Source organism: Ranitomeya imitator, chromosome 1 (assembly GCF_032444005.1).
Source record: "Ranitomeya imitator isolate aRanImi1 chromosome 1, aRanImi1.pri, whole genome shotgun sequence".
Lineage (NCBI taxonomy): Eukaryota > Metazoa > Chordata > Amphibia > Anura > Dendrobatidae > Ranitomeya > Ranitomeya imitator.
The window spans coordinates 112,102,040-112,246,218 of record NC_091282.1 but is presented as its reverse complement, the minus strand read 5'-3'; the positions used below and the strand labels follow the sequence as shown (position 1 = coordinate 112,246,218).

General features: G+C 45.8%; 1 protein-coding gene across 1 annotated transcript; it reads left to right on the top strand.

The window, feature by feature from the left end:
• Positions 1-35,953: 35,953 nt before the first annotated feature.
• Positions 35,954-111,073, top strand: THBS4 (thrombospondin 4). The gene is made up of 22 exons (XM_069749783.1): positions 35,954-36,227; positions 64,818-65,021; positions 68,564-68,811; positions 70,843-70,945; positions 72,686-72,768; positions 74,281-74,332; positions 75,363-75,556; positions 81,206-81,343; positions 88,930-89,010; positions 90,600-90,755; positions 92,049-92,153; positions 92,523-92,630; positions 94,413-94,572; positions 94,690-94,808; positions 96,891-96,943; positions 99,494-99,687; positions 100,481-100,659; positions 105,110-105,158; positions 106,717-106,913; positions 109,225-109,397; positions 109,600-109,739; positions 110,857-111,073. The coding sequence occupies exons 1-22, from the start codon at positions 36,137-36,139 to the stop codon at positions 110,907-110,909; spliced, it is 2,880 nt and encodes a 959-aa protein (XP_069605884.1). The 5' UTR covers positions 35,954-36,136; the 3' UTR covers positions 110,910-111,073.
• Positions 111,074-144,179: the final 33,106 nt, after the last annotated feature.

The following is a 144,179-nucleotide window of genomic DNA, read 5'->3' as shown; positions in this document are numbered from 1 at the left end:
TCCTGCACATCCCCCATACTCTGGAACTCTCTACCCCAACACATCAGACACTCGCTTACCATGGAAACCTTCAAAAACAACCTGAAGACCTACCTCTTCCGACAAGCCTACAACCTGCAGTAACCACCAATAGACCAAATTGCTGCACGACCAGCTCTACCCTCGAATACTTATTCTCACCCATCCCTTGTAGACTGTGAGCCCTCGCGGGCAGGGTCCTCTCTCCTTATGTACCAGTCGTGACTTGTATTGATTAAGATTATTGTACTTGTTTTTATTATGTATACCCCTCCTCACATGTAAAGTGCTATGGAATAAATAGCCCTATAATAAAAAATAATAATATCATATAGTGACTTCAATGTACAGTGTATGTATGTTGTATATAGTTAGTGCGTGAGTATATATACAGTGCGCGACTGCAGTATACGGGATTTGAGTGCCGTGTACGTTGTAGGGGGGCTGCGTGTGGAACTAGGAAAGACATCCATACATGATGGGTAAGCTGCTTGGTACTTATAAATGGTAACATTTGACCCGTTTTTGCACTGTGGCACTTTAACTAATGATTTAATTATGGGGGATTGTGACATTTGTCAAATGAGTCCTTATACCAGTGATCTTGTATTAGCAGCCCCAGGGATGTAATATAGTTCTCTTCCTGTTTCGTCGCTACCATCTGTTTCCTCCTCACTTTATCCTGTGTGATATATGTATTCATATTACTGATGTAATGTTTTCATAGTATTATTGATTAATAAAAAACGTATATTTTTAAATATGTGGATTGGGATTTATATACTCCGTTTCTCTGTTTTATATATATTGGGGAGTATCCTAGGTTGTCCCAGAGATTTGGGCAAAAATATTGGGAGAGATATAATAATTTTCTCTAGGCCACAAGTTTATGGAATTTTTTGTGAGTTTTGTGTGGGGTCTAATTTTTCTGTGTTGTTCACAGCATCTAGCTCCAAAATGGATTTTCGTACCCGGGACCAAACGTGGTTATCCCGGCTACAGGAGGTGTTTAAGGAGGATACCGATGGCATTTTAACTTCTGACAGAGGAGACTCTGGGGAGAGGATTACTAGATTGAAGTCGCTCTTGTACAGGAGGACGAAGTTGTGGTGGAACAGGGCCTCTTTAGGACAATATTTGGCTCGTAATTTAATCCCTAGAGGTCTACGGGTCCAGATATTCCCTTCATTTACAGTGGATGACGAGGTCTTTAAAGGAAAATGGGAGGACCTGGCTACCAAATGCTCTAGGGGTTTTATTGAATTATTGATGGGATTGGACGAGGTAAAACTAGGGGAGATCGAAAAGGATATTGATAATCTTCAGTCTTTAATTAAGGATGACTTGACACCAGAGGCCCTGGAGAAATTGAATGGAGATCTAGACAGAGATTTTTCTAGGTGGGAACAGGAGATAGGTGCAGTAAAAACTAAAAAACTACAAAGGGATAATTCTGATTATCAGGACAATAAGGTGTACTGGTGGAGAAATCACAATAAAAGGGTACGTCCTCCACCTCAATCCCGATCCGGCTCCATCTCATCATTAACCTCTATTGATGAATCGAGTGTGGCATCTGACCAATCGAGGAATAAGCAGACAGTTAGAAAGATACAACCGGGCAGAGCCGCAAAGGGGACGAAATGCTAATAAAAAGAAGTTTTCATCACCGGTGAGATATGACCGTAAAACTAAATCTTCAGATTTGGAGGTAATTAATTTATCTTCACACTCTCTCTCTCAAACACAAGTGGATTTGCTGAAATTGGGTTTAAATTTCGTGCCATGTAACAACTTTGACTTTTTTGCAGTCTTAAAAGACACACATATTTTTTCCCGTAAGCTGATATTTAAGAAGCTGTATAGCCAGAGGGAGTCTAATCAAGATTTATCTGCGGATGTGGAGCGTGAAGCCCTAGAAGCATTGGAGGACTTGTTGAGGGAACAAGAATCTGAATCTTCAGGTAACTTTCCCTCGTCGGTTGTGCCTAGATCTCTCTCATTCCCTCCCTTGTCTCTCTGTCCGCAAGTGGAGATCTTTTGTAGACTCGTTACAGAAGATCTTAAGAAAATATTGAAATTTAGATATAAGCATAATCTTACGAATATACAGAGAAAGGCCTTGAGGGAACTACAATCATTGGACTCAGTGGTTTTTAAACCAGCAGACAAGGGGGGGAACGTGGTCATCTGGCCAACCGACAAATACGAGAAAGAGGCTTTCCACCAACTCAAAAACAAAACTACTTACCAGATATTGTCTCAGAACCCTATACGGCCCTTCACTAGGGATCTGGAGGTGATTCTGTCTCATGCCAGTGAATCAGGGATTGTCCCTAAGAAAGTCCTGGATGGCCTTCTACCAAAATTCCCGAAGATAGCCACTTTCTTTCTATTGCCGAAAGTGCATAAAGACGCTGTTAATCCCCCTGGCAGACCAATTGTCTCTGGCATAGGGGGGTTGTGTGACAATGTATGTAAATTCATTGATTATTATCTGAAGCCACTTGTGGAGACACTCCCCTCCTATGTCAGAGACACCACTGACGTGTTGACAAGAGTCGATGGCCTGTCCCTCGAGGCGGGCATGCTCTTGGTTACCATCAACATAGAATCACTTTATACATCAATCCGACATAGTGATGGATTGAGAGCGGCACGCTTCTTCCTCAAGACAGCCAACTGGGATGGACATTTTTTGGAATTTATTTTAGAACTTTTAGAATTTATTTTGATGCCCAATTTTTTTGTTTTTAAGGATAGGTTTTTTTTGCAGATACAAGGGACTGCCATGGGTGCGGCGTGTGCCCCGTCTTATGCAAATTTATTTTTGGGGTACTGGGAAAGAACCATCTTCCAGGGTGACGGGGCACATGCCGCGGACCAGGTGGTGGGCTGCTTTCGGTACATCGACGATGTACTTATGATCTGGAACGGTGACGAGACCAGCCTAACCAAATTTATACAGGACCTTAATCAAAATTGTTTTATTTTAAAATTCACATATCTTTGGAACAAAACCCGGATTAATTTTTTGGACATCACTCTTTGTGTTGCCGAGGATGGCTCTATTGAGACAGATCTCTACCGAAAGGAGACGGCCGTTAATTCTATACTCCATGCCTCCTCGGCACACAGCTACTCTGTAATTAAGGCCATCCCGGTTGGCCAGTTCTTGAGGAACAGGCGTGTCTGCTCCACGGAGGCCCGCTTCGAGGGACAGTCCATGATACTCTCAGATAGGTTTAAGGCCAGGGGGTACAGTCGTCGGTGCATTAAGGCAGGCTACAAACGGGCGAAACAAACTAGGAGAGAGGATTTATTGATACCATCCAGGAAGACTGCGAAATTGAGAGACTCTGAGATACGGTTTATTTCCACGGCCAACTGCCGCTGGGATCGGATCCGTGATGTCCTAACCAAACACTGGCCGGTTCTATTGACGGATAGTGTCCTGGCTAAACATTTGTCTCCAGCCCCATGTATGGTACAACGCAGGGGAAGGAACCTTAAAGATAGTCTTGTGAAAAGCCATTATGTGGCAAAACATGATACTTTTTTGGCTAAGGTAAATCCCAGACTCGGGTGCTTCCCCTGTGGGTCATGTGTCGCGTGTCCTAATATCCTTAGATGTGGGACCTTTAAATCATCTGATGGGAGCAGGGAATATAAAATTTGTGAATATATTTCCTGTAATACCACCCACGTAGTGTATTACGCTACGTGTCCCTGCTCCCTGATCTATATAGGTCTCACATCTAGGGAACTGAAAGTTAGGACGCGCGAGCATGTCCGTGACATTGTGGCTGCAAGAGAGACAAGGGATATATCGACATTAAAAACTTTGCCGAGGCACTTCCGCATACATCATAGGTCCGATCCCGGCGGTTTGAAGGTGAGGGGGATTGATAGGATTCTTGGGGGCATCAGGGGAGGCAATCTTAAACAACTGCTTGCACAATGCGAATGCAGGTGGATTGTCACCCTTGATACCATGTCCCCCAAGGGATTGAATGAACAACTAAGTTTTGTTCCTTTCCTATGAGACATTTTTCCAATTGGGGTATAGGCCATTATGTTCCGCCGCTCCTTCGCCCTCTGTTAAGTGCTTTGGTCCTATACTTTTATTAATATTTATATGGACATAACCCTAGTGGTTTTTAGAGTACATCCTCTCCTCATGTGACTCTTCTCTATGTTTTTATTTTTTGATTCTAATTGTTGTTTGTTTTCTGTCTTCAGTTGTTTTAATTATATGGGACATTACCGCAGCCTGGCCCATTGTGTGACCATCCACCTGGATTCGTCCAGAGCTTACCACTACTTATGGATGAAAAGGACTTCTCTCCATTTGCTAGTTTTTATATTGTCTGTGTGTGGCAACAACATGCGATTCTATATGTTTTTTCACTTTATTGCACATGTTCCCTTTATAGATATATTATATGTTTTTGTACTTGTGAATAGGTCTTTTTCTTTTTTTAATGGAGCGCATCTTGTTATTATAGCTGCTAGGAATTTTATTGCGTTCCTGATATTATCCACTAATACGATGACCCCTACGGTTCTCGGTGAGAGGGGTATATAGACTGTGCACTTGACACTGTAGTACACAGCAGCGTTCATTATCTATTCATTATCACCCACATAATGGCGTCTCCCATGATTTTCAGTGGGAGGGGCTTAGTTAACATATGCGGTGCAGTTGCTACTGTAATACGAAGCAGCTCACATAATATCACTCACAATATTTTCCGTGGCCTTTGGTGGGAGGGCCGCGGGCACATAATTAGTGCATTTTGTTGTTTTAACACTGTTGTGAATTCTAGTGTCGAACTCCCTCCTGTGGTCGTGAACGGTACTTCGGCGAGTTCTGTCTATGGGCTCCCTCTGGTGGCTATGAGTGAAGCTGCTGCTTCTGAGGTTCCTTACACAGGTGACGTGGTTTATCCTTTGGTTGGCTGCTCTATTTAACTCCTCTCAGATCGTTACTCCATGCCAGCTGTCAATGTTTTTGCATTGGTTCAGTTCGCTCCTGGATCTCTCTGGTGACCTGCCTTCTCCTGCAGAAGCTAAGTTCCTGATAGTCATTATTTGTTCTCTGTTTTATTGTCCAGCTGGTTATCATGATTTTGTCTTGCTAGCTGGAAGCTCTGGGATGCAGAGTGGCCCCTCCGCACCGTGAGTCGGTGCGGAGGTCTTTTTTGCACACTCTGCGTGGTCTTTTGTAGGTTTTTGTGCTGATCGCAAAGTTACCTTTCCTATCCTCTGTCTATTTAGTAAGTCTGGCCTCCCTTTGCTGAAACCTGTTTCATTTCTGCGTTTGTGACTTTCATCTTTACTCACAGTCATTATATGTGGAGGGCTGCCTATTCCTTTGGGGAATTTCTCTGAGGCAAGGTAGGCTTTATTTTCTGTCTTTAGGGCTAGCTAGTCCTTAGGCTGTGACGAGGCGCCTAGGGAGCGTCAGGAGCGCTCCACGGCTATTTTTAGTGTGTGCGATAGGATTAGGTCTTGCGGTCAGCAGAGCTCCCACATCCCAGAGCTTGTCCTGTATGAGTTTAACTATCAGGTCGGGTGCTCCTAACCACCAGGTCATAACAGTACAGCTGGCCCAAAGTATTAATGCATCTCAATAGAGGGATAAGAGAACTTCTGAGACCATTTTTTTTTCTTTGCACTGTGTTTTGTCTTTCTTTTCCCCTAGACCTTTGGGTGGTTCAGGACACAGGTGTAGATATGGACATTCAGGGTCTGTCCTCTTGTGTGGATCATCTCACTGCAAGGGTACAAAACATTCAAGATTTTGTGGTTCAGAATCCTATGTTAGAGCCTAGAATTCCTATTCCTGATTTATTTTCTGGGGATAGATCTAGGTTCTTGAATTTAAAAAATAATTGTAAACTGTTTCTAGCTTTGAAACCCCGCTCCTCTGGTGACCCCGTTCAACAAGTAAAAATCATAATTTCTTTGTTGCGTGGTGACCCTCAAGACTGGGCATTTTCCCTTGCGCCAGGAGATCCTGCATTGCGTGATGTTGATGCGTTTTTTCTGGCGCTTGGATTGCTTTATGATGAACCAAATTCAGTGGATCAGGCAGAGAAAATCTTGCTGGCTTTGTGTCAGGGTCAGGATGAAGCGGAGGTGTACTGTCAGAAGTTTAGAAAGTGGTCTGTGCTTACTCAGTGGAATGAGTGTGCCCTGGCGGCAATTTTCAGAAAGGGTCTTTCTGAGGCCCTTAAGGATGTCATGGTGGGATTTCCCACGCCTGCTGGTCTGAATGAGTCTATGTCCTTGGCCATTCAGATCGATCGGCACATGCGTGAACGCAAAGCTGTACACCATCTGGCGGTATTCTCTGAGCATAGGCCTGAGCCTATGCAGTGTGATAGGACTTTGACCAGAGCTGAACGGCAAGAGCACAGACGTCGGAATGGGCTGTGTTTTTACTGTGGTGAATCCACTCATGCTATCTCCGATTGTCCTAAGCGCACTAAGCGGTTCGCTAGGTCTGCCACCATTGGTACGGTACAGTCTAAATTTCTTTTGTCCATTACTCTGATTTGCTCTCTGTCGTCCTATTCTGTAATGGCATTTGTGGATTCAGGCGCTGCCCTGAATTTGATGGACTTGGAGTTTGCCAGGCGCTGTGGTTTTTTCTTGGAGCCCTTGCAGTATCCTATTCCATTGAGAGGAATTGATGCTATGCCTTTGGCCAAGAATAAGCCTCAGTACTGGACTCAATTGACCATGTGCATGGCTCCTGCACATCAGGAGGATATTCGCTTTTTGGTGTTGCATAATCTGCATGATGTGGTCGTTTTGGGGTTGCCATGGCTACAGGTCCATAAACCAGTGTTGGATTGGAAATCTATGTCTGTGTCCAGCTGGGGTTGTCAGGGGGTACATGGTGATGTTCCATTGCTGTCAATTTCGCCTTCCACTCCTTCTGAAGTCCCTGAGTTTTTATCAGATTACCGGGATGTATTTGAAGAGCCCAAATCTGGTGCCCTACCTCCTCATAGGGATTGCGACTGTGCTATTAATTTGATTCATGGTAGTAAGTTTCCTAAGGGCCGGCTGTTTAATTTATTTGTGCTAGAGCACGCCGCTATGCGGAGTTATATAAAGGAATCCTTGGAGAAGGGTCATATTCGTCCGTCGTCGTCACCATTGGGAGCAGGGTTCTTTTTTGTGGCCAAGAAGGATGGTTCTTTGAGACCTTGTATTGATTACCACCTTCTTAATAAGATCACAGTCAAATTTCAGTATCCTTTGCCCCTGCTGTCTGATTTATTTGCTCGGATTAAGGGGGCTAGTTGGTTCACCAAGATAGATCTTCGTGGTGCGTATAATCTTGTGCGAATTAAACAGGGTGATGAATGGAAAACGGCATTTAATACGCCCGAGGGCCATTTTGAGTACCTGGTTATGCCATTCGGGCTTTCTAATGCTCCATCTGTGTTTCAGTCCTTTATGCATGACATCTTCCGAGAGTACCTGGATAGATTCATGATTGTATATTTGGATGACATTTTGGTCTTTTCGGATGATTGGGAGTCTCATGTGAAGCCGGTCAGAATGATGTTCCAGGTCCTTCGTGCAAATTCCTTGTTTGTGAAGGGGTCAAAGTGTCTCTTTGGAGTTCAGAAGGTTTCATTTTTGGGTTTCATTTTTTCCCCTTCTACTATCGAGATGGACCCTGTTAAAGTTCAGGCCATTTACGATTGGACTCAACCGACATCTGTGAAGAGCTTGCAGAAGTTCCTGGGCTTTGCTAATTTTTATCGTCGGTTCATCGCTAATTTTTCCAGTATTGCTAAACCATTGACTGATTTGACCAAGAAAGGTGCTGATGTGGTCAATTGGTCCTCTGCGGCTGTAGAGGCTTTTCAGGAGTTGAAGCGTCGTTTTGCTTCTGCCCCTGTGTTGTGCCAGCCAGATGTTTCGCTCCCTTTTCAGGTTGAGGTTGATGCTTCTGAAATTGGAGCAGGGGCTGTTTTGTCGCAAAGAAGTTCTGACGGCTCGGTGATGAAACCCTGTGCCTTCTTTTCTAGAAAATTCTCACCTGCTGAGCGCAATTATGATGTGGGCAATCGGGAGTTGTTGGCCATGAAGTGGGCATTCGAGGAGTGGTGACATTGGCTTGAAGGAGCTAAACATCGCGTGGTGGTCTTGACGGATCACAAGAATTTGACTTATCTCGAGTCTGCCAAACGGTTGAATCCTAGACAGGCTCGATGGTCGCTCTTTTTCTCCCGTTTTGATTTTGTGGTTTCATACCTTCCGGGATCTAAGAATGTGAAGGCTGACGCCCTGTCAAGGAGTTTTGTGCCTGACTCTCCGGGTATTCCGGAGCCGGCGGGTATTCTTAAAGAAGGGGTAATTTTGTCTGCCATTTCCCCTGATTTGCGGCGTGTGCTGCAAAAGTTTCAGGTTGATAGACCTGACCGTTGTCCTACGGAGAAACTTTGTCCCTGATAGATGGACTAGTAGAGTTATCTCTGAGATTCATTGTTCAGTGTTGGCTGGTCATCCTGGAATCTTTGGTACCAGAGATTTGGTGGCTAGATCCTTCTGGTGGCCTTCTCTGTCATGGGATGTGCGTTCTTTTGTGCAGTCCTTCGGGACTTGTGCTCGGGCTAAGCCCTGCTGTTCTCATGCCAGTGGGTTGCTTTTGCCCTTGCCGATCCCGAAGAGGCCCTGGACGCATATTTCCATGGATTTTATTTCTGATCTCCCTGTTTCTCAAAAGATGTCGGTCATTTGGGTGGTTTGTGATCGCTTCTCTAAGATGGTCCATTTGGTACCCTTGTCTAAATTGCCTTCCTCCTCTGATTTGGTGCCATTGTTTTTCCAGCATGTGGTTCGTTTGCATGGTATTCCAGAGAACATCGTCTCGGACAGAGGTTCCCAGTTTGTTTCGAGGTTTTGGCGGTCCTTTTGCGCTAAGATGGGCATTGATTTGTCTTTTTCTTCGGCTTTCCATCCTCAGACTAATGGCCAAACCGAACGAACTAATCAGACTTTGGAGACATATCTGAGATGCTTTGTTTCTGCTGATCAGGATGATTGGGTGTCCTTCTTGCCTTTGGCTGAGTTCGCCCTTAATAATCGGGCCAGCTCGGCTACTTTAGTTTCTCCTTTTTTCTGTAATTCTGGTTTCCATCCTCGTTTCTCTTCAGGGCAGGTTGAGCCTTCGGACTGTCCTGGTGTGGATGCGGTGGTGGACAGGTTGCAGCAGATTTGGACTCATGTGGTGGACAATTTGACATTGTTGGTCCCCGACTTCGTGTTGGGGATTTGGTTTGATTGTCATCTCGTCACGTTCCTATGAAGGTTTCCTCTCCTAAGTTTAAGCCTCGTTTCATTGGGCCATATAAAATTTCTGAATTCTTAATCCTGTGTCATTTCGTTTGGACCTTCCAGCTTCTTTTGCCATCCATAATGTGTTCCATAGGTCGTTGTTGCGGAGATACGTGGCGCCTATGGTTCCCTCCGTTGATCCTCCTGCCCCGGTGTTGGTCGAGGGGGAGTTGGAGTATGTGGTGGAGAAGATTTTGGATTCTCGTGTTTCGAGACGGAGACTCCAGTAACTGGTCAAGTGGAAGGGTTATGGTCAGGAAGATAATTCCTGGGTTTTTGCCTCTGATGTTCATGCTGCCGATCTTGTTTGTGCCTTTCATTTGGCTCATCCTGATCGGCCTGGGGGCTCTGGTGAGGGTTCGGTGACCCCTCCTCAAGGGGGGGGTACTGTTGTGAATTCTGTTGTCGAACTCCCTCCTGTGGTCGTGAACGGTACTTCGGCGAGTTCTGTCTATGGGCTCCCTCTGGTGGCTATGAGTGAAGCTGCTGCTTCTGAGGTTCCTTACACAGGTGACGTGGTTTATCCTTTGGTTGGCTGCTCTATTTAACTCCTCTCAGATCGTTACTCCATGCCAGCTGTCAATGTTTTTGCATTGGTTCAGTTCGTTCCTGGATCTCTCTGGTGACCTGCCTTCTCCTGCAGAAGCTAAGTTCCTGATAGTAATTATTTGTTCTCTGTTTTCTTGTCCAGCTGGTTATCATGATTTTGTCTTGCTAGCTGGAAGCTCTGGGATGCAGAGTGGCCCCTCCGCACCGTGAGTCGGTGCGGAGGTCTTTTTTGCACACTCTGCGTGGTCTTTTGTAGGTTTTTGTGCTGATCGCAAAGTTACCTTTCCTATCCTCTGTCTATTTAGTAAGTCTGGCCTCCCTTTGCTGAAACCTGTTTCATTTCTGCGTTTGTGACTTTCATCTTTACTCACAGTCATTATATGTGGGGGGCTGCCTATTCCTTTGGGGAATTTCTCTGAGGCAAGGTAGGCTTTATTTTCTGTCTCTAGGGCTAGCTAGTCCTTAGGCTGTGACGAGGCGCCTAGGGAGCGTCAGGAGTGCTCCACGGCTATTTTTAGTGTGTGCAATAGGATTAGGGCTTGCGGTCAGCAGAGCTCCCACATCCCAGAGCTTGTCCTGTATGAGTTTAACTATCAGGTCGGGTGCTCCTAACCACCAGGTCATAACAAACACACAGCGTTTTGTTTGTTTTTTTCTTTTACTAGCTTAATGTCACTTATAAAATGGCGGCTCCCATTGTCTCCGGTGGGAGGTCCTTAGTTAGATACGTGGTGCACTTGCCTTTGCAACATATAGTAATTTGCATAATAGTACCTAAGGTATGGCGGTTCCCATGGCCTTCGGTGGGAGGGTTATGGGTATGTAAATGCTGCACCTGTTGTCGCTATATACAGCGGCCCCCTCTTTACTTGCTTAATATCACTTACAAAATGGCGGCCTCTATGGTCTTCGGTGGGAGGGCTTTAGGCAGTGCGCGCACACGCCCTCGATCTTTTACTCTTGACTTCCTGGGCGGTTATCAATAGGTGCTGCACACACATAATCTGTGACGTCATCTGGCGGATTTCCGCCCTATGTGTGTGCTGCCCTGACGACCGCCGGGTACAATGGAGCATGATCCTGGGTGTGTGTGCGCTGGTGTGCCTGATTACACTTCCGGTATGTGCCCTATTTTAACTCTTGTGAGAGCGTTCAACAAACAGACCCCTTTTTGAAAAAGCAGACCGCGAAACGTGCGTCAAGGGGGCTGCGTGTGGAACTAGGAAAGACATCCATATGTAATAGAGTGCAGGGTTGAGTATGTCACCACGGAACAGACAGACCAACTGTTGAATGGGATTTATTAACAGGGGTAAAATTCTCCTCGCAGGGAGTAAACAGGGGGTTAATAGAGTCAAGTCAAACAGTAAACAGTTAAGCGGAATCAAAAGGGTTAACGAGTGTTCTGGTAACTCATCAGCCCAGGGAGATCCTGACTGGAGAGTCCTTTTTCCAATGTGGATACAGTCACCAGCAGGGCTTGAGATCCTGGTCCCTTCTCTGTCTCCTGGAAAGTCCGGAGTTAAATCTCTGCAGCCTGTTCTTCTCAAAGTGAAACTGGAACCAGGAAATAGCACAGTCTCTCTGTCACTGCTACAGGAGTCTCTGTAAGCCTGGCAGCTTCTCTGTAGTAACGATGTCACACACACTGGGCAGTTACTTATCACATTCAGGGATCTTTGCTTGTCACTGCGGTCATCAGGGCTGCACTGAGTCACTGTCTCTGCACTGTCAGGGGAAGAGTCTTCTCACATTATGGAGGCTTCCAAATCCCCACTCTCACTCCAGCCTTAGTGCCCTCACGGGGAGCACTCTGTCATGGGGAGCGCGATGCTGCAGACTGCCTTCTCTCTGTGCAGCTGTCCCCTCTCTGGCGCGCTCTCTCTCCCGCACTTTTCTGACCACTCCCCTCTCTCTTCCCAGCAGTCACCTGGTCCCCTCTGTCCAGGGCAGAAAGTCTTCCCCCCAACAACCCAGCTGTCTGACTAAGTGGTTCCAGGCAAGGAGCAGGGGAAGCAACCTCCTTACACATACATGATGGGTAAGCTGCTTGGTACTTATAAATGGTAACATTTGACCTGTTTTTGCACTGTGGCACTTTAACTAATGATTTAATTATGGGGGATTGTGACATTTGTCACATGAGTCCTTATACTAATGATCTTGTATTAGTGGCCCCAGGGATGTAATATAGTTCTCTTCCTGTTTCGCCGCTACCATCTGTTTCCTCCTCACTTTATTCTGTGTGATATATGTATTCATATTACTGATGTAATGTTTTCATAGTATTATTAATAAAAAAACGTATATTTTTAAATATGTGGATTGGGATTTATATACTCCGTTTCTCTGTTTTATATACGTTGACATTATGTCCAAATGCATGTGTGTTGTATATGGTCAGTGTGTGTGTCGTGTGCAGTTTAAGCCAGTGTGTGTCATGTGCGGTATACAAAAATCAAAATGTATAACGTGACACAGACGTGATGGTGCTCAAAAGAAGGTTCCCACACCAGAATATTGATAAAGTAAATTTTGGCACTCAACTTGTAGAATAGATGAATTTTTATTATTAGCAGTCACTGGTTCCAGGGCCCTGGAACAAGCGGTGGACACCGCATTCTTGCTAGGCTGCAGACAACATCACCCACCACTGAGAGCTGGGATATCTGATTGGCCCTCTGTTTGGGTCCGCATTGTACAGAACTTTATACGCGTAGCTTGATTTGTACCTTTCTTTTTATGTTGGTAAAGGCACCTTTCTTAGCTAACGACGTGGGGTCATTTTGGTACACCTTATACCGCTGATGTTTCTCTTCTAGGAGTCTCTTTATTTCCTCGTCGTTTTCATCGAACCATTCTTGATTATTTCTGGTTGCTGATCCAAGATGCTCCAGAGCAGTATTATAAACAGCATCTCTTAGAATTGTCCACTGTTCCTCAACGCCAATCTCCTCTGCCTGTAGTATATTTAGCAGTCTGCCATCAAGGTCATTGGCAAATTCCCTTGCAATTCTTTTATTTTGCAGCTTATAGATATTCAGCCTCTTTGTCGTTTTCTGCCCTTGGGGTATCCTCGCAGGCAGGATGCGGAGCCTGCACTTAGACACAAGCTACGCGAGATGCAGGATATCTGGTTTAGCAAGAAGGCCGACGAAATTCAGGGCTATGCAGATACCCATGACCAGAAATGCTTCTACGATGCGCTCAAAACTGTATATGGACCCCAGTCATCAAGCTCTTCATCTCTGCTTAACGCAGATGGAACTAAGCTGCTGACAGAAAGGAAACAGATTCTGGAACGGTGGGCTGAGCACTTTAATAATATTCTTAATCGCCCTGCCAATATCAATGATGAGGCTATTGCTCGCCTGCCCCAGGTAGAAATCAACAAGGAGCTTGATGTTTTTCCAAGTGGAGATGAAGTCAGGAAAGCAGTAAAACAACTTTCTTGTGGAAAAGCACCCGGAAATGATGCTATACCTGCTGAGGTATATAAATCTGGCGGCCCTGTTCTGATGCAAATGGTGACCAAACTATTCCAATATATGTGGACAAAGGAACAGGTTCCACAACAGATGAAAGATGCCAGCATAATCCACATATACAAGAGGAAAGGTAATCGCCAATCTTGTGACAACCATCGAGGCATCTCCCTTCTGTCCACTGCAGGCAAGATATTGGCTCATGTCTTGCTCAACCACCTTTTACATCACCTTGAGCAAGGACTATTACCCGAAAGCCAGTGTGGTTTCCGTGCTAAACGTGGAACAGTAGATATGGTCTTTTCAGCACGTCAACTTCAGGAAAAGTGCCAGGAGCAACACCGTGACTTTTATGTAACTTTTGTTGATTTGACCAAGAATTTCGACACAGTCAGTGGAGACGGCCTGTGGAAGATCAAAATTCGGCTGCCCGAGCAAGTTCATCTCAGTCATCCGGCAGTTCCATGATGGTGAAGGTTCTGAACGATGGAGACGAATCTGAGGCTTTCCCAGTAACAAACGGCGTAAAACAAGGCTGTGTGCTTGCCCCAACCCTGTTCAGTATGCTGTTCTCTGCAATGTTAAGTGATGCATTTAACAACTGTGAAGATGGAATCCAGGTTAGGTACAGGACTGATGGCAAGTTATTCAACCCAAAACGCCTGAAGGCGGTTACGAAAGTGCATGAGACTGTTATCCGTGAATTACTATTTGCTGATGACTGTGCACTTAACGCTAGCACGGAACAGGAGATGCAGCATGAAATGGACTGTTTTTCGCAAGCCAGCGACAGTTTTGGTTTCGAGATCAACATTAGAAAAACCGAAGTCATGTATCAACCGGTTCCAGGAAAACTGTACAAGGAGCCACGTATCACGGTGAAGGAGCAAAACCTCAAAGCAGTCGATAACTTCACCTACTTAGGCAGCACACTTTCCCGTGAAGTAACCATAGATGCTGAGGTTAAAAACAGAATCACCAAAGCTAGTGCCGCCTTCGGGAGACTGCGTAAGAACGTCTGGGAACGATGGGGACTCAGTCTTACCACCAAGCTGAAGGTCTACTGCGCGGTGGTCCTCGCCACACTTCTCTATGCTAGCGAGACCTGGACAGTGTACAGCCGGTATGCTAAACAGCTTAATCATTTCCACATGAGTTGCCTCTGCAGACTCCTCCACATCAGGTGGCAAGACAATGTCCCAGACACGGCAATTCTGGAACAAACTGGGCTCTGCAGCGTTTACACTCTCCTGCTGAAAGTCCAGGCCAGGTGGGCTGGACAAGTGGTTAGAATGCCTGACAGCCGACTACCGAAACAACTGATGTACGGAGAACTGTGCCAAGGAAAGCGAGCAGTTGGGGGGCAGAAGAAGCGCTATAAAGACTGCCTTAAAGGGGTTGTCCACTACTTTCAATTAACCCCCCAATGTATCCCCCCAGGGCCCCTAATGAATTGTGCCATTACCTTGCGTTGCCGTTTTTGCCTGTGAGCGGCGCTATGGCTGCAGCTGGGTACGGGTCACATGACCCCCAGACTGCAGCCGCCGCTCATTTCCGCCGACGTCACGTCAATTTCCAGACTCTAGAAATTGACGTGACGTCAGCAGCAGGCGTGACCAGCCCCCACAGTAGGCAGTCACTCAGCAAGAGTGACTGGGCTGTGGGCTCTGCTGGGGGCGGGCGGGGCTCTGTGTGCTCACTGCTGCTGGGAATGGGATCATGATGTGCGGGCGGGGCTGTGCTGCGGTCGCCGGGGATCTGCCCGCCGGCGCCGGTGTTTTTGTGGACCGGCGCCGGTGCCTGCCCGCCGGCGTGTGCGGGAGTTGTGCCCGCCGGCGTGTGCGGGAGTTGTGCCCGCCGGCGTGTGCGGGAGTTGTGCCCGCCAGCGTGTGCCTTCCCGCCGGCGTGTGCGGGAGTTGTGCCCGCCGGCGTGTGCGGGAGTTGTGCCCGCCGGCGTCTGCGGGTGCCTGCCCGCCGGCGTCTGCGGGGGTCTGCCAGTGAGTGACACATTAGCCAATGATGGGACAGTAGTAGTCCCATCATCCGGCTAATGTGTTGAATGTAAAAAAAAAACATACACAGTACATACATACATACAACACACACCATGCAATGACATGCACCATGCGACGACATGCTACATGCACCATGCGACGACATGCACCATGCAACGACATGCTGCATGCGGCGACATGCGGCGACATGCTGCATGCACCATGCGACGACATGCTGCATGCACCATGCGACATGCACCATGCTACATGCACCATGCGACGACATGCACCATGCGACATGCTACATGCGACTACATGCACCATGCGACGACATGCGACATGCACCATGTGACGACATGCACCATGTGACGACATGCGCCATGCGACAACATGCACCATGCGACGGCATGCGACATGCACCATGCGACGGCATGCGACATGTACCATGCAACGACATGCTACATGCACCATGCGACGACATGCGAAGACATGCACCATGCGACAACATGCACCATGCGACAACATGCACCATGCGACAACATGCACCATGTGACAACATGCTACATGCACCATGCGAAGACATGCACCATGCGACGACATGCACCATGCGACGGCATGCTACATGTACCATGCGACATGCACCATGCGACAACATGCGACATGCACCATGCTACATGCACCATGCGACGACATGCGACATGCTACATGCGACTACATGCACCATGCGGCGACATGCACCATGTGACGACATGCACCATGCGACGACATGCGCCATGCAACAACATGCACCATGCGACGGCATGCGACATGCACCATGCGACGGCATGCGACATGTACCATGCAACGACATGCTACATGCACCATGCGACGACATGCGAAGACATGCACCATGCGAAGACATGCACCATGCGAAGACATGCACCATGCGACAACATGCACCATGCGACAACATGCACCATGTGACAACATGCTACATGCACCATGCGAAGACATGCACCATGCGACGACATGCGACATGCACCATGCGACATGCACCATGCGACGGCATGCGACATGCACCATGCGACATGCACCATGCGACAGCATGCGACATGCACCATGCGACGGCATGCGACATGTACCATGCGACGACATGCTACATGCACCATGCGACGACATGCTACATGCACCATGCAACGACATGCACCATGCAACGACATGTGACATACAGTACATACATACATACTACAGACATACAGTACATATAACATAGAGTACATACTCACCATCACGTGTCACTTTGTTCCCCGAAGCCATTGTCACCTGTAAAAAATATTAAAATAATAAACAAACAATATACTCCCTGTCCGCAGAAATCCAATTAAAACGAGTGTCCCACGACGATCTCCAGTGGAGAGCAGGAGCATCAGTTGATGCGACCACTCTCCAGGGGCTCCAGGAACACAATGATGGAAGGTATCCTTCCATCATGTATTCCTCACAAGGTATTCCTACGCCCCTGTGAGAAAATAGTCCCTAGTCTCACTATTGGCATTGCTGGGTGAGACATTTTCCCACGCAGCAATTGCCATAAAGTGAGACCAGTGAACTAGAGTAACCTCAGTGATGCACTGCAGGAGCCATTGTCTCCTGTCAGTGTGTCACTGAGGGTCCTATAGAGCAGTGACATCACCCGATGTCACTGTTCTATAGGGGAGATCGTCGTGGGACACTCGTTATTAATTGGACTACGGCGGAAAGGTAGTATACGGTTTATTATTTTAATTTTTTTTTGCAGGCGCTGAAGTATGGTAAGTATGGTTAAATGAAGAATATTAAAATACTTTTTTCCAAATGTGTGTGTGTTTTATTAACCCTTTCTTACTATTGGATTAGTAATGGATAGGCGTCTTATTGACGCCTCTCCGTTATTAACCCGGCTTAATGTCACCTTACAATAGCAAGGTGACATTAACCCCTTATTACCCCATATCCCACCGCTACTCGGGAGTGGGAAGAGAGGGGCTAAGTGCCGGAATTGGCGCATCTTACAGATGCGCCATTTCTGGGGCGCCATGGACTGGTATTTGTAGCCGGGGGGGGGGGCAATATCCATGGCCCCTCTCTAGGCTATGAATATCAGCCTGCAGCTGTCTGCGTAGCCTTTCTGGCTATAAAATATAGGGGGACCTCACGTCATTTTTTTTGAGGGGGTCCCCCTCTTTTAATAGCCAGTAAAGGCTACGCAGACAGCTGCGGGCTGGTATTCATAGCAGGCTGCAGATATTGGCCCCGGCCGTCGGCTTTCCCCCTCTGGCGCAGAAAATTGCGCGGGAGCCCACGCCGTTTTTTTTCCGCTTTTGTTTTTTATTTTTAAATTCAACGCTCATTAAGGCCTCTTTCATTCTTGCGTCGGTACGGGTTCATCGCTATGCGTCAGGCCGACGTACCGACGCACGTTATGAAATTTGTGCACGACGTGGGCAACGGATGCAGTTTTTCAACGCATCCGCTGCCCATTCTGAATTGCGGGGAGGAGGGGGCGGAGTTTCTGCCGCACATGCGCGGTAGAAAATGGCGGGCGAGACAGCCAAAAAAATTTTCTATTGAACGTTTTTTCGTGCCTATGGTCCGCCAAAACACGACGGATCCGTAGCACGACGGAGGCGATGTCTGGCCATCCATCACGATCCGTCGCTAATACAAGTCTATGGGTAAAACGCATCCTGCGAGCACATTTGCAGGATCCGTTTATTTGCACCGGATCGTTTTTTTTCCGCCAGATCCGTTTTTTTTCAACCAAATCCGTTTTTTTCAGCCAGATCCATTTTATTCCACCGGATGTTTTTTTTTCCCGCCAGATCTGTTTTTTCTCATAGAGTTGTATTAGCGCCGGATTGCGCCTGGTGGCCACACGTTTAATATCGTTTTTGCAGGATCCGTCAAAAAAGCTGTTTCCACCGGACGGAAAACACATACAGAGGAACGGTTTTTCGGTACGTCGAAAAAATGCACAGCGACTGATCTAGCAAAAAACGGATGAAACGTGTGGCCATCAGACGCACTCCGGCGCTAATACAACTCTATGAGGAAAAAACGGATCTGGCGGAAAAAAACGATCAGGTGGTAAAAAACGGATACGGCGGAAAAAAAAAGATCCGGCAGAAAAAAAACGGATCCTGCAAATGTGCAAGAAGGATGCGTTTTGTACCCATAGACTTGTATTAGCAACGGATCCGTCGTGTTTTCGCGGACGCAACGCACAAAAAAACGTTCAGTGCAACTTTTTTTGTGCGACGTCTGCCATTTCCGACCGCGCATGCGTGGGTGGAACTCCGCCCCCTCCTCCACGCTCATCACAATGGGCAGCGGATGCGTTGTAAAACTGCATCCGCTGCCCATGTTGTGCTAAATTTAGCATAACGTCCGTCGGTACGTCTGGCCGAAGGTTTGCGACGGCCCCGTACCGACGCAAGTTTGAAAGTAGCCTTACATCTGAATTTGCTGAGTATAATGCAGCCACCCCAGAGTATAATGTAACCCCCAAATAATATAATGCAGCCCCCCGTAGAGTATGATGCAATCACCCCTCATAGAATATAAATATAATACAGCCCCCCATAGAATATAATGTAGCCCCGAATAGAATAGAATGCAGCCCACCTTCCCATAGAATATAATGCAGCCCCATCAAAGAGTATGATGCAATCATCCCTCATAAAATCTAATACAGCCCCCCATAGAATATAATGCAGCCCACCTCCCCATAATATTTAATGTAGCCCCCATTGAATATAATGTAGCCCCCATAGAATATAATGCAGCCCCCCATAGTATATAAGACAGCCTCCCCCATAGAATATAATATAGCCCACATAGTATATAAGACAGCCTCCCACATAGAATAGAATATACCCCCGCAATAGTATATAACACGGCCTCCCCCATAGAATATAATATACCTCCCATAGTATATATCAAAGCCTGCATATAATATAGCACAACTTGCATAGTATATAGCACAGCCTACATAATATAGCACAGCCCGCGTAGTAGTATACAGCACAGCCCGTGTAGTAGTATACAGCACAGCCCGGGTCGTAGTATATACAGCACAACACGCGTAGTAGTATATACAGCACAGCCCGCGGAGTAGTATACACAGCACAGCCCACACAGTGGTACATACACAGCACAGCCCATACAGTGGTATATATACAGCACAGCCCACACAGTGGTATATACACAGCACAGCCCACACAGTGGTATATACACAGCACAGCCCACACAGTGGTATATACAGCACAACCCACATCTCATCCCCCCGATAATGGCTCCACACTCTCCTCACCTTTCCTCTTGCCCGCGCTGCTCCTGTCTCGGCGGCTGCAGTCTGCCCGGGACACAGCAGGTGTGTGATGATATGACGTCATCGCGCACCCGCAGTGTCAGAGGCAGAGCGGGGAATGATGGGAGAGGGAGCGTCAGCGGATACTCTCTCCTCCATCATTGCATTGAACTATACCAGCGTCATAGACGCCGGTATAGTTGAATACGGCGGCGGCACTGGCGGGAGTAGGGGGGAAAGAGTGCAGCGGCCCACTACTGGCACTGGCCCCTCTGGCATTTGCCAGAAGTGCCCGATGGCCAGTCCGGCCCTGGTCACCACCCACACACTTCCCTCCTCCTGAACTGCAGCGTTTCTCGGACCCACATCCGCAGCAAAACTGCAGATATGTTTTACATCTCAATGAAAGTGTAAGGCCGGAGTCACACTACAGCGAGATACGGCCGAGTCTCGCAGGTTAAAACCAAGCTCTGGCACCGGCACTTCGGAGCAGAGCGTGCGGCTCCATGTATTGCTGTGCGGCCGTGCGCTCCGCTCCAGAGTGCCGGTGCCAGAGTTTGGTTTTAACCTGCGAGACTCGGCCGTATCTCGCTGTAGTGTGATCCCGGCGTAAGGGTGCAGAAACGCTGCAGTCCGGCACAAAAGAAGTGACATGCTGCGGAGAAAAAAAAAAGCTGCGTTTCGGTGTGGCCTTTTCTGCAGCATGTGCACAACAAGTCTGCGGCTCCCATAGACTTACATTGGTTGTGCACTACACTGCGGATTTGATGCAATTCCGTACGGCAAAAAATGCTGCGGATCTGCAATCAAATCCGCAACGTGTGCACATTAGCATTTAGTGAACCTAGCAAAAAGGCAAGCAAAAAATAAGTGTGGGATTGCACTTTTTTTGCAATTTCATCGCACTTTGAATTTTTTTCACATTTTCTGTTACACGACATGGTAAAACCAATGGTGTCGTTCAAAAGTAGAACTTGTCCCGCAAAAGATAAGCCCTCACATGGCCATATTGACGGAAACATTATGGCTCTGGAAAGAAGGGGAGCGATAAACGAAAAAAGCTCCAGGGGTGAAGGGGTTTAGAAACATGGATATGGACATAACTATGGAAATAGATATATAGATCTATCTGTATGTATTTATCCCATATCTATCTAATTCTATCTGTCTGTCTGTGTCTATCTATCTATTATCTATCCCACATCTATCAATTTATCTATCTAGTATCTATCTATGTAATATCTATCTATCTATCTAATATCTATCTATGTAATATCTATCTATCTATCTAATATCTATCTATCTAATATCTAATATCTATCTATCATATCTATCTATCTATCTATCTATCTATCTATCTATCTATCTATCTATCTATCTATCTATCTATCTGAGTGTGGGTTGGACAAATGTAAAAGAGGAGTTGGACAGAAATGACACCACAAATCTTTCTGAAGAGAGGAGGGAGAGGAGGGAGGGGTTTGGGTGTGTTTTTGGAGTGGGTGTGCTAGATTCGGGCTTAGTGGCAGTGCAAAGCATCATGGAACTTGTAGTATTAGGGCACAATGAGGAAGTTGTCGATTAACCCCATGAGAGCTGAATCCAGCACTGAAGATGTGCTGCTACAGCATGATAACAGGTAATATTGCTAAAATAAACACAGTAGATGTTTTCAGTGGCACATAATAGCAAGATTTATGAAAAAAAACCAAAAAACTTTATAGTAGTGGACAACTTCTTTAAGGTGTCTCTCAAAAACCTCGAAGTCAACACCAATGAATGGGAGGAGCCTGCCCTGGATCGTCCAGGTTGGCGGGGCAGGATCACCTCAGGAGCACATGCAGCTGAAGATAGGAAAATCTGTGACGCAAAAAGAAAGCGTGCTGTATGCAAGGCACAAGTAGAATCTGGTGTACTGACCACATCTGCTTTCGTATGTCAAATATGTGGGTGAACCTTCAGGGCCCAGATTGGACTCATCAGCCACCTCCGGACCCATAACTATTAATTCTCTTCTAACCCTGAAGTCATGGTCATCTTCGAAAACGAAGGACGAAAATCATCATCAGGCTGTGTGTGGTATACAGCCAGTGTGTGAGCACTGTGTGCGGTATACAGCCAGTGTGTGAGTGCTGTGTGCGGTATAAAGCCAGTGTGTGAGTGCTGTGTGCGGCATACAGCCAGTGTGTGAGTGCTGTGTGCGGTATACAGTCAGTGTGTGAGTGCTGTGTGCGGCATACAGCCAGTGTGTGAGTGCTGTGTGCGGCATACAGCCAGTGTGTGAGTGCTGTGTGCGGTATACAGACAGTATGTGAGTGCTGTGGGCAGTATACAGCAAGTGTGTGAGTGCTGTGTGCGGTATACAGCCAGTGTGTGAGTGCTGTGGGTGGTATATAGCAAGTGTTTGAGCGCTGTGTGCGGTATACAGCCAGTGTGTGAGTGCTGTGGGCAGTATACAACCAGTGTGTGAGATCTGTGTGGTATACAGTATGGCCAGTGTGTGTGTCGTGTGCAGTATAAGCCAGTGTCTATCGTGTGCGGTATACAGTCAGTGTATGAGGGCTGCGTGTGGTATGCAGCCTGTGTGTGAGGGCTGTGTGCGGTATACAGTCAGTGTGTGAGGGCTATGTGCGGTATACAGCCAGTGTGTGAGGGCTGCGTGTGGTATGCAGCATGTGTGTGAGGGCTGTGTGCGGTATACAGTCAGTGTGTGAGTGCTGTGTGCAGCATACAACAAGTGTGTGAGTGCTGTGTGCAGTATACAGCCAGTGTGTGAGTGCTGTGTGCGGTATACAGCCAGTGTGTGAGGGCTGTGTGCGGTATACAGTCAGTGTGTGAGGGCTGTGTGCGGTATACAGTCAGTGTGTGAGGGCTGTGTGTGGTATACAGTCAGTGTGTGAGGGCTGTGTGCGGTATACAGCCAGTGTGTGAGGGCTGTGTGCGGTATACAGCCAGTGTGTGAGGGCTGTGTGCGGTATACAGCCAGTGTGTGAGGGCTGTGTGTGGTATACAGTCAGTATGTGAGTGCTGTGTGCGGTATACAGTCAGTGTGTGAGGGCTGTGTGCGGTATACAGTCAGTGTGTGAGGGCTGTGTGCGGTATACAGTCAGTGTGTGAGGGCTGTGTGTGGTATACAGTCAGTGTGTGAGGGCTGTGTGCGGTATACAGTCAGTGTGTGAGGGCTGTGTGTGGTATACAGTCAGTGTGTGAGGGCTGTGTGCGGTATACAGCCAGTGTGTGAGGGCTGTGTGCGGTATACAGCCAGTGTGTGAGGGCTGTGTGCGGTATACAGCCAGTGTGTGAGGGCTGTGTGTGGTATACAGTCAGTGTGTGAGTGCTGTGTGCGGTATACAGTCAGTGTGTGAGGGCTGTGTGCGGTATACAGTCAGTGTGTGAGGGCTGTGTGCGGTATACAGTCAGTGTGTGAGGGCTGTGTGTGGTATACAGTCAGTGTGTGAGGGCTGTGTGCGGTATACAGCCAGTGTGTGAGGGCTGTGTGCGGTATACAGCCAGTGTGTGAGGGCTGTGTGCGGTATACAGCCAGTGTGTGAGGGCTGTGTGTGGTATACAGTCAGTATGTGAGTGCTGTGTGCGGTATACAGTCAGTGTGTGAGGGCTGTGTGCAGTATACAGCCAGTGTGTGAGGGCTTTGTGGTATATGGCCTTTGTATGAGTGGTATGTTTGCAGTGTGAGGTGAGCGAGCGTGGAGAAGTCCACTGAGCAGGTTCATCATAATTTACGCCTCTAAGATAGTGTAAATTACACCAGAAATGTCCGGCTGCCCGTACCTGGAGTTATATTTCTGGTAGAGCGGTAAACCTTATTAGATAAGATGCACACATCTGTTATCAGATCTCTGCGTCCCTACCACTCCTGCTGACCAGCTGTTCTCAATGCCGGTGGTAGGATGTTAGCAGTTCTGGAACAAAACAGTAAAGCTTCATCCGACCCTCGGATCAAAACCGGACATGTCTCTGCGATTTTCATATGAATGAAAATGGCCTCATAGACTATCACAGGTACAAGTGCTACCAGTGAAAACCATGGATAGGGCTCGTACGTGAAAATCAGATGTCTGTATAAGCCCTTAGCCAGCAGCACTGGACTGGTCACTGGTGAGATTTATTTAGCACCTCAACCTCTAATGTAATAAAAGTAAAATAAATACCGTAAAAAACGAGAAAATAAGAGTATAAACTTAAAGTGATAAAAAAATTAAACACCTGCTGTCACCTACCTGGATGTCTATGCACAGGAGAGACAATAAGTTAATGATCAGTGCGTGTCTCCTGAAACCCACACAAATCATTAGAGCGAGGAATGTTTGACTGCCATTCTATTAATCCTTTATGAGACTGCCAGAAAAAGCCAAGTATGTAGGTCGGCAGCACTGTAAGAAATGAATGGCGCGTAGGTCGCATATGTGCATTGTCGCTTCATTGTAATGGAGATAGAAGTACATACACTGATCAAGAACTTATCACCTATCCTGTGGACTCAAGATAATTTGTTTTCACCAGACAACTCCTCTAAGGGGATCTTTTGACTTAAAGAGCTTGACCGGTATCATTCATTGATCCATTGGTGGGTGACATTAGCTGATGATGTTTCATCTACAGATACCTGGTGGGACGCATCATGCCAGGAATCAATGTCTTATTAAATAGGCTATGGGATAGTGGACGTACAGGTAATATCATTATTTGAGTGCAGAATTTGAAGCCCAATTTTTATTTTTCGTCCAGGGTCCCACTTTGTCTGAAACCAGCCCTGCCCATGATCTTACAAATGACAGCTGCAGAAGAGGAGATCTGAACAGTTCGGTATCATTCGTAATTACACAAGAAGGACAGATCTTTATTCTTATACCGACAACATAAAGGCAGCTACTTACAGGAGTGAGACAGATTCTCAACTGAATTGGATAAGCCAAGCGCCCTGATTACAGATCTTACAGGAGCCGACCCAACATAAGCAGCTATCTTATTGACGAACATATACGTTGGTTTGAATATGTTTAGTATTTTCTTCAAGCCGTTTCTTTCATAAGTCATTAACCATGTATGTGTTTGATCACAAGCAGACATGACATAACCGATAAACTATACCGCAGCATGTATGGAAAACTCCTTAATTACATTTTATAGGTTACATAAGATATAACTCTACAGTGACTGCAGAATGTGTTAAATTCCAAAAGACTACTGTGCCGTGAATCAAGAGGGATTTCCAGGCTCTCGGATATTTGATATTAAAGTGGTTGCCTGCTTTGAAGAACCTTTACATTGGAATGTGGAAGTTAAAGGGAAAAATATTAATTTTTTACGATGGGTCTAAGAAATAACAGGCAGGTAGTTGCCCAGCGCAGACCGCTCCTCCAGGGACTTTGCGGCTTCCCATGATGCAATGTTGACAGAGCAGCAGTTTCTCTTCCGCTCTGCTCTGTTGATGTGGCGTAACTGTCAATGGCATGCTGATTGACAGCTGGCTCCCTGCTGCATAACTGCAGGGAGCTGGCTGTCAATCAGCATAACATCGGTAGTCACGCCCTATCAACAGAGCAGCCCCGCTCTGTTGACGTGGAGTAGCTGAATTGCCAGTAGAAGCGGCGCTGTGCCGCCATCGGATAGCGCAGGCAAGTAGTTGCTAACCAGGGTTATGAGGGCCATTGGCAGCAGAGTGTCAGTGAGCCTCTCTTCACTTTTGTTTTTTTCCTATTCATCTTACAGGAACTATAGATTTTGTATTTATTTAGTCAATAGAAATGATAGGTTGTATTGGTAAAAGTTTGGAGTCCACACAACTTTCTGATCTCTTTTTATTCCATTTTTTGAGAGGCAAAGTGACCAAAAAAGCAGTTATGCCACTTTGATTTATTTTTCCATTTTGGTGTTCCCTATTATTAGGATAAATATTATGATATTTTATTCTTTTGTGAAGTTACACAATGGACAATGCCAAATATGTTAACTTTTTTTATTCAATTTTTTTTGGGTTCTACGTTCAGCATATACTATAGGCCATTTTTTTATGTGCTATGGAGTAGTGTAGTAGACTTACCGTAACTTATCTAAAAAAAAAAGTATTTGGTAAAAAGAAAAAAATGGAAACAATGTAATGGAAAACTATCAGTGACATACACATCTATATGCCTGTGCAGTGGGATCCACTGCAGCCTTCCATCAAGGGTATATATTTATTTCTAGAAATATTTGGACAGTGACCGAATCTCCGTGATTTGGGCTTTGCAGGCTGCTATTTTTTTTGTCTTAAATGAAGCAACTGAGATGCAATTGAAGTGTAGACTTTGAGGTTTAATTAAAGGAGTTGATTAAAAATATGCTGTCAAATGTTTAGGAACTGCAACCATTAGAAAGCCTCCTCATATCAGGGGTTCAAAAGGAATTGGACAAATAAACTTTATCATAAATAAAATGTAAATTTGTAATACTTAGTGTCCCCTTAGCAGGTAACAGTAGCATACAACACTTTCCTGACTCCTGGCCAGAAGGGGGAGCTCTAGACACGATTTCAGGGTAGCTTCTGTTAAATATGCTTATTTTGCACATTTATTCATGATATTCTCAAAAAAAAGTAGTGGTTTATTGAATTGTCCACAGAAAAACCACATTGCAGCAAAACATAAAAATAGATGAAATAGTTACGAACAGATTGTCCATGTGTAAATATCAGCGCTTGTTCCTCATCGTTTCTGAGATGGAGAAGTCATCTTACTTTCATGGAGTAGAACCATGGCTATCAGCTGTTACTTCCTTGTGTGTCTTGTCTGATGTCCATGGAGAATGATGGTGAAGGCAGGAGGAGGCAGCTCCCACGTGACAAAAAGCCCCCCACCCTCCTAAGAGACGTTATTTATATGGGCAGCACGGTGGCTCAGTGGTTAGCACAGCAGCCTTGCAGCGCCGGAGTCCTGGGTTCAAACCCCACCAAGGACAACATCTGCAAAGAGTTTGTATGTTCTCCCCGTTTTGCGTGGGTTTCCTCCGGGCACTCCGGTTTCCTCCCACATTCCAAAGACATACTGATAGGGAATTTAGATTGTGAGCCCCATCGGGGACAGTGATGATAATGTGTGCAAACTGTAAAGCGCTGCGGAATATGTTAGCGCTATATAAAAATAAAGATTATTATTATTATTATGTCCCACAGACCACGTGTTCCCTTTATATATGGTGTTAACTTATACTCTGAGCTATATACTGTATATATAGAAATAGCTTTTGTAATGTCAGCAAGAAGCAATGTGCTCAGTACAGAATAAGAATAATTAAGTTACGGTAATAATTAATATTTAACAGCTTCCCTATAAGTTCTGGTCTGGAGGAGGAGTTTAGTCAGTCTGTGTGAGACAGTGAAAGGTGAAGAAGCAAAGGAGAAAGAAACTGGGAGTCGAGCTGCGACTGAGTTCACCCCAGAGGCGTAGCTAGAGCTTTTGCCGCCCGGGGCTGTTCCCGAGTTTGGCGCCCCCCCCCCTCCCCCGGCTCAATACACACAAAGGTTACCAAAAATGGTTTTCCTGTTTTGTAGAACTTAAACTGGGCCTAATGGTGTCACCCCCACATGCCAAACCTGTGACTTAATACCACCACACCATGACCAGGCCACATAGTGACCGAATAATACTACATACAAGGGACAAATACCACAACACCATTTCCAGACCACATATTACCACCACATAGTGACTGAATACTACAATACTGATCAGTAATAAAAAAAAAAACACAATACTATCACCATAAGTGCCAGTATTCACAGGAGATCTGTACTTAGTATGCAGTGTCTGTGTAGAGGTGATACAGAGATCACTGGTGACATTATACACAGGACCTCTATATAGTATACAGTGTATAGTGTCAGTGTATAGGTAACACTGACTCACCAGTGACGTCTCTAGGTGAAGTCCTTCATCTTTCATCCAGCACAGACCGCCATCATTCCTTCCAGCCAGGACTCGTTTCTGCAGGAAATAACACAGTTATCTCGAGCTCCGCTTGCAGAACACATTACTTAATTTTTCACAACTTCTACATTACATCACATGAAGGAAAAAAGGTGATATAGTATCACTCTGCACAGTAACAGGACCGCCCCCCCATTTAAAACAGTATACTCAAAAAATAAAATAAATACATCACTGCAGTAATAATATCCCTTAATTAGCCCCTATGGTAACACTATTCCCCACCCTGGCCCCGTTTATCTCATTCCTGGCTCCAGCCATATGTTCTCGCATCCTGCCCTCATGAGTATCCATTCTACCCCATATGATCTCCCCATCCTGCCCCACCAGCCTCCATCGTATCCGTCCTGCCCCATGATCCAATCCTGCCCCGTGTCTCCAATCATGCCCCGTATCTACATTCTGCCCATGCCTCAAGTCCTGCCCCCAGTGTGTCCAGCAATCTGCCCCAGTGTGTCCAGCATATTACCCCCATGTTGTCCAGCAATCTGCCCCAGTGTGTCCAGCATATTACCCCCAGTGTGTCCAGCAATCTGCCCCAGTATGTCCAGCACTGCCCCCAGTGTGTCCAGCAATCTGCCCCAGTGTCCAGCATTGCCCCAGTGTGTCCAGCACTCTGCCCCAGTGTGTCCAGCATATTACCCCCAGTGTGTCCAGCATATTACCCCCAGTGTCCAGCATTGCCCCAGTGTGTCCAGCATATTACCCCCAGTATGTCCAGCAATCTGCCCCAGTGTGTCCAGAAGTCTGCCCCAGGGTCTCCAGCATTGTCTCAATGTGTCCAGAAATCTGCCCCAGGGTCTCCAGTATTGCCCCAGTGTGTCCAGCAGTCTGCCCCAGTGTGTCCAGCATATTACCCCCAGTGTGTCCAGCATATTACCCCCAGTGTCCAGCATTGCCCCAGTGTGTCCAGCATATTACCCCCAGTGTGTCCAGCAATCTGCCCCAGTGTCCAGCATTGCCCCAGTGTGTCCAGAAGTCTGCCCCAGGGTCTCCAGCATTGCCTCAATGTGTCCAGAAATCTGCCCCAGGGTCTCCAGTATTGCCCCAGTGTGTCCAGCAATCTGCCCCATGGTCTCCTGTATTGCCCCAGTGTGTCCAACATTCTGCCCCATGGTCTCCAGTATTGCCCCAGTGTGTCCAGCATTCTGCCCCATGGTCTCCAGTATTGCCCCAGAGTGTCCAGCATTCTGCCCCATGGTCTCCAGTATTGCCCCAGTGTGTCCAGCAATCTGCCCCATGGTCTCCAGTATTGCCCCAGTGTGTCCAGCAATCTGCCCCATGGTCTCCAGTATTGCCCCGGTGTGTCCAGCAATCTGCCCCATGGTCTCCAGTTTTTGCCCCAGTATGTCCAGAAGTCTGCCCCAGGGTCTCCAGCATTGCCTCAATGTGTCCTGAAATCTGCCCCATGGTCTCCAGTATTCAGTGTGTCCAGCAATCTGCCCCATAGTCTCCTGTATTGCCCCAGTGTGTCCAGCATTCTGCCCCATGGTCTCCAGTATTGCCCCAGTGTGTCCAGCAATCTGCCCCATGGTCTCCAGTATTGCCCCAGTGTGTCCAGCATTCTGCGCCATGGTCTCCAGTATTGCCCCAGTGTGTCCAGCAATCTGCCCCATGGTCTCCAGTATTGCCCCAGTGTGTCCAGCATTGCCCCCAGACAGAGTCAGACATAAAGAAAAAAAAAAAAAAGTTAAATCCTCACCTCTCCCGTTCCTAGCGCAGGTCCGGTGCAGTCAGCGTCTCTCCGGCTCTGCGACGCTCAGGACAGAGAGGCTGAGCGGCGCGCACAGTAGTGACGTCATCGCGCCCTCTGCTTTGAGACGTCGCAGAGTCAGAGGACGCTGCAGCTGCCGCAGGAACCAGGAGAGGTGAGTATTAGAGTGGGGGGCGGGGGCCCCGGGGGTGGGGGGAGCCTGGTCGTGGCGGCGGACGGCGCCGCCCGAAGATTTAAAGGGGCGTCTTTTTTTTTTTTTTTTCTTTCTCCTCCTGCAGCGCCGGCCGCCCCCCGCATTGTGCCGCCCGGGGCGGACCGCCCCCCCCGCACCCCCTTTCCTACGCCACTGGTTCACCCCCAGGATTAAGGGCAAGAAACCAGACACAGGGGTCGGAGGTTGTGTGGGAACTGTATGCCCCACAGCTAAAACCAGAGGGCAGAAGATTGCAGGTCTCCTGGCAACAACTGACACCCAAAGGCACAGCAGCAGATTAGGGCCCGAAGTCATCACGAGAGAGGGACACCTATAAAAAGGCTCAAGCTGCCTGCCATGAGGGTCGTGTTCCACCTGAGGGACAGATTAAGGGACTTGAGGAAAGCTAGAGCATCAAGAACCTAGAATTCAGCGCAGAAAGGAAGGCTTCCAACCCCACCTGGCTAGGGGGATTCCGAACTGCTTCCAGGCTGCCCGGATTTCAAAGGTCACCTGTAACCTGTGCCCTGGACTGCAATTTCACCAGTAAAAGGTAAAGACTGCAAATCTTGTGTCCTCCAATTATTTCCTGCACCCCAACATCTACAACCCCTCATAGACTGTCCTGGTAGCCCTCAGGCTTCCGCTCCACCTGTGGGGAGCAAAACCATCTAAACTGCATTACCATCAGCCCCAGGGGATCCCCTTAAGCAGCGTCGGCCATCTCTGGCCGAGTACCACAAGTGGCATCACAAACATTACTACATTAGACATTATTTCCCACTACACTTGATCCCCCCTTTTATTGGACGCCCAGGGCCACGGACCGGGTTACTGCTGCCATGACACATCCCTTTAAGAACTTGCCCTGTACCGAGTATCCCACGGCCCTAGAGGGTGCTCCACCAGCTCTCAGGTTTCAAATGAACCAGCATCTTATCCAATAACGCCTTCTGGAAGATCTCTCAGTTTCATCAGTAACTCTCTTTAGGATCTCACTATTCCTCGCTCTAGTCTCTTCTAGATGTGGATCACCCCTTGACAGCACTGCACACTTGTTGCTCTCTAATTTCTAACTAACTCTATCCAGGAAGCACAGTCCTGTCACTATCACTAAGCCCTCCCCCTGTAGGTTAGTCCCAATACTTAATTACTTCTTACCCTGCTGTCTGTTGCTGGGCAGAACACACTATGCACTATGTGGAGACACGGGGGTGTCGGCTGGCGCCCAGGTCCACTAGCTGTAACCGCATGGACCAGGGATTTAATGTGGTCATAATGCTACTCAGGCAACACAGGGTGAGGGCAAAAGAGTGTGGCAATGCTTTATTGAACCACAAAATGGGCAGATAACAAATAGAACAGTCCTAGCAAAAAAAAAAAACAAGAAGGTGCACATTACAGAGTCTCACCCTTCCACTGACTCGCCGGAGTAATGGCAGCTGTTACTTCAGAGCTCGCAGGGTCGGCAATCCCACCTGTGGCACCAAACAGAGAGGAGGTAATGACCAGTATAAGGAGATGACAGTCTATTCAGGTACAAGGCCAATTGACCCAAGGGTCACAATCTGGCTTCTCTGAACATCTCCATGGAGCTAGGCAACTGGCGGGTCTCAATCCTAGCTTTCTACAAACGTATCCATGGTTCAGCGTTGGTCAATGGAGCAGATCTGTATTCTTCCAACCAGGCCTGAGGTCCACTAGGTTGTTTCCTGTAGAATTGTAGATCCGTGTCCGTCATGATGGAGCCATGATGAATTGGCAGCGGTCCTGTAGGATGCCCTGGATGTTTGGATGTCTTGGCAGAATCTCTGGCTGTCTCTCTCTGTCTCTGTGTCACAGTATACCGAGGCATATCACCTCTTTTTATGTTTAAACAAATGTCTTTCAGTTCAGCCTCACAGATAAGGGGAAGAATCATGATGACCAAGTCGCCTTGTTTGATTATCTAATCTATTTGCATAGATTTTCTTCCCCTGTTTTAAAAATCAACAAACTATCTGGGCTAGACAATTATAGTTAGCATATCAGTAAACCCCACTACACATCAAGGATAAGGGCACACTATGTTATATCAAATATCAGCTTACATGTCAATATTCCAGGCTTACGCAAACAAAAGTCTGTTTTCTTGACCAACCAGAAATCAACACTTAAATTCAAAAGCCAACATGTAGATAACAGTCTATTCTTCCTGGTTTGCTAAAAATAGTCATCTGGTTAATAAAGATACAATGCTGTGTCTCCACATCGCTTCCCCATCTTAATTAACCAGACGTAATAGGATTCCTATCATCCCTTTCCACTTATCGGAGCACAGTCGCAAATGTAAGAGGTTTCACCTTTTTGACAATAAACTTCTATCATCCAGTTTCCTCAGAGGATATTCCATGTCCTCCTTGGGAAAATAGACTCCACACGTAATTAAGGAGAAACAACTGATATCCATTGGGTCCATACATGGCTTCGTCCGCAACCTGTAGTTCCTGGATTAAATCCCATTCAATCCATCAAAGCTGGCAAAGCTCCTGTAGTTTCCGTTTCTTGTTGAAGTCATATATCATCTCTGGTCTTCTTCCCAAGGCCGAGTTGGTGGGGTTGATCTGATGGGTCTGTCTGTATGCCTCCCTGGTTCTGGAGCTCTGGACAGTGTGCGAGAACACCAGTCCCCTGCAGCTCCCCCGATTCCACTGGGCTGAGTAGTATCCCACTGCTGCCACCATAATGTGGAGACACAGTGGGTCGGCGGGCACTCAGGTCCGCTAGCCAGAACCGCATGGACCAGGGATCATCCTGACGAACACCTGCTCTCCCTTTAATATAGTTAAAGTAGTTATGTAGGCATAACGCTACTCAGACAACACAGGGTGAGGGTAAAAGAGTGTGGCAATGCTTTATTGAACCACAAAACAGGCAGATAACACATGGAACAGTCCCAGCAAAATACCCCAAGATGGTGTACATTACAGAATCTCAGCCATCCGCTGACTCACCGGGATAATGGCAGCTGTTACTTCAGAGCTCCCAGGGTTGGCTACCCTGAGGGTCACAACCTGGTTTCTCTGAACATCTCCATGGAGCCAGGTGACTGGCGGGTCCCAATCCTGGCTTTCTCCAAACGTATCGATGGTTCAGTAATGGTCAATGGAGCAGATCTGTATTCTTCCAACCAGGCCTGAGGTCCACTAGGTTGTTTCCTGTAGAATTGTAGATCCGTGTCCCTCATGATGGAGCCATGATGAATTAGCAGCAGTCCTGTAGGATGCCCTGGATGTTTGTATGTCTTGGCAGAATTTCTGGCTGTCTCTCTCTCTCTGTGTCAGAGTATACTGAGGCATATCACCTCTTTTTATGTTTAAACAAATGCCCTTCAGTCAAGCCTCACAGATAAGGGGAAGAATGATGATGACCAAGTTGCCTTGTTTGATTATGTAATTTGCATAGATTTTCCTCCTCTGTCAACAAACTATCTGGGCTAGATAATGTATAACTAGCATATCAGTAAACCTCACTAGTCATCAAGGATAAGGGCACAGTATGTAAAATCAAATATCAGCTTACAAGTCAATATTCCTGGCTTACACAAGCAAGAGTCTGTTTTCTTGACCAACCAGAAATCAACACTTAAATTCAAAAGCCAGCATGTAGATAACAGTCTATTCTTCCTGGCTTGCTAAACATAGTCATCTGGTTAATTAAGATACAATGCTGTGTTTCCACACACTACATTACTTATATTACACTATACATTGCCTATGACACTGATACACTATATGCATATTATACTAACAATACTTATCACACTCAATACACTACACAGCCAAGCACCACAACGCAATACAACTCACATGACACAATATATACAAAGCCGCATACACTTAATGTAATTGGTGTCTTCAGGGGTAGGAAACCACCACCTTTACAATCCTTTGCCAGCCCTTTACTGCAGCTGACCTCAGTTTTTGCTTGTTTGTGGGTCTTTCTGCCTTAAGTTTTCTCTTAAACATTGTGAAATGCATGCTCAATGGGGTTGAGATCTGGTGATTGACTGGGTCATTGGAGAATATTCCACTTCTTTGCCTTAAGCTCCTGGGTTTCTTCCGCAGTATGTTTTGGGTCATTGTCCATCTGTACTGTGAAGCACCGTAAAATCAACCTTGCTTCATTTGGGTGAGACTGAGCAGAAAGTATAGCCCTGTACACTTCAGAATTAATCTGGCTGCTTCTCTCTTCAGTCACATCATCAATAAACACCAGTGACCCAGTGCCATCAGAAGCCATGCATGCCCCTGCCATCACACTGTCTCCTCCATGTTTCACAGAGGATGTGATGTGATTTGAATCATGAGCCGTTCTAAGCCTTCTCCATACTTTCTTCTTCCCACCATTTTGTTACAGGTTGATCTTAGTTTCATCTGTGCAAAAACGGTTTTCCAGCACTGGGTGGCTTCTTTAGTTGTTTTTTAGATGTTTAATCTGGCCTTTCTATTTTTAAGGCTGATTAATGGTTTGCACCTTGTGGTGAACCCTCTGTATTTGCTCTCATGAAGTCTTCTCTTTATGGTAGACTTAGATACTGAAACACCTACTTCCTGGAGAGTGTTCTTCACTTGGGTGGATGTTGTAAAGGGGTTTTTCTTCACCATGGAAATAATTCTGCAATCATCCACCACTGTTGTCTTTCACGGACGTCCAGGCCTTTTTGAGTTCCCAAGTTCACCAGTGAGCTCTTTTCTTTCAGAATGTACCAAACTATTGATTTGGCCACTCCTAACAGTTCTGCTATTTCTCTGATGGATTTCTTTTTTTCAGCCTAATGATGGTTTATTTCCCTTCCATTGAAAGTTCCTTTGACCATATGTTGTTGGCTCATAGCAATTGTAATTGCCAGACCTGGAATCAGCGCCAGACCTTTTACCTGCTTAATTAATGATGGATTAATGAGGGACTAGCACATGCAGCCCAATAAAGAACTTTTGAGATAATTGTCCAATTACTTTTGGCCCCTTTAAAAAGAGGCAGCTACATATTAAAGAGCTCCGGATGAAGGCCTATGCTGAAATGTGCGTTGGGGATGGCACCATCACCCACTAGGAGGTAACATTTTTTGCACTTTTTTTGCTTAGTTTGTAGATCTTATCCTTGTGCTCTTTGGAGGGACACCATGACCGCATGGTGCCTCCACTCTTTGAGGATAAGAGCCATTATTAGATGGATTTATCATGTGCAGCCTCCTTATGGCTTTATGGTGGGTAAATGGTGCCATTTTGTAGTTTCCCACTCTTTTAAACATTGTCTTTTTTATGTGATTTGTATGTGGGTTTTCTACTTAATAAAAATTATATCTTTTTATATTTTTGTTCTTGAGTACATTTTTTTTGGATTTCATATGAAAGAGCTGTAATTCCTAAACCCTTACTTCAATAAGTATCTGGATACCCACAAATTAAAGCTGAGAGCCTGCACTTAAAACCCATATTGATTATGTAACTTTATCTGGACTGTGTTTTGGTAAAAAGCTAAAATGCCAAAACTTCGGTAGGTCCTAACATTAAAGGCCTGCAGTAAAAGACTGGAGACTTTAAGTCCTTTGGCTGCAACTTAAAGATACTTTATTGAATAATTTACATTTATGTGGTGAACTAGATAAACAAGGTTTACCAACATCACCACTTATATATAAACCGCTATATCAATAGTGTCCCTCGTTGGATTGGACATCTTCCAATTTCTAACCACCAAACTGCAATTAAAGGACATTAACATAAAGCTGAATAGATGTTCATCTGCCAGGACCTTGTTTTCACACGTAAAACTTATTAAAAGTTAAGTTAAAAGAAAAAAAAGTTGACTTAAGTTGTACTACAATAGATCTATATCCAAAAATGACAAAAAAAGTACCGTAAATGTTGAGTTAATCGCACACATACTGTTTGAAACAGTGGTGTAACTAAAGAGGGTGCTGATATAACGATTGCACCAGGGTCCTAGAGTGTTGGCTGGTCGGACCCAAGAGTCAGGACATCATTTTCTATTGGGCTGTAAAATTAAGGTATCCTGAACGCAATGACCTATTTTACATGGCTTTCATTGGCTGATCTCCTCATGGGCTTGTGAATGTTTTTACAGCATGAAACCTTAACTCTCTGGTATAACCTCACTGTGCCAGGAGTGTTTTGCATCCTTCTAGTACTTTTACGCTTTCTTTGAAGGCTGAGGTAATAAACACCCTGGGATTTAAAGTCTAGCTGGAGTTTCCCTCCAAGATCCCACCTCTTTTCGGACTGCCAAATAAACATTGAAGGAGTGAGAGCAGATCCTCAGTGTCCCCAAGAAGAGTTCTGCTGGCCAGCTGTAGCCTCTTCCCATGCATGTTTAATAGAGGAGATCAAGTCCTTCCTCTGCTCCCAGGCTCTCTGAAGACCTGCCCTCTGCTGAGGAGCTCAACACTGCCTCTCTGAAGTCAGAGCACTCTGGAGATCCAGGATAACATCACACAGTAGAGATGAAAATGCCAAAAAGGAAAATATTGCTGCTTGTATTGCAGGTGCTGCTGGGATTAAGCTGGGTATGCGAGGGGCAGACAAACTATCAAGGTAACCTCTTTATATATACCTCTCTGGAAAAAAATTAAAATTATATATATATATATATATATATATATATATATATATATTCTGTAATTTGCTAAATTTACATGGTTCCATAAATATTGAATGCATGTTTTTTTATTATTTTTTAGATAAAATTAGTTTAGATAGTCACGAGTAATTAAAATTACAGATCCAATCGTAATCTATGGATATAAAGCTTTTAGAAATGTGATACATTGGTGTAGTCACTTCCAATTTTAAAGATCTTTATTAATCGTAAATGCTTAATAACAATTTCTAGTTCCTTATACATGTGGGGCACTGGCCATGCACAATATTTAGTAGATATAAGCAATTTTCTATGGGAAACATATTTCTCTGTATCTGCTCTTCCCGACATGTGTCGAAAAAGGAAATTATAATTATTTTCCCATTGTGGCCAAGTATTTACGTCTTTTTCATATATCTTTAGTGATAAAAATAACAATAATAATCATCGTCACAAAGAAAAGGACAGTATTTTGTTACAGGTGGATTTGGATTAGTTGGAGGCTTGGGCAGAAAACTGGCAAATGAGGTTTAATAGTTGTAAACATAAGGTTACGCTCTTTAAAGATATTATATGTCTCTATGGACGAATAGGTTAAGCAACCAGTGTCAGGCAGCTGCTGCCAAGGCAAATAAGATCATCAGGTGCATCAAAAGAGGCAAAATATAAAAATGTGAGATTGCTCAGTGGTTGATAGCTTTTAAGGTCTGGATACACATGATGAGAGCATTATACTGCCTCTGTACAAATCCCTAGTTAGACCGCACATGGAGTACTGTGTCCAGTTTTGGGCACCGGTGCTCAGGAAGGATATAATGGAACTAGAGAGAGTACAAAGGAGGGCAATAAAATTAATAAAGGGGAACTACAATACCCAGATAGATTAGCGAAATTAGGATTATTTAGTCTAGAAAAAAGACGACTGAGGGGCGATCTAATAACCATGTATAAGTATATAAGGGGACAATACAAATATCTCGCTGAGGATCTGTTTATACCAAGGAAGGTGACGGGCACAAGGGGGCATTCTTTGCGTCTGGAGGAGAGAAGGTTTTTCCACCAACATAGAAGAGGATTCTTTACTGTTAGGGCAGTGAGAATCTGGAATTGCTTGCCTGAGGAGGTGGTGATGGCGAACTCAGTCGAGGGGTTCAAGAGAGGCCTGGATGTCTTCCTGGAGCAGAACAATATTGTATCATACAATTATTAGGTTCTGTAGAAGGACGTAGATCTGGGGATTTATTATGATGGAATATAGGCTGAACTGGATGGACAAATGTCTTTTTTCGGCCTTACTAACTATGTTACTATGTTACTATGTTAATGGCTAACTGACAAATGGCGACTCAGGTCTCGTCATCAGGCATAGGCGAGAGGCAGGAATGCCTATAATAAGGACACTGAAAATAACTTGCCAGAACATGTAATATTGTGTACTTGGGCACCAGTTTACGGGAAAGTCATTGCTGAACTGAAGTTGGTAAATGGCCGAGCAATCAAAGTGTTGTTCAAATGGATCAAAAATGTGTTTAATTAAAAATATAAGAGATCAGATGGATGGGGGTCTTTTAATAACTATTTGATCTATTGATCTTTTTGTTCCCTGGACTGAAACTATAACATGGGGCATCCTCTTTATGTTTAGGTAGGAAAGTTTATATATCATCATACATAAGGATTATTTACTGTATGAACAGATAAACTATGGAATTTTCTGCCAGAGGAAGTTGTGAATTCAGTCTAAGAGTTTAAATCGGGTGTTGATACCTTTCCTAAGTGTAGTAGTATGACAAGGACTCATTCAGACGTTAAGGTTTTTTTTACGTTTGAGAAAATTGGACCGAGTTTCATCAGAGTTTGGTCAGAGTTTTTTCACTTATGAGAAATAAAAAAAAATCTCCACCTTCTGCTATCAGTCAGTGAAAAATGGACAGCACTTGGATGGCATCTGTATGCTGCCAGGTTTTATCACGGACCCATAGACTTGTATTGCCGATTTAGATCAGACACTTGAATCAATATTGGACATGTCTCCGCAATTTTGCATGAACCACTTGGTCCAAGGAAAAAAATGTAAAATGTGAACAGCTCCATAGACTTCCATCCAAGCATTTATTCTGATTGCCATACTTGAAGTCGGGATTTTTATGCTTACGATTACAAAAAAAATGTATTTCGCCCTCATTGGATTGGCTGTCTCCGGACCAACGCTGTAGGATAATGCTTTGACCAATGATTTTTACCCCAGTGACATCATAAAATGTATTGGGATATCGGACCAAGCCGGTGATTGGCACACAGAAATTATTTCAAGGATAGGAAATAAATATCTTTTTAGTCATGTGAAAACTTTTCGCTTTGAAATAATTGAGTTTTCTAGTACGATCACTAAGGAATAGATCTGGATTATTGAAATCCCTCAGATTATTCATGCACCGCATGTACACATTGTAAAGGAACATGTCCTTGTTGAATGCTTAGTAACAATTTTTTACCCAGAAAACTGCAGACAATAGTAATAAGCTGCATCACTTTTATTTCTCAGTTCAAGTTAAGAGTTTTGTAAACTAGATAACAAGAATTATGGCTGACATTACATGTATCGTTAGACTTCACAGTATTTATTTAATGGCCTTCGGCTTGATCTCGAGCCATGGCGATGTGTTTGATTGACAAGATTGATCTTGTTCAACCCTAGATAGGTCCACCAGGGTCTTCTCTGTCGTTATTTTGATTATATCAAGCCATCGGATTGCTGGTCATTCTCTTCGCCTTGTTCCTTCTATCCTTCAAACCATTATGTCTTTCTCCACTGATTGCTCTCTTCAGATTTCAAAATACCAAGTCTCCCTAGTTTTGCTGTTTTACACCCCCAGACTCAGTATTAGGGAGATTTGCTTAGGAGGTTTTCTGGGACTTCTATTGGTGACTTATTTTTAGGATTATTCGGGGCCTGACCCCGACACTGCCATCGATTGGCTGACAATAGAGTCTCCAAGTGCTGGCACAGCTCCATATTTTGCATAGTGGCTGTGAATGGTACTGCAGCTCTATCCTATTCAAGTAAATAGGAGACAGTAGCAGCCAAATACAAACAGCCAAATCAGACATCCCTTGTTAGTGTAATTTTGCAGGCTTTGCTACGTGAATGTGCCACAACTACTGTTAAAGCTTTTTACAGATGGGACCTACATCTATAGATAGTATCTGCCCCTGATGTTCCCTATGCAGAACGAGAGCCCTGGGGTCTGGATTTTCCCGTTTATTTATGACTTTTAGAATATATTAACATTTCAAGGATTTTAAAGAATGACCAATGCTGAGCATTTCACTGCCTGTATATTACACCTGTTTTGGCAAAGAACTTAGTGTAATTATAGATGTGAATGGCTCTTAGCTATAGGTGCCAGCAAGTGATGGGAATGTTCTTATGGGTGGGTGTTGTTATACCTAGAATTTTCTCTGGTGTAACAAAATTTTACTACAAATATCTTGATTTATATATATTGGGGCATAGAGTGAATAACAATAGCAGAAACCAGGCCCTATTGCTTGTTTTTTGTGCGGCACGGTGGCGCAGTGGTTAGCACAGCAGCCTTGCAGCGCTGGAGTCCTGGGTTCAAACCCCGCCAAGGACAACATCTGCAAAGAGTTTGTATGTTCTCTCCGTGTTTGCGTGGGTTTCCTCCGGGCACTCCGGTTTCCTCCCACATTCCAAAGACATACTAATAGGGAATTTAGAATGTGAGCCCCATCGGGGACAGTGATGATAATGTGTGCAAAAATGTAAAGCGCTGCGGAATATGTTAGCGCTATATAAAAATAAAGATTATTATTATTATTGTTTTTATAATGGAGAGAATTGACACTTGACTAAGTACAAAATCACCACTACCAACAAGAACAACAGCAGCTTCTAGACTATGGCGCATGTTATTTGGCTAATAGAGGTCTGGTTTCAGGTTTTCAGTTACCATTGATGATGGTATATGGCTGTGTTATAGTCGGAACATTTCCTAAACCATTTGGTAATATTTAGAAGAATTACTTCATTTTCTTGGTAATCTCTGAACCGTGAAATCTTTTATTTAGCTGCAAATACACATGACAAATCAGCTTTGTACATACTGAGAATCTAGTTGTGCATGGGGAAGATACTGAGTACTAAGTTGTATCACCAGCTGGTTACATCGAGAAGACTCCTGTTCTATGTATGGCTGAATTTAGGCATTTGTTTCACCATTCAGCTAATGCTAATCAGGGCACCATGTTAAAGAACTTGAAAGACAGTTAGGTAGAAGACAGATAGATGGATAGTCAGATAGATAAAAGCTTTAAACCCTTTTTAACCCCTTCCCGACCTGTGACACAGCGTATGCGTCATGAAAGTCGGTGCCAATCCGACCTGTGACGCATATGCTGTGTCACAGAAAGATCGCGTCCCTGCAGATCGGGTGAAAGGGTTAACTCCCATTTCACCCGATCTGCAGGGACAGGGGGAGTGGTAGTTTAGCCCAGGGGGGGTGGCTTCACCCCCTCGTGGCTACGATCGCTCTGATTGGCTGTTGAAAGTGAAACTGCCAATCAGTGCGATTTGTAATATTTCACCTAAAAAACTTGTGAAATATTACAATCCAGCCATGGCCGATGCTGCAATATCATCGGCCATGGCTGGAAACACTTATGTGCACCCACCCCACCGATCGCCCCCCCAGCCCCCCGATCTGTGGTCCGCTCCCCTCCGTCCTGTGCTCCGCTCCCCCGTCCTCCTGTCCGCTCCCCCCGTGCTCCAATCACACCCCCCGTGCTCCAATCAAACCCCCCCGCACTCCGATCCCCCCCCGCACAGCGATCCCCCACCCCCCGCACAGCGATCCCCCACCCCGTGCTCCAATCCACCCCCCCGTGTTCCGATCCACCCCCCCGTGCTCCAATCCACCCCCCCGTGTTCCGATCCACCCCCCTGTGCTCCGACGCCCCCCCGTGCCCTGATCTCCCCCCCTTATACTTACCTAGCCTCCCGGGGTCCGTCCGTCTTCTTTGCTGGGCGCCGCCATCTTCCAAAATGGCGGGCGCATGTGCAGTGCGCCCACCGAATCTGCCAGCCGGCAGATTCGTTCCAAAGTGAGTTTTGATCACTGAGATATAACCTATCTCAGTGATCAAAATAAAAAAAAGAGTAAATGACCCCCCCCCCCTTTGTCACCCCCATAGGTAGGGACAATAAAAAAAAATAAAGAATTTTTTTTTTTTTTGTTCCACTAATGTTGGGGTAAGAACTAGGGTTAGGGTTAGGGTTAGGGGTAGGGTTAGGGGTAGGGGTAGGGTTAGGGGTAGGGGTAGGGGTAGGGTTAGGGGGAGGGGTAGGGTTAGGGGTAGGGTTAGGGGTAGGGGTAGGGTTAGGGGGAGGGGTAGGGTTAGGGGTAGGGTTAGGGTTAGGAATGTGCACACGTATTCTGGTCCTCTGCGGATTTTTCCGCAGAGGATTTGATAAATCTGCAGTGCTAAACCGCTGTGGATTTATCGCAGATTTACCGCGGTTTTTCTGCGCATTTCACTGCGGTTTTACAACTGCGATTTTCTATTGGAGCAGTTGTAAAACCGCTGCGGAATCCGCAGAAAGAAGTGACATGCTGCGGAATGTAAACCGCTGCGTTTCCGTGCAGTTTTTCCGCAGCATGTGTACAGCGATTTTTGTTTCCCATAGGTTTACATTGAACTGTAAACTCATGGGAAACTGCTGCGGATCCGCAGCGTTTTCCGCAGCGTGTGCACATACCTTTAGAATTAGGCTATGTGCACACGGTGCGGATTTGGCTGCGGATTCGCAGCAGTGTTCCATCAGGTTTACAGTACCATGTAAACATATGGAAACCAAATCCGCTGTGCCCATGGTGCGGAAAATACAGCGCGGAAACGCTGTGTTGTATTTTCCGCAGCATGTCAATTCTTTGTGCGGATTCCGCAGCGTTTTACACCTGTTCCTCAATAGGAATCCGCAGGTGAAATCCGCACAAAAAACACTGGAAATCCGCGGAAAATCCGCAGGTAAAACGCAGTGCCTTTTACCCGCGGATTTTTCAAAAATGATGCTGAAAAATCTCACACGAATCCGCAACGTGGGCACATAGCCTTAGGGTTGGGTTGGAATTAGGGTTGTGGTTAGGGTTAGGGGTGTGTTGGGGTTAGGGTTGTGGTTAGGGGTGTGTTGCGGTTAGGGTTGTGATTAGGGTTATGGCTACAGTTGGGATTAGGGTTAGGGGTGCGGGGGGGTTAGTGTTGGAGGTAGAATTGAGGGGTTACCACTGTTTAGGCACATCAGGGGTCTCCAAACGCAACATGGCGCCACCATTGATTCCAGCCAATCTCGTATTCAAAAAGTCAAATGGTGCTCCCTCAATTCCGAGCCCTGACGTGTGCCCAAACAGTGGTTTACCCCCACATATGGGGTACCAGCATACTCAGGATAAACTGCGCAACAATTACTGGGGTCCAATTTCTCCTGTTACCCTTGTGAAAATAAAAAAATGCTTGCTAAAACATCATTTTTGAGGAAAGAAAAATGATTTTTTATTTTCACGGCTCTGCGTTGTAAACGTCTGTGAAGCAATTGGGGGTTCAAAGTGCTCACCACATATCTAGATAAGTTCCTTGGGGGGTCTAGTTTCTAAAATGGGGTCACTTGTGGGGGGTTTCTACTGTTTAGGCACACCAGGGGCTTTGCAAACGCAACGTGACGCCCGCAGACCATTCCATCAAAGTCTGCATTTCAAAAGTCACTACTTCCCTTCTGAGCCCCGACGTGTGCCCAAACAGTGGTTTACCCCCACACATGGGGTATCAGCGTACTCAGGAGAAACTGGACAACAAATATTGGGGTCAAATTTCTCCTGTTACCCTTGGGAAAATTAAAAAATTCTGGGCTAAATAATTATTTTTGAGGAAAGAAAACGTATTTATTATTTTCACGGCTCTGCATTATAAACTTCTATGAAGCAATTGGGGGTTCAAAGTGCTCACCACACATCTAGATAAGTTCCTTTCAGGGTCTAGTTTCCAAAATGGGGTCACTTGTGGGGGGTTTCTACTGTTTAGTTGCCCATGTGAAAATGAAAAAATTGAGGCTAAAAGAATTTTTTTGTGAAAAAAAAGTACTTTTTCATTTTTACGGATCAATTTGTGAACCACCTGGGGGTTCAAAGTGCTCACTATGCATCTAGATAAGTTCCTTGGGGCGTCTAGTTTCCAAAATGGGGTCACTTGTGGGGGAGCTCCAATTTTTAGGCACACGGGGGCTCTCCAAACGTGACATGGTGTCCGCTAAAGAGTGGAGCCAATTTTTGATTCAAAAAGTCAAATGGCGCGCCTTCCCTTCCAAGCCCTGCCGTGCGCCCAAACAGTGGTTTACCCCCACATATGAGGTATCAGCGTACTCAGGACAAATTGGACAACAACTTTCGTGGTTCAGTTTCTCCTTTTACTATTGGGAAAATAAAAAAATTGTTGCTAAAAGATAATTTTTGTGACTAAAAAGTTAAATGTTCATTTTTTCCTTCCATGTTGCTTCTGCTGCTGTGAAGCACCTGAAGGGTTAATAAACTTCTTAAATGTGGTTTTGAGTACCTTGAGGGGTGCAGTTTTTAGAATGGTGTCACTTTTGGGTATTTTCAGCCATATAGACCCCTCAAACTGACTTCAAATGTGAGGTGGTCCCTAAAAAAATGGTTTTGTAAATTTCGTTGTAAAAATGAGAAATCGCTGGTCAAATTTTAACCCTTATAACTTCCTAGCAAAAAAAAATTTTGTTTCCAAAATTGTGCTGATGTAAAGTAAACATGTGGGAAATGTTATTTATTAACTATTTTGTGTCACATAACTCTCTGGTTTAACAGAATAAAAATTCAAAATGTGAAAATTGCAAAATTTTCAAAATTTTCGCCAAATTTCCGTTTTTATCACAAATAAACGCAGAATTTATTGACCTAAATTTACCACTAACATGAAGCCCAATATGTCACGAAAAAACAATCTCAGAACCGCTAGGATCCGTTGAAGTGTTCCTGAGTTATTACCTCATAAAAGGACACTGGTCAGAATTGCAAGAAACGGCAAGGTCTTTAAGGTCAAAATAGGCTGGGTCATGAAGGGGTTAAAATGCTGATATAGTTGTAAGAGGGAATGCTGTAGATGATGAGATTCCCCAGCGCTGTGCGGCATTTGTGTCCGGAGACTGCCTCCTACTGCCCAAGCAGAACCCTGTGAAACCTACAGGAATGGGAAGAGTTTCGAGAAGGATGAGTTTAGATGAAGCCTGCGTCAGGTGACCTTCATGACGCAGTTCCTCAATATAAGAGACCGGAGTGACAAGGCGGGAAGAGATTTTGTGCCAACCAGAGAGACCAGCAGGATGCTAAGTGGGGCACTGAGGCCAAGACACTGGGGCGTGCTAGGAAGTCTGAACCAGGGGGTTGTTGTACAATGAAGCCAGTCAATATCTGAGGACCAAACCATGCCAGTCAAGAGCTGAGGCCCAGACCCACCCTAATCAAGATCCCTGGACCAGACCATGCTGGTCAAGACCTGAGGCCCAGACCCGCGGCAGTCAAGGTCCACGAACCAGACCACGTGGGGCAAAACCCGAGACTCAGCCCTCATTTGACCAGGCCAATAAACAACCGTCGAAGGTCAAGCACCAAAGAACTGGCGAGGACCCCTATGCAGACGTGGACATCTGCAGCAGTGAACGGGAGGGGCAAGTGAGCCGAGCCATTACTTACAGCACTGACATACAGTACAGGGTACAGTCTGGGGAGGTACAGCAGATGGGGCAGGGGCCAGCAGAAGGATATGAGGCCTTGCGGGAAGAACCAGAGGCCCCCCCCCCGCTGGGAAGAACCAGAGGCCCCCCCCCCGCTGGGGCCTGTAATCTAAAAGGAATCATTATACTGACACTCTTAGTAATGTGACTGTTGCCTTCATTAGGAATATGCCAGATAACATAGAGAGAATCTGCTGCAAGACATATAATGTGTTTGAGAACGCATTGTACTGTATATCATGTATTGTATATTGTGTACAACACTGTCAACACTTCCCCCTCTTACACCTGTGTTAGGAAAATAAACATTTACCGTAAGTTGGTTACTTCCGCCTTGTCATTGTTTGCGTGTTGCATCCAGTAACATCTTTACATAGTATCTGCCATTACTACCTCTTGCGGTCAGGCATACCACAGTCTGACTGCTAAAATCATGTGCAAGAACATACATAGATAGATAAGATGATAGATCGATAGATAGAAAATAATACAGCGGCCTCTGTAAGCGCTAAGGCCTTCTTCACAATCCGCTTTTTAAGTCCATATGATGTCCGTTGTTTAAGGACCGTAAATAGGGACACATGCACACCTATTGTATTCAATGGTGGTGCGCACATGTCAGGTTTTTCATACAGATCGTGTGTCCTTGTGAAAAACCCATAGACATGTCCTTTTTTTCATGCATCACGGATTAAATGTGTAGTGCACATGTGCACACTAATGACACACGGATTACATACGTGTCATCAACGTGACATGTACCAGTGCGTGGAAAAAAAAGTACCCCGGCGCCTGGTGCTGAATGCAGCTCTTATCATTGTCGCCTGGTCTCCCTGCAGTCAGTGAGACCAGGCAATGCTGATGGGAATTGGAGTCAGCACCTGTTGTCTGTGTATAGCTTGTATTAATTAAATAATGTAAAAAAAATAGCATGGGGTTCCCCTTCATTTGTTTAACCAGCTGAGAGAAAAGCTGACAACTGGAGGCTGATGTTAATATTCTGGGAAGGGGCCATAGATTCCCAGGCTATTAATATCAGCTCACAGCTGTTTACTTAGCCTTTACTGTTTATTATAGGGAAGACCCCCCAAAATGACGCAGGTTCCCTCCTATATTTACTACCCAGCAAAGGCTAAACAGACAGCTCCGGGCTGCTATTAATAGCCTAGGAAGGGGCCATGTATATTGAACCCCTCCCAGACTAAGACCATTAGCACTCAGCTGCCCCTGAAATGGCGCATCCATAAGAAGCACCTAATCTAGAGCTTAGCCTCCGCTCTTACCACTTGCCCTGGTGCGGGGGCAAGTGGAGTAGTAGTTATAAGGTTGATGTCAGCTGTTTTATGGCCGCTGACAACAAGCCCAGGGGTTAGTAATGGAGAGGCATCTAAAAGATACCCCATTACTAATCCCCCAGTTAAACGTAATAAAGACAAACACAGCGTAAAGTCCTTTGATTGAAATAAACATTCCCCGACCCTCTTATACCCATGAATTAACCAAAAAATAAAAAGCAATGTTATACTCATCTTTCCGCCGATAATCCATTAACGTCCATGTCCCACGACAATCCAGATGGTTTGTGGAGCTGTCACATTAGTGATGTGACCTCTCACCACGGCAGCTGGGACACACTGATCTGAGTGTTTGATCACGGCTGCATGTGACCGGCGGTAACCTTAATGACGTTACCTTCTTCTTTGGAACTCTAGCTTAATACTTATCAGACATGCCTCTCTCAGACAAAATCTCTACAAATTTATTGGCCAGCACTAATTTAAAACAGCCTCAGGCCTCCATCAGACGACCGTTTTTTGTATCCTTATGCCATCTTTTTTTTAAAGACCACAAATACGGACACATGCACACCCATTGTATTTAATGGTGGTGTGCATGTGGGAAAAACCCGCAGACATGTCAGTTTTTTATGCGCAGTACAGACAGAGTGCACGCTACGCACTGATGACACACGGAAGACGTCCGTGTGTCATCAGCGTGATACGTACCGGCGCCTGGAAAGAAGCAGTACAGTACAGCTCGCACTGATCCCAGGCAAAAGCTAATCAGACAGCTGTGGGTTGATATTAGTAGCCTGGGAAGGGGCAAGAGATATTGTCCCAGGCTACGAACATTCAAAATCCCTAGTTTTGCTGTTTTACACCCCCAGACTCAGTATTAGGGAGATTTGCTTAGGAGGTTTTCTGGGACTTCTATTGGTGACTTATTTTTAGGATTATTCGGGGCCTGACCCCGACACTGCCATCGATTGGCTGACAATAGAGTCTCCAAGTGCTGGCACAGCTCCATATTTTGCATAGTGGCTGTGAATGGTACTGCAGCTCTATCCTATTCAAGTAAATAGGAGACAGTAGCAGCCAAATACAAACAGCCAAATCAGACATCCCTTGTTAGTGTAATTTTGCAGGCTTTGCTACGTGAATGTGCCACAACTACTGTTAAAGCTTTTTACAGATGGGACCTACATCTATAGATAGTATCTGCCCCTGATGTTCCCTATGCAGAACGAGAGCCCTGGGGTCTGGATTTTCCCGTTTATTTATGACTTTTAGAATATATTAACATTTCAAGGATTTTAAAGAATGACCAATGCTGAGCATTTCACTGCCTGTATATTACACCTGTTTTGGCAAAGAACTTAGTGTAATTATAGATGTGAATGGCTCTTAGCTATAGGTGCCAGCAAGTGATGGGAATGTTCTTATGGGTGGGTGTTGTTATACCTAGAATTTTCTCTGGTGTAACAAAATTTTACTACAAATATCTTGATTTATATATATTGGGGCATAGAGTGAATAACAATAGCAGAAACCAGGCCCTATTGCTTGTTTTTTGTGCGGCACGGTGGCGCAGTGGTTAGCACAGCAGCCTTGCAGCGCTGGAGTCCTGGGTTCAAACCCCGCCAAGGACAACATCTGCAAAGAGTTTGTATGTTCTCTCCGTGTTTGCGTGGGTTTCCTCCGGGCACTCCGGTTTCCTCCCACATTCCAAAGACATACTAATAGGGAATTTAGAATGTGAGCCCCATCGGGGACAGTGATGATAATGTGTGCAAAAATGTAAAGCGCTGCGGAATATGTTAGCGCTATATAAAAATAAAGATTATTATTATTATTGTTTTTATAATGGAGAGAATTGACACTTGACTAAGTACAAAATCACCACTACCAACAAGAACAACAGCAGCTTCTAGACTATGGCGCATGTTATTTGGCTAATAGAGGTCTGGTTTCAGGTTTTCAGTTACCATTGATGATGGTATATGGCTGTGTTATAGTCGGAACATTTCCTAAACCATTTGGTAATATTTAGAAGAATTACTTCATTTTCTTGGTAATCTCTGAACCGTGAAATCTTTTATTTAGCTGCAAATACACATGACAAATCAGCTTTGTACATACTGAGAATCTAGTTGTGCATGGGGAAGATACTGAGTACTAAGTTGTATCACCAGCTGGTTACATCGAGAAGACTCCTGTTCTATGTATGGCTGAATTTAGGCATTTGTTTCACCATTCAGCTAATGCTAATCAGGGCACCATGTTAAAGAACTTGAAAGACAGTTAGGTAGAAGACAGATAGATGGATAGTCAGATAGATAAAAGCTTTAAACCCTTTTTAACCCCTTCCCGACCTGTGACACAGCGTATGCGTCATGAAAGTCGGTGCCAATCCGACCTGTGACGCATATGCTGTGTCACAGAAAGATCGCGTCCCTGCAGATCGGGTGAAAGGGTTAACTCCCATTTCACCCGATCTGCAGGGACAGGGGGAGTGGTAGTTTAGCCCAGGGGGGGTGGCTTCACCCCCTCGTGGCTACGATCGCTCTGATTGGCTGTTGAAAGTGAAACTGCCAATCAGTGCGATTTGTAATATTTCACCTAAAAAACTTGTGAAATATTACAATCCAGCCATGGCCGATGCTGCAATATCATCGGCCATGGCTGGAAACACTTATGTGCACCCACCCCACCGATCGCCCCCCCAGCCCCCCGATCTGTGGTCCGCTCCCCTCCGTCCTGTGCTCCGCTCCCCCGTCCTCCTGTCCGCTCCCCCCGTGCTCCAATCACACCCCCCGTGCTCCAATCAAACCCCCCCGCACTCCGATCCCCCCCCCGCACAGCGATCCCCCACCCCCCGCACAGCGATCCCCCACCCCGTGCTCCAATCCACCCCCCCGTGTTCCGATCCACCCCCCCGTGCTCCAATCCACCCCCCCGTGTTCCGATCCACCCCCCTGTGCTCCGACGCCCCCCCGTGCCCTGATCTCCCCCCCTTATACTTACCTAGCCTCCCGGGGTCCGTCCGTCTTCTTTGCTGGGCGCCGCCATCTTCCAAAATGGCGGGCGCATGTGCAGTGCGCCCACCGAATCTGCCAGCCGGCAGATTCGTTCCAAAGTGAGTTTTGATCACTGAGATATAACCTATCTCAGTGATCAAAATAAAAAAAAGAGTAAATGACCCCCCCCCCCTTTGTCACCCCCATAGGTAGGGACAATAAAAAAAAATAAAGAATTTTTTTTTTTTTTGTTCCACTAATGTTGGGGTAAGAACTAGGGTTAGGGTTAGGGTTAGGGGTAGGGTTAGGGGTAGGGGTAGGGTTAGGGGTAGGGGTAGGGGTAGGGTTAGGGGGAGGGGTAGGGTTAGGGGTAGGGTTAGGGGTAGGGGTAGGGTTAGGGGGAGGGGTAGGGTTAGGGGTAGGGTTAGGGTTAGGAATGTGCACACGTATTCTGGTCCTCTGCGGATTTTTCCGCAGAGGATTTGATAAATCTGCAGTGCTAAACCGCTGTGGATTTATCGCAGATTTACCGCGGTTTTTCTGCGCATTTCACTGCGGTTTTACAACTGCGATTTTCTATTGGAGCAGTTGTAAAACCGCTGCGGAATCCGCAGAAAGAAGTGACATGCTGCGGAATGTAAACCGCTGCGTTTCCGTGCAGTTTTTCCGCAGCATGTGTACAGCGATTTTTGTTTCCCATAGGTTTACATTGAACTGTAAACTCATGGGAAACTGCTGCGGATCCGCAGCGTTTTCCGCAGCGTGTGCACATACCTTTAGAATTAGGCTATGTGCACACGGTGCGGATTTGGCTGCGGATTCGCAGCAGTGTTCCATCAGGTTTACAGTACCATGTAAACATATGGAAACCAAATCCGCTGTGCCCATGGTGCGGAAAATACAGCGCGGAAACGCTGTGTTGTATTTTCCGCAGCATGTCAATTCTTTGTGCGGATTCCGCAGCGTTTTACACCTGTTCCTCAATAGGAATCCGCAGGTGAAATCCGCACAAAAAACACTGGAAATCCGCGGAAAATCCGCAGGTAAAACGCAGTGCCTTTTACCCGCGGATTTTTCAAAAATGATGCTGAAAAATCTCACACGAATCCGCAACGTGGGCACATAGCCTTAGGGTTGGGTTGGAATTAGGGTTGTGGTTAGGGTTAGGGGTGTGTTGGGGTTAGGGTTGTGGTTAGGGGTGTGTTGCGGTTAGGGTTGTGATTAGGGTTATGACTACAGTTGGGATTAGGGTTAGGGGTGCGGGGGGGTTAGTGTTGGAGGTAGAATTGAGGGGTTACCACTGTTTAGGCACATCAGGGGTCTCCAAACGCAACATGGCGCCACCATTGATTCCAGCCAATCTCGTATTCAAAAAGTCAAATGGTGCTCCCTCAATTCCGAGCCCTGACGTGTGCCCAAACAGTGGTTTACCCCCACATATGGGGTACCAGCATACTCAGGATAAACTGCGCAACAATTACTGGGGTCCAATTTCTCCTGTTACCCTTGTGAAAATAAAAAAAATGCTTGCTAAAACATCATTTTTGAGGAAAGAAAAATGATTTTTTATTTTCACGGCTCTGCGTTGTAAACGTCTGTGAAGCAATTGGGGGTTCAAAGTGCTCACCACATATCTAGATAAGTTCCTTGGGGGGTCTAGTTTCTAAAATGGGGTCACTTGTGGGGGGTTTCTACTGTTTAGGCACACCAGGGGCTTTGCAAACGCAACGTGACGCCCGCAGACCATTCCATCAAAGTCTGCATTTCAAAAGTCACTACTTCCCTTCTGAGCCCCGACGTGTGCCCAAACAGTGGTTTACCCCCACACATGGGGTATCAGCGTACTCAGGAGAAACTGGACAACAAATATTGGGGTCAAATTTCTCCTGTTACCCTTGGGAAAATTAAAAAATTCTGGGCTAAATAATTATTTTTGAGGAAAGAAAACGTATTTATTATTTTCACGGCTCTGCATTATAAACTTCTATGAAGCAATTGGGGGTTCAAAGTGCTCACCACACATCTAGATAAGTTCCTTTCAGGGTCTAGTTTCCAAAATGGGGTCACTTGTGGGGGGTTTCTACTGTTTAGTTGCCCATGTGAAAATGAAAAAATTGAGGCTAAAAGAATTTTTTTGTGAAAAAAAAGTACTTTTTCATTTTTACGGATCAATTTGTGAACCACCTGGGGGTTCAAAGTGCTCACTATGCATCTAGATAAGTTCCTTGGGGCGTCTAGTTTCCAAAATGGGGTCACTTGTGGGGGAGCTCCAATTTTTAGGCACACGGGGGCTCTCCAAACGTGACATGGTGTCCGCTAAAGAGTGGAGCCAATTTTTGATTCAAAAAGTCAAATGGCGCGCCTTCCCTTCCAAGCCCTGCCGTGCGCCCAAACAGTGGTTTACCCCCACATATGAGGTATCAGCGTACTCAGGACAAATTGGACAACAACTTTCGTGGTTCAGTTTCTCCTTTTACTATTGGGAAAATAAAAAAATTGTTGCTAAAAGATAATTTTTGTGACTAAAAAGTTAAATGTTCATTTTTTCCTTCCATGTTGCTTCTGCTGCTGTGAAGCACCTGAAGGGTTAATAAACTTCTTAAATGTGGTTTTGAGTACCTTGAGGGGTGCAGTTTTTAGAATGGTGTCACTTTTGGGTATTTTCAGCCATATAGACCCCTCAAACTGACTTCAAATGTGAGGTGGTCCCTAAAAAAAATGGTTTTGTAAATTTCGTTGTAAAAATGAGAAATCGCTGGTCAAATTTTAACCCTTATAACTTCCTAGCAAAAAAAAATTTTGTTTCCAAAATTGTGCTGATGTAAAGTAAACATGTGGGAAATGTTATTTATTAACTATTTTGTGTCACATAACTCTCTGGTTTAACAGAATAAAAATTCAAAATGTGAAAATTGCAAAATTTTCAAAATTTTCGCCAAATTTCCGTTTTTATCACAAATAAACGCAGAATTTATTGACCTAAATTTACCACTAACATGAAGCCCAATATGTCACGAAAAAACAATCTCAGAACCGCTAGGATCCGTTGAAGTGTTCCTGAGTTATTACCTCATAAAAGGACACTGGTCAGAATTGCAAGAAACGGCAAGGTCTTTAAGGTCAAAATAGGCTGGGTCATGAAGGGGTTAAAATGCTGATATAGTTGTAAGAGGGAATGCTGTAGATGATGAGATTCCCCAGCGCTGTGCGGCATTTGTGTCCGGAGACTGCCTCCTACTGCCCAAGCAGAACCCTGTGAAACCTACAGGAATGGGAAGAGTTTCGAGAAGGATGAGTTTAGATGAAGCCTGCGTCAGGTGACCTTCATGACGCAGTTCCTCAATATAAGAGACCGGAGTGACAAGGCGGGAAGAGATTTTGTGCCAACCAGAGAGACCAGCAGGATGCTAAGTGGGGCACTGAGGCCAAGACACTGGGGCGTGCTAGGAAGTCTGAACCAGGGGGTTGTTGTACAATGAAGCCAGTCAATATCTGAGGACCAAACCATGCCAGTCAAGAGCTGAGGCCCAGACCCACCCTAATCAAGATCCCTGGACCAGACCATGCTGGTCAAGACCTGAGGCCCAGACCCGCGGCAGTCAAGGTCCACGAACCAGACCACGTGGGGCAAAACCCGAGACTCAGCCCTCATTTGACCAGGCCAATAAACAACCGTCGAAGGTCAAGCACCAAAGAACTGGCGAGGACCCCTATGCAGACGTGGACATCTGCAGCAGTGAACGGGAGGGGCAAGTGAGCCGAGCCATTACTTACAGCACTGACATACAGTACAGGGTACAGTCTGGGGAGGTACAGCAGATGGGGCAGGGGCCAGCAGAAGGATATGAGGCCTTGCGGGAAGAACCAGAGGCCCCCCCCCCCCCCCGCTGGGAAGAACCAGAGGCCCCCCCCCCCGCTGGGGCCTGTAATCTAAAAGGAATCATTATACTGACACTCTTAGTAATGTGACTGTTGCCTTCATTAGGAATATGCCAGATAACATAGAGAGAATCTGCTGCAAGACATATAATGTGTTTGAGAACGCATTGTACTGTATATCATGTATTGTATATTGTGTACAACACTGTCAACACTTCCCCCTCTTACACCTGTGTTAGGAAAATAAACATTTACCGTAAGTTGGTTACTTCCGCCTTGTCATTGTTTGCGTGTTGCATCCAGTAACATCTTTACATAGTATCTGCCATTACTACCTCTTGCGGTCAGGCATACCACAGTCTGACTGCTAAAATCATGTGCAAGAACATACATAGATAGATAAGATGATAGATCGATAGATAGAAAATAATACAGCGGCCTCTGTAAGCGCTAAGGCCTTCTTCACAATCCGCTTTTTAAGTCCATATGATGTCCGTTGTTTAAGGACCGTAAATAGGGACACATGCACACCTATTGTATTCAATGGTGGTGCGCACATGTCAGGTTTTTCATACAGATCGTGTGTCCTTGTGAAAAACCCATAGACATGTCCTTTTTTTCATGCATCACGGATTAAATGTGTAGTGCACATGTGCACACTAATGACACACGGATTACATACGTGTCATCAACGTGACATGTACCAGTGCGTGGAAAAAAAAGTACCCCGGCGCCTGGTGCTGAATGCAGCTCTTATCATTGTCGCCTGGTCTCCCTGCAGTCAGTGAGACCAGGCAATGCTGATGGGAATTGGAGTCAGCACCTGTTGTCTGTGTATAGCTTGTATTAATTAAATAATGTAAAAAAAATAGCATGGGGTTCCCCTTCATTTGTTTAACCAGCTGAGAGAAAAGCTGACAACTGGAGGCTGATGTTAATATTCTGGGAAGGGGCCATAGATTCCCAGGCTATTAATATCAGCTCACAGCTGTTTACTTAGCCTTTACTGTTTATTATAGGGAAGACCCCCCAAAATGACGCAGGTTCCCTCCTATATTTACTACCCAGCAAAGGCTAAACAGACAGCTCCGGGCTGCTATTAATAGCCTAGGAAGGGGCCATGTATATTGAACCCCTCCCAGACTAAGACCATTAGCACTCAGCTGCCCCTGAAATGGCGCATCCATAAGAAGCACCTAATCTAGAGCTTAGCCTCCGCTCTTACCACTTGCCCTGGTGCGGGGGCAAGTGGAGTAGTAGTTATAAGGTTGATGTCAGCTGTTTTATGGCCGCTGACAACAAGCCCAGGGGTTAGTAATGGAGAGGCATCTAAAAGATACCCCATTACTAATCCCCCAGTTAAACGTAATAAAGACAAACACAGCGTAAAGTCCTTTGATTGAAATAAACATTCCCCGACCCTCTTATACCCATGAATTAACCAAAAAATAAAAAGCAATGTTATACTCATCTTTCCGCCGATAATCCATTAACGTCCATGTCCCACGACAATCCAGATGGTTTGTGGAGCTGTCACATTAGTGATGTGACCTCTCACCACGGCAGCTGGGACACACTGATCTGAGTGTTTGATCACGGCTGCATGTGACCGGCGGTAACCTTAATGACGTTACCTTCTTCTTTGGAACTCTAGCTTAATACTTATCAGACATGCCTCTCTCAGACAAAATCTCTACAAATTTATTGGCCAGCACTAATTTAAAACAGCCTCAGGCCTCCATCAGACGACCGTTTTTTGTATCCTTATGCCATCTTTTTTTTAAAGACCACAAATACGGACACATGCACACCCATTGTATTTAATGGTGGTGTGCATGTGGGAAAAACCCGCAGACATGTCAGTTTTTTATGCGCAGTACAGACAGAATGCACGCTACGCACTGATGACACACGGAAGACGTCCGTGTGTCATCAGCGTGATACGTACCGGCGCCTGGAAAGAAGCAGTACAGTACAGCTCGCACTGATCCCAGGCAAAAGCTAATCAGACAGCTGTGGGTTGATATTAGTAGCCTGGGAAGGGGCAAGAGATATTGTCCCAGGCTACGAACATCAGCCCTCAGACGCCCCAGAAATGGCGCATCCATGAGATGCTCCAAATCTGGTGCTTAGTCTCACTCTTCCCACTTGCCCTGTGGCTGTGGCAAGTGGGGTAATAATGTTGTAATTGATTTAAGCTTTGTATTTGGAGTGCCCCCAAGGGCAGTGGGGTACTCGGTACTGTGTCCTTCGGTTCACGGGGGATGTCACGGTGGCTGACCTAGTCCGTAGACCTGGGACGTCCATGTGAAAGGTCTTTAAAGGGATATGTTTGTGACGCCACCTGTGGTATTCGGTCAGGGTGACCGACGCTGCTTTAAGGGGTCCGCTGGGGTGATGTTATGGCAGCTAGATGGTATACCTTCCCACAGGTGAAGTATGTCCCCAGGGCTTCCCAGTGTGTAGATGGTGGATGGTGTGAGGCGCAGTGAAGAACGAGGACACAAGGTTGAAGTCTCTTTACCTTTTTACTGAAGGCTTCAGCATCCACAGTCCAGAGCACAGATCACAGGGCAGGCAGAGTCCGGCCGGTTTGGAGGCAAATGCAGAGTCCCCTTATCCAGGTAGAAATCAGTAGCCTTCTGTTCAGTAGCCTTGTGAATTCAGCTTTTGGGCTCCCTCCGGTGGTTGTAGAGGGTAATGCAGTTGTGCCTGGATTGCAGGAGTGGACACGTGTTTCTACTAATTGCAGGACTGACTGGGGTATATAGCTTTGCAGGATCCTTTAATCAGTGCCAGTTGTCCATTGTTCTTGAAGGATTCACTTCCCTGCTGGTCTCTCCAGTTTGCTGTGTTTTTCTACAAAGATAAGTCCTGGCTTTGTTTTTTCTGTCCACCTGCAGTGGACCTTATAGTTCTGTGCATTTTCATATTTTTGTCTTGTCCAGCTTGGTCTGTGAAGGATTTTTTGCAGCCTAGCTATTTCTCTGGAGATGCAGATATACCCCCCATGTCTTTAGTCAGATGTGGTGATCCGTATTTTCTGCGGTGGATATTTTCTAGTGTTTTTGTACTGACCGCATAGTACTCTGTTCTATTCTTTCTTTTTAGCTAGTATGGCCTCCTATGCTAAAATCTGATTTCAAATCTGCGTATGTTATTTCCCTCTCCTCTCACAGTCAATATTTGTGGGGGGCTATCTATCCTTTGGGGATTTTCTCTGAGGCAAGATAGGTTTCCTGTTTCTGTCTTTAGGGGTAGTTAGATCTTAGGCTGTGCCGAGGGGTCTAGGGAGAGTTAGGTACCCCCCACGGCTGCTTTTAGTTGCGCTGCTAGGTTCAGGGTTTGCGGTCAGTACAGGGACCACCTTCTCCAGAGTACGTCTCATGCTGCTCCAAGGCCACCAGATCATAACAGCCTTCCTCTAGGGCCGTGGTGTTGTAGTCCCTTACTGCTAAGCTTCTCATAAGGTCCTCACAGATGTTGTAGATGTTATGTCTCTCTCTGTCCCCCAAATGGATAGGACAAACCCGTATGACCGGTGGCTTGAGGCGTTTTACAGGGACTCTATCATGCCCCAGCCCCTAAGCGGTGCCACCTTGCCTCCTGGGTGTAGGGGCGAACAGGTAACATGAAATTAGGTCTCTGGAGCAAGGCATAAAGGACTGTTGCTCCCTCGGTGTTCCAGCTACCGGGATCCTGCGCCTCAGAAGGAGGCAGCCTGTGTAGGGCAGAACTCCTCCTGGTATCCTCTCCTTTGCTATGACTTCTTCACCCTCTCTACAATACATTTCTCTCTTAGTGTCTCTTTCTGAAAGCTGCCACACTCAGGGCAGCTGCAGCTCCGTGTCCTTCTGTCTCAGCCTCTGACAGGATCCCACCCCTCTCAGGGACCTGCCCAACTTCCTTCCCAGGCAACCAGTTTTACCTAAGTGTGAAGAGTGCCCTAATAAATAGGAGCATAGCTCCCCCTGGTGGCCTGGAGTGCAAAATGTGTTGTATGTTTGTGATACCTGGATTCGGTTGTCTTTCTTTGCCTCCAAACGTAACATCACTCCCCCTAGAGGAGAATGATATTATTGCAATGACCAGGACCCTGGGCCGCTGCATATTGTCAGCTGATATGAAGCCCACAGGTTAGTAATGGAGAGACATCTACAGCTCTGGCAAAAATTAAGAGACCATTGCAAAATTTTCAGTTTCTCTGATTTTTCTCTTTATAGGTATATTTTTGAGTAAAATGTAAATTGTTCTTTTAGTCTATAAACTTCTGAAACTATGTCTCTGAATATCCAAGCAATAAATTTCGTATTTTTTTCTGAAAAGGAAAAATGGTCAAAATAAAAAAAGACAGTGCTTTCAGACCTCAAATAATGCAAAGAAAACAAGTTCATAATCATTTAGAAACAGCAATACTAATGTTTCAATTCAGAAAGAGTTCAGAAATCAATATTTTGTTGAATAACCATGATTTTTAATCACAGCTTTCATGTGTCTTGGCATGCTTTTGTGGCGGCACAGGGTCCTGGTCATCACAGTAGCATTGCTTTCCTCACGGGGAGAGTGATGTTACATTTGGAGGCAAGAAGGGATAACTGTAACCAGTTAAACACAAGCATGCAACACATTCACACTCCAGGCCACCAGGGGGAGCTTTTGATCCTATTCGCTAGGTGACTCCCCATATATAAGGAAGTTTTGGGAGGGAAAGTGAGAGAAGAGTTCTTGCCAGGAAACAGACTGGATCAGTCTGAGGCAGAAGAGGGTTTACGGAGCTGTGTAGCTGCAGTGCAGCAGTTCCTGGAAAGAGACATTCAGAAAGCCGAATTGATTGCAGTGAACGTGCAGGAGAGCAAAGCACAGGAGAGGAACACCAGTGGGAGACCAGCCAAGAGCAGGCTGCCTCCTTCTGAGGCGCAGAGACCGGTAGCCGGAACACCAAGGTTGTAAGGCCCTCCACGACTTACATCAGACACCGGCAGGACAGCCAAACTGCAAGTTACCTGTCTGCCTTAGTACCCAGGAGGCACAGTGACACCCTTACAGCCTGGGGCGTGCTAGATTCCCTATAAACCTGCTCAAGTCACCTGTCATACGGGTCATGTCCTATCCTATATGGGGGACAGAGAGAGAGAACATCTGTGAGGACCTTATCTGAAGCCATAGGCAGTAAGGGACTACAACACCACGGCGCTAGAGGAAGGCTTTGATTTCTACCTGGATAAGGGGACTCCTAACTTGCCTCCAAGCCGGCCGGACCCTGCCTGCCCTGTTATCTTGTACTCTGGACTGTGGCTGCTGAAGGCTTCAGTAAACCAGGTAAAGAGACTGCAAACCTGTGTCCTCATTCTTTACTGCACCATTCACCATCTTCTATCTACACACTGGGAGCCTTGAGGATATATTTCACCTATGGGAAGGTATACCATCTAGCTGCCATAACATCACCCCAGAGGACCCCTTAAAGCAGCGTTGGTCCCCACTGACCGAATACTACAGGTGGCGTCACAGACATAAACTTTATTCCCTTTAAAGACCTTTCCCCTTTTACATGGATGCCCAGGGCCATGGACCGGGTTGCCACCGTGACATCCCTCTGTGAACCGCAGGACCCGGTACTGAGTACCCTACGGCCCTGGCAGGGCGACTATATTACTTATATTAATAATTTATATTAATAACTTAATTTTTATATAACTTATATTAATAACTTAATTTTTGCCAGAGCTGTATAAGATGCCCCCATTACTAACTCCATGGTAGGTTTTGAAATAAATACACATAGTAACATAGTAACATAGTTAGTAAGGCCGAAAAAAGACATTTGTCCATTCAGTTCAGCCTATATTCCATCATAATAAATCCCCAGATCTACGTCCTTCTACAGAACCTAATAATTGTATGATACAATATTGTTCTGCTCCAGGAAGACATCCAGGCCTCTCTTGAACCCCTCGACTGAGTTCGCCATCACCACCTCCTCAGGCAAGCAATTCCAGATTCTCACTGCCCTAACAGTAAAGAATCCTCTTCTATGTTGGTGGAAAAACCTTCTCTCCTCCAGACGCAAAGAATGCCCCCTTGTGCCCGTCACCTTCCTTGGTATAAACAGATCCTCAGCGAGATATTTGTATTGTCCCCTTATATACTTATACATGGTTATTAGATCGCCCCTCAGTCGTCTTTTTTCTAGACTAAATAATCCTAATTTCGCTAATCTATCTGGGTATTGTAGTTCTCCCATCCCCTTTATTAATTTTGTTGCCCTCCTTTGTACTCTCTCTAGTTCGATTATATCCTTCACACAGCAAGAATAAAAATAAAATCCATTATTTGAAACAAAACTCAACACCCGCTTTCTCACGTTTATTAAAAAATAAAAAACAAAGAAATACTCACCTTAATGCCTAAAATCCATTGAAGCCCATGTCCCCTATAAAAAATAAAAATAATAAACAACCATATTCCTCACCTATCTGACATGAAGATAATCCATCCTGTCCCACGTCATAATCCATCTCTGCGACATCTAGATTTCAAACTGAACGGTGGCATGAGGCAGGATGAGGGATATGATTGTTTATTATTTTAGTTTTTTTACAGGGGACAAGAGCATAAGAGGATTAGCTTTACATCAGACAGGTGAGTGATATGGTTGTTTATTATTTTATGATATGTTTACAGGGGACATGGGTTTCAATGGATTTTGGGTGTTATGGTGAGTATAACTTTGTTTTTTATTTTTTTAATAAATGTAAAAGAGTATAAATGTGTAAAAGAGGTTGTTGAGTTTTATTTCAAATAAAGGATTTTATTCTCGCTGTGTGTTCATTTCAAAACTTACCATGGGGTTAGTAATGGGGGCATCTTATAGATGCCTCTCCATTACTAACCCCTGGGCTTGATGTCAGCTAACAATACAAAGATGACATCAACCTCAAACCTATTACCCCACTTGCCACCACCGCAGCGCAAGTGGGAAAAGAGAGGCTAAGTGCCATTTCTAGGTCAGCTGAGGGATGATGTTGGTAGCCTGGGGGAGCAGCAATATCTCTAGCCCCTTTCCAGGCTATTAATAGGCACTCACAGCTCTCTGTTTAGCCTTTGCGTTTTTGAATTTATTAGGCTACGTTCACATTTGCGTTGTGCGCCGCTGCGTCGGCGACACAACGCACAACGCAAATGAAAACGCACCAAAACGCACGCAAAAACGCTGCGTTTTGCGACGCATGCGTCGTTTTTTGCCGAAATTTGGACACAAGAAAAATGCAACTTGTTGCGTTTTCTTGGCCCGACGCTTGCGGCAAAAAAAACGCATGCGTCGCACAACGCATCACACAAAAACGCATGCGTCCCCCATGTTAAATATAGGGGCGCATGACGCATGCGTCGCCGCTGCGTCGCCCGACGCAAACCCGACGCAAACACGCAAAACGCTAATGTGAACGTAGCCTTAATGGGGACCCTACATCATTTTTTTCTGGGTTTCCCAGTAAACTAACCAGGAAAGGCTAACAAACAGCTGTGAGCTGTTATTAATAGCCTGGGAATCTTTTGAGATATTGTCCCTTTTCCGAGATTAATATCATCCCCTAGGCGTTGGCTTTCCCCCTGCTGGTTATGAAAACTATGTGGGAGCCCAGGCCATTTTTTTTAATTCTTAATTTTACATAAAATGCACACAGTGGGTCCTGAATACAACTTCTATCCTTGATGCCTGGTCGCGCTGATCTCAGGGAGACCAAGCGACCATGATTGAGCTGCCTTAAGCAGCTGGCGCCTGGGATCAGTGCGAACTATGCTGCTTTTCGCAGGCGTCGGCACGTGTCACATGGACCACAAACGGATGCACGGATGTCACATATGTACATGTGGTTAGCACGTGGACCATTGATCTCACCGGTATTTTATTTTCCTGTACAGGCATCACCAGGACTTGTGAAGGATGCCTTAAGCTGGTGGGAGAAGGAGCTCTGAGTCAGAAAAGGAAGCAGTGAAAACTTCCAATAGTATACTACAAGAAAAACAAAAAAATGACCAGCACCACCAAACAGAATAAAGCAAATGTGAACAGGTGCAAGCTACATGAGTCATGACTGTATAATATACAAACAAAAGAGTACAGCAGGCTCTGTAAGTGCTAACATGTTTGCAGACATTAGATCTACTATATAATTGTCTAAGGGTCACTTCCGTCTTTCTTTTTGTCTGTCTGTCTGTCACGGAAATCCCAAGTCGCTGATTGGTCGCGGCAAAATGGCCACAACCAATCAGCGACGGGCACAGTCCGGCGGTGAAATGGACGCTCCCTACTCCCCTGCCGTCAGGTCCCGCTCCATACTCCCCTCCAGTCAGCACTGACACAGGGTTAATGGCTGCGTTACACCGCGTTATGCCGCGGTGTAACGCACTCTGTTAACGCTGCTATTAACCCTGTGTGACCAACTTTTTACTATTGATGCTGCCAATGCAGCATCAATAGTAAAAATATCTAATGTTAAAAATAATTAAAAAAAAAAAAAAATCATTATATACTCACCCTCCGTCGCCCCCCGGTTCCAACTCATGCCTTTCCCGCTCCTCGCGACGCTCCGGTGACCGGTCCATGCATTGCGGTCTCGCGAGATGATGACGTAGTGGTCTCGCGAGACCGCTACATCATCATCTCGCGAGACCACAATGCACTTTTGGGACCAGAGCGTCGCGAGGAGCATTGGTAAACGCCTGGGTTGGATCCGGGGGGCCGACAGAGGGTGAGTATATAACTGTTTTTTATTTTAATTCTTTTTTTAACAGTGATATGGTGCCCACATTGCTATATACTACATGGGCTGTGTTAGATACTGCATGGGCTGTGTTATATACTACATCTCTGTGCTATATACTATGTGGGCTGTGCTATATACTACGTGGCTGTGGTATATATTACGTGGCTGGGCAATATACTACATTGCTGTGCTCTATACTACGTGGCCTGTGTTATATACTGCATGGACTGTGTTATATACTACATCTCTGTGCTATATACTATGTGGGCTGTGCTATTTACTATGTGGCTGTGGTATATACTACGTGGCTGGGCAATATACTTCATCGCTGTGCTCTATTCTACGTGGCCTGTGTTATATACTGCATGGGCAGTGTTACATACTACATCTCTGTGCTATATACTACGTGTCTGTGCTATATACTACGTGGGCTGTGCAATATACTACGTGGCTGGGAAATATACTAAGTGGCTCGGCAATATACTACGTGGTTGGGCAATATACTACGTGGGCTGTGCAATATACTACGTGGGCTGTGCAATATACTACGTGCCTGGGCAATATACTACGTGTCTGGGCAATATAGTACGTGGCTGGGCAATGTACTACGTGGCTGGGCAATATACTACTTGGCTCGGCAATATACTACGTGGGTTGTGCAATATACTACGTGTCTGTGCTATTTACTACGTGGGCTGTGCTATATACTACGTGGCTGGGCAATATACTATGTGGCTGGGCAATATACTACGTGGCTGTGCTATATACTACGTGGGCTGTGTTATATACTACGTGGGTTGTGTTATACGCTACTTGGCTGTGCTATATTTCTCTGCCGTATCTGTGCATCATGAATCGTGGTATGTCTTAAAGAGGGGGGCCCACTGAGGCTCTTTCGCCCGGGGCCCTCAAAAACCTGGAGCTGGCCCTGGCTTCACTGATTGGTCACGCCCGGCTACGAACAATCTGCGACAGGCGCAGTCCGCCCGCGAATTGGTGCGGAATTTGAACCACGCTTCGCTAATTGGTCGCGCCCGGCCGGCCAAATCCTGTGTATAAATTGCATTATTCTGAAAACTTCATAAATAAACTACATACATATTCTAGAATACCCGATGCATTAGAATCGGGCCACCATCTAGTATGAATATATGACATTTGGACTGTATTGCTGCTATATGGAATATGCTTGTAAAAATGAAGGTACTTAGCTCATAAATTGGCCAATTCCAGAGAGCTCATCAGCCGTGACAAGGTGTATGAAGCGTGCACTTCTTCCATCCGCCAAGGGCTGGATCCTACCTGCCATTTAAATTTGTAGCCATATTTGATAAGTATTAGGCTAGGGTCCCATTCAAGAGTTTTATGCCTTGCCGCAGCTGGTGGGCTCTCATGAACTGTCCTATTTATGCACTAAGTACCTTCATTTTATAAGTAGATTCTATATAGCAGTAATACAGTTCATATTTCATCTTTTCAATGTTTGCAAACATCTTAGCGTTTACATAGGCTGCTGTATTCTTATTTTTATATATTATGCAGTCATAGCAGATTCCACCTGTTCACACTTGCGTTATTATGTTCCAAGGTGCTAGTCATTTTTTTTTTTAGATAGACTGATGTCATTGAATGGAACGCTATATGTGTTAAGTGCAGTGTAGAATAGTAGAATAAATTAAATACTAAAAGCTGTTTGTGACCTGGATGTACATTATCAGTAGGAGGATATACTCAATGACGATGTACCTGGTCCGCATATACGGTATGTATACAGAACACTGTACGTCTGCACTTGTCTTAGAGATGAGTGTTCTCTCATTAGCGTTACGTTGGCATACCTCGGTGATATTTGTGGTCCCGGTGCACAATAGGCAGTTCTGTAAAACCTATGATGATAATAGCAGTCTATCTGGACTGTGCCAACATCTGTTTTTATTCTTCTGGTTCTAAGAATGGACTCATGCATACTTTCCATTGCCCAGTCAGTATTTTAATAAGCTTCCCTTGTGTAATGCCACGCAAGACGTTTTCTATGTAGCAAAATGTGCAGACACACTCCTATACATAATGCCAATGACAGCTACAGAGCACCGATATTAGCCATGTTACGGAATAATGGAAATGTCACATTCTGTAGATACGTTTTACTTGTACTGACCTGACATTTGCTGCTTTATCTCTAGATTGCGGCAAGATCAGAACCCCATATATGTGTATTTTGCTTTTAGACAAAAAGATGAGATAAAAACATGCAATTTTTCATAATATATCTGTCACTTTTTATGTCAATTTTGTAGAATGAAAGCAGGATGTCAATGTGAACTAAGCCTATAACCCTCAACCATAAATCTTAGGGTAAGGTTTTGGTTGCCTCTTAAAAAATATGGACACAACTAGCAAATGCCAATTCAACCAGCCTAGATCAATTTACATTTTTTTCCAGACATTGTCCAGAGTTTAATTGATGTTTAGTCAATATTCTTCTTCCTTATGTCAGAGGTGGGACCCCTACCTATAAGACCTTTATGGCACATCTTATGAATGAAGTTATAGCATATAGCTTAAGCATTATTTACATAAAATGGAAATCCTCTTTAATTGCAAGGTACGCTATCTCGTAGGTCATAAACAGTACTTGTTCCTAATGTCATGAAGTTAGCATAAAAATGAATGATGGGAAATCCATTAAATATATGCATTGATTGGAGAATGAATTGACAGACTAATTTGATTAATTTTTTTAGATTTCTTGGATTTTGATTTATTTGCATTGCTATTGCAGCCCTTGATCTCCTGTCGCCTTCAGTCCAGAGACAGATCACACATTACCTTCAGCAGACGCTCAACAATCCCTCCATGAATGAAGTGTATATATTGTCCACCTTTAAGCTGCAGCCTAAATCTACAGCCACCCTGTTTGGTCTTTACTCTACAAAAGACAACAGCCGCTTCTTTGAATTCACAGTGATGGGACGAATAAATAAAGGTAATTTATGTACGCGATAATGAGATAATCAATGGTGGTAAATCACCCATCAGTGGTTTCATGGTTCTGGTTGATCAGTGTAAAGCCATGGAGGACATGAGGAATAATTGCAATTGGCGCAACTCTTAACAGTTATCAGAGCATGCTCGGGTGCTGAGTGTCTTCGGCGTGCTCAGAAAATATGTTTGAGCCCCCACGGCTCCATGGCTCACGGCTGTTTGACAGCTGCAACACATACAGGGATAGCCTAACAAACAGGAAATCCCTGCATGTGAAGCGGATATCGAACATCCGTGATACATGGAGCCGTGGGGACTTGAACATATTATTTGAGCACGCTGAAGTCACTCGGTTAGCACCTGAGCATACATGGATACACCATATCCCAGCACGTTCGCTCATCACTAGTACTGATGGATTATTGGTGGTCACTAGTGATGAGTGAGTGTACTCGTTGCTCGGGTTTACCCGACCACGCTCGGGTGGTCTCCGAGTATATGTAACTGCTCGGAGATTTCGTTTTTGTTGAGGCAGCTGCATGGTTTACGGCTGCTAGACGGCCTGTGGGGGTTGCCTGGTTGCTAGGGAATCCCCACATATAATCAAGCTGTCTATCAGCCGTAAATCATACAGCTGAGGCAACGAAAACTAAATCTCCGAACACTAACCAATACTCGGAGATCACCTGAGCTGGGAAAACCCAAGCAACGAGTACACTCGCTCATCACTAGTGGCTACCAAATGTAAGCATTACTTTCTTGTCATTTGTCAAACTATTGTGGCATCCTGAAAAACACTGAATGCAACTTTAGCATGTGTCATGAGCTCCTGTTGATCCTAAAGAGAACCTGTTCTTCTTTAACCCCTTCACCCCCCAAGCAATTTCCCTTTTTTCAGTTTTAATTTTCTCTTTCCTTTCTTCTAAGAGCCACAACTTTTTTTTTCCATCCATACAACCGTATCAGGGCTTGTTTTTTGCAGGAGGAGGTGAACTTTTGAATGATGTCATTTTATCATGTGATATACTAAAAACAGGAAAAAAATTCCAAGTGTGTTGAAATGACAAAAATAGTGAAATTTTACATTTTTTTAAGGGGGTTGGGGTGGGTTCATTTGTTCACTATACGGTAAAACTGACCTGGCAATATGATTCTCCAGGTCAGTACAAGTACGCAGATACAATATATGTATCTTTTTTTTATTTAAGTAGTGAAAAAACCCTGAAATTTGTAAAAAAAAAAAAATTACTTATGTCGCAATTTTCCAAGACCAGTAATATTTTCACTTTTCAGGTTCTGGGGCTGTGTGAGGGCTTATTTATTGCACCCTGAGCGTACATTTTAACTTACGGTATACCATTTTGGTGTAGATATGATATTGTGATCACCTCTTATTGCATTTTATTGCAATTTTGCAGTGGCCAAAAAAAATATAATTCTGGAGTTTCGATTTCCTTCTTACACTGTTTACTGATCAGATACATTTCTTTTATATTTTGATAGATTGCACTTTTACAATGCAATTTTAAAATGACGGGTTTCTTGAAAGCTGCAGACTTTTTCCTGTAACACTGCTTGAAGAAAGTGTCCACTAAAAACTAGCAGTAGGTTTGGGAGTTGACTTTGAGTCTATCGTCAACCTGAAAAGGATCAGCTAGCTCATCTTTAATACTAGTTCATATCAGTACCCCACCTCCACCTTTCTGGCATCTGAGTAGAAGTGGAGGTTTGAGCCCCTTACTGATTCAGCCACGGGCCCATCCATCTGGTCCGTCAAGAGTCGATCACATCTCATCAGTCCATAATATCTTTGAAAAATCTGTCTTCAGATATTTCTTGGCCCCGTCTTGATGTTTCTACTTCTGTGTCTTGTTCAGCAGTGGTTGGGTATCCGCCTCCTCACCTCAGCTGTGTCTTTGAGCACTGAACACCTTGTACTTCTGGGCCTCCAGCGAGGTTGTAGTTCTGGAATATATGTAGAAAAGCCAAGGAGACAACATCAAGTGTTTCTCAACACAAGCAATAAATAGCCAGGTCTTTCACCGGGAAGGAACAACCACGGGAAGGGCAGCATCCAAAAAGGAAAACCACTTATGCCAAAACATGGTATCCATCCACAGACAGCTGTTTCGGGGTATTTGCCCCTCATCAGTGTGGAGTGGGAAACTGGCTATTAGGAGCAGTGCCTAGTAAAAGGACTATAAACAAAAGGATGAATGACCTCGGGGAGATCAAAACATCCAACACCGCGGAGACACCATCACGTGTTTCTCAACTCAGTGATCCAGAACACTGCCCCCATCCCTTATGGGAAATATGCAAATGCATGTAGAAAAGCCGCGGAGACACCATCATGTGGTTCTCAACGCAAGCAATAAATAGCCAGGTCTTTCACCCGGAAGGAACAACCACGGGAAGGGCAGCATCCAAAAAGGAAAACCACCTATGCCAAAACATGGTGTCCATCCACAGACAGCTGTTTCGGGGTATTTGCCCCTCATCCTTATGTTTATAGTCCTTTTACTAGGCACTGATCCTAATAGCCAGTTTCCTACTCCACACTGATGAGGGGCAAATACCCTGAAACAGCTGTCTGTGGATGGATACCATGTTTTGGCATAGGTGGTTTTCCTTTTTGGATGCTGCCCTTCCCGTGGTTGTTCCTTCCCGGTGAGAGACCTGGCTATTTATTGCTTGCATTGAGAAACACGTGATGGTGTCTCCGCGGCTTTTCTACATGCATTTGCATATTTCCCATAAGGGATGGGGGCAGTGTTCTGGATCACTGCATTGAGAAACACGTGATGGTGTCTCCGCAGTGTTGGATGTTTTGATCTCCCCGAGGTCATTCATCCTTATGTTTATAGTAGTTCTGGAATATGACTGCACTGGATGATAATGGCTTCCTTGTCGCTTCACGTTTGATTCTTCTCAATCTCACATGTAAAGCTCCATGGAATAATAATAATAATCTTTTGGTCGTTAATGTGCGTCTTTTTTTCTCAACACATTTTTGCAACCATGTTAACTATTTGCATCAAAACTTTTGATGGTTCAGGTATCTTGCCCCAGCATCTTAGCAATGACAGAAGTACTGCCTTCCTTAAAACTTGAAACTTTTTTTTACTTTTCAGAATCACTTAAATCTTTTTTTGGCCCATCTTGTATGAGTAAAACAATCTGCCTAATGATTCTGCACACCTTGATAAAGAGTGATGTATCCCCAGGCCTCACCCTCCTCAATACACAAATACAAACACATCACCTGATCAGCTTCATCCGATAAGCATTCTGGTTTATACAGCTTGGAAAATCTGCATCAAGTTGCCTAATAATTCTGCACACAGAGTAGAACAGAGGGCACAAATCAATCCAGAGTATCTCAGGTTAAAATTGGGGTGGACAGATACATTGATGTCAACTATGAAGGTTAAGGTGAACACATACAGTAAATCAGAATTGTCTTGGATACATTTAGATGCAATAGATTTATAAATCTTACTTTTCTGATTTCATACTGGCTTTATCATTTTTCTGGCTCAGCCTCCCTTCGATACCTCAAGAGTGATGGCAAAATGAACTCTGTCATCTTCAGCAACATAGATCTAGCTGATGGGAAGCAGCACTCCATCCTTCTACATCTCAGTGGGCTACATCGAGGACCCAGCACCGCTGAGCTCTACTTAGACTGTGACCAAGTGGATGCTGTCAAAGACCTGCCCCGGCCACTGTCAGGAGTCACCCTAAACATGGGCTCTGTGCAGATAAGGACGCTGCAGAGGAAAGCACAGGTAAGGAAACGTAAAGCACAAATGGTCTGTAGCCTATTTATATACCTGTATTTAGACATCTTTTATGCTCTATTCACACTTGCCCATCAGTAGGCTTCATTAGGAGCCTACGTGACAGGTTCACCATAGTGGGCAGAAAAAATTATAAATGCCTTAAGAGAAGCCTAGTGGACTCCATTATAGTCTGTGAGATCTATCAGTGACCATCGTATCATGATCCATTGATGGATTAAATTCTATTTTTCTATTTATAAAATAAAAAAAATAAAAAATGTAAAGCCCCACACAAAAAAAAGACTTATTCGTATTTTGTATTTTGCCTGTTTTCTAACAATATTGACAAAGATGTTAAAATACACTCCTCAACATTGAAATTGCAACACCAAGAAGCAAAAGCCATGGACTTATGGAATTCACAAGATGGATGAAAATCTTACTATTATGCAAATGATGAAAAAATGGAAACAACATTTAAATTTTTTTTAATTTATACAGTATCAACTATGAGCACCAAAGACGCACAATTACAGCTTGACTGCTATTAATGAGGTTATTTATGGTTGCCTGAGGAATGTTCTGCTGCGCTAATATGCTTGGGCAAATCATCAAAATCCGCTGATGGCAGCTCCCTTTGCAATTGCCAGTCAATGACGTCCCAGATTTGTTTGATGGAAGTCCAGAGACGCTGCAGGTCATGGTAGCACATTTAGGCCACTCAGGCTGCTCACAGTAGCATGAGCAACATGTGGCCTGGCTTCGTTGTGTTGAAAAGTGGTTCAGCATGGCAGAACATTTAGACAGCCAGTAATAAACTCATTGCTAGCAGCCAAGGCGTGTAAGTGCGGGGATTTAGGTGTGTATCGCTCATACTTGATATTGAATAAACTGAGATGTTTTGAAAATTTTGTCTACTTTTTTAACCATTTGCATATCACCATCATGTCGATCAATGCTGTGATTTTTATATTTCCGCTACTTTTCCTTCTGGGCATTGCAATTTTAATGTTGAGTGTAATACCGCATCCCATCGGCCTGCTGCACTGACCTGTCAACCATAATGATGTTATTACAGCTGGCCACCAGCAACTAGCTCTGTACTCCCTGCTTGGCCCAGGTGGACATATACCTGCTATAGCCAGTCACAGGTCACAGCAATGAATGGCCGCCGCTATTAACATGCCCACCGGCCAGGATATTCTTTTATTATGTTACAGCATTCTGGATGTTTTTTTTTTTCTTGTTACAGGCTGGACAACTAGTTTTTAAAAAGTAGGGTTTATACAAAGCAGATAATCCTGACAATTGTATTATCTTGGCCATTTCCCCACCGCCACCTTCCCCATTCTCCTCTAAAAGGCTTTTCCTTCATTATTGTAAAGTTTACAGAAGGAAAGAAGAAGGCAGGAAGGAAAACAAGAGGAAAGGAGTACTGCTTACCACTGGAGTGGAACCAAGCTCCAGCTTTGCTTCTCTGTCGAAAGTGATGACGTCCCGACCACCTGTTGTCTGATTTTCAGCTAATTAGTGGCAACAGCAATCAGGCGATCATCATCACTTCTGGTGTGATGACTTCTCATTCATCAGTGTCCTGACAGCTACAGTCCATCAGTGGATTAAGTGGACAGATGACTGGTTGCTGGGGTGTCATCAATTCAACGAAGACTATCTTAGCAGCAGATGGAAGCATACTGGTGGAGAATCTCTTTAAGTATTCTTATATATACACTACTCTTGAAGGACACTTTTTGTGTTTGTAGATTCCAGACAGTGCATTCAAGAGATTCAAAGATTTTTTAGTCCTATTTTCTATAAATTTCATCTGGAAATCTGTGTATTCCACCATGAAAAAAGCAATTATCTTCCAATATCTGTACATTTTAGAGGTTTACTTGCTCTGTAAAGTGAGATAATGATTACATTGAAAGGAACGCTGTTGAATCTTATACATATACAGTATTTTATATTTTGGTTGTCTTGATCTTCCTACATTAATAACTAATATATAACACCCGTCTGTGGTTGTGTCTACAGGATTCCATGGAGGAACTGAAGTTGGTCCTGGGTGGTTCTCTCACTCAAGTAGCATCAATACAAGAGTGCTTCATGCAGCAGAGTGAACCTGGACAATATGCAGGTGGGTTTTCATATATACACATTGGTGCTATCCCCATCAATTAAGATATAAAAAAATGTATTTGTTATTGGTAACCATATTATATGCCCAGGCAACCTGATTAAATATACTCTAGTCTGGCCCGAAACCTAAAAACTGATGAAGAGTGGTGGATGCAATAGTAACATATAACTACAGGATCAGACTACACACCGGCATGTTTGTAGTCTGTAACGATAGAGACGTAGAAGCTAAAATCCATGATAATTGCAAAGTAGCTTTATTTATTTATTTCATATGTATTGGAGCAGTAAAAATTGGAATGTACAGCGCAAAGATACAGATAAGAGCAAATATACAACACATGCATTCACATTGTAATCGAAGCAGACAATTCCCCAGACGTGGAGAACAGAATTGTGATGAAGAATTAGTGCCGTGATCCTCTGATTAAGCGATGAGTTAACTAATCAGGTTGGAGTCACTTAATTAAGGTGGCATTATTAACACATTGGTCGCCCATCCTCTTTCACAAGCTAGATTTGCATGACTTGCCATTATGGCCTCATTATTAATGTCCTAGTGTCACACAATATTTTTTGGCGCTCTTTATGTTTATTTGGACTAATTAAATACCAAAGTATACACTAAGGTATCACACATGGCATTGTGCCTTTGGCTGTACGCTGTCTGTATTCTTCACTATTAGGACAATCGTTATAAAGGAACACACAGAGAAATATGTCTTTAATGAACCATTTCCTCTTTGGAAGGGATCATGCAGAATATCGGGCCCCTCACGGACCGCAGTGCACTGATTGGTCACAGGTCTTCCAATCAGAGCGTGACCGATTCATATATTTCTACGACGCTGTCACGCTGGAGTCAGGAGATCTGCGCTCAGACTGTGCATTGGAGTCTGAGATCGGCCTGAGTTCCACAGATGTCTGCATGAGCCCTAACAAGACTCTTAAGCCCCCGATATTCACTAGCCAGCTATTGGCCAAATGATTGTTCAGCTGACAGCTATCTTCCCCGACTTTGCCATATACAAGAGTGCTTGGCTCAGTCAAGTGCTCCGATGTTCTCTATGAGACTCTTCTGGCATTATCTTATTTCCCAGACAAAGATCGGCTATTGGAAATCCAATGTGCAGGATCCTTCTCTTCCCGACATCATGTGTCATGACAGAGTCAGGAGGCTTGCATACATATTAGACTGACGATTGATCCCGCCAGCATACTGTAGGTGGGTCCAGACAATTTTGATCTAACGTGTATGATGACGTTTAGTATTTGGAGTAGCTACTCTACTCATCCCTACATGGTAGTATTTCCAAAGTCAGCACAATACCTATCTGTTTTCCTTTCCATTGTACTTATCAGTTCAGGTGACTTTTTGGAATATTCTGTCCTTCATTTGTGTGTACATGTGAGGAATAACCCTACTTCTGGTCATTATATGACTTATAACTTGCAGTTTTAAACAATTGTTCCTTTTCATAGACTTGTTCATCGCTTTTATATCTTGTATTGTAGTTCAAGATGCAAACAAGGTGACTGAACATTTCTTTGTTCTATTTAATGCTTGATTTAGAAGCCCTCAGGGATATCCCTTCTATAAGAAATGTTTCTGTAGAAATTGTAAAACACCTTTAAAAGCTATTTATTATTTTCCCTTATACTATTAATAGGAAAAAATACTGATCGTTGCTCTTTAATCCTATAATATACCTGTAACATAAATATATACTTTGTGTAGGGGATGTCAGCAGGCAGCTCTTGGGTCAAATCTCTCAGCTCAACCAACTACTTGGAGAACTCAGGGATGTTGTGAGACAACAGGTAAATCTAATGATTTAGTAATGTTTAAATGGGTTGACTAGGTTTGGCAAGAAAGTCTGCAGTCATTCTAAGTGACTACAGACTTGTGAATACTCACAGCGTGCAGTATCAGGATTCTCCAGTGTTGGCCCCGGGAGCAGAAGGTCATGTGAAGTATGTAATATGCATACTCCCGGCCACATTCCGACTAGACGTGCGCAGCCTTGCTCATTGAAAGTGAATTGGGCAAGGCCAGACACGTCTAGTCGGAATGTGTCCGGAAGCATGAATACCACATACTTGTAGCCGCATGACCGCCTAGTCTTGCTGCTGGCACTGGAGAGCCCTGACAGTGTGTTCTGTGTGCATGTCTAATGTAGCACGGGGCATTAACCGTGGGCGAATGACTCAACTCTTGCACCCCTGCACTTTACATGAATGTGGGGGTCCTGGCCGGGTGTGTGGACTTGTGGTGTGGGGGCGCTACGCCCTTGTAGGCCACATGTAACCGATGACTAGGTTGGCCAAGACCAGGTTTTTGACAGTTCAGTAAGTGAGATCACCACTCAAAAATAAATCTTCTCTGCCTCTGACACTCTGGGACTCCCACCCAGGGCACTCTCTTTATCTCACGGACTCTGTCCCATCTAGTCCCATTATCTCTGCGAGTTATAAACTCTGGGCCGCACTGCTATGCGTCCTGACCCAGGACCCGTTTCCGATAGATCACTCTGTTCTTTTGGTCACTTCTCTGTCTTGTTCTCCGCTAGGATCTTTCTTTCCTGAGGCTCTGTCACTCGTTAGGGACACCCACGTCATGCGGCACTTCTCACATTAGACCTTAGGTCTTTTCTGTATGCACACTGTGCCCTGTCTTACTTCCTGACAGGAACTGCCTCTGTGCCTTCAGCTTAGCCTCTCCCACTCTGGGCTAATCCAAGCCATTAACTCTCACTGTCCCTACTGTCAGGCAGCACACAACATTAATGCAAGTCATCATTCACACTACACAACATCACAACACACTTGTGATTAGCACTGTTGCTTTGCAGCGCTGGGGTCCTGGGTTCAAATCCCACCAAGGACAACCTCTGCAAGAAGTTTGTATGTTCTCCCCGTGTTTGTGTGGGTTTTTTTCAGGTTCTCCGGTTTCCTCCCACACTCCAAAAACATACCGATAGGGATTCTAGAATTTGAGCCACAATGGGGACAGTGATGATAATGTTTGTAAAGCGCTGTGGCTTTATGGCGCTATATAAGTGAGTAAAATAAATAAATAAGGGGGAACGTTGGGCAATATGTCGATCCACTTATACACGCTGTGAGAATTCACAAGTCTGCAGTCACATAGAGTGACTGCAGATTTTCGTGCCAAACCTGGACAACCCCTTTAAAGATAATATGAAAACTGTGATAAAGATGATATTCTTAAATTATAAAAGCATATCATACATAACATAAATCCTATATAGTACTATATGAATAGAACTGGTAAAATGGAAACTGTGAAGATGTTTTCTTTATATTTTAAAGGTGAAAGAGACCATGTTTTTGAGGAACACAGTCTCAGAATGTCAGGCTTGTGGTAAGTTCATTTGAAGTAATAAAACATAAAAGCTCACCTTAAGGGTATGTGCACACACTAAGTATTTGGTGCACAAATTTATGCACCATTTCTGCAACTCTTGGTGGGAAAAAAACGCAGCGGCAAAAATGTGTGATTTTGCCGTGTTTTTCATGCATTTTTGACACGCGTTTTTGGTGCAGATTTTTCCCCACTCATTAGTATGGGTGAAATCTGCAGCAAAAAAAACACTGAAAGAATATTCTTCTGCACCAATTCTGCAAGTAAAAAATAAGCCACGTGCATGAGAGTTCAGACTTCTCACTCATTTCGTTGGAATCAGGAAACCCTTCAGGCTTTGTGACAAATGTGCGCGGAAGAGAAAAGCGACAAATCTGCAACCCGTACACAGGCCTTTAGCATCATACAACATTTTTTAGGCAGGTTTGGAGTAGGTCTGAAAAAGTGCTCAGAAAAACGCTCATGAGAATTATTGCTACGTGAAAACAACTTGCTTTGCATATATTTAGACTTTTCAGTATCTTTTAACCTCTTCAAGCGGTTTGAAAAAAGAGAGCCGGCCATTCTTCAGGCATTTTCTTCTTGTAAGACATTCAGTAATTTACAAGAGAGGCCAATGGGAAGGCTCATAAGATCCTCAAAAAACTCCCAGGTGTTCTTTTGAGCGGTTTCTAAGTGTTCTTACCTTAAAAAAAAAACTCTGACATCTTCTTCATTGTTTCATGAAATAGAAAAATGCACAGACAACGATGCCCATGAAAAGAAAATGTCATTGGAATAAAATGTTGTAAAAGCACTTGGGAAATGATAAAAAAAAAATACTTCAGGTTTACAAAACTCCTGAGAAAAGTGGTGATTCCTGAAACCTTGTGCTTTAACAAGGGATGTTTTTGGCCGTCTGAAAAAATCGTTGTGTGCACACACCCTTAAGGATTTTCTAATTTATCACTTCAAAACATTTTTTTTTAAATTTTTGTGGTCTTTTCTAGTTTTATTATTTTTTATGCCATGTTTTTTTCTTGCAATAAAGGTTTATCTCCAGACTATACATATCCAACACCAGCTCCGAAACCTCCTCAACCTACTGTACCTCCAAAGCCACGATGTGATGCAACATCATGTTTTCGGGGTGTGAAATGCACAGAGACAGGAAGTGGGTTTCAGTGCGGACCGTGTCCTGAAGGTTACACTGGCAATGGTGTCATTTGTACTGATATAGATGAGGTATGAAATCTGTGATAAGTCCTGCAATGATTACTAAAAGGGATTGTCCAAAACTTTTACATTGATGATCTGATTGGTGGGGGTGCAACACGCTGCACATTCACCGATCAGCTGTTCCCGGTGCTCAGTCTTGGAGCTGCACTGTGGAACGCCAGCCAGGGCCGTGGGGTACTCGGTACCGGTTCCGGTGCTTAAAGGGGATGTCACTATGGCTGCGACCCGGTCCGTGCCCTGGGCACCCAATTAAAGGGAAAGTCTTTAAGGGGTTTTATGAATAAAGTTTGTGTTCGTGACGCCACCTGTGGTGTTCGGTCAGTGGGGACCGACGCTGCGTAAAGGGGTCCTCTGGGGTGATGTTATGGCAGCTAGATGGTATAACTTCCCACAGGTTAAGTTTAGTCCCCAGGGCTCCCGGTGTATAGATGAGGACGGTGAGTTGTGCAGTAAAGAACGGAGGACACAGGTTTGCAGTCTCTTTACCTGGTTTACTGATGACTTCAGGCAACTGCAGTCCAGGGCACCAGATCACAGGTACAGGCAGGGTCCGGTCGGCTTGGAAGTGAATTCAGAGTCCCCTTTACCAGGTGGAGTTAGAAGCCTTCCTATTAGCGCGGTGATGTTGTAGTCCCTTACTGCCTATGGCTTCTGGCAAGGTCCTCACAGTTCTCTCTGTCCTCCATATAGGTTAGGACACACACCCGTATGACAGGTGGCTCAAGCCTTTTTACAGGCTCTCTATCACGACCCGGGCTCTATATGTCACTGTGTCTCCTGGGTATTAGGGTGGACAGGTTATTTGTAATAATCCAGCTGTCCTGCTGGTTTCTGCTATGCCTCTTAGAGTCCGACACAGCCTCGGTCTTCTGGCTACCGGAATCTGCACTCGGCAAGGCAGGTAGCCCAAATCGCTGCTATGCTTCCCTGTTGTCACTCTCTTGTGCTTCCTTCTCCTGCACACTCACTAAACAATATTCTTCCTTTCGTATTCTCTCTCTTTCTCCAGGAGCTGCAGCAACTCTGGCTGCACGGCCCCTTCAGTCCTTCCGACACTCAATGTCTGACTGCTCTTTCCTCTGTCCTCTGACAGATTGACTGACTTTCTTTCCCTCCAGACCAGAATGTATCAAAAGGGAAGTTCCCCCTAAACCAGGTTTAGAGCTCCACCTTCTCGCCTGGAGTGTGAACATATTGTGTGCAATGTGATTACCTGGTAAAAGAGATATTCCTTGGCTTCCAAGCGTGACATCACTCTCCCCGTGAGGAAAGCAATGCCACTGTAACAACCAGGACCCTGGGGTGTTACACTCCTCCCGCAATAAATCTAGTACTTCCGGACTGGGAAAAGAAAACAACAATAACTGGTTTTTGAAAAGACATACAAAAACATTTTTGCTATGCATGTAAACAGGTTAACACATGTAAACTTGAGCTTCCCTTTATGGGAGGTAATTAATACTTTAATGTTGCTGGAACATATTTACAAAAATATAAATAGCTTTTAATACTATGTAACGGTGACTACCCTTATGGGTATACTACTTAGATTTCTCTTTATTCAAAGTACAAAATTTTAGCTTTATTCTCATTCTCCTACTCTCACTATGTCTCAACACTATCTGCATTTGATTATACTAACTCACTAACCACTTTCTTAAAGTGCAACAAATCTGGACGTTCATCTAATAAAATTAAAGGTGCTAACATTTTCATATCATTCAACATTTTAACAGCAGCGACAAGTGGGGGACCCATTTTCGTTAACCCCCAACGCAGGTCTTGGGCGGGCCACAAGGCACGGCATCCAGACCCCGTCCTCTGCCACACCAAACGGGTTCCTCTTCAGGTCTCTGTACACAAATCAGCATTTAAGGCAACATTTGAAACAGTCCCTTTAAACCTTCTTTGCAAAACCAGTAGGAAGCACCTTAAGAGGTGGCAACTATATACAAGAGAGTTTGTGGACCATTCACTGTCCATGGCCTCAGTGTCTTTAAACAAATGGACTCTTAATGCAAAAACTTTGCCAGGTTAAATGAAACTTTCAAACTTTTCACAGTCATGTCATCTTTCTGATTTAATTTTTCTTCTCCCAGGGTAGCATCTGGACATTACAGTCTCCTAGCCGGGAGTTCAAGCGTATGCCAGGTACAACGTAAAGCTCATCAGTACTCACGATGGGAGTCTGGGTGCTCCTTGAGTTCTGTTCTACTGCAGTTTGAGTAGCTTTCGAAGACATGATGGTTTGTGCTTTGCTGGGGGCAGGTGCAAGGTTTACCTTGCCAGGTAATTGTGCCGGTGACTTAGGCAAGGTTACTGGCTGTGGCTTTGGGTCACTTGCAGGTGACCTGGGTACTTTTGGGACACATTTGTGCACGTGCAGGACATACCACCTTTTATCTCCCCAGTGCCTGGTGTAGGTGATGCGGTCACCGGGGTAGAGGTCTCTGTCCGGGTATCCCTCTAATAAGAGAGGTTCTACATCACGCCTGATGACGAATACCTCCTGTTGCACGCCAAGTTCTTTAATGAATCACCAACCGGTTTTGATGCGGAATGCCACTACAGACCCATGTCTTTGTGGGACCCTGTCCCCATGGCTTGCCTTCCTGACCTGCGCTTTAACCTGCAGATCTTTTTCCTTTGCAGCCCTGCGTCGGAGGTCCCGCTCTCTGTCCTCCTGTTCTTGCTTGAGTGCCTGCTGCCGACAGTATTCTTTCTGGCTGATTACTTCTACATGCTATCCCTCAGCCAGGGCCTCCCCTGGGAACCCTATCAAATTGGTGCTAAAGTGCTCCCACCGGAAGGTCACCCATTCTCCGTGCACTTCCTGGGCCTCTTTCGTCGGCAGCAACGGGGCTTCGGAGGTATGTACTGTCTCTCAGGGCCGCTCCCACTCTATCAGTCTGCACACCCGGCCAGGTGGTAGGGGTGGGGGGCGTCTAAAGGCCCTATCAGGGTGTCCTCGGCTACTGGGGCAGGGTCGGGGTTCTTACCTGCAGCTGCGGCATCCCCGGTGCCGGGCTCCTCCGCCGCATGCTGGGATTCCAGAAGCTGGCTCCGCTGCTGCTCCCATGCTCTTGCGGCTGCGCGGAACCAGGTCTGCCAAAGCTGACAGCACAGCTCCTCCACTTCTGCGCTGAAAACCTCTGGGTTCATCAGTGATGGCGGGGCTTTTTCTTCCTTCCATTGGCTGGGGCCGCTGCTTGCTTCTTCCCCCTCCTCCGGGTGACCTCCGCTCTCCATGTTGCCAACCAGGTTCTCGGCAGCGTCTTCCTGCTGTTCACTCTCCGCCTCCTTCTGTGGGCGGTTCCATCTCTCTTCATCCCCGCCATTCCAGATAAGGAGGCAGACTTCCCTTGGTTATGGACAGATCTCCCGGACATAATAATATCTCTGAGGGGCGGCCATTACTTTTCCGCCGTTTTTTCAAGCTCTGCCCACGGCAACACGCCCCACTCCTCCTGCACACCACATGGTGCTGTAATGGCGGCGGTTTGGGTGGTATTTCACAATTCACAGTCTCACAATAAATCACAGTCTCTTAGGCACACAGGACCCGATTTTTCGGGTCGGTCCATCCGGTTCGTGACGCCAAAATGGAACGCCCGCCAGGGCCGTGGTGTACTTGGTACTGGGTCCGGTACTTAAAGGGGATGTCACTGTGGCTGCAACCCGGTCTGTGGCCCTGGGCGCCCAATTAAAGGGAAAGTCTTTAAGGGGTTTTATTAATAAAGTTTGTGTTCTTGTCACCATCTGTGGTGTTCGGTCAGTGGGGACAGATGCTGCTTAAAGGGGTCCTCTGGGGTGATATGGCAGCTATATGGTATAACTTCCCACAGGTGAAGTTGGGTCCCCAGGGCTCCCGGTGTATAGATGAGGATGGTGAGTGGTGCAGTAAAGAACGGAGGACACAGGCTTGCCATCTCTTTACCTGGTTTACTGATGGCTTCAGGCAACCGCAGTCCAGGGCACCAGATCACAGGTACAGGCAGGGTCCGGTCGGCTTGGAAGTGAATTCAGAGTCCCCTTTAACAGCTGGAGTTAAAAACCTTCCTATTAGCGTGGTGATGTTGTAGTCCCTTACTGTCTATGGCTTCTGGAAAGGTCCTCACAGTTTGCTCTGTCCTCCATATAGGTTAGGACACAAACCCGTATGACAGGTGGCTCGAGCCTTTTTACAGGGTCTATATCACGACCCGGGCTTTATATGTCACTGTGTCTCCTGGGAATTAGGGCGGACAGGTTACTTGTAATAATCCATCTGTCCTGCCTGTTTCTGCTATGCCTCTTAGAGTCTGACGCAGCCTCGGTCTTCCGGCTACCGGAATCTGCACTTGGCCACGGAGGTAGCCCAAATAGCTGCTATGCTCCCCTGGTATCACTCTCCTGTGCTTCCTTCTCCTGCACACTCACTAAACAATATTCTTCCTTTCGTATTCTCTCTCTTTCTCCAGGAGCTGCAGCAACTCTGGCTGCAGGGCCCCTTCAGTCCTTCCGACACTCAATGTCTGACTGCTCTCTCCTCTGTCCTCTGACAGACTGACTTCCTTTCCCTCCAGACTAGAATATATCAAAAGGGAAGTTCCCCCTAAACCAGGTTTAGAGCTCCGCCTTCTGGCCTGGAGTGTGAACATGTGTGCATTGTGATTACCTGGTAAAAGAGATCTTCCTTCGCTTCCAAGCGTGACATCACTCTCCCTGTGAGGAAAGCAATGCCACTGTAACAACCAGGACCCTGGCGTGTTGCACACTGCGTAGCTCTGTGAGCTTATAGTGGCCATGGCCAGGTACTGCATAGTCACGCCTTATTCAAAATCAACAGAGGTAGCGGATGTGCAGTACCCGGCCGCGGCCTCTATACTATTGATGGAGCTGTGCTGTACAGCTCCATAGATAAGTTCTTCCGTCTGGTGCCGGGTGTTGCATTCCCATCCTAACGTTAGGTCATCAATGTAAAAGTCCCAGACAACCCCTTTAATCTTTAATTATTGTAATGAGAAAAATGTTTGCATTTACATTGCTAATCACTTTTAAGACTTTTGCCTGCTCCCAATAAATTAAAACAATATTACTTATCTTCAAGGGCAGAACATCTGTCCTAACTGTGTCCTGCTGTTATACTGTAGGTACACAACTTGTTGCTAAAATAAACCCATATTTCTTGAGTAATTCACATATCGATACAGAATTTATAGTTTTCAGCCTTTTAATATTTAATATAATTTAATATTTTGTTTATCTGGTAGCCAACTGAGATCTTGAAATATAAAGGTACTGAAACATTTTGAGAAGACCCCTGCTTTGTGTAGACCAAATATGTAGTGCTAGCATATAGTATTTCTCCTGGCTCTCCTTTGAGAAGACCACCTCTCTAGGTTTTTAATTACAAGTTTGATGCTTGTCTCAAAGAGGTTTCACCATATATTAAAAAGGTCTAGAACATTTCATTAGACAATGGTTCTGCCCTTTGGTCACGAGGGTTTGGCTTACCATTATTTTATCATTTTGTAAAATGAGACAAAATAGGATCAAAGCAATGAAGAAAGAAAAAAACTAAAGAGGAATTGCTGACTTTTTGTTTTGTGTGTGAATTTTCAGTGTTTTGTGTAATTGCCCCCTGTGATTAATTTATTTCCCTTATTGTTCCAGTGTCGACAGAACCCTTGCTTCCCTGGCGTTCGATGCATAAACACTATGCCAGGTTTTAGGTGTGAGGCCTGCCCCCCTGGGTACAAAGGGCCAGTGATACAAGGTGTTGGAGTTGCTTATGCCAAGCAGAATAAACAGGTAAGTCATCGCCCAACACACGTAAGGTAGACACCAGTTTATAGAGAGCCTGTATTCACTTTTGCCCCTCATACCTGCTGACTACATCAGTGATAGGGACAGAGGATGAAGCATAGCTGCAGTATGTGCATGGTTGTGTAGTTTGCATGACCGAGGCCCCCAATTTTCACTCCTCCTCAGGCTGCCGTTGTAAGAGCCTAGTGTGCAAGTCCTTCATATATGGTGTCCTGAAATCTCTGTGCTGAACACTCCCCAACCACTCCTCTACTTTGTGTGATGGACGTGGCATCAGCCATCACTGACAGAGGAGATGAATTTGGGACTGTTCAGTATTATGGCCCCTTTTAGAGGCATCTTGATGGTTGGAGTAATTATGGTTCTGTAAGAAGCCAAAGTGACTCTGTTTGTATCTGCATAGACTATTGGTATGTGACTCCACTACAACTTCTTCTAAAAATTGTGAACCCTCGGCCAAACTTTGGAAACTGGGAATGTAGGTCCTGCCCTGTATTAGGTCACATACACATGCCAATCTGACATCTGAGAACATAGCCTAACTTGTGGGGCAAAGTGACATACTGGGGCATAAACAGGTAAGGAGTTAAGGTGTGGGCACGAACAAAACCCAAAAGGGCACTCCATTTGCATCCTTAAAGGGGTATTCTCAAGTTTAGAAGTTATCACTGTGCTTGACTGGTCTTTTCTTATGAATGACTAGATGGTGGCCCGATTCTAACGCATCGGGTATTCTAGAATATGCATGTCCACGTAGTATATTGCCCAGACCCATAGTATATTGTCCAGCCACGTAGTATATTGCCCAGTGACGTAGTATATTGCCCAGTGACGTAGTATACAGCATAGAGCCACGTAGTATACAGCACAGAGCCACGTAGTATATTGCCCAGCTACGTAGTATATTACCCAGCCACGTATGTCACAGGTTAAAAAATAAAAAATAAACATACTCACCTAACGATCCGAGGGCCCCTTGTAGTTTAACATACTCACCATTCTGGTCGCTGCTCCTCAGCGTCCCGTCTCTCCGCCTCCTGGGATCCAACGGCGCTGTGCAGATGGGAGCACAGCTGCCGCCATCTTGCATTCCCAGGATGCATTGCGAAATTACACATATGACTTAGCGGTCTAGCGAGACCGCTAAGTCTTCTGGGTAATTTCGCAATGCATCCCGGGAATGCAAGATGGCGGCAGGCGCGAGCGGCTCAGCGGACAACGGAGGGTGAGTATAGCAGGTTTTTTGTTTTTTTACTATTTTTAACATTACTTTTTTTACTATTGATGCCGCATAGGCAGCATTAATAGTAAAAGGTTGGGGACACACAGGGTTAATAGCGGCGGTAACGGAGTGCGTTACCGGCGGCATAATGTGGTCCGTTACCGCCGGCATTAACCCTGTGTTAGCAGTGACCGGGGGGAGTATGGAGCGGGCGCCGGCCACTGACTGCGGGGAGTAAGGAGCGGCCATTTTCTTCCGGACTGTGCCCGTCGCTGATTGGTCGCGGCAGCCATGACAGGCAGCTGCCGAGACCAATCAGCGAATGAATATCCGTGACAGAAAGAAAGAAAGAAGGACAGACGGAAGTGACCCTTAGACAATTATATATAAAACAAAGGAGCGGAGTATATAGATCCCAAAGCACATATTTAAAAATATACGTTTTTTATTAATCAACAATATTATGAAAACATCACATCAGTAATATGAATACATATATAACACAGGATAAGGTGAGGAGGAAACAGATGGTAGCGGCGAAACAGAAGGAAAAATATATCACATCACTGGGGTTGCTAATACAAAAACACTAGTATAAGGATTCCATGTGACAAATGTCACAATCCCCCATAATCAGATTATTAGTTAAAGTGCCACAGTGCAAGAAATATTATCATTTATAAGTACCAAGCAGCTTACCCATCATGTATGGATGTCTTTCCAAGTTTCGCACGCAGCTCCCCTTACGCACGTTTCGCGGTCTGGTTTTTCAAAAAGTAGATTGGAGGGGCAGTTTGCATGATTGACCTCTGCTTCATTTACTCGGGCCCCTGGCAGTCAGACTTTTAGTAATTGGGAAGCTATCCCTTATCCTATTGATAGGGAATAAATTTCAAACTTAACAATACCCCTTAGAGGTGTATGGAATCCTAGTAGATGTGTACTTGTGGTAAAAATGTAATGTGAACACAGCCCAAAACAGTCAGGAATTCAGTAGGACTTAGAAGTTGTAGAGAATGGAATAGGAATAAGGACTGGAAAACCAAATTATGGATAGATTTATTTGAATTGTTATGACAACAGTATATTTTTTTATCAGTGGAACAAATTTCACAAATGATCTATATTTTATAAAGCTTAGCTTATTTTTCTCACTACCAAGGCCTGTCAGTGTATTTGAGTATTTTGCCATCTACAATGTAGCAGACACACATACATACTGAAAAATATTTGACTTTCTACAGGAAAAATACACAATGTGAACGATTATTTTTAAATTGATGGGAAAACCAAAGTATATGATAATATTTGTGAGGGGAAACTAATACATTGACGACATGGAGCTGAACTTGTGGTTGCCACATTGAGAACTTTGCAGGCAAGCAAGCAGACATGACACACGGCAATCATATGATTGCATTACCTGAGGCTGGCTTCCTGAATCGAAAATGACTAGAATGAGGAAGAATTGTCCGCCATACTTAGGAGGAAGCAAGGGTTCATTTGTATGATTGAAAGATGAGAACTGGAGACTGACAAGGGCCATTTGGCTTCTTCTGGTTCTGCACCATGATCCCTGGTTGCATTTTGTGTCCTTGCATTCCATGAACTTGTAGTAATAGGTGCCAGCATAGTATGTCTCCTGTGTATAAGGTTGTCACCCAGCCAATAAGCCACTGGCCCAGTCAATATTTAGACTGGATGGCCAGGATCAATAAAATACTTTTTTTTTATTGATCCATATGAAAGGACCTTAGAAAAGCACGAATTGACTTGTGTCACTGCGTCTTTGTGTGCACAGAAATGTGCCAGTGTAGGCCCAGCTTTACTATGAGTTGTTTTATTGTGTCTGGATTTCCCAGATAAAAGTGGCAAATCAAATCCTCTTTTTACCTGTGTTGGGATAAAGTAACATAAAAAAAAACTACATAAAGTTAAAAACTACAAAGTTACATAAAAAAAACTGCCACTCACGTAAACCTGGCTGATAAATACAATTTTATAAATCTGCTCTCATGTGTTCTCCCCACCACTAGGGATACTGATAATGGCGCAGATTTGCTATTCAAAAAAAAGTCTAAAAGTAAAGTTAGTCAAATTTAGATGTGACGAATTTAACACTCAGCATAAACCACTGTGATAATCTTTAGACTGTATATTAGTGTATGTTGTAAAATAATATAAGACTGCCCTAATAAATCTGCATCTCAGTGTTGCTCCCAAGGAAGCCTTAAAGGGAACTTGTCAGATCCCCCAATTCCTCCAGACGGCCACCATGTGTTTATTCTTATATTAACATCCTGCCTAACATGCTCTCTCTACAGTATAACTGTATGGCAAAATATAATGTAAAAAATCTGTTTCCAATATGCTAATTAGTTTCCAACTAGTCAAGGGGGCATTTGATTTCCCAGTCTAGTAGGTCCAGTAATAATAATAATAATAATAATCTTTATATAGCGCTAACATATTCCTCAGCGCTTTACAGTTTTGCACACATTATCATCACTGTCCCCGTTGGGGCTTACAATCTAAATTTCCTATCAGTATGTCTTTGGAATGTGGGAGGAAGCCGGAGTACCCAGAGGAAACCCACGCAAACACGGAGAGAACATACAAACTCCTTGCAGATGTTGTCCTTGGTGGGGTTTGAACCCAGGACTCCAGCGCTGCAAGGCTGCAGTGCTAACCACTGCGCCACCGTGCTGCCCAGTGGGTGCGATAAGGCTACGTTCAGATTAGCGTTTCCCGACGCTGCGTCGGGAAACGCAGCGGCGACGCACGCGTCATGCGCCCCTATGTTTTACATGGGGAACGCATGCGTTTTTCTTGTTGCGTTTTCCGACACGTGCGTCGTTTTTGATGCTAGCGTCGGACGCAAGAAAATGCAACAAGTTGCATTTTTCTTGCGTCCGATTTCGTCAAAAAAACGCAGCGTTTTTGCGTGCGTTTGCGCGCGTTTTTGCGTGCGTCGTGCGTTGCGTCGCCGACGCAGCGGCGCGCAACGCTAATCTGAACGTAGCCTAACATGATTTGCTAGAGTTGGCGTCTCCGTTGGCTCTTTGCAGGTCTCATACATGCGCATTGACATCCACCATTTCATGTCAGTGCGCAGTGAAGTCGAGGACATACCGTCGATTTAGGGGCATGGGGGGACCTGTCAGGTTCCCTTTTATCTTGTTAACTATCCCATCTATATGAAGTAAAAGGTGACATATCCAGCATGGGGAGCATGGTGGCTCAGTGGTTAGCACTGTTGCTTTGCAGCCCCACCAAGGACAACATTTGCAAGGAGTTTGTATCTTCTCCCCATGTTTGAGTGGGTTTCCTCCAGGTTCTCCGGTTTCCTCCCACACTCCAAATACATACTCAGGGGCGCACCTGTAATGAGGCCAGTTGAGCACTTTGCCTCAGGCGGCAGTAAAGTCCGTGAAAACAAGGGGTGCAAGCGCGGTACCGCCCCCTGCAGTCAGATAACTTGGTGCCCTGCTCCTGCGTGCATTCCTGTGTTGTCGGTGAGTCAGAAGAGCAAGCTGCGGTCAGGACTCGGGAGGGAGGAGGCTGCCTAGTTGCACTTTCACTATGGGTGGGTTCTGTATGTGGGGGGTGCTGTATGTGGGTGGTGCTGTGCTGTATGTGGGTGGTGCTGTGCTGTATGTGAGAGTGCTGTGCTGTATATGAGGGGTGCTGTGCTGTATATGGGGGTCCTGTTCTGTATATAGGGGTCCTGTGCTGTATTGTATATAGGGGTGCTGTATATGAGGGGTGCTGTGCTGTATATGAGGGGTACTGTGCTGTATATGTGGGGTGCTGTGCTGTATTTGGGGGTGCTGTATATGGGGGATGCTGTATATGGGGGGTACTGTGCTGTAAATGGGGGTGCTAAGCTGTAAATGGGAGTGCTGTATTTTGGGGTGCTGTGCTGTATATTTGGGTGCTGTGCTGTATATGGGGGGTGCTGTATTGTATATAGGTGTGCTGTGCTGTATATGGTGGTGCTGTGCTGTATTGTATATGGGGATGCTATGCTGTATATGGGGGTGCTGTGTTGTATATGGGGGTGCTGTGCTGTATATGGCAGTGCTGTGCTGTATTGTATATGGGGGTGCTGTACTGTATATGGAGGGGGCTGTACTGTATATGGGGTGCTGTGCTGCATATGGGGGGTGCTGTGCTGTATATGGGGTGCTGTGTTGTATATGAGGGGCACTGCGCTGTATATAGGGGTTCTGTGCTGTATATAGGGGTTATGTGCTGTATATGGGGGGTGCTGTATATGTGGGGTGCTGTATATGGCGGTGTTGTATATGGCAGTGCTGTGCTGTATTGTATATAGGGGTGCTGTATATAGGGGGTTCTGTATTTGATGGTGCTGTGCTGTATATGGCGGTGCTGTATTGTATATGGGGCTGCTGTGCTGTATATAGGGGTGCTGTCATGCTGTATATGGTGGTGCTGTGATGTATATGGCAGTGCTGTGCTGTATATGGCAGTGCTGTGCTGTATATCGGGGTGCTGTATATGGCGATACTGTGCTGTATTGTATATGGGGGTGCTCTGCTGTATATGGGGATGCTGTGCTGTATACAGGGGTGCTGTATTGTATATAGGGGTGCTGTATATGGGAATCTGTGCTGTATATGGGGGTGATGTGCTGTAAGCGTTTTAGGCGAAGGAGGCGTGGTCTGTTGGGGAAGATGCGCCATTTTACCAGATTAGTGCAGTGGCAGCTTGTTGATGCTCAGACTGCAGGTTGTTGCATGTGGTGTGTGGATGGTGCTGCATGGTGGACATGTCTGACTGGTCAGTGCCAGGCAGCGGCCACATTGGAGCTGTCCGGAGCTTTGTAGGCATGTGCCAGAGATAATAGGTTGGCAATCAGTGCTGCCTCCTGTGCTCTAAGGATGCAGGACTGTGTCTGCCATCACTGTGTATCTGTATGTTTGTGCCAGGTCTGCCATTGCCGTTAATGATCCTTGTTCTGGATTCTTCTGTGTGGTTCTTGTATGTATGTGTGATGGTGTAATGACCAGAGGTCCGAATAAGATCCAGTGAGTCACAAACCAAGACCAAGGCAGAAATCTCCAACGGTATTTACTCAAAAGCAAAATAATAAAGGTAATATGGAGAATATTAAGGCAGATGCACCCCAAAGATACACTAGCTCAGCAGCAGCTGAAATCACTGTGCCACTCCAAGGTCTCCTGAGAACTGTTTCTATAACAGACTAGTAAGAAATTTACCTAACAGAGCAACTAAAAACAGGAAACAAGTGTAAATTGAATGTAGTGTTATCAAGGGAGCCCCTGGAACGGCACACTGAGTATAACTTACACAACTCTAATATAAGATACACCTCTAAAGTAAAAATTAAACACTCAGAGCAGAGATACCCGGGTATCTATAACTATGGTACCGTATCCTGAGATGGATTTCCTCTCAGGCAGGAATCCGCACAGGCTGCAGCCAGTCCATATCTTCAGCGCCAATAAGTTACAGCAAGCTCCTCTTGTCTTGTCGGCCGATGCCGAGCCCAAACACTGGGGACTTAGTTAGTGGTCTCACGATGTTGTCTCTGCTTCTGTAGCTCCTAGGAATGCTTCCACGACAACCCGTCCGTCTCTGTATCAGCAGTCTGCCCAGACTTGTTTCTCCACTCAATGCACAGGGAATCCACAGACTTCCAAATACGTACTGGGTTTTAGTAAAGTCTCAGTCTTTTCTTAGATCAAGGGTTAGCTCTTCTCCAGGAAACGTTAGCAACAAAAGTCTCTCAAAAGCTTCTTTTCCTCCAGACACACTCGCAGTAAATCCACACACAGTCTCTTTTTAAGATATCACAGCAGCTTCTGCCTTTTCTTACCGCCTTTTTCTCTCAGCTCTCACTTCCTTGTTTCACTTTACACACAAGACACCAGACCCCACCCCCCAGCACACATTGTCTCCGGGAGTTTTGCAGGGTCTGTCCTCTGCTGCAGCAGGCAAAAACCACAGGGTCCTAGTGCCCTCTCAGTGGGACTACAGTTCACTCTCTTACAATGGCGCTGACATACTTGTGTTTGGGGGGGGCGCCATTTTGAAGTTCGCCTCAGGTAGCAGAGAGGCTAGGAGGGTAGGTTCACCCCTGTACATACTGATAGGGGATTTAGATTGTGAGCCCCAATGGGGACAGTGATGACAATGTGTGTACAACACTGTGAAATCTGATGGAAAAAGCTGCCATGATAAAGAAAAACAACATATTCCATTTGGTTGACTTGTTTTCCTTCTGTAGCTTTATCATTTTAGCATATTACAACATATTTAATTCCTCTTAAGTTGATGTGAATTTTTTCATGCTTCCATAAAGATCTGCCTTGATATCAATGAATGCGAAAATGGAGGAAGAAATGGCGGATGTGTTGCTAACTCCATTTGCACAAATACCATGGTAAGTAACCTCCTCACCGTGATCGATATCTGCACTTATAGATGATGGGGAGATTTATGAAAACTCTCTAAAAGAAAAACTCTGTTTTTTGCCCATAGGAACAATCGGGGTGGCTAAGTTGATTATATATTTTTTCAGGAGAACTTGTCCAAAAATTACAACCTAACGCGTTTTACGCCACATTGGGAAAGCATTAGGCTACATTCTTACATTGCTTTTTTGCTGCTTTTTTATGCAGCCAAAACACTATCTCTTGGCAGTAAAAAAAAAAGCTGCAGCCAAAATGCAGGTTTTTCTGCCTTTTTTGCTACTTTTTTTTTTTGCTGCATTTTTCAGGGTCTCAAAATTCAGCTTTGCTTCCACCTTGCAAACATGAACAATACACGGGGTTAGGCCACTAATGAAAGACGTGTGTGAAACCATTAAACATTTTTGGGAAAAAAGGGCAATTTGATCAAATTATTTAGAGGAAAACATTTTAATGTCTGAAAAAATAGTGACTATTCTGAACAAAAAAGCTGGATCATGTATGAACTAAGGTTATATGAGTTCATGAAAAAATACACAATTGTAAATATAAAAAAACGGGGAAATTGAATTGATCGGGCATCGTCTCCTTAACGCATATCATTAATTTAATCATTACTAATTCAATTAAATTGTACTTGGACTCAGGAGATTTAAAATGATTGCTTTACAAAAATAAAGTGCAAATTACATTACTATTAAAAAAAATACATCCATGCTCATCTGAGGATACCAAGACATTTATACTTGGGAACATCACGAAAATAAATGGGTTTCACATCCTGCTGTACCTGCGTTTTTTTCCACCAAAAATGCCACCAAAACGTTTGTTGCATCTTTTGCACATTTTCATTGGTGAAAAATAAGTGAAAAATGGGTGAAATTTTTTTATGGGTGGAAAAACTTTTACAAAAACGCTGAAAAAAAAAATGGTATGCTGCATGTGGTATGTGGTAGATTGATCACCCATAGTTTGTAGGAAATGTAGACCAGTTGCCCATAGCAACCAAATACATCCCATCTCTCATTTCTCAAGTGCATGAAAGCAGTGGCCTAATCGGTGGCCATAGGCATCTGCTCCACTTGCACCAACTTTAATATTTCCACCCCTAATGTTTTTAGCCATTTGCTTGACCTACTCCTTCTACACCCTGGCATGTAGTCATCCTAAATGTGCAGTACAAAACACAGCTGGTACACGAGGTTGAGCCTTCAGGGTGTCTGGTTACGTAGATGTCATGGGGTCAGTGTCCACAGCTGCCTCCGAACCTTCACTCATGGCTCTAGTGCTGCCATGTGTTCTTTAGTTTACAAGTATTTAAGACTTGGACAGGTGGACTATACCGGCTGCTGCTGTTCTAGAATTCCCCAGGGCTTCCATCCCCGGTCCCTGATGGTTGACAGATGGGCATTGGTTCACTTACCAGCTTTGCTACCCCCAGTAACATGCCCATACTGACCATATCAATACCAAATATGATGTGTGATTATGTCTCTGCTCTGTCGTTGTGTGAACATGTAGCTATAAACCAGGATAATAGAAGTTATATTTTGTTACACAGGGTTCTTTCCGCTGTGGACCTTGTAAAGAAGGCTTTGTCGGTGACCAGAGCAAAGGCTGCAATGCAGAGAGGAAGACCTGCTGGAACAGAGGGCAGTACCCCTGCCATGCCAACGCGCAGTGTATTGAAGAGAAGGGTGGAGACATAACCTGTGTTGTGAGTAAAGGGAAATACCGACATTGAATTACAGAAATGTAATGGTACTTTAGACTTGCTGCAGGGATAAATCAGGAGACAGCAAAAGTCTCTACAGGTTTAGTTGCACCATAAAATCGACATGGCATTTCAAATCTGCAACGCAGGGCAAATTTTGCCACAGATTTTGTCTGTATCATGTGGTTAATAATTCGTAAAATCTCGTCTACAATCCTGGTTCTGTAAAACACAATGTATTTTATGCATGCAAATATACAATGGTAAATCCACCGGATCAGGGGCGGATTTAGGCTGGGTTCACATTGCGTTAGTGGGTGTCCGCTAACGGAATCCGTTACATGGCGAAATTGGCGCAATTAACGCTATGTAACGGATCCGTTAGCGCACCCACTGACCGTAATGTGCTAACGGATCGCTAACGTATGCCATTTTTGGCATGCGTCAACGATGTCCCGTTATTTTCGGACGGACCTCGAACACTGCTTGCAGCGTTCAGTGTCCGTTCTTTGCTAGCGCAGATCGGGCATCTGCACTAGCGGGATCGCCAAACGCAATCCCTTTTTGGACATTGCGTTAGCGCATTCCATTAGCGTATCCGCTAAACGGATTGCACTAACGCAATGTGAACCTAGCCTAAGAGTAGCCAGGGCCCCAGGCAGTTTAGAAGGCGCGGACCCCCGGCATCTGATGTATCTTGTAACGTGACATGATCTCCTTTGATAGATCACGTGATTAACACACAGATGCTTTGGTGTCTCAGGTCTGATAAAAGTCATTCTTTTATACTTTTATGAAATTTGATATTGAAAAGATCTCATCAGATTTTGTTCGAGTTTTGTTTACTTTTTGTGCACATTTTATTTTTTCTCTCTATCCTTAAAAACATTTTTGGGGAATTTGCAAATGTGTGACATTTTGCTAAATTTGGCACAGTGTCTGTTGACATATATATATAAAAAAAGTGCACTTAAAATTCCCCTGATAATATTTGACTCCCAAAGATAATATGGATGTCAATAACTTTTCAATAATAACTTTAATTTATGTAGCAGCAAAGTACACCCCAAAGCGCACAACATCAGCCATGGTTCAAAAGGACAAGAATTTCTGAATGACTAGAAAAGGGAAGTGTACACTGCCCATAGATCACAATCTGATGACAGCGGTCTCATTCCTAGCGTTAGAACCTGGGGAAAATGTGAAATATTCATATGGTCTATGAGTTACTCTTCTGCCACCTGGTGGTGAAAACTGTAATTGTACATGAAAAACAATGTTCTTTTTGTCTTACAGTGTGCAGTTGGCTGGGCAGGCAATGGCTACGTCTGTGGTAAAGACACTGATATTGATGGATATCCTGATGCAGCTCTTTTGTGCAGTGATATAAAGTGCAAGAAGGTAGAATTTCTATTTTTAATCTGTTGCAAAAAAAAAAACGGGTTAAGTTCACACGAGTGCTGATCACTCACAGACAGCGCATGGACCAATATTTGCATACATGGCATTGCCCATGGGCGAATTTCCACACGGGCCTTAGAAGAAAAAAAATCTCAAGAATTACAGACCATATTAGTGCATATAAGTAGTCGACCCTTGTCTGCAGAATGCAGACGTGAATGGTCCGCAGAAATCAGCGTTCATCTGGACTAAGCCTAAAGCTGTCACCATGGATTATTGTTGTGCATCTGATAGATGTGTGTGTATATATATATTTATATATACAGTATATACGGTATATAATGTGTGCTATGTGCTTTGCTCTCTCAGGACAATTGTATGTATGTTCCCAACTCTGGCCAGGAAGACACTGACAAGGACGGTATGGGAAATGCCTGCGATGATGATGCAGATGGAGACGGCATTCTGAACGAGCAGGTCATTTGCACTTTTAAGCCTTATTGAATGCTATGGGGAAAGGAAAATGTGATTCCATATCCTAATCCTGGTGTGGTAAAGGGGATCTTCATCCACAAATGACATGGAGCAATATAGTCCGCAATCCAATATAACAAAGTTTATTTAAATGTGTACAGAAAAAAGTTGGCATCTACATCCAAATACATAGTACCAAAAAAGTTGATAGTTGGACACAGGTATAAAAAAAAACATACTGTACATAAAAAAAAGTCTTTAATGGGCGAGAAGACAAATGGATAACCAGAAATTACATACAGTAAATAAATTAAATAAATTTACCTCCTTTTAAAAATTGCTCCATTCTCAAGAATAGAGAGATATTTCACTCCCTAGTGTACAGTTTATTGTCTAGGTTATCGGCCACCCTGCAGTCTCTGAGAGGCTGGTTAGGCGTGTGCAGCACTTGCCGACTCTATGCATGTTAGAGCCTCCTAGCGGCAATCTGAAGCTGACCAGATCACTGGATCCGACCAGATTCAGTCCTCCCAACGCTTATCCCATGCGGCAGAGGTAAAGCTGCAACATGAGAAAGCGCAGAGTTCTGCTGAGCAGCACAATCATGCAACAAGTATCAACTGTCAGTCTTCAGTAGCATGTTGCCCTCAGCAAGCAGGAGGCAGAGGAGCGATGCGCTCCAGAAGTTAGTACATTATAATACCCCTTCAATACTATAGGATTATACCGTGGGGGAGATTTACTAAGCAAAGTGAGTCAAAGTTTTGGCACAAATTGCACCAAAAATAGTAGAATACATATTGTGTACCAGATTTATTGTGTGTTGAATACTTTGATATTTTCCTATGAAGAGTTGTATTTGCTCCGTGTTTTTATGCTTATCTGCTAATCGTGGGCTCTAATTTTTTGAGTGCAACACTGGCTGACGTATGATAGCCGAGATGTGGTGTCAGATAGAGAAAAGTTTCCCTCATGTCGAGCAAGATGCACCAAATATGTCATCAATGGTTGTAAAAATTTGGGCAATTTGTGTCTATCTGGTGTAGTTTTACCCTGTCTTAATTTGGGAAAGTGATAGTAAATTTTCCCCGCTTTGTCAAGGTAAGGCTGAGATCACATCTGTGTTGTGAACTCTGTTTTTTCAGTTCTGCATAAAAGCAGAATCAAAGCAGATGGATCCACCACACATTGGCTTCCAACAAACCCCACTGATAAGTGATGGGGTCCATTGGATTCCACCACGGAGGCCCAACTTTGGATCTGAAAATATATGCATGCTGTAGTATTATTTTTTCCATCAAATTTGATGAGCCTTTGATGCAGATGTGATCACAGACTAAGGCATGATTCAGACAACCATTTTTTTCCCATTTTTTTGGGAATTCATCAGTTTTCATCAGCGTGTTGTTGATTTCCATTCACGAGTTTGATCCACAAATCGGATCAAAACTGGACCTTGTCAGATTTTTTGTGCACAGTTGTTCGTCAAAAAACACAGACAAGAGATGAGCATGAAAATCTATAATAGTTATCTGTTTTATTTGTGAAAAACATGGAAAGAACACTTACGTGAAAAACTGATGTGTGACTGAGGCCTAATGCTGCACCAAGGCAGCAGTCTCTGTCAAACACATCATTGATAGATTGTATTAATTTGTGCCATATCCAAATATCACACATACATTTACAACCAATGTATTTGCGAAACTTCGAAATCTGTTCTTTTTTTTTGCTCCTTGTCTTATTAATATTGTCACTGAGAACTATTTTTTCTTTTTGTTAAAGGATAACTGTGTGCTTGTAGCTAATATTAATCAAAAAAATAGCGATCAAGACATATTTGGGGACGCTTGTGATAATTGCCGATTTAAACTGAACAATGACCAGAGAGACACAGACAATGACGGCGAAGGTGACGCCTGCGATGATGATATGGATGGCGATGGTAAATAGATGATGACATTTCTCTTACTAAAACTTGTATTTCCAATAACGTGAACACACTTTGCTATGGTGAAAATGGAAAACTACCCCATTAATCTGATTAATTTTTATAAAAAAGGTATCAAGAACTTCTTGGACAACTGTCAGCGTGTCCCTAACATAGACCAGAAGGACAAGGATGGAGATGGCGTTGGTGATGCCTGTGACAGCTGCCCTGATATCATTAATCCAAATCAGGTTAGTGGTGGTGGGCTTGAGCGGGAGGATAATGGCTCGCAAATTTGTCTTTTGACCTACAGCTCCTAGAGGTGCATCAAGTACTTTTATGTCCTAGTACCCATGAACAGTGATTGAGTGCCCATTCAGGTTCAACGTGTGCCTACTGGGTTATATTTGGCGTTCATTTGTAAGATGTTCTTACACAGTTCTCCTTATTGATTGGTTGCTGAATGTGAAGATCAACAGTAGAGATAAGAGAATTAATTTGCAGTACTCATGTCTATCTGCCAACTCAGTAATCTGTGACCGCTGGAGGGGAGGCCTGCAAATCTTCGTGCCTCTTGGGATTTCCATCTCTTAAGCTTTAGTCACACTAAACGACTTACCAACGATCACGACCAGCCGTGATCGTTGGTAAGTCGTTGTGTGGTCGCTGGGGAGCTGTCACACAGACAGCTCTCTCCAGCGACCAACGATCAGGGGAAAGACTTTGGCATCGTTGAAACTGTCTTCAACGATGCCGAAGTCCCCCTGCAGCACCCAGGTAACCAGGCTAAACATCGGGTTACTAAGTGCAGGGCCGCGCTTAGTAACCCGATATTTACCCTGGTTACCATTGTAAAAGTAAAAAAAAAAAAAAAAAAACACTACATACTCACATTCTGATGTGCTAATGCACGCGCTGCTGCCGAGAGCTTCCCTGCGCTGACACATTAGCAGCGCTCCTGCCGAAAGCAGTTTTAACCCTGTGGACGCCGGGGGACGTGACAGACATCAGAATGTGAGTATGTACTGTTTTTTTTTTTTTTAACTTTTACAATGGTAACCAGGGTAAATATCAGGTTACTAAGCGCGGCCCTGCACGTAGTAACCTGATATTTACCCTGGTTACAAGTGAACACATCGCTGGATCGGCGTCACACACGCCGATCCAGCGATGACAGCGGGTGATCAGCGACCAAAAAATGGTCCTGATCATTCCCCAATGACCAACGATTTCCCAGCAGGGGCCTGATCGTTGGTCGCTGTCACACATAACGAGATCGTTAGTGGGATCGTTGCTACGTCACCAAAAGCGTGACATTGCAACGATATCGTTAACGATATCGTTATGTGTGACTCCCCCTTTAGTTTGATTATCCAGCCACAAAAAAAATGCAGCATCCCGACTAATCAAAAGAAATCCTGGGAATGTTAGGTGGTATGGTAAGGAGATTCGCAGCAGGACCAGTGGTCATAGAGTACTGACCTGGCCAATAAACCAGAGTCTTGCGAATTGATTCCCCCATCACTAATTAAGAGTAGCCTTTTTCACAATGAGGCACACATGCATGATGGTTGGAAACACTACAGAGAGGCACACTTCAAGGTTGCTATGAGATTGATGGCCACACATTAGCGCTTCCATAGCTCCATACAACTGAATAGAACAGTGGTCAAGCATAGGAAGTTCCGATACAATCACAATGGGCACACAGGACATATATTTTCATGATTAGTTCTGTTTATGAATTAGCCCCTTTACCTTAACGGTTCTCTTTTGGAGCAGTTCTTCATGGAGGTTGTAGACACTGGTACACCGTGGGTCGGTTTGTACCTGGATTGACTTCTGACTTTTACTTGTCCTTCAGCAGTGCTGCCTCAAACTCTCATCCTGTCCATATAAGATGGTATTTGTTGGGTGGCACCACAAACTTCTTATTGTTCTGCCAAGTGTCTCTGGGTTTTCGTATGATCACAATGTCAATCACCACCAGTAGTGAGTGTGCATATGAATAAATCACAAACTCCTGCCGGCGTTCCAGCGAGTTTTAGCGCCACCACTCTCCGATTTATGTCCTCTTCATTGGCCTATCTCGATGCTCGCACTGCCTCATTAAAGCTGACAGCAAGGGAAATTTACTTTGGGGGAGCCCAGTAACTCTGGCAGGGCAGAACATACGGTGATCAGAGAGCGAAGGAGCACCTAATGGCACAGTCTACAGCATGGACACAGATGATGTCAGCATGCTGCCCAATGGCCATATAATCATTATCCAGCCTACATGACTATCACAATGCCAGTATATGATATTCACATATCTCCTCTTGTCTTAATAGTCCGACATTGATAATGACCTGGTGGGAGATTCCTGTGACACTAACCAAGACAGGTATAGTATATTCATCATCGGTGTTACTATGTATGTCTTAAATATGCAAATTGCCTCTTCAGAGAGAAAAAGGACTAGAACTTTAGGGCCACTTATTGGAAGTAGCAATCCTTAAAGTCAATATCATCCCTTTAATGAGCCTTGCCAGATGACTTAGGATAAAAGCCATACCAGAATCTAAATTTGCAGACACGATGTTTGTAGATGCTGCCCTCATCAGTGCAAAGTAAGAAATCTGGTTTAGCAAGGTGAGAGTCTTCGGACCTTGATCCAATGGGTAACATTTCTCCTTGTGGAGAGTGACATGCCATGACTTGCATGCCAATGTGAGCAGGCTTTTAAGCCTTGCAGTACTTCTCTTAGAAATTAAATATGCAAATTGCCTCTTCATGGAGGAAGAGGACCAGAACTCTAGTGCTACCTATTGGAAGAAGCAATCCTAAAAGTCAATATAGACCCTTGCTACATGACTTAATATAAATGCCTACCAGAATCTCATTTTGCAGACACGGTGTTTCAGGAGGCTGCCCATCATCAGTGCAAAGTGTGAGATCTGATTTGGCCAACTGAGAGGTTTCTGACCGGGATCCAAGTGGTAACTCTGTAGAAGGAGAAACTTTACTCTATGTGCGTCTTGTAACACCCATGCATGACACTTTTGTATTCTCTATGTGTGTCTGAAGCATTGGGAATATAGGACTCTCCCATCATTAAGAAACGTTAAAATACATTGGTGTATGTCAAATGACGTACTGATAGGGAATTTGGATTGTGAGGTCCACTAGGAGCAGTGATAATAATGCATTTAAAGCGCTGTGGAATTAATTGTGTTATATAAGCAAGCATAATAAGACTAAAAATTAATCATAGAAATCTCTAAAAAAAAACACGTTATCCTGCAATGGCCACTAGATGGAGTAAAGCGATCAGTAAAAAACTCCCTCTATATAGTGATGAAGATTGGCCAAAGTTTATAGATTGTTTTTAAGGATTGCATTCACAGCCATTCTGCCGAATCTTCAAGGTAAAGTGAAAAAAACAAGATCGGCCAATTACCACAGCCCCTCTCCACTCACAATCAACTTGATGGTACGGCAGTCACAGGTTATTTCACCATGTTTGCTCACATTTGTGACGGGCACAAGGGGGCATTCTTTGCGTCTGGAGGAGAGAAGGTTTTTCCACCAACATAGAAGAGGATTCTTTACTGTTAGGGCAGTGAGAATCTGGAATTGCTTGCCTGAGGAGGTGGTGATGGCGAACTCAGTCGAGGGGTTCAAGAGAGGCCTGGATGTCTTCCTGGAGCAGAACAATATTGTATCATACAATTATTAGGTTCTGTAGAAGGACGTAGATCTGGGTATTTATTATGATGGAATATAGGCTGAACTGGATGGACAAATGTCTTTTTTCGGCCTTACTAACTATGTTACTATGTTACTATGTTACTATTTATATCCTGAATTGCTCCTGCTTGATTATTAACTGCTGACCCCCATTACAATGCCAATGTCAGTCTTCCATAGTCGTAATTAAGTGGCTCAATCGCCGATGTGAACAGTCACAGCTTCCAACGGTTACCCGCAACATGTGGGAAACTAATGGGCAGCCGTTGGCCTGCTGAATGTTCCCGTAACCACCATTTTGTCCTCCTGTGAAACCCATCAAGTGGATGGACTTTACAGGAGAACATATTTTATACTATATACTGCAATACCGTAGCATTGCAGTATATAATACAAGCGGTTGAATTTTCGCAATGCCAGTTGCCAAAAGGGGATTAAAAAATAAAGTAAAAATAAGATTTTTTTGTATAAATATGAAAAACAAGATTAAATATTAAAAAATATAACACTTCAAATCACCACCATTTCACCTGATAAAAATAAAGAAATGACAAAAAAATTTTTGGGTATTGTCGCATCTGTAATAGTCAAAATCTAAATGAATTAACCTGATTGGTAAACGACGTAATAAGTAGAAGAATCAAAATTTCCAGAATTGCAACAACTACAATAAAAAGTGATCAATTTATCGTATCTAACCCAATATGGTACCAATAAAAACTTCACCTTGCCCTCAAAAAAGAAGCCCTCACGCAGCTCCATTGACGGAAACTTGAAGAAGTTGTGGATCTCAAAAATGGCGACACAAGCTACATTTATTCTACGAACTTCCGTCTTTTTTCACCACTAAAATAATATATATATATATATATATATATATATATATATACATATATATGTATATATATATATATACACACAAGACCTGTAGAATCATATTGTCAGGCAATTTTTATGGTGCCATTGAAAACTACAACTGAGCCTTCCCCCCCCAAAAACAAGCCCTCTTGAAGCTTGGGTAATTAAAAAATGAAAGCGCAAAGGGAAGTAAATTAATCATTACCTTTACTGTCATTATTTACTCTCAATCATCGGGTTTCATAAAATACATTTGGGCTAGATTTACATGTCAGGTTTTATTTCCATTTTATGCCCTGTTTGCTGCCTACATGCTACATCATGTCTCTTCATTTCTTCTCCACAGTGATGGAGATGGTCACCAGGACAGCTCAGACAATTGCCCCACAGTCATTAATAGTTCCCAGTTGGACACAGACAAGGACGGCCTGGGAGATGAGTGTGATGATGACGATGATAATGATGGAATACCAGATACCATCCCTCCAGGCCCTGATAACTGCAGACTAGTCCCCAACCCAGGGCAAGAAGATGACAACGGTATGATAACTTTATGATAGTAGATCGTTAGCCAGTGATTTTCTGTTGGATGAAACAGAACCTTTCATGATGTTCACCCTATGAAATCATCATAAAGGGTACAAGAATAATCAACATTTTCAGTCAATTGAAACACAATAAACACATACTCTGCCCAAATCATAAAGATTCAGAGTAAAGAAGAGATCCATATAATTAAAACTCATAACTGCTTTATTAGAAAATAGATTAATACGAATAGATAAAATGTAGAAACAGGGCGCCCAGTCGGGGGCACCGCTACATCCCCAGGAATGTACTTGCTATTCACATGGGAGATCCAACATTAGGCAAAAGATGAGTAGAAATGGCTGATTAACAAAAAATATATATAAATATATATAGAGAGGTCATCATATATGGAAACCAGCTAGATGGGCCAAGGACGGAAGAAGCAAGTATCGAGCACTAGTAGGAAGTAGAGCTAACCGGACCTGAGGCCAGTGCTGATCCCAGAGATCAGGGGATCTTTGTGAATCTAAAAAAATTAATGAGTTGTATTTATATAAGGAACATATCTAACCAAAGTTCAGGAGTGGACAACCACTTTAATGACCTGTTTGTGTAATGTAAGATTGACCCTGGTCCTCCAGAGCTATTTACGATCTTTTTATCTACCCTACACTGCTATATGAGATCTTGAATTTGTGTCACTTCGCTATGAATTCAGAATTCCTATTAAAATAATTGAAAATGGATTTTCATAATCAGACAGACTTAAACTAATGTTTGACATGTCCTGTCTTGTGCCTAGATGATGGAGTTGGAGACATCTGCGAGTCTGACTTTGACCAGGACACAATTATTGACCGCATTGATGTCTGCCCAGAAAATGCTGAGATCACTCTGACCGACTTTAGAGCCTATCAAACTGTGGTTCTTGACCCTGAGGGTGATGCCCAAATTGATCCCAACTGGATTGTTCTGAACCAGGTGAGACATGAGGCATTGAGGATCAGCTGGATGGTGCCAAGCGGCACAGCTCATGGATAGATTGGCAATGCTTCTAGGGAATCCCATTAAACACTGTATCTTTACATTCTTTATAGTCACATGGCACAATTGTGTTTTAATAGGACCACTCCAGGCAAAACTGATATCGGGGTATTAGAGTGTGATGCGTCACATGGGCACTTGCAAAGCTTAATGAAATGTTCGTGTAAATCTGTCCAAGCACAGACCACTAATGAACTGACCGCGGGCCTCCCAACCCAAGAGTGACAGCTTCATGTATTTCTACGAGGCTGTCACGCTTGGTTCAGGAGGAACGCGACCAGTCTGTGTATTGCTGTCCGATCTCAGAATGAAAGAGTTTTAACGATTCTTTTGGCAACATATGAACCCCGCATCCAACAATTAATGCTTTATATTAAGTATTAATTTAGTATTAAAACAAAATGCCATATAGAAAAGTGTTTTGTAATAGGATAATCTCATTTTTAAACCCCTTAAGGATGCAGACAATTTTAATTTTTGCGCTTTAATTTTGTCCCCCAAATCTTCCAAGATTTTTTTGTTTTCTGTTGACATAAATACATGAGGACTTGTTTCTTACAGGATGAGTTGTAGCTTTGAATGACACCATTCACTTTAATGTACTGAAAATAAGAAAAAATTATGGTGAAATGGTGAAAAATAAAACTCAATTCCATCATTGGATTTTTGTTTTTCATTTTAAGGCATTCATTGTGCAGCAAAAAAAATCTGGAAACATGATTCTCCTGATTAGTATGATTTCAGTGATACCAAATGTGTAGAATTTTTGTATTATTATCATTTTAGTGGCTTAAAAAATTCTGAATTTTATAAAAAAAAAGCTGGGTTTGTTGTCACCATTATCCAAGACCCATGACTTTTTTATTTTTCCATCGGTGAAACTGTACCATTTTGGGGTACATTCATACACTTTTTGAAGAGTTGCAGCAACTGCAAATTGCAGTTGTGGTGTTCTTTTTCCTCTAGGGTGTTTATGGACTGTTAAATAATTTTAACATAGTAACATAGTAACATAGTAACATAGTTAGTAAGGCCGAAAAAAGACATTTGTCCATCCAGTTCAGCCTATATTCCATCATAATAAATTCCCAGATCTACGTCCTTCTACAGAACCTAATAATTGTATGATACAATATTGTTCTGCTCCAGGAAGACATCCAGGCCTCTCTTGAACCCCTCGACTGAGTTTGCCATCACCACCTCCTCAGGCAAGCAATTCCAGATTCTCACCGCCCTAACAGTAAAGAATCCTCTTCTATGTTGGTGGAAAAACCTTCTCTCCTCCAGACGCAAAGAATGCCCCCTTGTGCCCGTCACCTTCCTTGGTATAAACAGATCCTCAGCGAGATATTTGTATTGTCCCCTTCTATACTTATACATGGTTATTAGATCGCCCCTCAGTCGTCTTTTTTCTAGACTAAATAATCCTAATTTCGCTAATCTATCTGGGTATTGTAGTTCTTCCATCCCCTTTATTAATTTTGTTGCCCTCCTTTGTACTCTCTCTAGTGTCATTATATCCTTCCTGAGCACCGGTGCCCAAAACTGGACACAGTACTCTATGTGCGGTCTAACTAGGGATTTGTACAGAGGCAGTATAATGCTCTCATCATGTGTATCCAGACCTCTTTTAATGCACCCCATGATCCTGTTTGCCTTGGCAGCTGCTGCCTGGCACTGGATGCTCCAGGTAAGTTTATCATTAACTAGGATCCCCAAGTCCTTCTCCCTGTCAGATTTACCCAGTGGTTTCCCATTCAGTGTGTAATGGTGATATTGATTCCTTCTTCCCATGTGTATAACCTTACATTTATCATTGTTAAACCTCATCTGCCACCTTTCAGCCCAAGTTTCCAACTTATCCAGATCCATCTGTAGCAGAATACTATCTTCTCTTGTATTAACTGCTTTACATAGTTTTGTATCATCTGCAAATATCGATATTTTACTGTGTAAACCTTCTACCAGATCATTAATGAATATGTTGAAGAGAACAGGTCCCAATACTGACCCCTGCGGTACCCCACTGGTCACAGCGACCCAGTTAGAGACTATACCATTTATAACCACCCTCTGCTTTCTATCACTAAGCCAGTTACTAACCCATTTACACACATTTTCCCCCAGACCAAGCATTCTCATTTTGTGTACCAACCTCTTGTGCGGCACGGTATCAATCGCTTTGGAAAAATCGAGATATACCACGTCCAATGACTCACCGTTGTCCAGCCTATAGCTTACCTCTTCATAAAAACTGATTAGATTGGTTTGACAGGAGCGATATCTCATAAACCCATGCTGATATGGAGTTAAACAGTTATTCTCATTGAGATAATCCAGAATAACATCCCTCAGAAACCCTTCAAATATTTTACCAACAATAGAGGTTAGACTTACTGGCCTATAATTTCCAGGTTCACTTTTAGAGCCCTTTTTGAATATTGGCACCACATTTGCTATGCGCCAGTCCTGCGGAACAGACCCCGTCGCTATAGAGTCCCTAAAAATAAGAAATAATGGTTTATCTATTACATTACTTAGTTCTCTTAGTACTCGTGGGTGTATGCCATCCGGACCCGGAGATTTATCTATTTTAATCTTATTTACACGATTTCGCACCTCTTCTTGGGTTAGATTGGTGACCCTTAATATAGGGTTTTCATTGTTTCTTGGGATTTCACCTAGCATTTCATTTTCCACCGTGAATACCGTGGAGAAGAAGGTGTTTAATATGTTAGCTTTTTCCTCGTCATCTACAACCATTCTTTCCTCACTTTTTTTTAAGGGGCCTACATTTTCAGTTTTTATTCTTTTACTATTGATATAGTTGAAGAACAGTTTGGGATTAGTTTTACTCTCCTTAGCAATGTGCTTCTCTGTTTCCTTTATGGCAGCTTTAATTAGTTTTTTAGATAAAGTATTTTTCTCCCTATAGTTTATTAGAGCTTCAATGGTGCCATCCTGCTTTAGTAGTGCAAATGCTTTCTTTTTACTGTTAATTGCCTGTCTTACTTCTTTGTTTAGCCACATTGGGTTTTTCCTATTTCTAGTCCTTTTATTCCCACAAGGTATAAACCGCTTACACTGCCTATTTAGGATGTTCTTAAACATTTCCCAATTATTATCTGTATTCTTATTTCTGAGGATATTGTCCCAGTCTACCAGATTAAGAGCATCTCTAAGCTGATCAAACTTTGCCTTCCTAAAGTTCAGTGTTTTTGTGACTCCCTGACAAGTCCCCCTAGTGAAAGACAGGTGAAACTGTACAATATTGTGGTCGCTATTTCCTAGATGCCCGACCACCTGCAGATTTGTTATTCTGTCAGGTCTATTAGATAGTATTAGGTCTAAAAGTGCTGCTCCTCTGGTTGGATTCTGCACCAATTGTGAAAGATAATTTTTCTTGGTTATTAGCAGAAACCTGTTGCCTTTATGGGTTTCACAGGTTTCTGTTTCCCAGTTAATATCCGGGTAGTTAAAGTCCCCCATAACCAGGACCTCATTATGGGTTGCAGCTTCATCTATCTTCTTTAGAAGTAGACTTTCCATGGTTTCTGTTATATTTGGGGGTTTGTAACAGACCCCAATGAGAATTTTGTTACCATTTTTCCCTCCATGAATTTCGACCCATATGGACTCGACATCCTCATTCCCTTCGCTAATATCCTCCCTTAAAGTGGACTTTAGACAAGACTTTACATAGAGACAAACCCCTCCTCCTCTCCGATTTTTACGATCCTTTCTAAACAGACTGTAACCCTGTAAGTTAACTGCCCAGTCATAGCTTTCATGTAACCATGTCTCGGTTATTCCCACTATGTCAAAGTTACCTGTAGATATTTCTGCTTCTAGTTCTTCCATCTTGTTTGTCAGGCTTCTGGCGTTTGCGAGCATGCAGTTTAGAGGATTTTGTTTTGTTCCAATCTCCTCGCTGTAGATTGTTTTAGAAATGTTCTTACCTCCCTTCTGAGTATGTTTTCCTGGGTCTTCTTTGTTCGAGTTTAATGTTTTTCTTCCCGTCCCCTCTTCTTCTAGTTTAACGCCCTCCTACTTTTTCAGACAAGGTAAGATTGTGAGGACAGAGTACTTCAGCAGGTCCCCAACTGCCTTGGAAATCCAATGGCTCCCCACAATTGCGTTGTGTGGGGAGTGATGGACGCCAGAACAAAGCCCTTATTGGAATCATGTAAATGCCACTGTCAGTTCTTGACTGTGCCAGAAGCACTCACTAATTGTCCAGCCCCGTTCTTCTCTGTGACGTCTCCGCTCTGTAGACTGGCTAGCTCATGTTGGACTCTGCTTCGTACTGGTACATAATGGTGATGAATGTGTTTAATATCACTTTTGCATTAACAATTATTATTTTTCCTTTTTTTTCTATTTACAGGGAATGGAGATCGTGCAAACAATGAACAGTGACCCAGGACTTGCTGTAGGTGCGTCATCCCTAGTGCTGTCTTGCATTTGTCATTACTAGGAACTATACACTAAAATGACATATCAGATCTAAGAACAGCACTGTACACCGGGCACATGGAGTTCAGTAGGTATACAAAGTAAGAAGCTGTTCAGGGCTTCATGTGCCAATGTAACAAGGTGGCACAGGGTGGTAGTCATGGCGAGTCCAATAGGTCACAGTCAGTGAGCACCCCGTCCCTTTGCACATGCAAAGACAGTTCAAGTCCCAGCCCTATGGCACAGTTGGTTACCTCTGACACACGGTTGCTCTCCATAGGAACGGTGTCCTCTGGATGCACCACACATCACACTTCGGTTCCAACAGTGGCAAACTTGTTTAATAACGGTGAAGTAAAGAAGATAACAATTCCTGAGCTGTCCCTATTCAAAGATGCTGTTCCATTGGCAGCAGCAGCAGAAGCATCAGCTTCTAATTGGTTCCTGGGTGCAAACAGTCTCTTGGAGGGCACCTCCTCAGTCCTAGTGCCCGTTCCTCTTGTCCGGCAGTCCAGTGGCAGTCATTTCTCCCCTCCAGGGTGTATTTTGCCCAGCAGAGGAGCACATCCTGCCACAGGCAAACCTGCCCAGGATCTGCTGCAGAAGCAGGAAATTGCAGCCTCTTCAGCCAGTTGGCCCAACCCCCTTTTTACTTAACCCTTTCTTAACTTGGTACAATGGTCATAGCATAGAATAAACAATGACATGGAATATATAAAACATTACATATTAGACATGACACATTAACATACTTAAACATACAGGAACCATTGGGCGGAGTGCATAGGAGAGAGGAGGCAAATGAGGGTCCCCGCCATCTTCTTACACCACTATGCAGTATTCATACTGTGTGCATGAGACTTAAAGGGAGAGCCTTGCATGTTCACGCTAACGCAGTGTAACAGTGTCTGAATGACTCCGCCGGGCAGGACTAAAATACGGTACAGTAGACGAGGAGGCAGAAACAAAACACTGGCTTTATTGAAAGACAGAGGGTTATATACCATAAAATAAGACTAATAGTTACTGTAATGATAACATCAATAATAGATAGTTGGAGTGTTTCACACAAGCTGCACTTGGTCCTGATGTAGTGGAGTCGAGTTTGTTGTGTCAAGCCGTTCCTTCAGGTTAACGGATCTGTCTTCTTCCAGGTCTGGGCACGTCTCATTCCCACATTCAATGTTGACGTATTACTGGTACCATGGCTTTATTTTCTCTCTCAGGTTACAGGTGCTTGGGAAAAACTATCTTTGCTATGTAATGTGACTCTTTCCTTCTGACATGGTCCTGGTGATCGATCCTGCAATAACTGGGCATTATCTTCTCCCTTGAAGCCAATAGTTCATTTTCTGGTCTATCAGTGTTTGGACACACTTATTGTCTTGTCTTTCTCTCACGGGCACTTGTCTCTACCTTTTCTTCCTGAACAAAAACTTCCTGCTTCTTGCAACGTATCTGATAAAAATACTCCTCTGATTGAACCATCAGGTCAGTGGAGTATGGGATTCATTGATGTCTTCTTTTTGTTTTCCTCAGGCTATACAGCTTTTAATGGTGTTGACTTTGAAGGCACATTCCATGTGAACACAGTCACAGATGATGACTACGCCGGTTTCATATTTGGCTACCAGGACAGTTCTAGTTTCTATGTGGTTATGTGGAAGCAAACAGAGCAGACATATTGGCAAGCCACTCCTTTCCGAGCTGTTGCCGAACCTGGAATTCAACTCAAGGTAATCTTACTAACTATGGACATACCTACAGTATATTTCTACCTTTATATTGATACTTTTATATTACATACAGTATTCAGCACAAATATCCAGTATATATGTAATCTAAAATAAAACAAAATCAGGTTTTCTATGATCTTCCCAATGGCTAGTTTCCATAAGAGTTCAGCACAGACATCTTTTACCATTAGACTGCTGGAATATTTTAGGCTCCCGCCTGGTAAATATTCCTGTTGCAGTGGGAAGTATGAGGTCAGCTCTTTGTAAGCTTCCATATAACGTGATCAGCGGATGGAAGGTGTGTACAGTACTCATTCCAGAGCCATGACTCTTATATGGCAACTTTCCCTGCGAAACACAGCAATGAAGTCATACTGAAGTCAGTCTTCTAGCACATAGCTCATGAGAGCAAGATGGGATTTTCCCCCGCTCTTCTAGGGCATCTTAAACATGAGGTACAGATAATATGCAGCACACACTAAAATGAACAAAAACCTTATTATTCACCTGTGTAGTATACAGATGCATTACACTATATTCTATCCTGTTCACCTCTAAGCAGAAACTACATAACCACGTCACTTTTTTAACTCTACAATGGATCTAAGCTTTATATAATTTCAGGAAAAATTAGGAGATTAAGACTTTTTTCAGGGCAGATCCTGGAAGAAGAACATCATCATCCGTCCTCAGTATTTGTAAGCTAAAACTTGGAGTAAAACAAACAGAGGAAAAGTAAATTAGAAACACATCACACATCACCACTTCTGTATTTTTCTCCCACTCGTGGTTTTGGCTTATAAATACTGAGTTAAAATACTGTCCAAATACTGCCTCCTCCTGCAGCGCCTCACTCTTCTCTATTATACAGCCTCATACTGCAGCAGCACCTCACTTCTCGCATTTCCCCCCTGACAACTCTATTCATGAGGCTCCTCACTTTCCCTTGACATTGTACCTCACAGAAGCAACTCCACTCTAGACACGACAGAGCTAGATGTGGCTTGTGCCTGCTACGTGGAGTAGACGTGGTTCAATACACACACATACACTCAACTTTATATACATAGATATATATTTATTTAAATAAATATATAATGTGCATAATCAACCTTGCGGCAAGATTTTGAATCCAGCACATCGTACATGACACTGCTTTCATACGGCTACATCAATTGAAAAACAAAAAAAAATTATATTCATAAGGTACAAAAGAGAAGCGGTATTAAGGGGCTGATATATATCTCACACTGGAAGTCCCTTTAAGGCTACTTTCACACTAGCGTTGTTTGGCGTACGTCGCAATGCGTCGTTTTGGAGAAAAAACACATCCTGCAAATGTGCCCGCAGGATGCGTTTTTCTCCATAGACTTGTATTAGCTACGCATTAGCAACGGATGCGTCATGTTTTGGCGGACCCTCGGCACAAAAAAAGTTACATGTAACTTTTTTTGTGCGTTGAGTCCGCCATTTTCGACCTCGCATGCGTGGCCGAAACTCCGCCCCTCCTCCCCGGACATTAACAATGGGGTAGCGGATGCATTGAAAAACTGCATCCGCTGCCCCCGTTGTTCATTTCTTTCACAACGTGCGTCGGTACATCGGGCCGACGCATGGCGACGGCCCCGTACCGACGCCAGTGTGAAAGTACCCTAAGGGCTTGTTCACACGACCGTACTTTCTGTCCAAGTGCTGCACAGTGCTCGGTTCAATGTTATTCAGTGGCACAGGGCAAATGAGCGATTGTTTCCCTGACCGAATCTGCGTGTGCTAAAAATCTCGCATGCTCTAATTTCTTCTGTAAATAGGATGAGACTCGCCCATTCAAGTCTATGGGTGTGAGATAAAAAATGGATGTCATATGGAACCAGTATAGAACAGTATAGAATCTGATTTTTACAGATACATTGCAGTTCTGCCACATAGGAAACTGTAAGTGGTCCTGTAATAGATTAATAGCTGCTGAAAAAAAATGAACAGCCCATGGATGACAAGTGAGAAAAAAAATGGTCCCACTTTTCTGGATGAAACTGAACATTATTTTTTAATACACTATTGTGAACGTATCCTAACAGACAATCCATCCTTGTTAGCTATGGCAGCCGCTCAGCTTTCTCTTCCGGGAAAATGAAACTGTACATTGATGCAAATAATAAGCAAATCAGGCTAGAGAAAACTTTTCACAAACCTCCTGTTTATTTCTACACATAAATTAAAGATTGAGAATGATTTAACTATCTTGTGTTAGAGCTTAGATTGTGCTAGGATGACAAACTCTCGCTGACTAGTTCTGCAATCTTTCCCCGGTTAGGCAGTCAAATCAAAGACCGGGCCTGGAGAACATCTTCGAAACTCACTGTGGCACACTGGCGACACCAATGACCAAGTGAGGCTGCTGTGGAAAGACCCCAGGAATGTCGGCTGGAAAGACAAGGTGTCTTATCGCTGGTTCCTACAGCACAGACCTCAAGTCGGATATATTAGGTCAGTATATCATAGAATGTTAGAATTGGAAGGGACTTCAAGGGTCACCATATCCAACCTCTTGCTCTATCCAGCAGGATGAACTGTATTTTTGGTCCGAGAGCTGTCCGTACTACAAAAACCATATATGATGGATTTACTGCCTGTCTGTACACATCAATTTATATATATATAATGAAGTGAAATTATGATACAATTTCAGGGCAAGGTTTTATGAAGGCACGGAGCTGGTAGCAGATTCGGGAGTCACTGTGGACACCACGATGCGTGGAGGAAGACTTGGAGTATTCTGCTTCTCACAGGAAAATATCATCTGGTCTAATCTGAAATATCGTTGTAATGGTAAATTTTGTCATGTATTTCAAGAATTTAATAGTATGGTAAAGTTCATACATGTCTACTCTTCCCAAAACATCTGAAAAATAATTCATGTTATGGACTCCCTCAACTAATTGGCAAATTTCTTGGGCGCCACTGAAGACACCTATATCTTCCCGTAAAGCAGCGCTTCTGAAAGGTTCATTGTGCTTGATGTCAAGATGTGGAGAATGGTGGCATGATGTGAAATAGGGACTATGGCTGGGGGAAAGTGTGCACACAGGAGGACAACGGGAGTTGGGGGGGCTGGGGGAAAGTGTGCACACAGGAGGACAACGGGAGTTGGGGGGGCTGGGGGAAAGTGTGCACACAGGAGGACAACGGGAGTTGGGGGGGCTGGGGGAAAGTGTAGTTATATGGGATTCTGCAAAAGGAGCAAACTACTACAAGAGTAGGAGCTCTACTATAAATGTACTTACCTAAATAATAGGAGTCATAGCTGGGCCATGTATGATGTTAGTTATAGGTGGATGCCTGGGGAATCATTGAATTTTAGCTAATAAAAAAACAATTCTCAGTCTTTAATATTTTCTGTACAACTAATTTGACGTTGTGTCTGAATTGTTGATGCTGTTATAAGTGGTAGAAACTGCGTTTGAGATGCACATAATGCATAAAATAGGTATACGGATGGCAGGTGGGTGAAAAATGGTCTGTTTTCTGCATGAAAAATAGACAATTTTGTATATGCTTGAGAGAACCTAACACAAAACCCCCCACTAAGATCATCTTGTTGAAAAGGAAAGATGGTGCCGATATTAACCAAATCTATGATCTCACTAACGGTAAACGATGGCCTACATTAGATGCACTATAGGTTGGCCACAAGATAGCACAGGTACTGTATAAATCTTCCTGTCTAACACCATAGACCGATTACATTAATTAATGAGTTTGTATGTGGATTTGGCTCATTATTTGGCAAATTTGCACAAACCACAAAAAGCATGTCATTTCAGATGCATATCTAATGATACTAAATATTTAACTTTTCAGAAATATAATTGCTATTGTTTCTTCCTGCCAGAAGAGGAACAACACGCAGGCTCTGAGATAATGTGTTTTTCCTCTTTATTTCCAGACACAATCCCCGAGGACTTTCAAGCTTTTCAAGCTCAGCAGTTTGCAAGTTAAAGGAGCGTAGAGCCACGGAAGACGTGTATTTCTTGTTTTGCTGTAATCTCATTTCTATTTGTTAATAAGGAAGAAATCTCTGATGTAACAAAGTTCTTTTTATACTTACTGTACATGAATGTATGTGAAAGAAAACAGATACAATAAAGAGAGGGTAGAGGGTACACTTAGATGTCACCTAGGTGGTCTCAGAAGCATAGGTTACGATGAGTTTTACCACTAGATATTGGTTATTCTAGATGCACATTACTATTGTGTCCAAAGTTGGGCTCAGACACTCAGGAGACACGTGCCCGAAAGTGACCACAGTCAGGATGGATATCATGGCATCTGTCCACCATAGAGACCCATTGTAAAGAAATGTAAGCCACAATGGTCCTCTGAATATGAAAGCGCCATCTGTTGTATTTTTAGAGTGATCGTACATATTCTATTACACAGGGCAAGTAAAATCCAATGAATTACTAAAAGTAATGTTCATTAAAGAGTAACTAAAGGCTTTTTATACAATCATTGATCATTATTTGCAAATGTATGTATATAACATTTGTAATATACTTAATTCCCTTATTTTGCATTCTCCTCTCCCAAAAACTGTGCTGCTTCAATCTCAGTTCAAGATACTTTAGAAGCTGCTTTCATCTGCTGCTGATCCCTACATTATATTCAAGCAGTCAGAGTATGGGACTTTTCTTCTCTGGTCAACTCTGCACACAAGACAGTACACTACCAGAAATGAAGATGGTAAAGTAAGCTTAAAAATAATTTCACCAGAGAATTGAGTGTTTGCTCATTTGTCAGGTGATCGTCAGCCTGGTTATACTGCCCAATTATTGGGAAACAAGCGTTTTTATGAACAATTCTAATAATCGTGTAGTCTTAATTTTCTCATTCTGCGGATGGACCATTGTGCTTCCGGCAGCCTGGAATCGAAATTAGTATCTAGTATCAAGAGCAAATTTTAGATGAACTGTAAGGGCATGTTCACACATTTAGTATATGGTCAGTATTTTACATCAGTATTTGTAAGCTAAAACCAGGAGAGGAACAATCAGAGGAAAAGTATAAGGCCATGTTCACACGATCCTTTTTTTCATGCGGAATTGCCGTGATTTTCCCGCTGCGGGTCCGCAGCTGTTTTCCATGCAGGGTACATTACATTGTACCCTATGGAAAACAGGAACTGCTGTGCCCACAATGCGGAAAATAAAAAAAAAAGCCGCGCTGAATAGCTGCGGGAAAAAAGAAGTACCATGTCACTTCTTTTTTCGGAGCCGCAGCGGTTCTGCACCCATTGACCTCCATTGTGAGGTCAAACCCGCAGTAAAACCCGCAGATGAAAAAAATATCTGCGGGTTTTACTGCGGTTTGTGGTGCAGAACCGCTGCAGCAGGGAGTGCGGGGAAGCGGGCGGAAGTGCGTGGGCGGAGTGTGGCTGCCCCCCCGTGCTCCGATCCCGCCCCCCCGTGCTCCAATCCCACCGCCCCTTGCTCCGATGCCCCCCCCCCAGTGCTCCGATGCCCCCCCCGTGCCCTAATCTCCCCCCTTATACTTACCCGGCGTCCCGGTGTCCGTCCGGCCGTCTTCTCCCTGGGCGCCGCCATCTTGCAAAATGGCGGGCGCATGCGCGGTGCGCCCGCCGAATCTGCCGGCCGGCAGATTCGTTCCAAAGTGCATTTTGATCACTGAGATATAATCTATCTCAGTGATCAAAATAAAAAAAAATAGTAAATGACACCCCCCCCCTTTGTCACCCCCATAGGTAGGGACAATAAAAAAAAAATTAAGAATTTTTTTTTTTCCACTAAGGTTAGAATAGGGTTAGGGGTAGGGTTAGGGGTAGGGTTAGGGGTAGGGGTAGGGGTAGGGGTAGGGTTAGGGTATTTTCAGCCATTTTAACCCTAAAAAACTTCCTAGAAAACACACAGACTCTGCATAGAAAACTGCATAAAAAAAAGGATCAAAAAACGCATCAAAAAAGGACAAAAAAAGGACCAAAAAAAGGACCTGCGTTTTCTGCCAAGAGCTGCAGTTTTTTAAAAAACAGTCCTGAAAAAAAAAGGATGGAAATCAGGAACGTGTGAACATACCCTAATAGAAACACGTCACCATTTCTGTCTTTTTCACTTAATCCTGGATTTCACTTCCAAATACTGGTGTAAAATACTGACCAAATACTGAAGGTGTGAACATGGCCTTAATCCGATTGGACCTATACACTTATAAAGCATTACTCCAAACCTAGTTATCAACATTACTGTAAATCCAAATCCTATATATGCATTTTTTGTTTATTAGCAACATATTCAGTCTTAGTGAGGCTGGCAGTGACTTACTTCTTAGCATTATTGCCTTGTGACTAGTGTTGAGCGATACCTTCCGATATCGGAAAGTATCGGTATCGGATAGGATCGGCCGATATTTAAAAAATATCGGATATCGCCGATACCGATACCCGATCCCAATGCAAGTCAATGGGACCAAAATATCGGAATTAAAATAAACCCTTTCTTGCCTTGTAGGTTCATTCTACATGAAGGAAAACAACTAAGAATAATGCCGGATGTATTTGGGGAGGTGGCGGAGACATTAAAGTCATAGAGGTTTATCCCAATCAAATAGAATAGCATGTTTTTTGTATTTTTTTAAGACGTTCGGAGTGACAAAGATATTGACTATGTAAATTGTTTTTTTATTTTGTCAGATATTGATGTTTCACTATTCCACGCCCTTCCCCTTCTTTTTTTTCTTTTTTTTTTTCTTTTCCCACACTTTCATCTTCATCATCATCAGCATCTTTGACATCAACTTCTTCTTCACCTTATTCATCTTCTTCTTCATCCTTTACTTTTTTTTTTTTTTTTATTACATTCTTCATATTCATTTTATTCAACTATTATTATTCTTCCTATTCTACATATTCTTTTTATTCCACTGTTATTATTTTTCCTATTCTACTTCTTCATCATATTCTCATTTGTGACAGGCATTCCCGTAGTTGTTATCTATAAAAGTTGGAAGATTACACCTTCCGTTCTGCCAGTCACAAAAGTTACATTTGTCCGCGTTCAGTTTGGCCTGCAGCATCAGGCTTTATCCAGGGGCACCACGAGGAGGAACGGACTCACCCCCATACACTGCTTAGTCTTCTTCTGCATATAATTTAGATAATATCTTTTGCTCTGATATTAAGTCTTATGCTTAATGTTCTTCTGCTCTTTGTTCTGCAGCCTCTTGTTCTTCTGCTTCTCGGTCTTCCATGTCGTCGTCTCCAGGGTCGTCGTCTCCAGTGTCGTCATCTCCGCCGTCGTCGTCTCAGCCGTCGTCGTCTCCGCCGTCGTCGTCTCCGCCGTCGTCGTCTCCGCCATCGTCGTCTCCGCCATCGTCGTCGTCGTCATCGGGGTGGTCTTCTGGGTCGTCGTCGTCGTCATCGGGGTGGTCTTCCGGGTCGTCGACTTTAGGGTCTTCAACTTGGAAATGTAGCAGAAGGTACAAGAAGGCTGAGAAAATGCCAAGAACCAGCTGATGGAACTGGAACCTGGATGGGTAGCCGAAGGTCCAAGAGCCAATGGAACTACCGAGGACCAGCTGACGTTACTGGAACCCGGTTACTAAGCAGGAGGTACCCGTGCCTGAAAGCACTACCAAGGACCACCTGACGTTGGTGGAACTTGGATACCCAGAAGGAGGCACCTAAGCCAAAGGCTCTGCCCGGAACCAGCTGACGGTACTGGAACCAGGATGGGGAGCAGAAGGTACAAGAGCAAAAGACACTGCCGAGAACCAGCTGACGGTACTGGAACCTGGATGGGTAGCCGAAGGTCCAAGAGCCAATGGAACTACCGAGGACCAGCTGACGTTACTGGAACCCGGTTACTAAGCAGGAGGTACCCGTGCCTGAAAGCACTACCAAGGACCACCTGACGTTGGTGGAACTTGGATACCCAGAAGGAGGCACCTAAGCCAAAGGCTCTGCCCGGAACCAGCTGACGGTACTGGAACCAGGATGGGGAGCAGAAGGTACAAGAGCCAAAGACACTGCCAAGAACCAGCTGACGGTGCTGGAACCAGGTGGTGGACCTGAAGGCCCACAGGAGAGGAGAGAACAGCTAGGCCGCGAGGCAGCCGCAGTTACCGAACCCCAACAGTCCTACAGGGGGAGCTGGGCCTACTGGCACTACAGAACCAGCCTTGACTACCAGTTCACGCAGCCCACATAGGAAGCTCCTAAACTGGAGGCACCCTGGAGTTGGCTAACCCGACAGCACCACGACGGGGCAAGCATAGGCGTCTCAGTGAGCTTGACACAACCCGGAAACAGCTGACGGTGCTGAAACCAGGCTTGGCACGAGGGAGTACCTGTGTCAAAAACACTGCCGAGAACCAGCTGGCGTTGCTGGAACCCAGATGCGTTGCCCCAGTGTGCAAGAGCCAATGGCACGACCGAGGACCAGCTAACGGTGCTGGAACACGGTTACTAAGCTGTAGGTGCCCACGCTTAAAAGCACTACCAAGGACCGCCTGACGTTGGCGGAACTCGGATACCCAGGAGGAGGCACCTAAGCCAAAGGCTCGGCCCGGGGCCAGCTGACGGTGCTGGAACCAGGTGGTGGACCCGAAGGCCCACAGGAGAGGAGAGAACAGCTAGGCCGCGAGGCAGCCGCAGTTACCGAACCCCAACAGTCCTACAGGGGGAGCTGGGCCTACTGGCACTACAGAACCAGCCTTGACTACCAGTTCACGCAGCCCACATAGGAAGCTCCTAAACTGGAGGCACCCTGGAGTTGGCTAACCCGACCGCACCACGACGGGGCAAGCATAGGCGTCTCAGTGAACTTGACACAACCCGGAAACAGCTGACGGTGCTGAAACCAGGCTTGGCACGAGGGAGTACCTGTGACAAGAACACTGCCGAGAACCAGCTGGCGGTGCTGGAACCCGGATGCGTTGCCCCAGTGTGCAAAAGCCAATGGCACCGAGGACCAGCTGACGGTGCTGGAACCCGGTTACTAAGCTGTAGGTGCCCGCGCTTAAAAGCACTACCAAGGACCGCCTGACGTTGGCGGAACTCGGATACCCAGGAGGAGGCACCTAAGCCAAAGGCTCGGCCCGGAACCAGCTGACGGTGCTGGAACCAGGAGGTGGACCCGAAGGCCCACAGGAGAGGAGAGAACAGCTAGGCCGCGAGGCAGCCGCAGTTACCGAACCCCAACAGTCCTACAGGGGGAGCTGGGCCTACTGGCACTACAGAACCAGCCTTGACTACCAGTTCACGCAGCCCACATAGGAAGCTCCTAAACTGGAGGCACCCTGGAGTTGGCTAACCCGACCGCACCACGACGGGGCAAGCATAGGCGTCTCAGTGAACTTGACACAACCCGGAAACAGCTGACGGTGCTGAAACCAGGCTTGGCACGAGGGAGTACCTGTGACAAGAACACTGCCGAGAACCAGCTGGCGGTGCTGGAACCCGGATGCGTTGCCCCAGTGTGCAAGAGCCAATGGCACCGAGAACCAGCTGACGGTACTGGAACCCGGTTACTAAGCTGTAGGTGCCCGCGCTTAAAAGCACTACCAAGGACAGCCTGGCGTTGGCGGAACTCGGATACCCAGGAGGAGGCACCTAAGCCAAAGGCTCGGCCCGGAACCAGCTGACGGTGCTGGAACCAGGTGGTGGACCCGAAGGCCCACAGGAGAGGAGAGAACAGCTAGGCCGCAAGGCAGCCGCAGTTACCGAACCCCAACAGTCCTACAGGGGGAGCTGGGCCTACTGGCACTACAGAACCAGCCTTGACTACCAGTTCACGCAGCCCACATAGGAAGCTCCTAAACTGGAGGCACCCTGGAGTTGGCTAACCCGACCGCACCACGACAGGGCAAGCATAGGCGTCTCAGTGAACTTGACACAACCCGGAAACAGCTGACGGTGCTGAAACCAGGCTTGGCACGAGGGAGTACCTGTGACAAGAACACTGCCGAGAACCAGCTGGCGGTGCTGGAACCCAGATGCGTTGCCCCAGTGTGCAAGAGCCAATGGCACCGAGGACCAGCTGGCGGTGCTGGAACACGGTTACTAAGCTGTAGGTGCCCGCGCTTAAAAGCACTACCAAGGACCGCTTGGCGTTGGCGGAACTCGGATACCCAGGAGGAGGCACCTAAGCCAAAGGCTCGGCCCGGAACCAGCTAACGGTGCTGGAACCAGGTGGTGGACCCGAAGGCCCACAGGAGAGGAGAGAACAGCTAGGCCGCGAGGCAGCCGCAGTTACCGAACCCCAACAGTCCTACAGGGGGAGCTGGGCCTACTGGCACTACAGAACCAGCCTTGACTACCAGTTCACGCAGCCCACATAGGAAGCTCCTAAACTGGAGGCACCCTGGAGTTGGCTAACCCGACCGCACCACGACGGGGCAAGCATAGGCGTCTCAGTGAACTTGACACAACCCGGAAACAGCTGACGGTGCTGAAACCAGGCTTGGCACGAGGGAGTACCTGTGACAAGAACACTGCCGAGAACCAGCTGGCGGTGCTGGAACCCAGATGCGTTGCCCCAGTGTGCAAGAGCCAATGGCACCGAGGACCAGCTGGCGGTGCTGGAACACGGTTACTAAGCTGTAGGTGCCCGCGCTTAAAAGCACTACCAAGGACCGCCTGGCGTTGGCGGAACTCGGATACCCAGGAGGAGGCACCTAAGCCAAAGGCTCGGCCCGGAACCAGCTAACGGTGCTGGAACCAGGTGGTGGACCCGAAGGCCCACAGGAGAGGAGAGAACAGCTAGGCCGCGAGGCAGCCGCAGTTACCGAACCCCAACAGTCCTACAGGGGGAGCTGGGCCTACTGGCACTACAGAACCAGCCTTGACTACCAGTTCACGCAGCCCACATAGGAAGCTCCTAAACTGGAGGCACCCTGGAGTTGGCTAACCCGACCGCACCACGACGGGGCAAGCATAGGCGTCTCAGTGAACTTGACACAACCCGGAAACAGCTGACGGTGCTGAAACCAGGCTTGGCACGAGGGAGTACCTGTGACAAGAACACTGCCGAGAACCAGCTGGCGGTGCTGGACCCCAGATGCGTTGCCCCAGTGTGGAAGAGCCAATGGCACCGAGGACCAGCTGGCGGTGCTGGAACACGGTTACTAAGCTGTAGGTGCCCGCGCTTAAAAGCACTACCAAGGACCGCCTGGCGTTGGCGGAACTCGCATACCCAGGAGGAGGCACCTAAGCCAAAGGCTCGGCCCGGAACCAGCTAACGGTGCTGGAACCAGGTGGTGGACCCGAAGGCCCACAGGAGAGGAGAGAACAGCTAGGCCGCGAGGCAGCCGCAGTTACCGAACCCCAACAGTCCTACAGGGGGAGCTGGGCCTACTGGCACTACAGAACCAGCCTTGACTACCAGTTCACGCAGCCCACATAGGAAGCTCCTAAACTGGAGGCACCCTGGAGTTGGCTAACCCGACCGCACCACGACGGGGCAAGCATAGGCGTCTCAGTGAACTTGACACAACCCGGAAACAGCTGACGGTGCTGAAACCAGGCTTGGCACGAGGGAGTACCTGTGACAAGAACACTGCCGAGAACCAGCTGGTGGTGCTGGAACCCAGATGCGTTGCCCCAGTGTGCAAGAGCCAATGGCACCGAGGACCAGCTGGCGGTGCTGGAACATGGTTACTAAGCTGTAGGTGCCCGCGCTTAAAAGCACTACCAAGGACCGCCTGACGTTGGCGGAACTCGGATACCCAGGAGGAGGCACCTAAGCCAAAGGCTCGGCCCGGAACCAGCTAACGGTGCTGGAACCAGGTGGTGGACCCGAAGGCCCACAGGAGAGGAGAGAACAGCTAGGCCGCGAGGCAGCCGCAGTTACCGAACCCCAACAGTCCTACAGGGGGAGCTGGGCCTACTGGCACTACAGAACCAGCCTTGACTACCAGTTCACGCAGCCCACATAGGAAGCTCCTAAACTGGAGGCACCCTGGAGTTGGCTAACCCGACCGCACCACGACGGGGCAAGCATAGGCGTCTCAGTGAACTTGACACAACCCGGAAACAGCTGACGGTGCTGAAACCAGGCTTGGCACGAGGGAGTACCTGTGACAAGAACACTGCCGAGAACCAGCTGGCGGTGCTGGAACCCGGATGCGTTGCCCCAGTGTGCAAGAGCCAATGGCACCGAGAACCAGCTGACGGTGCTGGAACCCGGTTACTAAGCTGTAGGTGCCCGCGCTTAAAAGCACTACCAAGGACCGCCTGGCGTTGGCTGAACTCGGATACCCAGGAGGAGGCACCTAAGCCAAAGGCTCGGCCCGGAACCAGCTGACGGTGCTGGAACCAGGTGGTGGTCCCGAAGGCCCACAGGAGAGGAGAGAACAGCTAGGCCGCGAGGCAGCCGCAGTTACCGAACCCCAACAGTCCTACAGGGGGAGCTGGGCCTACTGGCACTACAGAACCAGCCTTGACTACCAGTTCACGCAGCCCACATAGGAAGCTCCTAAACTGGAGGCACCCTGGAGTTGGCTAACCCGACCGCACCACGACAGGGCAAGCATAGGCGTCTCAGTGAACTTGACACAACCCGGAAACAGCTGACGGTGCTGAAACCAGGCTTGGCACGAGGGAGTACCTGTGACAAGAACACTGCCGAGAACCAGCTGGCGGTGCTGGAACCCAGATGCGTTGCCCCAGTGTGCAAGAGCCAATGGCACCGAGGACCAGCTGGCGGTGCTGGAACACGGTTACTAAGCTGTAGGTGCCCGCGCTTAAAAGCACTACCAAGGACCGCTTGGCGTTGGCGGAACTCGGATACCCAGGAGGAGGCACCTAAGCCAAAGGCTCGGCCCGGAACCAGCTAACGGTGCTGGAACCAGGTGGTGGACCCGAAGGCCCACAGGAGAGGAGAGAACAGCTAGGCCGCGAGGCAGCCGCAGTTACCGAACCCCAACAGTCCTACAGGGGGAGCTGGGCCTACTGGCACTACAGAACCAGCCTTGACTACCAGTTCACGCAGCCCACATAGGAAGCTCCTAAACTGGAGGCACCCTGGAGTTGGCTAACCCGACCGCACCACGACGGGGCAAGCATAGGCGTCTCAGTGAACTTGACACAACCCGGAAACAGCTGACGGTGCTGAAACCAGGCTTGGCACGAGGGAGTACCTGTGACAAGAACACTGCCGAGAACCAGCTGGCGGTGCTGGAACCCAGATGCGTTGCCCCAGTGTGCAAGAGCCAATGGCACCGAGGACCAGCTGGCGGTGCTGGAACACGGTTACTAAGCTGTAGGTGCCCGCGCTTAAAAGCACTACCAAGGACCGCCTGGCGTTGGCGGAACTCGGATACCCAGGAGGAGGCACCTAAGCCAAAGGCTCGGCCCGGAACCAGCTAACGGTGCTGGAACCAGGTGGTGGACCCGAAGGCCCACAGGAGAGGAGAGAACAGCTAGGCCGCGAGGCAGCCGCAGTTACCGAACCCCAACAGTCCTACAGGGGGAGCTGGGCCTACTGGCACTACAGAACCAGCCTTGACTACCAGTTCACGCAGCCCACATAGGAAGCTCCTAAACTGGAGGCACCCTGGAGTTGGCTAACCCGACCGCACCACGACGGGGCAAGCATAGGCGTCTCAGTGAACTTGACACAACCCGGAAACAGCTGACGGTGCTGAAACCAGGCTTGGCACGAGGGAGTACCTGTGACAAGAACACTGCCGAGAACCAGCTGGCGGTGCTGGACCCCAGATGCGTTGCCCCAGTGTGCAAGAGCCAATGGCACCGAGGACCAGCTGGCGGTGCTGGAACACGGTTACTAAGCTGTAGGTGCCCGCGCTTAAAAGCACTACCAAGGACCGCCTGGCGTTGGCGGAACTCGCATACCCAGGAGGAGGCACCTAAGCCAAAGGCTCGGCCCGGAACCAGCTAACGGTGCTGGAACCAGGTGGTGGACCCGAAGGCCCACAGGAGAGGAGAGAACAGCTAGGCCGCGAGGCAGCCGCAGTTACCGAACCCCAACAGTCCTACAGGGGGAGCTGGGCCTACTGGCACTACAGAACCAGCCTTGACTACCAGTTCACGCAGCCCACATAGGAAGCTCCTAAACTGGAGGCACCCTGGAGTTGGCTAACCCGACCGCACCACGACGGGGCAAGCATAGGCGTCTCAGTGAACTTGACACAACCCGGAAACAGCTGACGGTGCTGAAACCAGGCTTGGCACGAGGGAGTACCTGTGACAAGAACACTGCCGAGAACCAGCTGGCGGTGCTGGAACCCAGATGCGTTGCCCCAGTGTGCAAGAGCCAATGGCACCGAGGACCAGCTGGCGGTGCTGGAACATGGTTACTAAGCTGTAGGTGCCCGCGCTTAAAAGCACTACCAAGGACCGCCTGGCGTTGGCGGAACTCGGATACCCAGGAGGAGGCACCTAAGCCAAAGGCTCGGCCCGGAACCAGCTAACGGTGCTGGAACCAGGTGGTGGACCCGAAGGCCCACAGGAGAGGAGAGAACAGCTAGGCCGCGAGGCAGCCGCAGTTACCGAACCCCAACAGTCCTACAGGGGGAGCTGGGCCTACTGGCACTACAGAACCAGCCTTGACTACCAGTTCACGCAGCCCACATAGGAAGCTCCTAAACTGGAGGCACCCTGGAGTTGGCTAACCCGACCGCACCACGACGGGGCAAGCATAGGCGTCTCAGTGAACTTGACACAACCCGGAAACAGCTGACGGTGCTGAAACCAGGCTTGGCACGAGGGAGTACCTGTGACAAGAACACTGCCGAGAACCAGCTGGCGGTGCTGGAACCCAGATGCGTTGCCCCAGTGTGCAAGAGCCAATGGCACCGAGCAGGGGCGGATTATCAGAGGAGCATCATGTGCAGTCATTATACAGTATTATTGAGCATCATGTGCGGTCATTATACAGTATGGAGAATCATGTGTGGCCATTATACAGTATGGAGCATCATGTGCGGTCATTATACAGTATGGAGCATCATGTGCGGTCATTATACAGTATGAAGCATCATGTGCGGCTATTATACAGTATGGAGCATCATATGCGGTCATTATACAGTATGGAGCATCATGTGTGGCCATTATACAGTATTGAGCATCATGTGGGGTCATTATACAGTATTGAACATCATGTGTGGCCATTATACAGTATTGAGCATCATGTGGTCATGTGTGGTCATTATACAGTATGGAGCACTGTGTGGCCATTATACAGTATCGAGCACTGTGTGGCCATATTTTTTTTTTATAATTATTCTTTATGAACATGAGGTGTACGGAGCACAGCCACATGTGTATGAGGTGTACGGAGTAGTGCCGTGTGTGTACGAGATGTATGGAGAGGAGCTGTATGTGTATGAGGTGTACGCAGCGGAGCTGTGTGTGTGCAAGGTATGCGGAGCAGTGTGTGCAATGTGTATGGAGCGGAGCGGTGTGTGTATGAGGTGTACGGAGTAGTGCCGTGTGTACGAGATGTATGGAGCAGAGCCGTGTGTGTATGAGGTGTATGGAGCAGAACCGTGTATGAGGTGTATGGAGAGGAGCTGAATGTGTACGGAGCGGAGCTGTGTGTATGAGATGTATGGAGTGGAGCCGTGTGTATGGAGCGGAGCCGTGTATGCAAAGTTTACGGAGCGCAGCCGCGTGTGTAGGAGTAGCTATGTGCGGCCAATATACAGTAAGGAGCATCATGTGTGGCCATTATACAGTATGGAGCATCATGTGCGGTCATTATACAGTATGGAGAATCATGTGTGGCCATTATACAGTATTGAGCATCATGTGCGGTCATTATACAGTATTATTGAGCATCATGTGCGGTCATTATACAGTATGGAGCATCATGTGTGGCCATTATACAGTATGGAGCATCATGTGTGGCCATTATACAGTATGGAGCATCATGTGCAGTCATTATACAGTATTATTGAGCATCATGTGCGGTCATTATACAGTATGGAGAATCATGTGTGGCCATTATACAGTATGGAGCATCATGTGCGGTCATTATACAGTATGGAGCATCATGTGCGGTCATTATACAGTATGAAGCATCATGTGCGGCTATTATACAGTATGGAGCATCATATGCGGTCATTATACAGTATGGAGCATCATGTGTGGCCATTATACAGTATTGAGCATCATGTGGGGTCATTATACAGTATTGAACATCATGTGTGGCCATTATACAGTATTGAGCATCATGTGGTCATGTGTGGTCATTATACAGTATGGAGCACTGTGTGGCCATTATACAGTATCGAGCACTGTGTGGCCATATTTTTTTTTTATAATTATTCTTTATGAACAGTGTGATCAGCAGTGCTAAATGGGTGTGGTTGAGACATGGATATGGGTGTGACTAGTGAATGGGTGTGGTCAGAGGTGTGTCCTAAAATTTGCTGCGGCGCGCAACTTTGTCCCTCTTTCTCAACTTCAAAAGTTGGGAGGTATGGTAATATGTGGTCTGGAAATGGTGCGGTGGTATTTGTCCCTTGTATGTGATATTATTCGATCACTGTGGTTGTAATTTGTGGTCTGGTCATGGTGCGGTGGTATTTGTTCCTTGTATGTGATATTATTGGTCAAGATATACCTAAATTGTATTGCAGATTTTAACAAATATTTCCTAGGTTACAGTAGAGTAGGGCCCGGCCCTTTTTCTGGAATAATCTGGTTCGGGTATATCATGACCCCCGTCACATGACCCCCGTCACATGACCCCCGTCACATGACCCCCGTCACATGACCGGGGGGGCCCACAGTGTGTGAACAGCCCGGGGCCCTGGCTACCCTTAATCCACCCCTGGCACCGAGGACCAGCTGGCGGTGCTGGAACCCGGTTACTAAGCTGTAGGTGCCCGCGCTTAAAAGCACTACCAAGGACCGCCTGGCGTTGGCGGAACTCGGATACCCAGGAGGAGGCACCTAAGCCAAAGGCTCGGCCTGGAACCAGCTGACGGTGCTGGAACCAGGAGGTGGACCCGAAGGCCCACAGGAGAGGAGAGAACAGCTAGGCCGCGAGGCAGCCGCAGTTACCGAACCCCAACAGTCCTACAGGGGGAGCTGGGCCTACTGGCACTACAGAACCAGCCTTGACTACCAGTTCACGCAGCCCACATAGGAAGCTCCTAAACTGGAGGCACCCTGGAGTTGGCTAACCCGACCGCACCACGACGGGGCAAGCATAGGCGTCTCAGTGAACTTGACACAACCCGGAAACAGCTGACGGTGCTGAAACCAGGCTTGGAACGAGGGAGTACCTGTGACAAGAACACTGCCGAGAACCAGCTGGCGGTGCTGGAACCCGGATGCGTTGCCCCAGTGTGCAAGAGCCAATGTGTCATGATCCCAATGGCAGGGGATCACAAAAGGACAAGCACAAAAACAAAACAAGCTCTAGGGTGATGGAAACTGAGCTGACCGCGATCCTGAACCTCAACACACAACTAGCTGTAGCCGGGGAACGTGCCTACGATGATTCTAGACGTCTCGCGCCAGCCGAAGAACTAACTTTCCCTATTAGAAGAAACACAGACCTCTCTTGCCTCCAGAGAAACACCCCACAGAAATAGCAGCCCCCCACATGTAATGACGGTGAAATGAGAGGAAAGCACATACGTAGTTATGAAAACAGATTCAGCAAAATGAGGCCCGCTAAAGCTAGATAGCAGAGGATACAAAAGTGAACTGCGCGGTCAGCGAAAAACCCTACAAAAAACCATCCTGAAATTACTTGAACTCATGTTCCAACTCATGGAACATGAGGAGTAATATCAGCCCACTAGAGCAACCAGCATAAAGGAATCACATATCTGCAAGCTGGACTAAGACAAAAATTAAGCAAAACGTGGAACAGGAAAATCAAAAACTTAGCTTGTCCTGAAGAATACAGAAGCGGGAAGCAGAGGTAACAAGACACACTGATTACATTGGTAGCCGGCGAGGAAATGACAAGAAAGCCAGGTTAAATAGGAAACTCCCATATCCTGATTGAACAGGTGGACACCAGAGACCGCAGAGAACACAAGTCACCCAGTACCATCTGTAACCACCAGAGGGAGCCCAAAAACAGAATCCACAACAGTACCCCCCCCTTGAGGAGGGGTCACCGAACCCTCACGAGAACCACCAGGGCGACCAGGATGAGCCCTATGAAATGCACGGACCAAATCAGCAGCATGAACATCAGAGGCAACCACCCAAGAATTATCCTCCTGACCATAACCCTTCCACTTGACCAAATATTGGAGTTTCCGTCTGGAAACACGAGAATCCAAGATCTTCTCCACAACATACTCCAATTCTCCCTCCACCAGCAGCGGAGCAGGAGGCTCAAGCGAAGGAACAACAGGTACCTCATACTTCCGCAACAACGACCGATGGAACACATTATGAATAGCAAACGATGCCGGGAGATCCAAACGAAACGACACAGGGTTAAGAATTTCCAAGATCCTATAGGGACCGATGAACCGAGGCTTGAACTTAGGAGAAGAGACCTTCATAGGAACAAAACGAGAAGACAACCACACCAAGTCCCCAACACGAAGTCGAGGACCCTCGCGGCGACGGCGATTAGCAAACTGCTGAGCCCTCTCCTGGGACAACTTCAAATTGTCCACCACATGACTCCAAATCTGATGCAACCTATCCACCACCATGTCCACTCCAGGACAATCACCCCATCCCTAAGGATACCAGTGGGCTCAGAATTTCCAGGGGAGTCAGGCACAAAACTCCTAGAAAGAGCATCCGCCTTCACATTCTTTGAACCTGGCAGGTATGAAACCACAAAATCGAAACGGGAGAAAAACAGTGACCAACGAGCCTGTCTAGGATTCAGACGCTTGGCAGACTCAAGGTAAATCAGATTTTTGTGATCAGTCAAGACCACCACACGATGTCTAGCACCCTCAAGCCAATGACGCCACTCCTCAAATGCCCACTTCATGGCCAAAAGCTCCCGATTACCAACATCATAATTCCGCTCAGTGGGCGAAAACTTTCTAGAAAAGAACGCACATGGCTTCATCACTGAGCAATCGGAGCTTCTCTGTGACAAAACCGCCCCCGCTCCAATCTCGGAAGCATCAACCTCAACCTGAAAAGGAAGCGAAACATCTGGCTGACGCAACACAGGAGCAGAAGAAAACCGGCGCTTAAGTTCCTGAAAGGCCTCCACAGCCGCAGGAGACCAATCAGCAACATCAGCACCCTTCTTAGTCAAATCCGTCAAAGGCTTAACAACACTAGAAAAATTAGTTATGAAACGACGATAAAAATTAGCAAAGCCCAAGAACTTCTGTAGACTCTTAAGAGATGTAGGCTGCGTCCAGTCACAAATAGCCTGAACCTTGACGGGATCCATCTCAATAGTAGAAGGGGAAAAAATATACCCCAAAAAAGAAATCTTCTGGACTCCAAAGAGACACTTTGAACCTTTTACAAACAAAGAATTGGCCCGCAGGACCTGAAACACCTTCCTGACCTGCTGAACATGGGACTCCCAGTCATCCGAAAAAACCAAAACATCATCCAAATACACAATCATAAATTTATCCAGATATTCACGGAAAATATCGTGCATAAAGGACTGGAAGACAGAAGGAGCATTAGAAAGTCCAAAAGGCATCACCAAATACTCAAAATGGCCCTCAGGCGTATTAAATGCGGTTTTCCACTCATCACCCTGCTTTATCCGCACAAGATTATACGCACCCCGAAGATCAATCTTAGTGAACCATTTAGCCCCCTTAATGCGAGCGAACAAATCAGTCAACAATGGCAAAGGATACTGATATTTAACTGTAATCTTATTCAAAAGACGGTAATCTATACAAGGCCTCAAGGAACCATCTTTTTTGGCCACAAAAAAAAAACCTGCTCCCAAAGGGGACGAAGATGGACGGATATGTGTTGTGAATTCTGTGGCTGAATTCACTCCTGTGGTCACAAGTGGTACTGCAGCTTCTGAGCTTCCTCCCTCAGGTGTTCTGGTGAGCTCGTTAACTGCTTCATTACTTAACTCCGCCTGATGCTGCTATCCTTGCTCCTTGTCAATGTTTCAGTGTTGGATCTGAGCTTCTCCTGATTGTTCCTGTGACCTGCTGCTCTGTATAGCTAAGTGCCTTTGTTTTTTTGTTGCTTTTTTTCTGTGCAGCTTGTCTTTTGTTTTGCTGGAAGCTCTGAGACGCAAAGGGTGTACCGCCGTGCCGTTAGTTCGGCACGGTGGGTTTTTTTTGCCCCCTTTGCGTGGTTTTGCTTTAGGGTTTTTTGTAGACTGCAAAGTTCGCTTTACTGTCCTCGCTCTGTCCTAGAATATCGGGCCCCACTTTCCTGAATCTATTTCATCCCTACGTTTTGTCTTTTCATCTTACTCACAGTCATTATATGTGGGGGGCTGCCTTTTCCTTTGGGGAATTTCTCTGGGGCAAGTCAGGCCTATTTTTCTATCTTCAGGCTAGCTAGTTTCTTAGGCTGTGCCGAGTTGCCTAGGTAGTTGTTAGGCGCAATCCACAGCCGCTTTTAGTTGTGTTTAGGATAGGATCAGGTGTGCAGTCTACAGAGTTTCCACGTCTCAGAGCTTGTTCTTGTATTTTTGGGTATTTGTCAGATCACTGTGTGCGCTCTGATCGCTAAGCACACTGTGTTTCTGGATTGCCTTCATAACACCTGTCATTAGCAAACATAACAGTACAAGGAGCCAAACTAATGATTCTCAATAGAGGGAAAGAAAAAGTTCTGACATCATTTTTTTTTTTTTTTTTTTCTGCTCTGTGTTCACTTTTTTTTTTCCCCTAGACATTTGGGTGATTCTGGACACAGGTGTGGACATGGATATTCAGGGTCTGTGCTCTTCAATGGATAATCTCGTTATAAATGTACAAAAAATTCAAGATACTATTGATCAGAAATCTATGTTAGAACCAAGAATTCCTATTCCTGATTTGTTTTTTGGAGATAGAACTAAGTTTCTAAGTTTCAAAAATAATTGTAAGCTATTTCTGGCCTTGAAACCTCATTCTTCTGGTAATCCTATTCAACAGGTTTTGATTATTATTTCTTTTTTGCGCGGCGACCCTCAAGACTGGGCATTTTCTCTTGCGCCAGGAGACCCTGCATTGAGTAGTGTCGATGCGTTTTTCCTGGCGCTTGGATTGCTGTACGATGAGCCTAATTCAGTGGATCAGGCTGAGAAAAATTTGCTGGCTTTGTGCCAGGGTCAGGATGATATAGAAGTATATTGTCAGAAATTTAGGAAATGGTCAGTACTCACTCAGTGGAATGAATCTGCACTGGCAGCTTTGTTCAGAAAGGGTCTCTCTGAGGCTCTTAAGGATGTCATGGTGGGATTTCCTATGCCTGCTGGTTTGAATGAGTCTTTGTCTTTGGCCATTCAGATCGGTCGACGCTTGCGCGAGCGTAAATCTGTGCACCATTTGGCGGTACTGCCTGAGGTTAAACCTGAGCCTATGCAGTGCGATAGGACTATGACTAGAGTTGAACGGCAGGAATACAGACGTCTGAATGGTCTGTGTTTCTACTGTGGTGATTCCACTCATGCTATTTCTGATTGTCCTAAGCGCACTAAGCGGTCCGCTAGGTCTGCCGTCATTGGTACTGTACAGTCCAAATTCCTTCTGTCCATTACCTTGATATGCTCTTTGTCGTCGTTTTCTGTCATGGCGTTTGTGGATTCGGGCGCTGCCCTGAATCTGATGGATTTGGATTATGCTAAACGTTGTGGGTTTTTCTTGGAGCCTTTGCGGTGTCCTATTCCATTGAGAGGAATTGATGCTACACCTATGGCCAAGAATAAACCTCAATACTGGGCCCAGCTGACCATGTGCATGGCTCCTGCACATCAGGAAGTTATTCGCTTTCTGGTGTTGCATAATCTGCATGATGTGGTCGTGTTGGGGTTGCCATGGCTACAAACCCATAATCCAGTATTGGATTGGAATTCCATGTCGGTATCCAGCTGGGGTTGTCAGGGGGTACATGGTGATGTTCCATTTTTGTCGATTTCGTCATCCACCCCTTCTGAGGTCCCAGAGTTCTTGTCTGATTATCAGGATGTATTTGAAGAGCCCAAGTCCGATGCTCTACCTCCGCATAGGGATTGTGATTGTGCTATCAATTTGATTCCTGGTAGTAAATTCCCTAAAGGTCGATTATTTAATTTATCCGTGCCCGAACACGCCGCTATGCGCAGTTATGTGAAGGAATCCCTGGAGAAGGGACATATTCGCCCATCGTCATCACCACTGGGAGCAGGGTTCTTCTTTGTAGCCAAGAAGGATGGTTCGCTGAGACCGTGTATTGATTACCGCCTTCTTAATAAGATCACTGTTAAATTTCAGTATCCCTTGCCATTGTTATCTGACTTGTTTGCTCGGATTAAGGGGGCTAGTTGGTTCACTAAGATAGATCTTCGTGGTGCGTATAATCTGGTGAGAATCAGGCAAGGAGATGAATGGAAAACTGCATTCAATATGCCCGAGGGTCATTTTGAGTATCTAGTGATGCCGTTCGGACTTGCCAATGCTCCATCTGTGTTTCAGTCTTTTATGCATGACATCTTCCGTGAGTATCTGGATAAATTCCTGATTGTTTACTTGGATGACATTTTGATCTTCTCAGATGATTGGGAGTCTCATGTGAAGCAGGTCAGAATGGCTTTTCAGGTCCTGCGTGCTAACTCTTTGTTTGTGAAGGGATCAAAGTGTCTCTTCGGTGTGCAGAAAGTTTCATTTTTAGGGTTCATCTTTACCCCTTCTACTATCGAGATGGATCCAGTTAAGGTCCAAGCCATCCAGGATTGGATTCAGCCGACATCTCTGAAAAGTCTGCAAAAGTTCCTGGGCTTTGCTAATTTTTATCGTCGCTTCATCTGTAATTTTTCTAGCATTGCCAAACCATTGACCAATTTGACCAAGAAGGGTGCTGATTTGGTTAATTGGTCTTCTGCTGCTGTGGAAGCTTTTCAGGAGTTGAAGCGTCGTTTTTGTTCTGCCCCTGTGTTGTGTCAGCCAGATGTTTCTCTTCCGTTCCAGGTCGAGGTTGATGCTTCTGAGATTGGAGCAGGGGCGGTTTTGTCACAGAGAGGTTCTGATTGCTCAGTGATGAAACCATGTGCTTTCTTTTCCAGGAAGTTTTCGCCCGCTGAGCGTAATTATGATGTGGGCAATCGAGAGTTGCTGGCCATGAAGTGGGCATTCGAGGAGTGGCGTCATTGGCTTGAAGGAGCTAAGCATCGCGTGGTGGTATTGACTGATCATAAGAACTTGACTTATCTCGAGTCTGCCAAGCGCTTGAATCCTAGACAGGCCCGTTGGTCGTTATTTTTTGCCCGCTTCGACTTTGTGATTTCGTACCTTCCGGGCTCTAAAAATGTGAAGGCGGATGCTCTGTCTAGGAGTTTTGTGCCCGACTCTCCGGGTTTATCTGAGCCAGCGGGTATCCTCAAGGAAGGAGTCATTGTGTCTGCCATCTCCCCTGATTTGCGGCGGGTGCTGCAAAAATTTCAGGCGAATAAACCTGATCGTTGTCCAGCAGAGAAACTGTTCGTCCCTGATAGGTGGACTAATAAACTTATCTCTGAACTTCATTGTTCGGTGTTGGCTGGTCATCCTGGAATCTTTGGTACCAGAGAGTTAGTGGCTAGATCCTTCTGGTGGCCATCTCTGTCACGGGATGTACGTACTTTTGTGCAGTCCTGTGGGATTTGTGCTAGGGCTAAGCCCTGCTGTTCTCGTGCCAGTGGGTTGCTTTTGCCCTTGCCGGTCCCAAAGAGGCCTTGGACACATATTTCGATGGATTTCATTTCTGACCTTCCCGTTTCTCAAAAGATGTCAGTCATTTGGGTGGTCTGTGATCGCTTTTCTAAAATGGTCCATCTGGTGCCCTTGGCTAAATTGCCTTCCTCCTCTGATTTGGTACCTTTGTTCTTTCAGCATGTGGTTCGGTTGCATGGCATTCCTGAGAATATTGTTTCTGACAGAGGTTCCCAGTTTGTTTCAAGGTTTTGGCGAGCCTTTTGTGGTAGGATGGGCATTGACCTATCCTTTTCCTCGGCTTTCCATCCTCAGACTAATGGCCAGACCGAACGAACCAATCAGACCTTGGAAACATATCTGAGATGTTTTGTTTCTGCAGACCAGGATGATTGGGTGTCCTTTTTGCCGTTGGCTGAGTTCGCCCTTAATAATCGGGCCAGCTCGGCTACCTTGGTTTCTCCATTTTTTTGCAATTCTGGGTTCCATCCTCGTTTCTCTTCAGGACAGGTTGAGTCTTCGGACTGTCCTGGTGTGGATTCTGTGGTGGATAGGTTGCAGCAGATCTGGACTCAGGTAGTGGACAATTTGATCTTGTCCCAAGAGAAAGCTCAACTTTTCGCTAATCGCAGACGCCGTGTGGGTCCCCGATTTCGTGTTGGGGATCTGGTTTGGTTATCTTCTCGTCATATTGCTATGAAGGTTTCCTCTCCTAAATTTAAACCTCGTTTTATTGGTCCGTATAGGATTTCTGAGGTTCTCAATCCTGTGTCTTTTCGTTTGACCCTCCCAGACTCCTTTTCCATACATAATGTATTCCATAGGTCGTTGTTGCGGAGATACGTGGCACCTATGGTTCCATCTGTTGAGCCTCCTGCCCCGGTTTTGGTGGAGGGGGAATTGGAGTCTATTGTGGAGAAGATTTTGGATTCTCGTGTTTCTAGACGGAAACTCCAGTATCTGGTTAAATGGAAGGGTTATGCTCAGGAAGATAATTCCTGGGTTTTTGCCTCTGATGTTCATGCTTCCGATCTTGTTCGTGCCTTTCATGCGGCTCATCCTGGTCGGCCTGGGGGCTCTGGTGAGGGTTCGGTGACCCCTCCTCAATGGGGGGGGGTACTGTTGTGAATTCTGTGGCTGAATTCACTCCTGTGGTCACAAGTGGTACTGCAGCTTCTGAGCTTCCTCCCTCAGGTGTTCTGGTGAGCTCGTTAACTGCTTCATTACTTAACTCCGCCTGATGCTGCTATCCTTGCTCCTTGTCAATGTTTCAGTGTTGGATCTGAGCTTCTCCTGATTGTTCCTGTGACCTGCTGCTCTGTATAGCTAAGTGCCTTTGTTTTTTTGTTGCTTTTTTTCTGTCCAGCTTGTCTTTTGTTTTGCTGGAAGCTCTGAGACGCAAAGGGTGTACCGCCGTGCCGTTAGTTCGGCACCGTGGGTTTTTTTTGCCCCCTTTGCGTGGTTTTGCTTTAGGGTTTTTTGTAGACTGCAAAGTTCGCTTTACTGTCCTCGCTCTGTCCTAGAATATCGGGCCCCACTTTGCTGAATCTATTTCATCCCTACGTTTTGTCTTTTCATCTTACTCACAGTCATTATATGTGGGGGGCTGCCTTTTCCTTTGGGGAATTTCTCTGGGGCAAGTCAGGCCTATTTTTCTATCTTCAGGCTAGCTAGTTTCTTAGGCTGTGCCGAGTTGCCTAGGTAGTTGTTAGGCGCAATCCACAGCCGCTTTTAGTTGTGTTTAGGATAGGATCAGGTGTGCAGTCTACAGAGTTTCCACGTCTCAGAGCTCGTTCTTGTATTTTTGGGTATTTGTCAGATCACTGTGTGCGCTCTGATCGCTAAGCACACTGTGTTTCTGGATTGCCTTCATAACACCTGTCATTAGCAAACATAACAGATATGTCCCTTTTCCAAGGACTCCTTAACATAATCCCGCATAGCAGTATGCTCTGGCACTGACAGATTGAACAAACGACCTTTAGGAAATTTACTGCCAGGAATCAAATCTATAGCACAATCGCAATCCCTGTGAGGAGGAAGCGAATTGAGCTTAGGCTCCTCAAAAACATCCCGATAATCAGACAAAAATACCGGAACCTCAGAAGGAGTAGATGAAGCGATATAAATCGGAGGTGCATCATCATGAACCCCCTGACATCCCCAGCTTAACACAGACATCGTTTTCCAGTCCAAGACTGGGTTATGAGTTTGTAACCATGGCAGACCAAGCACTAAGACATCATGTAAATTATACAGTACCAGGAAGCGAATCACCTCCTGATGAACGGGAGTCATACGCATGGTCACTTGTGTCCAGTACTGAGGTTTATTCATAGCCAAAGGTGTAGAGTCAATTCCTTTCAAAGGAATAGGGACTTCCAGAGGCTCCAGACTAAACCCACAGCGGTTGGCAAATGACCAATCCATAAGACTCAGGGCAGCGCCTGAATCCACATAGGCATCGACGGAAATGGCTGATAATGAACAAATCAGAGTCACAGACAGAATGAACTTAGACTGTAAAGTACTAATGGCAACAGACTTATCAACCTTTTTTGTGCGTTTAGAGCATGCTGATATAATATGAGCTGAATCACCACAATAAAAACACAACCCATTTTTCCACCTATAGTTTTGCCGTTCACTTCTGGACTGAATTCTATCACATTGCATTGTCTCAGGTGCCTGTTCAGAAGACACCGCCAAATGGTGCACAGGTTTGCGCTCCCGTAAACGCCGATCAATCTGAATAGCCATAGTCATAGACTCATTCAGACCTGTAGGCGCAGGGAACCCCACCATGACATCTTTAATGGCCTCAGAAAGGCCATCTCTGAATCTTGCAGCCAGGGCGCACTCATTCCACTGAGTAAGCACCGACCATTTCCGAAATTTCTGACAATATATTTCTGCTTCATCTTGCCCCTGAGAGAGCCAATAAAGCTTTTTCAGCCTGAATCTCTAGGTTAGGTTCCTCATAGAGCAAACCCAATGCCAGAAAAAACGCATCCACATTGAGCAACGCAGGATCCCCTGGTGCCAATGCAAATGCCCAATTCTGAGGGTCACCCCGCAGGAAAGATATAACAATCTTGACTTGCTGAGCAGGGTCTCCAGAAGAGCGAGATTTCAAAGAAAGAAACAACTTGCAATTGTTCCTAAAATTCAGAAAACTAGATCTATCTCCAGAAAAAAACTCTGGGATAGGAATTCTAGGTTCAGACATAGGAGCATGTACAACAAAATCTTGTATATTTTGAACCTTAGCAGCAAGATTATTCAGGCTGGAAGCCAAACTCTGGATGTCCATGATAAACAGCTGAGGTCAGAGCCATTCAAGGATTAAGAGGAGGTAAGACGCAGCCAGACTGCAATTAAGGCTATGCAGCAAACTCTGAGGGAAAAAAAAAAAAAAAAACTTCCTCAGACTACTTTTCCTCCTACTTCAGCCAATACGATTACCACTTTTTGGCCGGCTATACTGTCATGATCCCAATGGCAGGGGATCACAAAAGGACAAGCACAAAAAACAAAACAAGCTCTAGGGTGATGGAAACTGAGCTGACCGCGATCCTGAACCTCAACACACAACTAGCTGTAGCCGGGGAACGTGCCTACGATGATTCTAGACGTCTCGCGCCAGCCGAAGAACTAACTTTCCCTATTAGAAGAAACACAGACCTCTCTTGCCTCCAGAGAAACACACCACAGAAATAGCAGCCCCCCACATGTAATGACGGTGAAATGAGAGGAAAGCACATACGTAGTTATGAAAACAGATTCAGCAAAATGAGGCCCGCTAAAGCTAGATAGCAGAGGATACAAAAGTGAACTGCGCGGTCAGCGAAAAACCCTACAAAAAACCATCCTGAAATTACTTGAACTCATGTTCCAACTCATGGAACATGAGGAGTAATATCAGCCCACTAGAGCAACCAGCAAAAAGGAATCACATATCTGCAAGCTGGACTAAGACAAAAATTAAGCAAAACGTGGAACAGGAAAATCAAAAACTTAGCTTGTCCTGAAGAATACAGAAGCGGGAAGCAGAGGTAACAAGACACACTGATTACATTGGTAGCCGGCGAGGAAATGACAAGAAAGCCAGGTTAAATAGGAAACTCCCATATCCTGATAGAACAGGTGGACACCAGAGACCGCAGAGAACACAAGTCACCCAGTACCATCTGTAACCACCAGAGGAAGCCCAAAAACAGAATCCACAACACAAATGGCACCGAGGACCAGCTGACGGTGCTGGAACCCGGTTACTAAGCTGTAGGTGCCCGCGCTTAAAAGCACTACCAAGGACCGCCTGGCGTTGGCGGAACTCGGATACCCAGGAGGAGGCACCTAAGCCAAAGGCTCGGCCCAGAACCAGCTAACGGTGCTGGAACCAGGTGGTGGACCCCAAGGCCCACAGGAGAGGAGAGAACAGCTAGGCCGCGAGGCAGCCGCAGTTACCGAACCCCAACAGTCCTACAGGGGGAGCTGGGCCTACTGGCACTACAGAACCAGCCTTGACTACCAGTTCACGCAGCCCACATAGGAAGCTCCTAAACTGGAGGCACCCTGGAGTTGGCTAACCCGACTGCAACACGACGGGGCAAGCATAGGCGTCTCAGCGAGTTTGACACAACCCGGAAACAGCTGACGGTGCTGAAACCAGGTTTGGCACGAGGGAGTACCTGTGACAAAAACACTGCCGAGAACCAGCTGGCGGTGCTGGAACCCGGATGCTTTGCCTATCAAACATTGTCTTCCTACAGCCCCAACTAGCGGTGTTGGAGCAAAGGGTAAGCAGGGGGAGCAGAGTGTAGGCCGAAGCCTGCACTGGAGTCAGCTTTGTGTCTGCGTTGCGTTTGCAGGACACTTTGCCGGCTACACAGTGGGGGAACAGCAGGCGGTGCTGAACCCCACTAACACATTGGCTGGTGTTTTTCTCTGTGCAGCTAGCACTTCCGGGCAAAAACTAGCGTTGTTACAGCCCAGGGTCAGCAGGAGGAGGAGAGGAGCAGAGTGTAGGCCGAAGCCTAGTTGAACCAATTTCAAAGGTAACCTTTAACCCCCCCTCAGGTGTTACAAAGTACAAGAGCCACACCTTGTGCAGCATTAATGCTGCACAAGAAAAGGTTGCTCTATTAATTTGTCTACTTGCACACGCTGAATGCAACACGTACACAATTTAGCCCATTCTACAGTCAAACTGTAGTTGAGGCGTGACTTGTATTTTTAAGGAGACGCAGCATAGGTGTCCCAAATAACGCCTTTGTGCTTGGCGCTGCTTCCTAAGCGTTGTTTTTTGCTGTACAGGAGTCTGCGCTCTTGTGTTATCCCTTGGCAATGCCCTGTTAGCGCTGCCCGTCTTATGACCTCATTTCATGTTGGCCGCTGCGGTTAACGATGGCCATAAATCCCAGACCCACACTGCCTTTTCATAAAGTCACACTGCGGTGCTGGGATTCGTGGCCTTGAGCAGTAAATATTTTCGACGCTCACACACGTCCTTACACCTGCTTCAGACTGGGCGGCCTCTGCTGATCCCTTTTCGCATGCCGCGGCCAGGAGGCCGCACAGTCTGAAGAAGGCGGAAGGAGATGAGTGACGACAGGCGAACATATGCACTGCTCGTGCCCATAAACCACACCCTCGCTGACAAAATAAGTAAGACAACGAGGGGCGTTGTTTCACGCAGGGCGGACGCACAGGCGCAGCCAGCTAACCATGATGTCAAAAGACGGGAAGCGCTACCAAGGGGGGTGCTGCGTATAATTACAAAGGAAAGTCACACCTCAGGGACAGTGGAATGGTCTCAATGAGACACATTTTGTACGTGTTGAGTTCCACGTGGGCAAGGAGAAAAAGTCAGCCACCTTGTACAAATGCAGCAGTACTGCTGAACAAGGTGGCTGTTATACATAGAAAGACCTGGGGGTGGGGGGCAGGCTCCCTTCAATTTCAGTTCATGTGCCTGCATGGCGTTTGCAGGGCACGTTGCCGGCTACACAGCTGGGGAACAGCTGGCGGTGCTGAACCCCACTGACACATTGGGTTGTGTTTTTCTCTGTGCAGCTAGCACTTCCAGGCTAAAACTGGCGGTGTTATGAGCCCAGGGTCAGCAGGAGGAGGAGAGGAGCAGAGTGTAGGCCGAAGCCTGCACTGGTGGCAGCTTTTGTTCTGTTGTGCCTGCGTGGCGTTTGCAGGTCACGTTGCCGGCTACACAGCTGGGGAACAGCTGGCGGTGCTGAACCCCACTAACACATTGGCGGGTGTTTTTCTCTGTGCACCTAGCACTTCCAGGCTACAACTGGCGGTGTTAGAGCCCAGGGTCAGCAGGAGGAGGAGAGGAGCAGAGTGTAGGCCGAAGCCTAGTTGAACCAATTTCAAAGGTAACCTTTAACCCCCCCTCAGGTGTTGCAAGGTACAAGAGCCACACCTTGTGCACCATTAATGCTGCACAAGTAAAAGGTTGCTCTATTTAGTTTGCTCCTTGCACACGCTGAATAAAACACGTACACTATTTAGCCCATTATACTGTCAAACAGTAGTGGAGGCGTGACTGGTCTTTTTAAGGAGATGCAGCACAGGTGTCAAAATTTACACCTAGGTGCTGGGCGAAGATTCCTGAGCGTAGTTATTTGCTGTACAGGAGTCTGCGCTCTTGTTATCCCTTGGCCATGCGCTGTGAGCGATGACTGTCTTCTCACCTCATTTCATGTTGGCCGGTGCGGTTAGCGATGGCCATGAAACCCAGACCCGCAGTGTCTTTTAATAAAGTCACACTGCAGAGCTGGGATTTGTGACCTTGCGCAGTAAATTTTGTCGCCTGTCCCTCATGTCCTTACACCTGAATCAGACTGGGCGGCCTCATCTGATCCCTTCTCGCATGCCGCGGCCATGAGGCCGCACTTTCTGAAGAAGGCAGAAGGAGATGAGTAAAGACAGGCGAAGATATCCACTGCTCGTGCCCATCAATCACACCCTCGCAGTCAAAACAAGCAAGACAACGAGGAGCGTGGTTTCAGGCAGGGCGGACGCACAGCCGCAGCCAGCCAACCAAAGATGTCAGAAGACGGGCAGCGCTAACAAGGGGGGTGCTGCGTGTCATTAAAAAGGAAAGTCACACCTCAGGGACATTGTAATGGTCTGTAATGAGACACATTTTTTCCGTGTTTAATTAAACGTGGGCAAGTAGACAAAGTCAGCCACCTTGTACAAATGCAGCAGCACTGCTGTACAAGGTGGCTGTTATACATAGAAACACCTTGGGGTGGGTGGCAGGGTCCCTTTAATTTCAGTTCATGTGCCTGCGTGGCATTTGCAGGTCACGTTGCCGGCTACACAGCTGGGGAACAGCTGGCGGTGCTGAACCCCACTAACACATTGGCTGGTGTTTTTCTCTGTGCAGCTAGCACGTCCGGGCAAAAACTGGCGGTGTTAGAGCCCAGGGTCAGCAGGAGGAGGAGAGGAGCAGAGTGTAGGCCGAAGCCTAGTTGAACCAATTTCAAAGGTAACCTTTAACCCCCCTCAGGTGTTGCAAGGTACAAGAGCCACACCTTGTGCATCATTAATGCTGCACAAGTAAAAGGTTGCTCTCTTAATTTTGCTCCTTGCACACGCTGAATAAAACACGTACACTATTTAGCCCATTCTACTGTAGAACAGTAGTGGAGGCGTGACTTGTCTTTTTAAAGAAAAGCAGCACAGGTGTCGAAAATAACACCTTGGTGCATGGGCACAGCTTCCTGAGCGTTGTTATTTGCTGTACAGGAGTCTGCGCTCTTGTTATCCCTTGGCCATGCGCTGTGAGCGCTTCCTGTCTTCTGACCTCATTTCATGTCGGCCGTTGCGGTTAGCGATGGACATGAATCCCAGACCCACAGTGTGTTTTCTAAAAATCACACTGCGTGGCTGGGATTCGTGGCCTTGTGCAGTAAATATGTTTGCCGCTCACACATGTCCTTACACCTGCGTCAGACTGGGCGGCCTCATCTGATCCCTTATCGCATGCCGCGGCCATGAGGCCGCACAGTCTGAAGAAGGCGGAAGGAGATGAGTTAAGACAGGCGAACATATGCACTGCACATGCCCATCAATAACACCCTCGCTGCCAAAATATATGAGACAACGAGGGGCGTTGTGTTGGGCAGGGCGGGCAGCGCTACCAAGGGTGGTGCTGCGTATCATTAGAAAGGAAAGTCACACCTCAGGGACAGTTGAGTGGTCTCAATGAGACACATTTTGTACGTGTTGAGTTCCACGTGGGCAAGGAGAAAAAGTCAGCCACCTTGTACAAATGCAGCAGTACTGCTGTACAAGGTGGCTGTTATACATAGAAACACCTGGGGGTGGGGGGCAGGCTTCCTTCAATTTCAGTTCATGTGCCTGCGTGGCGTTTGCAGGACACGTTGCCAGCTACACAGCAGGGGAACAGCTGGCGGTGCTGAACCCCACTAACACATTGGCTGTTGTTTTCCTCTGTGAAGCTCGCATTTCCGGGCAAAAACTAGCGGTGTTAGAGCCTAGGGTCAGCAGGAGGAGGAGAGGAGCAAAGTGTAGGCCGAAGCCTGCACTGGTGGCAGCTTTTGGTCGGTTGTGCCAGCGTGGCTTGTGCTGGACACGATGCCGGCTACACAGCAGGGGAACAGCTGGCGGTGCTGAACCCCACTAACACATTGGCTGGTGTTTTTCTCTGTGAAGCTCGGATTTTTTTGGGAAAAAACTAGCGGGGTTAGAGCCCAGGGTCAGCAGGAGGAGGAGAGGAGCAGAGTGTAGGCCGAAGCCTGCACTGGTGGCAGCTTTTGTTTTGTTGTGCCTGCGTTGCGTTTGTAGGTCATGTTGCCGGCTACACAGCTGGGGAACAGCTGGCGGTGCTGAACCCCACTAACACATTGGCTGGTGTTTTTCTCTGTGCAGCTAGCACATCCGGGCAAGAACAGGCGGTGTTAGAGCCCAGGGTCAGCAGGAGGAGGAGAGGAGCAGAGTGTAGGCCGAAGCCTAGTTGAACCAATTTCAAAGGAAACCTTTAACCCCCCCCTCAGGTGTTTCAAGGTACAAGAGCAACACCTTGAACAGCATTAATGCTGCACAAGTCTAATGTTGCTCTCTTCATTTTGCTCCTTGCACACGCTGAATAAAACACGTACACTATTTAGCCCATTATACTGTCAAACAGTAGTGGAGGCGTGACTTTTCTTTTGAAGAAGACGCAGCACAGGTGTCAAAATTTACATCTAGGTGCTGGGCGCAGACTCCTTACCGTTGTTATTTGCAGTACAGGAGAGTGCGCTCTTGTGTTATCCCTTGGCAATACCCTGTTAGTGCAGGCCGTCTTATGACCTCATTTCATGTTGGCCGGTGCGGTTAACGATGGCCATAAATCCCAGACCCACAGTGCCTTTCCATAAAGTCACACTGCGGTGCTGGGATTCGTGGCCTTGTGCAGTAAATATGTTCGCCGCTCACACATGTCCTTACACCTGCTTCAGACTGGGCGGCCTCAGCTGATCCCTTATTGCCTGCCACGGCCATGAGGCCGCACAGTCTGAAGAAGGCGGAAGGAGGGGAGTGAAGACAGGCGAACATATGCACTGCTCGTGCCCATCAATCACACCCTCGCAGTCAAAATATGAGACAACGAGGGGCGTTGTGTCGGGCAGGGCGGACGCACAGGCACAGCCAGCCAACCAATGATGTCTGAAGACGGGCAGCGCTAACAATGGGGGTGCTGCGTGTCATTAAAAAGGAAAGTCACACCTCAGGGACATTGTAATGGTCTCTAATGAGACACATTTTGTACGTGTTGAGTTCCACGTGGGCAAGGAGAAAAAGTCAGCCACCTTGTACAAATGCAGCAGTACTGCTGTACAAGGTGGCTGTTATACATAGAAACACCTGGGGGTGGGGGGCAGGCTCACTTCAATTTCAGTTCATGTGCCTGCGTGGCGTTTGCAGGACACGTTGCCAGCTACACAGCAGGGGAACAGCTGGCGTTGCTGAACCCCACTGACACATTGACTGGTGTTTTTCTCTGTGCAGCTCGCATGTCTGGGCAAAAACTGGCGGTGTTAGAGCCCAGGGTCAGCAGGAGGAGGAGAGGAGCAAAGTGTAGGCCGAAGCCTGCATTGGTGGCAGCTTTTGGTCGGTTGTGCCAGCGTGGCTTGTGCTGGACACGATGCCGGCTACACAGCAGGGGAACAGCTGGCGTTGCTGAACCCCACTAACACATTGACTGGTGTTTTTCTCTGTGCAGCTCGCATGTCCGGGCAAAAACTAGCGGTGTTAGAGCCCAGGGTCAGCAGGAGGAGGAGAGGAGCAGAGTGTAGGCCGAAGCCTAGTTGAACCAATTTCAAAGGTAACCTTTAACCCCCCCTCAGGTGTTGCAAGGTACAAGAGCCACACCTTGTGCAGCATTAATGCTGCACAAGTAAAAGGTTGCTCTATTTAGTTTGCTCCTTGCACACGCTGAATAAAACACGTACACTATTTAGCCCATTATACTGTCAAACAGTAGTGGAGGCGTGACTTGTCTTTTTAAGGAGACGCAGCACAGGTGTCAAAATTTACACCTAGGTGGTGGGCGCAGATTCCTGAGCGTTGTATTAGCTGTACAGGAGTCTGCGCTATTGTGATCCCTTGGCCATGCGCTGTGAGCGCTGCCTGTCTTCTCACCTCATTTCATGTTGGCCGTTGCGGTTAGCAATGGATATGAATCCCAGGCCCACAGTGTGTTTTCAAAAAATCACACTGCGTGGCTGGGATTCGTGGCCTTGTGCAGTAAATATGTTTGGCGCTCACACATGTCCTTACACCTGCTTCAGACTGGGCGGCCTCAGCTGATCCCTTATCGCCTACCACGGCCAGGAGGCCGCACAGTCTGAAGAAGGCGGAAGGAGATGAGTTAAGACAGGCGAACATATGCACTGCACATGCCCATCAATCACACCCTCGCAGCCAAAATATATGAAACGAGGGGGGTTGTGTCGGGCAGGGCGGACGCACAGGCACAGGCAGCCAACCAATGATGTCAGAAGACGGGCAGCGCTACCAAGGGGGGTGGTGCGTGTCATTAAAAAGTAAAGTCACACCTCAGGGACATTGTAATGGTCTGTAATGAGACACATATTTTACGTGTTTAATTCTACGTGGGCAAGGATAAAAAAACAGCCACCTTGTACAAATGCAGCAGTACTGCTGTACTAGGTGGCTGTTATACATAGAAACACCTGGGGGGGTGGGGCCAGGTTCCCTTTCATTTCAGTTCATGTGCCTGCGTGGCGTTTGCAGGTCACGTTGCCGGCTACACAGCAGGGGAACAGCTGGCGGTGCTGAACCCCACTAACACATTGGCTGGTGTTTTTCTCTGTGCAGCTAGCACTTCCGGGCAAAAACTAGCGGTGTTTGAGCCCAGGGTCAGCAGGAGGAGGAGAGGAGCAGAGTCTAGGCCGAAGCCTGCACTGGTGGCAGCTTTTGTTCTGTTGTGCCAGCGTGGCTTGTGCTGGACACGTTGCCGACTACACAGCAGGGGAACAGCTGGCGGTGCTGAACCCCACTGACACATCACCTAGTGTTTTTTCTGTGTAGACAACACTTCCAGGTGGCAACTGACAGTGTTGAAACCCAGGGCATCAAAGAGGAGCAGAGTGTAGGCCGAAGCCTGCAGTGGAGCAAGTTGAAAAGGGAACCTTTAACCCCCCCCCCAGGCATTTGTTGCTGAAAGAGCCATCTTGTACAGCAGTAATACTGCACATGGAAAATGGTGGCTCCGAAAATTATGCTCCTTGCAAACGCTGAAGTACACACTCATATAATGTGTCCCCTCACACCGTCAAACCATCCCGGAAGTGGGACTTTCCTTTGTAATGTGACACAGCTCAGCCGTCATTCCAACCCCCTTGGTGCCGGGCGCCACCTCCTCAACGTTGTTTGGTTCTGTCACGGAGCCCGCGCTGTAATGTTATCCCTTGGCCATGCACAGTTAGCGGTGCCCGTCTTCTGACATCATGTAGGTGTCAGGCTGGCAGTGCCTGTGCGTCCAAGCTGCCCGAGATCCAACCTTGCAGTGTAATCTAATGTAGTCCCACTGCGGGCCAGGGATCCATGGGCATGCGCAGTGCATATCATCGCCTCTCACTCACCTCCTTCCTGCTTCTTCAGACTGTGCGGCGTCACGGCCGTGGCATGCTATTAGGGATCAGCTGACGCCGCCTAGTCTGAAGAAGCGTGAAGAAGAGGAGTGAGAGGCTAGTATATGCACTGCGCATGGCCATGGATACCAGGCCCACTGTGGGATCACATTAGACGACACTGCGAGGTGTGATTTCGGGCAGCGTGGACGCACAGGCGCAGCCAGGACGACAACAAATGATGTCAGAGGACGGGCAGCGCAAACTGTGCATGGCCAAGGGATAACATAACAGCGCAGGGTCCATGACGGAATCAAACAACGCTAAGGAGGCAGCGCACGGTGCCAAGGGGGTAGCAATGACGGCTGTGCTGCGTCACATTACAAAGGAAAGTCCCACCTCCGGGACGGTTGGACGGTGTGAGGGGACACATTACATGAGTGTGTAGTTCAGCGTTTGCAAGGAGCATAATTTCAAGAGCGACCTTTCCCTTGTGCAGTATTAGTGCTGCACATGGTGGCTCTTTCAGTAACAAACGCCTAGGGGGGGGGGGACAGGTCCCCTTACATTTTAGTTGTGCCAGCGTGGCAGTCGCATGACACATTGCCGGATACACAGCTGGGGATCAGCTGACGTTACTGAACCCCAATAACAGAGGAGCGACTGTTGACTGTGCACACAGCACTTCCAGGCACCAACTGGCGGTGTTAGAGCCCAGGGACAGCAGGAGGAGCAGATTGGAAGTATTGCCGCACACACAGCTGGGGATCAGCTGACGTTACTGAACCCCAATAACAGAGGAGCGACTGTTGACTGTGCACACAGCACTTCCAGGCACCAACTGGCGGTGTTAGAGCCCAGGGACAGCAGGAGGAGCAGATTGGAGGTATTGCCGCACACACAGCTGGGGATCAGCTGACGTTACTGAACCCCAATAACAGAGGAGCGACTGTTGACTGTGCACACAGCACTTCCAGGCACCAACTGGCGGTGTTAGAGCCCAGGGACAGCAGGAGGAGCAGATTGGAGGTATTGCCGCACACACAGCTGGGGATCAGCTGACGTTACTGAACCCCAATAACAGAGGAGCGACTGTTGACTGTGCACACAGCACTTCCAGGCACCAACTGGCGGTGTTAGAGCCCAGGGACAGCAGGAGGAGCAGAGGAACAGAGTGTAGGCCGAAGCCTGATTGGAGCAAGTTGAAAGGGAACCTTTAACCCCCCTCCCAAGACGTTTGTAGCTGAAAGAGCCATCTTGTGCAGCACTAAGGATGCAAAAGGAAAAGGTGGTTCTTTTAATTATGCTCCTTGCAAACACCGAAGTAAACACTAAAAATGTGTCCCCTTATACCGTTAAA

What these genes read in the sequence shown, in the direction of transcription:
- THBS4 (XM_069749783.1), top strand. Translation starts at nt 36,137, where the DNA reads ATGAAAATGCCAAAAAGGAAAATATTGCTGCTTGTATTGCAGGTGCTG. An exon ending in GTGGAGACATAACCTGTGTT is followed by an intron (nt 90,756 to 92,048) that starts GTGAGTAAAGGG and finishes TTTGTCTTACAG; the next exon opens with TGTGCAGTTGGCTGGGCAGG. An exon ending in TGATGATATGGATGGCGATG is followed by an intron (nt 94,573 to 94,689) that starts GTAAATAGATGA and finishes TTTATAAAAAAG; the next exon opens with GTATCAAGAACTTCTTGGAC.